This window comes from Cricetulus griseus, chromosome 3 (genome assembly GCF_003668045.3).
Source record: "Cricetulus griseus strain 17A/GY chromosome 3, alternate assembly CriGri-PICRH-1.0, whole genome shotgun sequence".
Taxonomy (NCBI): domain Eukaryota; kingdom Metazoa; phylum Chordata; class Mammalia; order Rodentia; family Cricetidae; genus Cricetulus; species Cricetulus griseus.
The window spans coordinates 122,087,552-122,231,730 of record NC_048596.1 but is presented as its reverse complement, the minus strand read 5'-3'; the positions used below and the strand labels follow the sequence as shown (position 1 = coordinate 122,231,730).

Sequence of the window (144,179 nt, the reverse complement as noted above, 5' to 3'; positions counted from 1 at the left end):
GCGTGCGTGCGTGCGTGCGTGCGTGCGTGCGTGCGTGTGTGTGTATGTGTGTGTGTGTGTGTGTGTTATTGTCTCTATTTCATCTTTCAAGCCTTGTGCTGTTTGAATTGTTTCCTTCACTTGTTTGGTAGTTTTTTTTTTTTCTTGGCTTTCCCTGTTTTCCCTAGTCTAGACTCTAGTGGCATCATATTGATCTTTCTATTGTTGAATGTGTTCTTATACTGTCATCTTCCCATCCCTTCTTCCAGTGGTTTTCTGTGGGGTCTCTCCCTCTCTTGGTAGTATGGATATAAGGTTCTCTTCTGGTGGGTGGAAGCAGGTCCAATACTCTGATGTCTCTGCTCTTCCCATGGGTGGGGGTGGGACTAACACCACAAGGTTGTCAGACTCTGGATGGCCTGTTCTGTTGGGTTTCCCATGCACAGTCCCCAGGCCTTGGGAGGCTCCAAGCAGGGCACCAGAGGTTGAACCAGAAATGGGCCCATACTTGCCTCCTCCCATGGGTGGAGGTGAGAGTAGCACCAGGACATTAGCAGACTTTGGATGGCCTGGTTTGCTGGGACGGGTTCCCCTGTGCGCTGTCCCCAGGCCTCAGGAGGCTCAACGCTGGGCACCCAAAGGCCAGTTTATTTGCTTCTATTTCAATTTTCAGGCCTTGAACTGATTCCTTCACCTATTTAGATGTTTTCTCTTGACTTTCTTGGCATTCTTTAAGGGATTTATTGATTTCCTCTAAATTTTGTTTCTCTTTTCCTCCATTTCTTTAAGGGAGTTTTCCATTTCATCTTTGAATGCCTCTATCATCTTCATAAAGTTTTTAAAGATCATTTTCTTGTTCTTCATCTACATTGTAATGTTCAGGTTTTGCTGTCACAGGATCACTGGGTTCTCGTGGTGCCATACTGCCCTTTCTGCTATTTAATGTGTTCTTACACTGGCATTCAGACATCTAGATTTGGGATGAGTCTGGGTCTAGGTGTTGATTCTTGTATTTGTCTTTGTTGGATAGGTGATTGTTTTCCTTTGTTTTCTTTTCCTCTCTTGTCTTCTGGTCTAAGTGGTCAAGGGTTCTGGTGACTGGCAAGTCTTCAGGTTCAGTAGGGTGTCTCCACTGATGTTTGTGGGGCCTTGGGTTCTTAGATCCACCCTGGCCTCCTGTAAAGCTAAAGTCTAGGCCTACAGACTCTGCTCTTCTTCCAACTGATATGGTCTGTACCTGGGCCTATGGGGTCTACTGGAGTTGCAAGGAAGGGTTGATGGGGACTGTACCAGGGCAGAGATGTTCCACCAGAGTTGGGAGCAGGGGCCAGCAGCCTTGCTGATGCTGAGATGGGATAGGGAGAAGCAGAGGATGTGCCTTGGTGCTTAGGGTCTGGAGATTAGAGCAGCTCAGCTGGGAAGCTTGTCACTCACCTGTTCTTCAGACTGGTGTGGGCTATTCTTGTGCTTCTTATGGAGTCTTCTGGGGTAACTTACAGAATTTTCTTAATTTTCTCTTTTCTTTTTCTTTTTTGGAATGTCTAATAACATTGAAATTGTAACAAGTGACTCTATAACCACAGAAAGAACTCCAAGAACTCCTAACCATGGGCTCTTGTTTCTCAGGGGTTACTTTTGGCCTGCCCCACACTTAGCTAGCTATAACTCACAAAGTCCCAAACCCATCAGGCTCAAACACTGTGTTCTGAGCTTCAGATGGTAAAGCTGAACTTATTGAAATCAACTGCCTAACAAGGTCACCATGAAGTCTTTCAGTTTGGGGCAAACTAAATATATACAAAGACTATTGGCTCTGTAGGAAAAGGACACTCCTAATAACAAAAAGAATCAAAATAATCCACCTGTTCTGAACCCCCAGGGGATTACAATCTGACAAGAAAAGGGCTGGGAGTGTAGCTCAGTGGCAGAGCACATCCCTAGCCAGCATGGACAAGGCCCTAGGTTTAATGCCCAGAACCATTAAAAAGTGAAATGTCTTCATGTTCACTGATAAATGAATAGCCAACTTCTACCATGAGGGTGCCCACATTATGTACTGAAATGCTTGAAATAAAGGGGACCTAGATCCAGAAGACCATGTCTACCAATTAAAGGAAATAAGGGACAATGACAGTCATCATTTTTACTTCTGTCTGTCAAGATTAACCACATAGATGGGACCCACCAGATGGCTTGATGGGTATAGACTTTTTCACCAAGCCTGACTATATCATTTAATCCCAGGAACCCATATGGGGGAGGAGAGAATTGATTCTCTCAGATTGTCCTTTGGCCTCCACACTTGTGCAGTAGCATGTGCGCGCGCGCGCGCGCGCCCGCGCGCGCGCACACACACACACACACACACACACACACACACACACACACACACACAAAATAAAATAAAACTGATAAATAAAAGATTAACCACAGAGGCAAACCAGAGTGATACCACCATGGAAACATATACCTGGTACATCAGCCTTTGGAGATACTGCTGTATCTGGGATTTTTCACAGGCTATGTGCAAACACCACAGTATTTAACAGAAGGAAGGGCCTTGCACAGCTATTGGGCTGGGTGTCCACAGAGATCCTGGAATCAATGACCTAGGTGGATGGAGGAAAACCACATACCTAAGGCTATCAAATGCACATGCACATGAAGAGTAAACACCAGCACTAGGCCCCTGAGTAGCTAAGGGGCACCTGGGAGCCAAAGCACTGTCTCTCGGTGATCTGGTGAGGCTCCTGAAGGCCAGGGTCCAGATCAAAGACCTTATTGTCCAGCAGTCTCTGTAGCATCACATTTGCCAGCTGTTCCAGGATCATAAACATACCATCCAGGTTCAGAATCATGGAGCAGCCATGCTCTTTATTCTGTGTTGTGATCCTGATGGTGTCCATGAGAAAGACATTGGACCTTCCCTCCAAACTTCAGCACGTTGGCCAAAGGAATCACAAGTTTAACTTCCTCGCCCAGGAAGGAGTAGAAGCAGAGGTAATTGATGCTGAGGTAGAGTCAGCCCATGTTCCTGTGTAGGAAAGAAGGCTTACTCCAGAAACTCCTGCCCTTTGAGGGACTAAAATCCCTCGGGATTGCTGTAGATCAGACTTCAGACCTGAACACCATTCCCTAGGCCAACAAGCATCAGTACAATGCACTGTGAGGCACCTATGCTGGTTCCGAGGGGAAAGGTGGAGGTTTCCGGAGCCCTGCTCATGCACTACACCAAAACTGAATTCTTTAGACCAATCAAACAATGCACAAACCAGACTTCTAAAGCTTCTAGAATCAGAGCAGGCTCTGAGAATGCTAATGTAAAATCTGATCTGATAGAAATTAGGAGAAAACAGAAGCAAGGAATCAATTTTCTTTTTTTCCTAAAAATGGTCGCATTTATGTATATGGAGAAGGGTAATGGCGAGTTCGTGAATGCACATCAAACAACAACTCTCATTAGGGTTCTGGGGATCGAACTCAGTGTGTCAAGCTTGGTGGCAACTTTACCCACTGAGCCATCTCACTGGCCCAAAATAGAAATTTGTTTTCACCCAGGGTTCTTTCACATGTGAGATAAACATGAAAGCCAGCACACTACGGACTTGGACAATCCTATGAGAACAGATGGTTTGCTGAAACTGACAATAGCACCCAAGTGGTTAAGGCAAGTACCAAGACCGTCCATTTGTAAGCCCTTGCTGGACATATGGAGTGAGGCATGAAGACACATTTTACAAGGGCCTAGAATGATGCCTCTCCTAGTTTGCTTTCTATTGCTGTGGTAAAATATTGACCCAAAACAACTCAAGGAAGAAAGGATTTATTTGTCCTACAGATTATATATAGGCCATCATCAAGGGAAGCCAAGACAGGCACTCAAGGCAGGAACCTGAGATAGAAATTGATGCAAAGACCGAGATGTATAGGCTTGCTCTCCTGCCTAATGTTTAGCTTGCTTTTTCATATAAGCCAGGACCACCTGTGGGGGCGGGAGGCGGCACCATCCCCAGTAGAGTGGACTCTCCCATAACAATCATGAATCAAGAAAATGGCCCCAGACATGCCCACAGGCCAATCTGATGGGGACCTACCTCCCAGGTGAGTCTAGCTTAAGTTGACCTGAACCAAACAGAATAATGCTCACCAGAAAATATGAATGAACATAGATCATTCTCTTAAGATTTTTATGAATGAATATAGATCATTCTCAGAGACTTTTCCAACAAAATTATTCCTAGAAACCCAGGTCGTTTTACAGTTGTCTCTGAAGAACTGAATATTATGTGGTAGAGAAGTAAAAGTCACAGGGACCCAGGCTTATTTGAGGAAGCTCCTGGGCGAGAATTCACAAAGTCTTAATAGACAGCCCTAAACAAAAGTGTTTTCTTCTCCTACCTAAACTGAACTCCTAGCTTGACGTGGGTCCTCCCCAGTCGAGCTACAGAACTAGTCCCAACATATAGGCACCAGTCATGAAGCCACCAACGAGACCAACAGCTCCATGATGAGCCTGCCCTAACTGGAGTAAATCTGCCCAGATAGCAGAAGTTCATCCACTACAGACTGCCCTTGACTGACTGAACCTTCATTAAACCAGCTCTAAGCTTGCTTCATGTACAATTTAAATGTTAACAAATGGGCTCCAATGGCACCATCAGATTCACTAAGCCCCAGCTTTAGTTCTATGTCTATAATTTCAGATCACAAAGTCAGGGCAGTGGGGCCAAAGCCTGGTGCAGTGTGACACTGCCACTGACAGGGCAGATGGCTCCATTTTCCCTCCCAGGGCAGTGCAGTACTTTATTGCTTTTCTGAACACTTGCTTGACTGCTCAGGGAGCAGAGAATGTATGGGTGCTTGAGAGCCCCAGGATCTTCTTTGTCATCACTCAGCAGGTGTCAACCCTCTGAAACCAACAGAACACCAGCTCAAGTAATGGAAACTCAGCCCATGGCCTCCAAAACCTCTCCATGAAACTGTAAAATCCTCATTGTGGTCCTGTGAAGCAGCCAACTATCTCACAACCACAAGAGATGAAGGAGAAAAGAATGCAGGAAACGTTTTGATGTGAGAAAAATTTAAATATCAAAATCCAGAATGCTTTCACTCACTGCGTGCAAGTATGCAAAGGTATCTATGAAACTGGAACTAATTGAATCCCTAATGGGAACATCCAGACACAACGAGTGGAATTCCATTATGCACTAGTGTACTGGAAAAAAAAAGGTTTGTAAATGGTTGTGTACCTTTTTATTTTATCAATTTAATGATACCATTTAAGAGTTTGAACATCAGAGAACCATATTATCCATGATAGCTTTTGTAAAGGAAGGAAGTTAATAGCCAATGGTTATATATGAGATGTCGAGGGATGTACCTGCAATAGTACAATTAGCCCTCACTAGAAATTTACAAGGTGGATAGTGCTCTCTCTTTTTTCTTCCTTATATAACACAAAGGAAGTTGCTAACCGATGACAACAATAAATTGAGCTATGGTCCCAGGTCTTAACTCTTTCTCCAGAAATAAGATTGTACACCTATAAACTTTTCTAACCTGTTCATAAGAAAACACAATCTTCTGTTGGCCCTGTGTTCAGCTAGATGGCATGTTTGGGCTCCTAGCATATTAGCAGCTGGGAAGTTAACAGAGGCTTGGAATGTGCTTTTGCAGGTAGGCCTACAATCTTGCCCCTCTGCTTTCACTATCCTCGTCTTCTGGTCAAAACTTAATTAATTAATTAATTAATTAATTAATTAATGAGACACATGAATTAGATCCACCCCCACCCCCCCACCCCCGCCACCAAGTCAAATGTAGCTATTCCTATCCTCAACCCCCATTACACATTCACATGTTCTCATAGTCTTGTGCTGTCCCATAGACATGTGGCTAAACTAATCTTTAGTGTTTGGGGAGCTACCTTTTTTGTTTTTAATTGACACATAGTTAACTAGTTTACTGAGCACAATGCCATGTTTCATCTACAACTGTTGTTTATTGAAAAAATCATGGCATTTGACAAATCAACTCAAATATTTATCGTGTCTTTGTGAAAGAATACGAAAAGCCCTCTCTTCTAGCTGTTTTGAAACTACAGTGCATAATTGCTAACTGCAGTCTTCCTACCATGTAAGAGAACTTCAGAACTTAGTCCTTCTACTTGACTATAACTTTCTTCTTAGTGGGCAACCTCCTCCTTTGTGCCCTCTCCAAACTGGCAATTGGTCCCTACTCCCTATATCTTAGGTTTCTGTTACTAAAATAAACAATATGATCGAAAGCAATAAACAAAGGGTTTATTTGGCTTACATTTCTAAATCACAGTCCATCATTGAGGGACATCAAAGCAGAAAATCAAGCAGGATAGGAACTTGGAGGCAGGAACTGATGTAGAGCCACAGAGGAGTTGCTTACTTGCTTGTTTTCCATGGCTTGCTCAGCTTGCTTTCTTAGACAGTTCAGGATCAGGGCACTGTTCCGGTCCTCCCACATCAATCACTAATCAAGAAAATTCCCACAGACTTGCCTATAGGTCAACCTTATAGAACAATGGTTCTCAACCTTCCTAATGATGTCACCCTTTAATACAGTTTCTCATGTTGTGGTGACCTCCAACCATAAAAGTATTTTTATTGCTACTTCATAACTATAATTTTGCTACTGTTATGAATCTTAATACAAGTATTAAGTTTTTTCCAGTGGTCTTAGGAGACCCCTGTGAAAGGGACATTCAACCCCCAAGGTTGAGACCCATAGGTTGAGAACTACTGTTATAGAAGCATTTTTTTTCCACCGATGTTCCCTCTTTCCAGACATTCTAGCTATGTCAATGTTGCGTTTAAAAAAAAAAAAACTATCAAGCACACCCTATTTTTATGATATCAACTAAATACCCATGAAAACTCTAATGTTATGTCATTGAAATGTTGTGGTTGGCTGTTGCCATCATTATGGACAACATCAAGTCATTAAGTCAGAATTTAAACCCAGACCAAGAATAAAACCCATAGTCTTATTTTTTCCTGAACCACAGAATCTAAAGCTTTCCTATTCATACTCTAAACAAATTGTCCCTGGCAGTGTGGACTGGTCCTGAGTCTCAGGGCAAGAGAGGTCAACTGGTGGGGTTCTTGGTCAGTCTCTAGGAAGAGACAGGTCTGGGTCCCTCAGCCATGAGAGCTTGAAAATCTGTCATAGGGAATGGGCTGGAATCTGGTGAGCCTCAAAGGGAGGGGGAGAGGCCCACCTAATACACATTTGATATGTGGGAAATTATGATCAAATAAAAAGAATATTGAACAAGGTCATCTTTGCCATCATTTCTCTTTTCCCACGAAGACCCTCCCTCTAAACTGGGTTAGTCCCTACCCTAAAAATAACAAAGCAATTAGACTAATACAAATTTTGCCATAAATATTTAAATTGAATTCGCTGTGATTAGAATAAATAGATTTTATAAAGTAATGCCTGCTATTAAACAAACAGAATAACCATTACCAAAGATCCTAGCAGGTAGATGACTGCAGTACATTTAAGCAATGAAAGAGCCTTCTCTACTTTATATGTAAAAGCTAAGTCAATATTTGCTTAACTTTGAATAAACATGGAAAAACACAGAAGACACTCTAAACTCTCATGGTGATCACATCAACCCGGAAGAGAAGCACAGCTGTAGATTTTAGAGATCCAGCTTGGCCGGACCGCAGCCATCTTGAGTTGCGAAAACTGCTCACAGGTAACACTGTGTCTACCTCTACAGTTCACAGAACCTTGCATTGTGTTCTCACATGCTAGGACTGGGTGTCTTTTCCAGAACAGGGGAGGGAACTTACCAGCATCTCCTTTATTTTATCTTTCTATTGATCCACTTGTTCCCACATTCTTGTGTCACTTTTAGCCATTATGTATTTGAATTCTTTTCTGCTTTCTCTCTCTCTCTGCTTCCTTCTGATTATGCCAGGATAACATGAACTCAACAGTCTCCCATAGCTGTCTGAAACCTTGCTCGTCTTTATTCTTTTTTCCTCTCAAATCTTCTTGCTCTGTTAATATATACTCTATTTGGGTAATTCTTTTCTTCTTCCACTTCAGATCAAGCCTCGGGCCCTCTCTGGTAAATGTTTTATCTGATTTATGTACTTCCCAATTCCATTTTGTTTCTGTTGTATAATCTATATTTTGTATTAATATTCTTTATTTGGTGTACCATTGTTATCCTTGTACCTTCCTTCACTTCCAAAAGATACTGTTGCCATTAGTTGTGTGAACAGACATACTGTTAGTCTTCTGCTATAGAAATATGATACCTGGGTCTGGGGAGATATTTTATTTGAAAAAGTACTTGGTTGCAAGTACAAGGATCTGAGTTCAATCCCCACAACCACATTATAAATAAATAAATAAATAAATAAATAAATAAATAAACAAACAAACCCAGTGGTGTGTACTGTAATCTCTGCTATGGAGGTGGAGACAGGTGGGTCCCTTAAGCTCACTGGCCAACCAGCCTGACCTACTTGTCAAGCTTCAGGTCAATAAAGAAAAGTTGCCTCAAATAATAATAATAATAATAATAATAATAATAATAATAATAATGAAGAGGAAGAAGGATGAGGAGGAGAAGGAAGAGGAGGGGGAGGAGGAGGAGAAGAAGAAGAAGAAGCAGAAGCAGAAGAAGAAGAAGAATGAATGAATGAATGAATGAATGAATGAATGAACAAATGTCCCCTACAAGCAATAACTATAGTTGCCCTATGACCTCGCATATTCACATTTGTCCGTAAATTGCTCGGGCAAGTATACACACATATCTATGGCATCTGGTCTCTCTCACAAGCAGTATTTTACAGCTCTCTGACTTACAACACATGGATAAATACTTTCCTGAGCTTTTTTTTTCTTTTTATACACTGTATTTGTTTTCAGCAGTGAAAAGGATCTCTTAAATGGTGCTAGTTTATAACACAAAAGTGAACCTTTAATTTAGCTGGCCCTTTGAAAGTGTGACTTGTACTCGGTTTCTGGAAATCTAGCAGACAGTATTAATAAAAGCCAACAGACTATATGAAATGATTTACAGAAACAACATGTAATTTTCTAGCCATTACTTTTATGGGAAAATAGCTTATCTAAACTGCCATGTAGGGAATGTTTCTTTATGTACTATCTAATTTCCTGGTGGAAACTAAATCTTTTCGATGGTGGATCATAACAGCTCTGTATACATGCCCCTGAAAAGTTTACTTCGTTATTCTCTTAATTTGCTGTTGTTGTTGTTGTTCAGTTGCTCCTGGGTTTAAAGTGAGTGTGACCCTGGATGTTTTTCACTAGAGAGGTATAGACTTGGGTGTGGTGTAGACACTTGGCAGGGGTTCTCGTAGGACTTGCTTTCCTTCCCCTATCTCTCCCAGAAGTCCAGTTCTCCTAGAAGCCTCTAGTTAATTCCACTGCCTTCACCAGTCCCCTGAGGTAGAAATGTACTCAAACCTAATCCAGTCGGATTCCTGATGTTCGTGTTAGAGATTTGTTTTGACCCCAAGAGGGATCTCCAGTTCCCAGTTGTGAGCAAACTATCTGGCCAACAGCCTAAGCTATGCTTTCATTGAGTCTGTGTGCTAGCTGCCTCTCCCCCAGCATTTCAGAAGGCCCTTGGAGCATCACACTTTAAATGACATCAGCTGCTTTGAGAAGTGAGTAGGAGCATCTACCTGCTTTGTGGACAGCTTTGCAAACTCTCTTCGACATACCTCTGGAGGGGAGGGGAAGGGAGAATGCTGTCAGCTTCTCTGCTCTAAAATGGACTCTCGGTGAGAAGGATACCATAGATTGGGGTCTCTGTGGCTTGCCTGCTGAAATGGAACCATGGTTAAAGGCTGGAATAAAGGGTATATAGGAAGCTCTGATACCCTCAACCCACCCTAGTCCACAGTGCAGAGTAAGCAGAAGGGAGCCTCTAACCAGGACTCTGCCTCAACAGCCAGCGCATAGGAACAAGAACGGAAATGCTAGTGTCTGCTTCTCTCAATAAACAGCCTCTGACTGGAAGCAAAGATGCAGGGACTCCTGGATTCTTGGCTGCAGCTTTCAGAGGTGGAGTGAATTTGGTCAGCAGACATGTTGAAGAAGAGAGCTCACTTCATGGGAAGGGAACAAGCAGACACACCCCATTTCCAGTTCAGTGCCTATAAAGTCTCCTGTATAGTTCTACACACTTGCTGTTGGTCATTGGAACCTCTTCCATTGTCCTCCAAGAGATCCCCCCCATGAGTGGTACAGTACCTAGAGTTCCATGCTAGCACCAGAAGTTGATCTCCAGTCACTAGCCTTACATAAATAATGTTTGCAACCCATGAGCATATAAACATGACAAGTGAAAACATGTAAGGTTTTTACTCCAGACCTTTTCAAGTATAGATATAGAAACTGAGGCCCAAAGTCACTAGTTCAAGGCTACCCCACTTGCTAACAGTAGGGCTTAGACTCATATTGATGTATATTTCAAATATGTGTCCATCCTTTTTTTGTACCTCACCCCTGATTCGGCTGCTACATACAATTTCTGCAGGTGACTTAACCCCTTTTCCTGGCCCCAAGTCTTTTTCTAGTACTCACCACCCCTCCATTGCTATGTGGTAACTTGCCCTAAGGGTTCCTGTTAAGTTTCTGCCACCTCTTACTCTAGAGCAGCATGACAATTGAATGATCCCAGCCCACAGAAAACAATGCCAGTCCTCACTATACTCAATGAATTGAAAGGCACCAAAGTTACTAAGTTTCTATTCCCAAGAAAATCTGTTGCCTCCCTTGAATGAAGGCAGATGTGATCATTATAAAGAATGCCCATAGCACAGAGGATTTTTAGCATGGTGAAAATGCCCCTGTGGTCCTCTAATGATGGGTACATGTCACTGTACATTAGTGAAAATCCATAGACTGTCCAACACCAAGAGCCACACAGATGCTAACTGTGGACTTGGGCTGACAATGGTATGTCATTGTAAGTTCACCAATGTGTCACTCTCGGGGAGACTGTCTCTATGAGGGTATATGTGGGGAAATCTCTATAACTTCCTCTCAATTTTTCTAAAGTTGCCTGCCCACCAAATTAAGTCTTAAAACCAAAGAGTGCCTTCCTCAAGGCCCAGGAGAGATGCTTTAAATGTATTCGGGCTGGAATAGCAAAGCCAATTAAATGCCATGTTGAAATGCATGACATTCCCATCAGGTATTTTTCCCCTTCCTGTGACCAAATATCTGACAACTTAAGGAGGTAGGATTAGCAGCTCATGTCTGGATAAGCTTGTCATGGGGCTTATTCACCTCTCCCAGATCAGGAAACAGGGCTGGGCCAGAAACACCTGCCTTGTTCCCCTAAGGCCTAGCCACCAATGTCCCTCCCACCTCCTCCAGCTGGGCCCCACCTCATAAAGGTTTCACAACCTGGCAAAACAGAGTTCTCAGCTGGAGACCTAGTATTCAAATATGTGATCCCATGGGGGAACATTTTACATGCAGTACATGGCACCTCCTACAACAGCTAAAATATACAGAGGAGCAATACCAAGCCTTGGAGAGGGCATAAAGCAACCAGACTGCTGGTAAGGTAACAATTGCTACAACTATTCTGGAAACTTCTGGTGGTGTCTATTAAACTGTAGTGTATGCTAATTCTAAACTCCAGCAGTTCTGCTCTGAGCTATAGACCCCACTGAGATGCAGATGCACATTCAACAGAACTGTATGAGTGGAAAATGTAAAACTTGAAAATGACCCCATGCCTCTGCTCTGCAAGGAAGCTGCAGTAGTTTGTAGGGTGTTTATTTAGGAGCTCTCCGGATCATCACTGTAGACAGAAAGGAAACAGAATTGGGCAGAGAAAGGGATTGTTGGGCCAGAGTGCAGTTACATGACCTGCACTGATTCCATAAGGAGTTCTGAGCCTGGGGTGAGAGCCCAAGCTGTCTGGTTCACGGCGTCAACAGTGCTGAATATACCTGCCTCAACAGAGATGTGCAGCCTTGGGCAACACAGTTCTCCTCAGCCAATGGAGCAGAGGAAGATCTCCTTCAATACGAAGAGGTTATCCAGACTAGACAAAACAACAAAAAGAGAAAACACAATGAATGAATTGAGGCAAACTCACTCAAGGAAAAACAATACAGTTATAAGAATAATGAAATCCCAGAACCAGACATACTGGGGAGGATACAGAGCAGATGGGAGAATTCCAAACATACAAGTTTCTAAAGCAGCCACAGGAAAGCTGAGAAGCGTGGTGGCTCATCTGGTCAGAGTGGACAGAACCCTAGAGAACACTGTTCCGGAGTCTCTTGGTTTGACTTCTGGGGAAGCAGGGTAACGAAAAGTCAGGGAATTGCATGTGTGACTTGTGAACTTTTCTGAATTGATTTTTTTCTCTGATTAAACTTTTCTTAAGCAGAAAAATTAAAGAAGAGGTCTCAGTTGAGTTGGGGAAAGAAGGAGCAATAGAAAATGGGGGATAGTGAATTAGAAGTAATAATACACCTATAAGTAGTATACATAATAAATTACTTGGATTTTGTGGTCTAATGGCCAGTATTTTCAGTTAGTTCTTTTCTCTCCTTTGCCAAGTTGCTCCTGTTCTAGGCTGATGTTGGAAAAGAAAGGAGAATACAAAACAAGAAAAAAAAATAAGAGTAGTCATGGTGGTCCTAAATCTCTCAAAAACCCTGTGGCCTGAATGGGGCCCAAAGGGACCTGGAGGGAAGTGGCAAGTTCAGCCTTTCAGAAAGAGTAAGGGACAATGATAAAGGGGACATCCCTCTGTCCCTCTGTCCCTCTGTCCTCTCATCTGCCCTACTTCAACAAGGACAGCTCCTGCTGAAGATACAGCCTATTTCTGTGGCCCGGAGGCCCCCACCGTGCCCACTAAATGAAACACCACCCACTACAGAGCAGGTCCTGGCTTTCTTTAGAATAGTTCCATTCAGTCACGGCCCCTTTAATCTTATTTGACTAAAGATAACTCTGCTTTGTTGGACAAAATCGCATCTGGAGTACAGCATCTTCCCAGAGAATGGGCCCAGATGGTAGAGGTATTTAAGGAAATACAGTTTTCCAAATTGGGGATTTGTAACCCCTTTTGATTTCATTTATATGATTTGCCAAGCCCCTCCCCCTGCGGTGGCCTTTACGGGCTGTTCAAGTGCTAAGGGAGTTATGTGGTGTAGTCATAGTAACCTTGAAAGTAGCTATGCTACACACACACACACACACACACACACACAGGCACAAGCTTCACCCACCAGCCAGAATTCCAATAATGACTTTCATTCTTCAAGTGAGCTTAAAATAACAGACACTAAAGTTGAACGAACCCACATGTTGTGCTATTGTCACTATGTCTAATTAGTATTTGCATTGTAGGTAGAAACCATAAATGGGTGGCAGGTTGTTTTCAGCTGAAGACTTCCTTTGGGTTGAGAATGAGGAATTCATACAACCCCCCTCTGTGCTAAAACGGAAACTTGAAATTGAAGGTGGCCTTAAAGACCCACACTCTCCTGATTGTTTTCACTTTCCTTGCAGTAATAATTATTCTTGGCGAATCACATTGGCTTTTAAGGTAGGTAATTAGTGCTTTCAACACAGTAATTGAATTCCCTAGCAGCAAATACCTGCATTCTATGATCTGGATCCCAATTATTTGACCAGGAGCTGAATTTCAGTAAGAGGAGATAAGAATCCCCTGAATGTGCCGGGTAGGCCACACCTGAGTTAGAGAGGAGAGTTTCCAGGAGATGGCTTTGGGGAAGCCAGCATGGCCCAGATCCACATTCGGAGACTGAGCCAGATGGGAAATCCTTTTCTTAAGACAAGAGGAAGGCCAGTGAGATGGCTCAGTGGGGAAGACAGCTAAAGCCAAGCCTGACGACCTGAGTTCAATCCCCAAAGTCTACATGGTAGACGGAGAGAATGACTCCAACAAGTTGTCTTCTGATGGTCACACACACAGCATGGCACAAGCATGCACACACACACACACACACACACACACACACACACACACACACACACACACACACACACACACACATTAATTGTAAAATAATATGAAGGACAAGAGGAGTCTGACTTGCAGAAGTGTGAGAGACTTGAAAGTCCAAACCATGTTTTACATTAACATCACCTCTGAAGAGCAGAATAGCTCTTGGAGAAGGAGGTCCAGAGAACCACTGCTCCAGGTCCTTTGCCACCCTCTATGGTGAAAGCGCTGGTTACAACATGGGTCCTATGTGCTCACTAGCTGCCTCTGCAATGGCATGTTCAAGACACCCTGCAAGGACATCTCACTCTCTTGGTCTCTTGTAGAGCCATAGAGGGAAGTTTTCCTCTGGGAAGATTATCCAGGAATCAGGGCATATGGAGGACACAAAGGCTGGTAAAGAAAGCCACTGTCAGTGTGCACTGGTGTTATCTAGACAACATCGTCGTGAACGCTGTCACTAAATGACCTGTCTGAAGTAAGGAAGAGGAAGGCATGTATCCATTGGCTCTTGGTGCCTGGTGGCCCACTCACTCCCACACCTAAGGCCTTAACTACCCTCCATTTTATATGTAAGCATTCATTAGGATGACTAGTTCTTTTGTCATGCCGTATGATAGTGGCTGGTGAGCGCACAGTGTGTGTGTGTGTGTGTGTGTGTGTGTGTGTGTGTGTGTGTGTGTGTGTGTGTGTTCAAGGGTAGCAGGAAGCAAGAGGACTTCACTACAAGAAGCTTGTCAAGCTTGTGTACCTGATGGCCATAGCAGCCACCATGGACACAGAAGCAGGGCCAAGAGGAACTCAGTTGACATAAAAGATGTAGCCAGTGCATCCACAGAAGTAACCAACAACTAAGCAGGTAGGAGAGGAGATGCAGGCTTGAATGCTCAGTCTCTTGTTAGGGGTATAGTAATGAATGAACTGTCCATTTCTGACTCTGGGAGGCAAGTGCCCCCTCCAGCATCTTTTCCAGGCACTGTACTGTGATGGATTTCATGCACTTGAAATGGTGCCTGCCTCTGGACTCACCTTCTGCCCCTCTGACCTATTGGTAGTCACAGTGCTGTGCCAGGCCTAGGACTGGGTTTCACATGCTGGACTTTTTTGTTTCCCCTGTTGGAAGAATCAGGCTCTCCAAACCCTTTCTCTCTGTATTTCTAGAACCTCTTGTGATGACCTGTTTCTTGCTTCCATGTGAACCACCTGCTGCCCCTGTCTGACATGGCCTTGTTCCAGGATCTCTTGCCTTATGTCTCCTTCTGTCCTTGTGATCTCAGTCATTCTCTCTCTTCTCTTTAGCATCTTTCTTTTTGGCCTGGTTTCCTGGGGGGAAATCCTATATGCAGTGTAAATTAGATCTGAGAACTTGATGAAAATACATTATTGATTTCAGAAGCAAGATTATGCAAATTGCTAGTAGTCAATTCTTCTTGCTGGAATTTCTTTGACAAAATTAGGAAGCAGAAGTTCTTTAAAACAAAGCTGCTTTTTAAAAATTAAATAAATATTTAAGGACCAATCCATGAAGACCTATGGCTCTGAACCATTGATTACTGCCTCAATGAAACTTCAATGCCAGGCATTTTGGAGAAAAAGTAAGTCACTGAATTTTGTTCAGTTTCTCCACATCTATTTTTCCATGTGAGACACTTCATTTTCCACAGTCACTTCATGTGGTGTGTAACCTGTAACTATTCAGTATACATTTGTGTCCTACACACCAGACCACATTCCATCTTCTCCCGTGTTCCTCAGGATTTTCTCCACACTGGTAGTGACACTACAGGTGCCATCACTGAATGGGGTTACACTCCAACAGAAATGCAAGGAAAATGCAATGAAGGGCTGACAAGATGGCTCAGCTAATAGCTGACAAGGACCCACAGCTTACAGCCAATGACAACATAATAAGAACTTAATCAAACCACATACCACATCCAGGGAAAGGTTGAAATTCGAATTTTAAAGAATGGCTATTATTTTGCTCCATCATAAACTGAAAAGAGATGTAAGTCAAACTAGCATAAATCAAGAAGCATATCTGTATAGATTTAAGTGTCATTAAGAGCCACATACTCATATTTAAACATACCTATCTAAAGATTCAAATGTAGCATCCACATATGAGAGAGAACACACAATATTTGTCTTACTGGGTCTTGGCTACCTTACTCAAAATGATTATTTCCAGATCCATACATTTACCTGCAAATTCCATAATTATGCTTTTTTTGACAGCTGAATAATATTCTATTGTGTAATGTACCACATTTTCATTATCCATTCATCTGTTGATGGACATCTAGGCTGTTTCCATTTCCTGGCTATTGTGAATAGAGCAGCAATGAACATAGATAAGCAAGTAATTTTGTTGTGGGATGTGGGGTTCTTTGGGTATATCCCTGAGAGTGGTATAGCTAGATCATATTTCTGGGTTGGGGAAGGGGGCTTCCACACAAATTTCCATGGTGGCCACACCAGTTACCCCACCACCACCAAGAAGCTTCTTTTGCAGTAATTGGAAATTAATACAGAAACCCACAAATGATCAGTACTTAGAAAATAGGAGATTGCAAAGTGTTAAGCTCTAAATGAAACATCTGCATCATACCCCTTCCCTGATTGGCTCATCACAGAGGAGAGGCTGGAAAGAGTGCAAGAGCTAAGGGCAGTGGACATCCGCAGTAAAACGGTGTTCGAAGACATAACAGGACCATCGCACACATGCGCTCACAGTGGCTGTGACTACAAGAACAAGACCTGCACAAATATGAAAAATTCCAGCCAAAATTCCAGCATGGACAGGAGATTAACTCATGATGTCCCACTCGTAGCTGAGGAGCATTGACAATTGGTGGCATCTGGGAGAGGGAAAGTAAGTTTTCTTTGGAGATGCAGACCCAGATAAGCTACCCATGCTTCAGTGGATGCTGCTACCGTCATGCACACACACAGGCAGTACTCAGCAGATGCAGTGGGTCTTTAAAAAATGAGGACATCATCAGTGAGAGAAGTGTGGGAAGGAGAGATGGGTGAGGAAGGAGAGGGGAGAGAATGAGGGTATATTTGACCAAAATACATTGTATACAAGTATGAAACCCTCAAACAATAAAGAATAATTTTGAGAGTCACATAGCTGTCCTGTCTTAGTTAGGGTTTTTATTGCTGCAATGAAACACTATGACCAAAAAGCTTACACTTCAGCATTACTGTTCATCACTGAAGTAAGGCAGGACAGGAACTCAAACAGGGCAGGATCCCGGAGGCAGGAGCTGATGCAGAAGCCATAGAGGAGAGCTGCTTACTGGCTTGCTTCCCAGGGCTTGCTCAGCCCACCTCCTTATTAGAACCCAGGACTACAAACCCAGTGATGGCACCATCTAAAATGGGCTGGACCACCCCCATTGATCACTAAATGAGAAAATGTCTTTATAGTTGGATCTCATGGAGGCATTTCCTCAACTGAGGCTCCTTCCTCTCTGAGACTCTAGCTTGTGTCATGTTGATACACAAAACCAGCCAGTCCATGGCCTATAACTGTTTTCCTCATGCCCTTGTGACATTTTGGTTCTTCTCATCAAAACGCACCCTCCTGCCCTTTCCCACTTTCTGCATTGCTAAGACTGCAGCCGCAGAATCTGCAACCCACCTGTAGCCTCATCTGTCATTAGAATTCCTTTGCCTCTCTGAGTGGCTCCCAGGAGGCCCAGAAACTGATCTAAGGTTGTATTATCTTTCCTGTCATTCTTTGCCCATTTGGTGTGCCTGGTTTTAATCTCTGTTCTAAAAGCCAAAACAATCTGGCCACACAAGCTACTGTCAGGAAGGTCTTCTAGGAAACACAAGAGGACTAGAATTAAAGAAGCATCCAAGTCCCCTCACCCATCTTTCTGAAAACAGTGTGGCTTCTTCAGTACCCTGGCTCTTCCACTATATTCTAAGATAATTTCCTATGTGTTGGGGTCTGTGGAGAATTACTTATACTGGATGGACAAAACTTAAATTTCAAGAAATTTAAGGATCACGGGTTGGCAAAAGGCTTAAGCAATATTCACGGGCCATCAGATGAGAAAGAATCTCAGAAAGCTCTCTCTCTCTCTCTCTCTCTCTCTCTCTCTCTCTCTCTCTCTCTCCATCTTCTCTAGAACTACCCTCTTTCATTCACCATGTCTGTCATTGGTATCTCAGTTAAGGTGTTCATTCAAAGCTGAGATCAATTTTCTCTGTAATTTTCCTGTAAATTAATCCTGAACCCATGTTTCCTTCAATAAAACACAAACCACCTGCTGATAACTTTCTCCCTCTGCTAGTGAGCAATAAGTGAAATAGACCCTTAAATAAGTCACCGTGCCACGCAGCCAATATGGCTTGTGCACTTCCTTGCATCCAGTCAAGATTCCCTCTCTGTGTCTTGGTTTGCATGCCTTTGTAGGTGGGCGTTGTTCTCACCCTAGAGAGTCAGAACTTGTAGTCACTTTCCAGCCCTTTTTGTTTGAAGCCTTTTTATGTTAAATATGAAGCAAATGAGATCAAGCAACCAGCCAAGACCTCAAAGCCTTTCTCTAAACTATACAAGCACACCCAAAGGACTCTGGGCTTCCCAGAGGAGCTTCTTACGGTATATGCCATTATCTTTACATGAATACGTTCTGCTGTGGACAAAGTGCCCATTTCTGTGACCTCAGCCAGGTCAGTGGCTATCTGGTTTTTTATACAGCTAATGTCAAGAGCCTCCTTCCATACGTGGAACAGTTCAGGCTTTGAGGAGAGGTCTTCTTGTTTAAACACATTATCCTCATGAATTTCCAGTCATACCCACAGATTTGTGTTACAAGAAATTAACCCAAGACAGGAAACAGCGAAGGGCTGATGTGCCTGGGTTCAAACTCTCTTGTCTACTAGGATGATGCAGGGCATGTCCACACCAGTGTTTAACAAGTGTTACTGATCTACAATTCCTCCAGAAACAAAGAAATGTCCTTTTTTCAGACCTGAGCATGCAAAGTGCCTGAGGGGACTCCAAGGTCCTTCAGAAAATGTCTTCTGGAGTTCTCTCTATACTCACATACATCCTAAACAAGAGAGTTGAAAGAAGCATTTCCCCTAAAGCGGTTGGGTGACAGAGGTAACCAACCCTGGAGAAGCCGCCTTGCATATTCCAGGTAGCTACTGCCATCTAGTGTTGATATAGGGATAAAGCTGCAAGCGTCCTTAGACTGAAGTTTTTAATTAGCAGCGTGCCTCAGCAGCTTTGGCAGGTAGCTTGGGGGACAGTGCCAGACAGGTGACCTCAGTGGAGTTGACTCATCATGCCTCTAAAGCTGTTAGTCATCTCATTCACACTGTGCTTCCATACTTCCATACTGGTTAGCACAGAGCCAGGTCCTGCCTCTGGATGCCCCAGTTCTCTCCACTGTCTAGTAATTAAGCCTTAAAGCTCAAGGAAACAAGGGGCTGGAGAGATGGCTTGGAAGTTAAAAACACTGATTGCACTCCCAGAGGACGCAGGTTCAATACCTACCATCTGCATGGTGCCTAACAACCATTTAGGGCTCTTTTCCCAGAGGATCCAACACCCTCTTCTGGTCTTTGTGGACACCAGGCATACATGTGGTGTGCAGACATACATACAGGCAAAACACTCATACACATAAAATAAAATACAAAAAACTAGAACAAAATTTTAAAAACAAAATATCCTAGCAAACAGGGACTTCAACCAGCAACCAGCACTGCAGTTGTGCTGTGTAAAGTTTGAACCAACCCTGGGGTGGAATGTCTTTAGTCCTTAACATTCAACCAGAGTTTCTACATCTTCTATGGTTATCTGCTAGGACCACATAAGCAAGTCACAAGGTGTAGGAAGAGGTCATTCCTTTTATGCCATGGTCTTGCATCATCTCTACATTTAAGATGGCTACTAATTTAGCACGCAGCAGCCAGGTATCCCAGAAACACTGCTGACTGATAGCCAATCTCCACTTGGGCCTCTCTTGGAGATCAGTGGGCTGTTATACTGTTTTACAAGCTGGATGGTGGCGAGAGTACTGATTTTGTCTATTTTTTTTATCTTCATTTCAAATTTTACTTCATTTAAGCATGTTTCTAAAATTTCTTCCTTTAAATCTTTATTTTTATATGCAATGTCTTTTGATCATATCTGTCACTCCTGTTTTAAGTTCTCTCAAAACCTCAGCATCCCCCTCCCAACTTCACATCATAAACTTTCTCTAATAATGCACTGAGTTGAACTAGCCTTACCCTTAGCCACGTGGGCATGGGTATAAAACCGTCTCCTGGATCTTGAGCAACACCCTGGGGCCACAGCACCAGAGGGAAAAAAAAAACTGAGTCTCCCTCCCATAGCATCCATCAACTGAATTTGTTTTAATAATAGAAACTTTTATCAAAAACATTTTTTATACTAGGAATTGAGCCCAAGGCTTTATGAACACCAGAGGCAAGAGCTGTACCCCAATTGTACCCCAGCCTTTGACCCCAATTATTAGGAACCGTTTGATGTTTAGTGAGCTACTTAATCTATGCTTCCAATTCCCATCTCTTCTAGGAAGAAAACAGCATGTCATTAGGTTATTACAGGGGCTAAAGGAGATAGTCTACACAGGTCCTTGTCACTGTTGTAGTAAATGTTCAATGAATTCCAGCTAATGTGTGGATTGCAAAGTTTTAAATATTAAAAATTTACTCGCTAATCGCCAAATGGAATTTTTCTACTAGATGTATGTACCAAAAGGGGAAAAAAGTATATCCGCTGGAATATTTCAGATTCCCAGGGGTAGCGAGAAGGTAAGGGTTCAAGGGGAGAGGGTGACTGGAGCATGAAAACTCAGGTGTGAAATCCAGCAATACTCAGCTGCACTCACAGCACTGGCTAATGGCTCACTGGCTGCAGTTGCCCCGTAAGGCTTTATGTATGAACTGACATGAACAACTCCAGGTGGGCATACAGTCAAACTGATCTAGTGAGTTGTAAGTCATGGTTAACTGGATGGCCCCTTTGCACATTACTCGCAGACTTCTTCATGGCTGTGTGCCACTTGGTTGGCCGTGATACCATAGGACTGGTCATTGTGACACAAGACTTAAACAAAGCTGACTTTTAATTATCTTGTCTTAACGGTGTTTTACAGAAAGATGGCAAGCTTTCTAAGAAACGTATCACCCCTCTTTGCTGGGGGTTGGTATGCGTCACAGGCACCAGTAGTGTTCCAAATGCCTTCTTTGGGTGGGTTGTGAGAGAAGAGATAAGGAGATTGGTGGAGGTGGAAAATAGAGAGGAACATGGATAACTCTGATAATAAAGCACAGGATGGACTAACAAGGTGGATTAAATGGAAGCAGCTAGAGGCAGGGAAAGCATGGGCCTGGAAAAGGCAGTGTGAGATGGAAACACACAAGAACAAAGTACAGGACACATGTGTATAAAACTCCCATGAAGAAACCCATTATTTTGTGGGCTGACCTTAAACATTAGTGCTTCGCACTTCACTAGACAGAGTACCAGAGATTCCCACATTCCTGAAAATACTGCCACCTCTGTTAGCATTGCTCCTAGGCACCACCATGCCAGAAACCTCTTGCTGCAGCAGACAACTTCCTCGGCTGTTCATATCTAAAACGCTAGAGGTAACCTACCAAAAGACCCAGGATAGTTGTCTGTGTGGCAATAGCTGGGGGAACCTCTCTGTGAACATTCCGAGACCAGAAATAGTCACAGCTGCAGTTTTGATGAGGTTTGTCCCCATTCATACTCATGTTGGAGGCAAGTTCCCGATGCAATGGTGCTGAAAGTTGGCAGGACCTTGGGTGGTGGTAGGGAGTAGGAGGAACTGACACAATTCACCCTTAGGAAGGGATTAATGTTGGTCTCTCAGAGTGAGTTAGGACTAATGGAAGTGAATTAGTTCCAAAGACAGATCATCATTGTAAAAGTGAGCCTGTCCCTTTCCTGGCTATCTTTCTTCCTCTCCTGCCTTGTGCCCTTTCTTTCTTCTCATGAGATGTCACTAGCCATGTTGTAACATAGCCAATGAGTCCTTGACAGACCATTAAGCACCATGTTGTTTAAACTTTACAACCACCAAAATCATGAGACGTGTTAACCTCTTTTCTTTACACATTACCCAGCACCAAGAATTCTGTTATAAAAAAACACACAATGGACAAAGACAGTCATCCCAATATACTTTGTCCTCTCTCAAACACTGGCACTTTCCTTGGACCATACTCCACCAAAGAATAAAGCCCTTCAGATTTTCTCACTAGAACCCAAAACTTTCCCAGTTTAGGACATGACTTTGGAACTGGGAAAAGATAAAAGATCACAAGCATGCATTACTGTGAACTATATATAACTCATCAAACTCTGAGATCTTTCTAATACCTCAATCTACTTAACCCACCAAGAAAAACAATACAGAAGAACATTTCTAGTCTGTTAAGGTTGAAGACCTCCAGGATTTATCTGTGCCATATTTTCATGTGTAAAAATAACCTTAAGTAACTCCACTATTGAAGTCTAAAATGCACTTGTCACTTATGTTTCTGTCTGACCTATTTGAAATGAGGCATACTTAGAAAATTTGCATAAGCTATCTGATAAATATTTCAAATTTTAAAATCTCTTTTCCTGTTTTGTTCTTATGTAAAAGTAGCCTAAATTAAAACTGACTAATCCATGGCATGTAGTTTAGGCATGTGTGTGTGTGTGTGTGTGTGTGTGTGTGTGTGTGTGTGTGTGTGATATGTGTGTGTATTTTTCTGTTTTTATGCCATAAGTACCTACATTGCACTTTCCCAGAATATAATTTTTAAAAAATGTCAGGCATCCTTTCAATCCATCTATTTATATCCCATGATAAGCACACACATATTCAGAGTTACCTACACAGCATGCTTTCTCTGGCTCACCAGTCACACCTGAGCAACACACTACCAAACTCCTTTGAAGATGATGAGCTATGATAACATCACATCTCCATTGTTCCATTTGAAAACTGGGGGCTGTTTTTAAAGTGAGCTTTCTTAAAATCATTAGCACAATGCCAGGAAATACATCACATGCTTGCTAATGAGTTTCAGTAGAATTTGGCTGGCAGTTCTTCGGGGAGAAGGACTTTAACCCAAGAGACTCATTTCCAATTCGTTCATCAACTGCATAAAAGTTCTCCTACTCATTCTTATACAGTGCCTTTGTGATATAATGTCCTTGGAAAGCCATTTTATCAATTTGCCTTTAAACTGACAAGTCCAAATTACATATATTTGTGGTGTGTAACATACTTTGATATATAGATCTGTGCTGCATGAAGATGAACTATATAGACAGTTATGGTCCTCTAAGATTGGGCTGCCTGATAACTCTGTACCCAGTTTTGTGTGGGCATGTACTCTGATGTTTGTAACACTTCAGAACTGTCTAATATTCATTTCTCAGAACACACCTAATTCCCTGGTTAAACACATGCTTAAGTATATATTGTCAGGTGGCTAACTCAAGTGATTTAACTCTGCATAGTTCTGTTTTCCTTTTGATGTAATAAAATGCTATTTTGTTGGCTTTTTGTTCAGATTCTTCTGAAATCATCACAAGTGCTGATTTGAAGAAATCTGAAGTACTGAGCATGTATATTGTAAGTCAAGGTCAGGGCTGTCATTTTTGAATGGCTTGTTCTCCAAAGTGACAGTAGCTGTGATTCAGTAGACTTCCCTGCCTAAGTGAAATTATCAAACATGGTGACCGCATTAACTTCAGGAGAAGACATCTCAATGTGTCTTTATGAACTCTAACATTTTAAAGTATGTTAAACCTGTGGTACCAAAGGTAAGTGGGTGGCTAAATGTGTATTTAATGTGAGGTGACTGTAAGTACTCACTCTCTATTCATGAACTGAACCTTACATAGGTTATGGGATGGGTCTGCTAAATAAATTCCCTGCCCAACCCAAAACTTACAATAACTAACAACTTTTATTCTTCCATTTCACATCTGTGAACAGCTCTAGTCTGTGTCATTCCATTAGTAATCTTTGGGGAAGCCCCCCTGCCACACAAAAGCCATGTATAAAAATTCCTCACCATGCCTCTGCAAATTAAATAAAATCTGCTTTATGCTTGAATTCAAAGGTGCTTTGTGATTGATTTGCAAATGGCTATGGGCTATGTCCAAAGATGACAGGGCTACTCACACAGCAGCACAGCATTTTAACTTGGGAAAATCCTCCTAAGATCAGGTCCCTGACACAGCACAAGGGCAGGGGAGCTGTTCTGTAAATTGTGTCCCCTGAGGTCTGCATGGAGGAAGGTGCCCTACCCTGCCTCATTTCTAAAGGGAAAATCTTCCCATCTTTGTCAAGAGTGTCACCAAGCAAGGTCAGCTGATGGTCAGCAGGCCATATTCCACATCACTCTGTCATGATCACCAGGTAGGGAAAAGCTTTTAGAGCCAAACTGTCACTATAGAGCCCTGGGGGTTCAATACACCAAAGGCCTATTTGTCTGCAAAAGTCTATAAACACAGCCACCACAAGCAGACCAAGGAGAAATAGTTAAGGCAGACACCAGACATCCCAGGTGAAAGCCCCCCCCCCCACTGATTCTAGGAAGAGGCAGAGATGGACCACCAGACATGGCCCAAAGGCCAATGCCTGGGGGAAAACAGAATTTTTAGGGATGAAAATGTCACACTAACACCATAGAGTCCCTAATGTCTGCCATTAACCAATGCCATTAAAGTGTTGAAAAGAATGTTCTTAGGGTATGGGATAGGTAGGTTGTTAGTTGGGGGGGGGCAGGGGAGGAAAAGAGGGAGAGGGAACTAGGATTAACATGTAAAACAATCTTGTTTCTAATTTAAATGAAAAATGGAGAAAAAAAGGAATGTTCTTGCTTCTTATGGGCTCACATGAGATTCTGGCTGAGCTTATACTGGGAAAAAAAGAACTCTGTCATCCCATCCCCACCTCAACAAATCTAAGTACCTTGCTACGGACAAGTTGTCTGTGTTTCTCCAGACAACTGCATTTGTTGTGGTTTGGGAACTAATACCATGCACGTCTTGTGGAAGTTTGTTTAAAACGCCAATTCTCAGACCCTACCCCACACATACTAAATCAGAGTCTCTGGGGATGAGGGCAAGCAAAATGTTCAGATTCGTGTTGGTATGTCGGGGGATACACATGCACATGACTGTAGAGGCCAGAGGACAACCTCTGGTGTCATTCTTCAAGCACTGTTCACCTTTTCCAAGAGAGCTGGCTCATGCTCTCTTGGGTTGTGGAGAGCGTCAGAAGAGCAGAGACTGCAATCTCTTATTGGCCTGGGAGTCCCCAAAGAGACTAAGCTGACTGTCCATCAATACTAGGGATCCTCCTCTCTCCACCTCCCAAGTATTGGGATTATTAGCAAGCCACCATGAATGGCTTAGTTGGGTCCTGGGGATCGAGCTCATACTTGTCAAGCAAGCACTTCAGTGGCTGAGAAATCGCCCAGTCCCCAGTCCAGATGATTCTGGTGAACAAGAAATTTAAGAAGTATGATTCACTGGTTTGTTTTCCTTTTGGTACCAGGAAATTCACTTTGAAGAAATGATGGTTATGCACCCAGTAAACATATTTCCCAGCATGCCCTGCAGCAAAGGAGGTCAGTGATGTTCATGTGGAAGTAACTGGGAGGGGCCCCAGTAGAGCAGGTTTGAAAGAGCCTGGTTTAACTGGGAGAATTGACCTAGACAAAAAAAAATAAAAATAAAAAAGACAGCATCCTACTAGGCCTTGTTGCACAGTCCTAGCTAGCACTGTAGGCGGCTGGGCCACATCTGCCAACCTCTCAAAGTGCACATATGAAGAAATAAGAAAGGTAGAAAGGATACCGTCGCCTTAAGAATGCAGAAGAGACCTGGGTACCTGAAAATGATTTCTAACCTCGGTTCTTAAGAGGGTCACTTAAACTTATTTTTATTGTTTTTGCCATGAGCCAATATCCAGGGAACCCAGAGAATGGAATTATTTATTACATGATCTCAAGTTCATGGGCTACACATTTCAGAAACAGGACATCTCTTTCACTAATTAGTTTTAATAAAACAAAAGATCAAAAATCAGCATCAGGAGATAACACAATGCAGCTGAGACTGTTGAAAGTAATGACTCCCAAATTGACCATCATAAAATACATCATGAACCAGGGACAGTCTTGTTCAATGAGGGAATGGTTCTTCCTTTTCACCTTCTATTGATGCCACTAGGAGTCTCTCAGGGAAAAATAAAAGATGGATGGCTAAGAATATTGTACATTATCCTCCAATGACCTGCCACAGAGACTATTTTTAAAGACTTATTCATCTCATCAGGAATGATAGCAGTTATGAAGTGGCCAGGTACCGTGACCAGATAATCCTTCATAAGAGAGGTTGCAGACTACGGCTGCATCCTTCATATGGCCCATGTGATGGATGGGATGGGAATTGCCCTTGGTTGGTTTAAGGATCCATAAATGTAATGTAGAAGACAGAGCTTAGAAACTAAACAGAGTTAACCTACAAATGGCTGCAGCCACCCCTGCACTCAAAAATTAATAAGATTTTAAGTTTTACAAGATCCATCTGGCTGGAAATGTAGACTCTGTCTTGTACATTTCTTAAGTGGTAGCTGCTCACTGAGGTGTATTATCCCCTTAAAGCATACTGTTGTGAGGGATTCATAATCACAGATTTACACAATTCTCTCATGATCCTAGCCGATGCATTCCATATCACAAAAAAATAGGAAAGGATATTGCAGCTATAGTACAGAAAGTCTCTCGTTATCAACAGAGTGTTGTGTTAGTTAATGCCTATAAAACACCAAGAGAAGCAGTAATACATTCTGTATATTTATATATATATTTATATTTGGGGGAATCAGGGTGTCACATCAGAGCTGATGTGGCATCTTCCTGCCCTATACAGAAGGTAAGGGAGGTGTAAAGAGGTGGGGACCAGAGAAGCAGAGTAAAAATGTTAGCAAGGCTTGAAGATGGGAAGGAAGGTCTCAAAAAATTCACTCCTTTCCCCTTCTGACTTAAACTCTGGAGGATTACAGAAAGATGACTTCAACTGTCATGGAGTCTACACATCCCACAAAACTGAAAAAACACTCAACATAGCCATTAGTCTCATTTAGATTTGGGGAGGTTTATGATAGGCAAAGTTTAGCACTTTACGGCTCCTGGGTGTGTTGCAAATAAAAAGAGCCAACTAGTTCTTACAGATTGATGTTCCCCAGGCCCAGGCAAGCAAAGCTCTAGTGATAGGAACCCCTAGCTCCTTGTCTCTACCACTGCTAGATAGTCCTGATGAAAAAAAGTTGTCCTTTCAACATCAAGTCAAGACCTCCGATGTAAGGCTAACACCATCCGAAACAGTTTGTCCTGACTTCCTCTTCCCATCCACTTCCACATTCAAGTTCCAAACTGGATCTCAGGAAAGATTCCTTAAAGCATTGAAGAAATGGATATATTTAACATCCATCACTCCCTAACTTCCACACTAACAGGGTCTGTTTCAAAAGCCCTGGACCAGGATGTAGAGCATAGATTTCTTGTAGGTCCTGAACATCATAATAAATGTTCATCATGCTCTCCTGCTAAATTAAACAGAAAGAACTCACACTTCGAAGAACTTTTTCCCAACCTTAGTCAGTTGCCTGTGTTGTTTTAGTCTCTATAAAGAGAGAGCCAGCAGCCATAAAACTCTTACTGCTGCTTCTGGGTAAATGGCAGAGTCAGATGGCCCTGGATTTGAGCTTCACAAGTGACCAACCTAAGAGAGAAAAGTAACTGCCCCACTAAATTGAAAAGTTCCAAGGTGAAGGAAACTTGCTCATGGCTTGCTTAGTGCATCCTCTTGACAGCAAGCTCGATGGCTGTATTAAAATTGTGCTCAACTGTCATCCAATTGCACCAAGTTTCCTAGGGCCTAGAATGGCAAGTCCTCCCCAAATATGGCTAAAATGCTGGCAACATTAGCAGCTACCATCTGTGAAAATAAAACCTCAAAACTGTTATATACAAACTTAGTTTACAGCATACACATCTTTAGGGTTTTCTGACTGGAGCAAAATCATAAATATCATTCTTAATTTATCACCTCTTCATCGTGCAAAGTTGAGGAAGAAAAGTCAGTCGATACAGAATTTGCTTAAATATTTGGTTTTCCTATATCAGAGTATCTTCAGTACTACTGTGCCAATTTAAAATGGAAAATATGATAGGTGATACTTTCAAATGCAAATGTATATCCTGTTCTCCTAGCCCATTCTTCATGTGATGACCCCAACTCCCAACCTAAGCAATCTGCTAGGTCACAGGGCTCCTGGGAACTATGTGGAGGAGCTTAACTGTTTGTTGTCCTCGATTTCAGTCTGAAATGCAAATAATTCCTTGCACCTCATTTAGAGAAACACATACTCCTTGCTCACTGTATGTGTTTGCTGGAGGCTCCTCCCCCTCCCTGCCTTGGATGGAGAGACCTGAAGCTAAGCACACAGCTCTGGGATCCTAAGGGTGACTCAGGGCACCCCTAGTCAATCACCTGAGTTACAAATGTATTGACAACTGGAGTGGGTCCTAAACTAGGGGTAGCAAAGTCCATTTCTCCTCCTGTGCTGTCCATGGTGTCCATGGACAGTGAGAGGTGGGAGGCGTGGCTGTGCTGGAGTGTCTTGGAGAAGATCATCCCATCTTTCTCCCAGTGGGTTGTTCACATCAGGACCTGCTCTCGGGTCTCTGGCAGTCGAAGGGCAATCAGGCCCCCTCCAACCAGAGAAGCAGCAGCCAGAAGGATGGGGACCACTTTGGTTATCCCAACAAAAGAAGCAAAGATAGTGTTTCCCAGGATGGCGCCAAATTTGCACAATCCATTGAGGATGCCAAAGGCTGTGGCCCTGCAAAAGAAGAGCACAGGAAAGAATTCTGAAGTCCTGGGCCTCACTAGATGAGCCGCACTAGGTTGTTACCTTGTCATAAGAAGAGGAAGTGTGGCAGTGAATTTTTTACCTATATATAAAAACAACGTCTTCATTTTAGCCAACATTAGAAATGCAGAATAATATAAAGATGTAAGGACATCTAAACTAATAACCACTATTAACATTTTTAAGTATTACCTTCCAGTTTCCTTATCTTCCGAAGCATATCTTGTATTAAAATAGTTATAAGTAGTACTGGCTTACAGGAAAACATCAAAAAAAAAAAAGCTGCATGCAAAATGAATTCTGAGTGCACCACCTTCACTACACTCTCATGACAAAGACTGCTAGCTCGCCCTGAAAAGCAGGTACCCAAGTGTAAGACTACACTTCCCAGAGTTCCCGGCTGCTGGTTGTGTGGGCGTGACTTAGTTTAGGCCAATGAGACCTGATGTGCAAGCGGCAGCTACTGAGAAATTTCCTGAGAAAGGTTCTGAGTGGGCTTTTTGCTCTCTCTTCCTTTATTTTCCTCCCTTTTGTCTTACTTCCTGCAACAGAGATGGTCTGTGGTGGAATACAGGCAAGGGACAGTAACAACACAGGAGCTTAGACCATCTGCTCAAGCTGCTAATGGAGAGGAAATGCAATGCTGTTTGGAGTTTCTGTTGTCCATCATCATCAAGAACCACACAGTCTGTTCTGACCCTGGCTGTATACGGTAGCAGTTCTCAACTAGTGGGTCGCGACACCTTTGGGTGTATCCCCTAAGACCATAGAAAACACAGAGATGTATGTTACAATTCTTAACAGTAGCAGAATTACAGTTATGAAGTAGCAACGAAATTTATTTTATGGTGGGGGGAGGAACTGTATTAAAGGGTCGAAGCATTAGGAAGGTTGAAAACCACTGGTATACAGGGGCAGTATTCTCAAGATGGTCATTCCCTGGTGAAGTGAAATGTTTCTCTTTTATATCAAAAGTTTAGAGATATTGGGACTGCTTTACAGCTACAGATCTTGTTCTACTTCTATCTATACCTGAACAACATGACAGTTTTATAAGTTCCAGCCCCAACCTAGCCCTTCTGTGTTTGCTTTAATTTTTTTTTTCTATTGCCATGTGCAAGTGTTTCTAAATAAAATTTAAAATGATGTTTTTCCCAACTTTCCAGGGGAGGAAAAGTCTCCCTGAATTTTGAATGCACTATTGTAACTTGGAAAAACTGAATGAAACTTGACATTTTTATAAGATGAAATCGTCTTAGCCACAATAAGCATGTCTTGATTTCTATTTTATGTCGGCTTTTATATTGCAGTAAAAGTTTATGGTTTTATTCATGAATGTTTTGGGTTGGTTTCTAGATATTTTATGACTTCTACTATTATCAGGTATATTTTGGTAGTATTTTTAACTTTTTTGATATATCTAAACACATTCTAAGATTTTTTTGTTCACCTATTGTTTCTAAGTGTATCTTTATTTCCCTCTCCTAAAACCACACTCCATTCAATAATGACCACTATCCTGTCCCTTACTATTTGTAAAGCTTAGCATTCTGTTGCTCAGGAAAGGAGCTTCCAATATGGTATGGGGTCACAACCATAGCCATCGAAACCCCAGACACTCTGCCATTGACTTTAGGAATGTCACTAAAAAACTTTTCAGAGTTTCATTTACCCATCCTCTGTACCACGCCCAGTCCTTTATGAGCTGTTCCTTACCTGCTGTACTTACAGCTCAAGGTCCCCTTCATGAAGAGAAATACCTACTGGGTAACGGCCTTGACCCTCTGCTTTTAAACCAAGAGTAAACCCTGGCCATCCTGGACCACTCTGCCTCTACCCACCTTCTCTTCCTTGCTGTCCAGCCCCACCCCCATGCTGTTCCAAATCTTCACCTCTTCACCTTAGTTTCCATTGGCAGGGCTCAGCTGCCATGAGGACTGGGAGATACACAAGGCTTTATCCACTCATCACCCTTATCCTGAGACACTTTATTCTTGTCCCTTGGTTCTTGTCCCTCACTCATCTTATCAAGGCCAGCCTGCCAAGGTCCAGCTGTCACAATCTTGGAGAGAAAAATTGTTTGTCCAGGAGACATGGACTCCAGGAAGACCAAGGCTGTGTGTGGTGTAAGATTAGGCAGGAAGGAGGCTTCTGGCCAAAGAAACATGAGTCCTATAGGGAAATCCAGGGAAGAACCAACCTCTGGTTGGTGGGATACAGCTCCACTGTGATCACATCCAGAGCATTCCAGGCTGCGATACTGGTCCCACAGAACAGGCATTGCCAGCCGATCATTGCAGACTCACTGTTGCCAAAAAACAGGAAGAAGCAGCAGACTGCTGAGATGAGCATGGAGCCACCTATGGAAACACGACAAGGGTCGGAAAAAAAGTGACGCCTATGTCCTAGAGTCTGTCCCCACAGAATCTTCCCACCTCCCATCATCACAGACTCGGCTGAAGTAACATGTTACTTGAGTCATTAGGTCCATCTTCCACTTGGAAAGAGCTCAAATGGAAAGAACAAACCCGTACATACTTTAAAGACAATTATATATAAAGACAATTATACACACATGGAAATGTAAATATTGACATACACTCATGGAAAGAGTAGTTGTACTACATTTATATATGACTCGAAATTTAAGATTTTAAAATGTAATTTTTTTTAAGAAATGTAAAATAAAAATTAAGAACCCATACTCGTGTAGCTTAGATTCCAATATGAACACATCTGTGAGTGGGCTACAAAGGGAAAATTCCAGAGGGACTGTTCTTCTGCTTCTTTGCTTATGACCTGTTCTGGTTTGGATTTTTTACCCCCCCCCCCAAAAAAAAAGAACATGTGTTGAATGAAGGGTTAGCTACAAGGCAGCAAAAGCCAGAGGCGGGACTTCTGGAGGGAGCACTCTGACCTTGTAGCTTTAATAGAGTCTAAAGGAGGAGCTTTTTAATAAAAGTAAGCCTCTCTGCTCCCAGGCCACCATGAGGTGAGCGGCTTTGCCCTACCACAAACTGCTTGCCATGACGCTCTGCCTAAACACAAACCCTAAGACAATGGAGTCAAAGGATCATGGATGGAAATCTCTGAAGTCAGTAATCAAAACTCTCTCTCCCTTGTAAGTGGAAAGGCTAGGGTATTTTGTCACAGCAGCAGAAATACAACTTGGACACTCCTATCTCCATCCCAGAGATTTCTCTGCCCTCACTGCCTGATTGCAACCCTCTGAGAGGTTGATCCACAGGAACCAAAATCACTAGTATAGGCAGAGAGGCGGGAGACTGTTCAGTGACACCCATCCCCTCTCAGAAGCTCCATTTTTGGAAATGGCTACATCCCTCCAAGAGCACAGCTTCTTCCTTCCAGGTTATCCTTCAGAGCTGTTTCACTGGGCTCTGTGGATGCTGTTTCTCCCCCCTGGTTCCTGCTACCACAGGGTGACAGCTGCCTCATACTTTTGCCAGTGAGAGTCATGCCTCCCCCATTTGTCCTCCCAAGTCTGGCCACACATCTAAAGCTGCCCATCAGCCATGTCTTCACTAGGCCAACCCCTGGAGAATTCTCCAACTAGGGATCCCACTGATAGAGCTGGTGATAACAGGCCCCATTTAAAAGGGGCCATGCCAAACCGTTTCCAAACTCAAGGAAGTCCACTCAGGAGAGCTTGGGAAGCCTACTGTTAGTTCTGGTCATGTGAGTGCAGACTACAGGCTGGAAAGGAATGAAGTAGGGCGGGGCCAAAAGAAAGAAAGCAAAAGAAGTGGGTTCCAATAAGTAAGTGGATGAGCCCCTCCCCGCCTTGCCCCCAGCATTGGGACTGTGGGAAAGAGTATTCTCCTTGCCAGGAATCCAAATGCTGATTTGACTCTAACAAGAAATTACTTCCTGATGGGTCCTCACCCTGGAAGCACACCAGGACCCTGGGACTTGGAGGGAGCCTGGCTAAAGTGCTAGGGAATGATAAGCATCCTGGCAAAACTGCACTTCAGGTTCTTCCTAACAGCCAGGAGAGGAGTGTGAGGTAAGGAGAGTCTTGAGAACAATTCTCTCTAAACACATGCTCTCCTCAGCAGGACCAGTGTGAGGCTTAGCTAATAAATTCTAATGAATAAAACACCATTGTCAAATCAAGCAACAGTCAAGAAGAGCTTCCTTGACTCTGTGTTAACTGTTCCTACCTTAGAACCTCAGGGCCCAGTGCCCTTTCACTCCCATAATCCTGCCTCCTTATCTAATTAAGAGGTCTGAGTTCAAATTCAGCCTCACCACTTCTAATCTGTGTGACTCTGAGTAGATCATTTATCCTTTCTGCTGTATCTCATTTTCCCATCTGTAAAATGTTAATAAAAAGAGTACCTACCCCACGGGGTTATGTTACGTGAAGGTTCAAATACATTAATGCTTATGAGATGCTTGGAACCCAGCCTGGAGGATAATAAGCATCCCAGCTTTAGTTAAATGAAATCTCTAGCTTGTGTCTGTCTCTCTCTATCGTTTGCTCTTTAAACATGAGGATGTTGACAGTCTCAATTACTGTTATATTCCCATTGCTTCCTCCTCAGTCTGGCACAGAGTAAGAACTATTTAAACAAATGTTTATTAAATGAATAAATGATTGAGCAACAACCTCATTAAGAGAACTTCTACACTGTCCTTAATAAGAAATGACTCCAACTAGACAAGAGCACCAAGGAGTGAGCGGGACAAAGCTGCAGCAGCTATAGCAGCCAGGCTGCTCCCTGAATCCCATCATGACTGGGTGGAAAGAAGTTCACCAAGCAAGCGACTAGCCCTCCTTATGAAATGAGAGTGCTGTAGCTGGTCCATGGCCCCAGGCCTCCTTTCTCTAAAGGTGAGGGGTGCAGAGACTGAGCAGTCATGGCCTGAGCATGCTAGGACTAGTGTGTTCTTTCCCTCCCTCTCTCTCTCTCTCTCTCTCTCTCTCTCTCTCTCTCTCTCTCCCTCCCCCTCTCTCTCCCTCTCTTTCTCTCTCTCTATCACTATTTCTCTCCTCTGTCTCTCTCTGTCTATATTTATCTATCTCTATTTCTCTCCCCTCTGAGTGTCTTCTCTCTCTCTCTCTCTCTCTCTCTCTCTCTCTCTCTCTCCCTCCCCCTCTCTCTCCCTCTCTTTCTCTCTCTCTATCACTATTTCTCTCCTCTGTCTCTCTCTGTCTATATTTATCTATCTCTATTTCTCTCCCCTCTGAGTGTCTTCTCTCTCTCTCTCTCTCTCTCTCTCTCTCTCTCTCTCTCCCTCCCCCTCTCTCTCCCTCTCTTTCTCTCTCTCTATCACTATTTCTCTCCTCTGTCTCTCTCTGTCTATATTTATCTATCTCTATTTCTCTCCCCTCTGAGTGTCTTCTCTCTCTCTCTCTCTCTCTGTCTCTCTCTGTCTCTCTCTGTGTGTGTGTGTGTGTGTGTGTGTGTGTGTGTGTCCTTGAAGAGACTCCTGAACTGAAGGGCACTTACCCTAACAAAGGCGACTCACTCTGTGGTACGCATAAGATGACTTTCATCTTCCCGATGAGATGAAAAAGCCAAACCACAGGCACATCTTGTGTTTGCCATTTTGAATATTAATCTCCTATCTATAATAATAATATCGAGTACAATCCAAACACCAAGAAAGGTTTATTTCTATGAAGATTTGATCTATTTTCTCTTCACCAACAAAATGACAATGTGATTGAGTTTGTTTCCCTTTGTGTTTTGACACTGGAAAGTTTGGTATTAATTTTCCTGATCAACAACATCCTGGGGGCAGATCCTTAATGGCTTTTTATTAATGTGCCTCCACTTTCCTAGCTCTGTTCTTAGCTCACATTTAGCACACAGACTTCCTGGCCTTCAATGTACACATTTCTCTTTTATTGACCCCCCCCCCATGACTCTGTTTTGGCACCAAATGGTGCACGTCTTGGTGAAAGACAGCAAGGCAGAGATGTTTGAGCTAGCTTATATTCAACCCTCCCAGCTATTACACCTCATAGTATTAGGCAACCCAAACCCAGAGAAAGGTGTACGTTCAAAATGAAATAGCCATGTGTGCAAGGATTTCAACATGGGTCTATCCAAAAAAAAGCCTAAACTATTTGTTAAAATAGTTTTTGTTGTTTACCTAGTCACATATTCTTTCACAATTTCATACATACATAATAGAATTTAATCATATCCCTGTTATGTCTCTTATCCCCTCTCATTTCCACTATAAATCAACAGAAAATTGGTATTAAATAAGAAATATAATATAGAGCCAGGTGGCTGTGGCACATGCCTTTAATCCCAGCACTCAGGAGGCAGAGGCAGGCAGATCTCTATGAGTTCGAGGCCAGCCTGGTCTATAAAGCTACACAGAGAAACCCTGTCCCCAAAAAATAACAACAACAACAATAATAATAATAATAATAATAATAATAATAATAATAATGTTTGCCTTGAATCATCAAACTATCTTTAAAGAACATTAAATATCTTTTCTATATTAAGTTTATGAAGCAGGTGTGGTAAATAATACTTGATCATTGTTTATGAGAGTGTTAATAAAACACCCTAGAAATGATGTAGAACCCCTCCCCAGCACCTTCAAATCCTTCTTTAAACCCTAGGATTCTGTGAATGTGCCTCCTCGGGTTTACAGCAGCAGATCCAGCCTTACCTCATGCAATATTTCTTTAAAAAAAAAGAAAGCAAACTATTGTGGCCAGGAGACCCAAATGCTCTACTATGAGCAACTCACCAATCATCTTGAGTCTTCCGATTCTATCCATGAGCAGGGCAGAAATTATGTTCCCAGGCAGAACAGACAGGCTGCCGAGGAAGCTGACAAGGTAAATCAGAAAATCGTTGTCCTCCTCGAAGTCCATGTGGCAGCCCTCCTTCTGCTCCAGAAAGGTAGAGTTGATAAACCGGCAGTCAATGAACTTGTGCTTGTAGAGGTCTGGGGAGAGAAAGAAGCCTTGATTCATGTGAGTGGCTGGGAGCTGGGGCAAGAAGGGCAGACATAGAGATGCCCTCTTTAGGGGCAACCTGTGACCTCAAAGTCAGAGCGACGTTTGGCCAAACATGTAATGTTCAAATTTCTGCAATAAAGAGAAATGAAACTAATACCAATTTTAGAGATGTATTTTACATGTATATGTGTGTTTACATGTGTGTAGGCATGTGTGTTCTGTGTGTGTGTGCACGCACATGCACACATGCATAGCAAGATGTGAAGTTGTTGGACGTCTTTCGAAATGCCTCTCTACTTTGCCTATTGAGGCACGGTCCTTCACTGAAAGTAGAGCTCACTTATTCCAGCTACTCAAACTAGCCAGCTTGCCCTGGGAATCCCATCTCTGCCCCTCCAGTGCTGGGGTTACAGGCATCAGCCATACCTGCTCAGGCTTTACAAGGATCCTAAGGATGTGAACTCCAGTCTTCACATGTGTGATAAGCATGTTATCCAGGGTCATTTTCCCAGCCCTGGAGAATCCTGTCTGTCCCAATCAAATGACACTTGGGGTCACACAGAGGCTGAAACACTCCTTTGAAGTAATCCATCTTAGTAGAATTTAAGAATTGGGGCTAGGGACTGGCAAAATAGATTATTAAAGTACTGTCTGCGAAAGGATGGACACACACACACACACACACACACACACACACACACACACACACACACACACACTGTTCACACACAAGAATTAGAGCTAGCCTGAACTGTCTACTGCAGAGCCCAGGCAGTAGGAGCTTATTCAACACCCAAAACTTTCTCAAAAGTAGAAACCACTCTCTATGAAAACAATTCACATGTTTTCTGACACTGTCAAAGACCAACTTTTCTAGTAGAAAGAATGCTAAGTAGGGAAGTCTGGGTTTGATGGCTGACCCTATCATGAGCACTTGTCTCCCTGAATGTCTACCTATAAAACCAAAGGCATACAGGGGGCAGGGAGATGACTCAGGTGGTAAAGTGTTTGTCATAAGGACCTGAGTTCTGATCCCTAGCCCTGTGTAAAAAAGCCAAGTATAGTATCCCACGCCTATAAGTCTAGATTTGGGGAAGTAGCACAGGACAATCTCCAGGGCTTGCTGACCAGGCAGTCTAGCTGAATCAGTGAGCTCCAGGGTCAGTGAAAGACCTGTCTCAAAAAGTAAGGTGGAGAAGTGATTGAAAAAGACATTCAACATCAACCTCTGGATTCTCTATGTACTCGTGCATGCAAACACACACACACACACACACACACACACACACACACACACACACACACACACACACACACACACAGAGGAATACACCTGACTGTGGCCTTTGCCTCTCCCAGCTATAACATTTCCCAACTACAAATGCTAACAGAAAAAAGAAAGAAAGAAAAAGAAAGGAAGAGAGAAAGAAAAGCTTGTATTGAGTATGCAAATGAAATGAAGAAGCATCATTGAAACTTGAAAGAATAGAAGGGTATGACAGTTTTTAATAACAAATAGAACTTCTGGAATTAGTTATGTCTTAAGGTAAAGCTAGGAAAAATTCAGGAAGGTATGTCCAATAACAGATTATTTGACACAGGAGGTCGTTAGAGACCAGATAGTGAACTTTCTGGACCTGAGAGCATGAGAGAAAAGATATTGTGAGAACTGTCTGTTGGCATTGATACCAAGGAGGAAGCATAAATATGGACTTGAGACAAGCAGTCTGTGCAAAGAGTACAGCTTTCTGAGCCAGGTAATGGAGAAACAGCTTCTGACTCCATCTCTTTGCTAGCTGCAGCCTTGACCAATTGCTTAAGTCTGCTTCCTCAGCTCTAAGGTAGGGAAAAATCAAAATACATGTCCCCACCGAGACCCTGTAGGGGCTCTGCTAAAACACAATGAGATCCCACGTATCCCAACTACACTGGGGAGGCCCTACACTGGCAAGGCCATTAAGTTATGATGAGCACAGTAGAAGTAGCAAGCGTAGCAGAGTAGTAGAATTCTGTGATATTTTTTTTTAATCATGAAAATCTGAAACAGTGAAATTCTAAAATGCTCTCAGTGTCTTGTCTTATGTATCAAATCTGAACAGAGGTAACATTCCCTTTGATTTATTATCATGAAAATAGTTTCTAATTGTGCAGGTTTTAAATTATGCAGGGTCTCCAGGAAGGAATCCAGGTTGAAAATGCAGCCCTCCTGGGTGCTGGTTTTATGAATGTCATACTGTATTTTTGAATAGCATCAGTCTCATTCAGATGAGGACACTGCCAGAAGTTTTGCTTCAATTTACATGTGAAAAAATGAGGTACACATTAAACAAATGCCAGACCATCTAGTGTCCCCTAATGTATGCCCTCCCTAGTGTAGAAGCCATTTCTTCCCCCACTAAGGCTGGCATTAATGACTGCGAATCCCTTCACTCCTGCTTCAACCCTGACCATGGGCTTTGGCTCCTAAATAAACCTCAGGCCACATTTTTGTACTCCTCGAAGTGCATCCATCTTCTTACCTGTGTTGTAGAAGGTGGTTGACTCAATGGTGCAGTTCTTGAAATAGGTATCTGTGGATGTGACATCTTCAAAAAAGCATTTGTCAAAGTATGTGTCCTCAAAGAGGACATGTTTAAAATACATCTTTATGAACCTGTGGAAAAGACAATATCCCTGAATGAAGCATCCCAGGAAAAGAACACTTATGACCATAATGGAAAACACAGAAGGACAAAAATCAAGAATGCCATGGCAAAGGTACTAGAACACAATTTCAAGCCAGACTACTACCCCATTTCTCAGCTGCTTTTCTATTACTGACAATCGGTTCTAGAGCCATGACAGACCAGCATCTGGTCCAGGTGTACATGGAGGACTCTGCACCAATGGCATATCTCCCAAATTCAGATCTGTAGACCTTCCCATGCGAATGACAGAAATGGGGAAAGTATGAAATATATAACCAACTGCTCATTTTCCCATGAGCCTTGAACCCATGCAGATCCCCAGGATAGTCCTACATGTGAGCAGATGGGTACCATCCTGCACAATGAAAGCAGAATGCAGTCAGTGTAGTTTCTTTGGGGGACATTTTCACAGAATTTAAATTTTACACCTCCTTTGACCTAGGAATTGTCTTACATATATTTGCTCATATATATATTCATACACTGGTCTTTTATAGCACCATTGCTTATGGTAGAAGTGGATTACTACATATAATCACCTACAGGTATATATCTACAGGTAAACGTGAGAGCTATATAGATGACAAACAGATACCATACAGTGTAATACTATATGGTCTTTACAACAAATAAGGCAGGTCTATATGTATTAATAAGTGACAATGTTCAAGAGAACAAAAGAACCAAGTGTGATGGTTCACTCTTGTAATTGCAGTACTTGGGAAGCTGAAGCAGGAGGATTGCCTTGAGTTTGAAGCCAGCTTGAACTATTTAGTGGGTTTCCAGACAGCCTGGAGGACAAGCAAGCCTCTGTCCAGGAAGGAAAGGGGATGGAAGAAGAGATGGATATAATAAGTAAAAAATATATATTTTTTGGTTTTTCAAGACAGGGTTTCTCTGTGTAGCTTTGGGGCCTATCCTGGCACTCGCTCTGGAGACCAGACTGGCCTTGAACTCACAGAGATCCGCCTGCCTCTGCCTCCTGAGTGCTGGGATTAAAGGCGTGCGCCACTAATGCCCGGCAAAAAAATATTTTTAATCAAGATACAATATAGAGCTGACAATATGACACATATGTTTTCAAATTTATCTTCAGAGTTATGCCACAAAATGAAAGCAGTCATGGGGCCTGAAATTGTTATAATAAGGATAGGATTTGGATCAACTTTTCACTTTAGATCAAGGGTATGCAAGTTTTTTGTTTGTTTGTTTTTCACTTAAAGGCAGCTAGTTAACAATAAGTGGGCAAGGAATCTAGATAGTTAGGCAGTACAGTCACATTGGGAGGCTTAGTGGTTCAGCCCCAGCACCCATGTAATAGCTGGAAAGAAAGTCCCTTCCATGCTTGTTAATCTCATCCTCTGGAGCTTGGTCAAATGTTTAGGCTAGAAGCTTTTGGATAGCCCTTGTTAGCGAACAATTAAAAGCCACTCACTCCTCATACCTTTGTATGTTCAATCTTTAGCCAAACCTTTCTGAGCATAGTACTAGAACTCATGAGTGCTACATCCTATGAGTAGAGAGAAAAACTATGTTCCCCACCCTTCAATCTCAGTGTGGGGGAAGAAGTGTTACTTCAAGCAAAGTATATCACTGCCATATGGTGGGATCACAGGGACAGAAACACAGGATGTTAAGCATCATTGTTCCTCTTCAGCACTTTCTAACAATGTGGAATGGCTAGTGTTCCACTGTGCCCTGCTCAGATCCTAACCTAGAAACACGAATCATTAGCTTCTGCAAAGGGACCTATCTCCCCAAAAGAAGGTTTGAGCCAGTGCTTGCCACAGTGATAGCCCCTGACCACTCCATCATAAAACTGGGAAACCATTGTTAAAGATTCAGTTTCCATTGCTGGACATGGTAGTGAACACCTGTAATCTCAGCACTGGGGTCCTGAGGCAGGAGGATTAAGAGTTCAAGGCTAGCCTAGGATATGGAGTGAGACCTTTCCATATATATTTTTTCCCAAGAAGGGAAAATAGTTAAGATCTCCTGGGTAAACTGGGAGGGGGTTAGAGGGAGGGGATGGGGGATGGGAACATGAGAGATAAAGAAGACAGAGTTGGGGGAAGGACAGAGTGGGAGAGCAATGAAAGAGATATCTTGATAGAGGAAGCCATTGTGGGATTAGGGAGAAAGCTGGGCTAGAGAAATTCTCAGGAATCCACAAGAATGACCTCTGCTAAGACTCTTAGCAATAGTGGAGAGGGTGTCTGAAGAGGCCTTCCCCTTTAATCAGATTAGTGACCACCCCCTAATTGTCATCATAGAACTTACATCCAGTAACTGATGGAAGCAGTTGCTGTGACCCACAGCCAAACACTGGGTGGAGCTCCTGGAGTTCAGTTGAAGAGAGGGAGGAGAGATCATATGAACAAGGGGGTCAAGATCATGATGGGGAAAACCACAGAGACAGCTGACCTGAGCTAGTGGGAGCTCATGGCCTATGGACTGACATCTGGGGAACCTGCATGGGACTGAACTAGACCCTTTGAATGTGAATGACAGTTATGTGACTTGATCTGTTAGGAGTTTCTGGAAGTGGCACCAGGACCTATCCCAGGGTCATGAACTAGCTTTTTGGCGCCCACTCCCTATGGTGGGATACCATGCTCAGCCTTGATTGGGGGGAGAGCTTGGTCCTGCCTCAACTTGGAATGCCAAACTTTGTTGACTACCCAAGGAAGGCCTTACCCTCTCTGAGGGGTGGGAAGGAGGTAAGGGGGGGCAAGAGAAAGGGAAGAGGAGGAACTGGGATTAGTACATAAAATAAAAAATACTTCTTAAATAAAAAAGAAAAAATATATGTCACATTTACCTGAGGCACAGACCAGATTATTATACTTTCAAAGTTTTGTTTTAATTATTGAACTACAAAATAAAAATACTTTGTGAAGGGAACCCTGCAGGCAGTCCCAACAGTGAACTCAGAGAGGTGAGAATTAAAAACTCAGTTCAGATTGACTTTATCAACCTGGATCAAGACCTGAGGGAGTCTGATCCCAGGCGGCTTATTCTCAACAAACTTAAACACATCAGAATTTGGAAAAATATTTCCTCGTGTAAAGTCCCAGTGCACAAGGAAACTTAACTACATCAGCACTTAATTCAGGGTATAAGAAATTCCTTCCAGTTAGATGAGTTCTAGAGACAGACTATCATCTGTACTAACAACTTAAGGGTTTAGGGAAGGGTCTGTCCCAGTCTCGGTCATATGCATAGCATAGAGGTCATTTGGGCTATTAGCCACCTCTGGTCCTGGCTGTGAGACTTTGGGGGAGCCTCTGGCTGTACAGATAGTGCAACAGTCATTTTAGACTATTAGGTATCTCCAGTCCTGGCTGTGGGAACTTGATATGGCCTGGCTGAACAGATGGCAGGGCTATTAGTCACTGCCAATTCCCAGTTTTCTAGATGAAAGAATGGGTTTTACATCTGTCCTATTGTAAAGACAATCCTGCATGCTAACATTCCTGGAGATCGGTGGACACAAGGACCTCCATAGTGTGCTCCCAACAACGTTGAATGTGAATGGTCATTTGAACTCCAAGCTTACAGAAGCTGAACTTATCAGTTTCTATAGAAAAACAAAATGGAACATGGTAGCTAACGCCTGTCTCAATAGCAATTAGGAGGCTGAGTTAGGAGAACAGCAGCCATCTAGAGAGCAGCCTTAGCTATAGAGTGAGGCCTGACACAGGAAAAAAGAGGGAGGATGGTGGCACTTGCCTATGACCCCAGTAACCCAGCATTTGGGAGGCAAAGGAAAATCAAGAGTTCAAGTCATTCTCAGCTAGGAATCTGTGGCCAGCCTGGCTTATTGGAGACCCTGCCACAGAAGGGAAGTGGGGAGAGTAGGAGAAGGGAAGGGAAGACAGGAACAAAAAACTAACTGGGACACTTTTTTATTACAGGAAGATGTCTGTGGTTTCAAATATTGCACACCAGATGTGTTTACGTGAGACAGCTATTCCTGTCTCTGCCTTTCCCTTTCTTAAGATATCCTTCTCTTTAATATAATAATAGGCTGGTGATGTGGCCTTCAGAGGTATTTTAATATTCTTCCAAAGGTGGGTAAGAAAGCCGAGCCATAAATCAAAAAACGAGTCTGACGCAGGCAGACCTTAAAATGTATCCCTAAGTGGGTTATAAAAAGCCAAAGTTATAAGGAAAAAGATAAAAGGAGAAAGGACCAACACATATTTTATGAGTCTTTCTTTACATAAATCATCTCTCCCAATACCTAACTTACACACTGAGCCATCCCAACATTCCTCATTCAGGAGAGTTTAGAAGCCGAAAGCAAAGTGACCAAGAAATGGGTGTCATTGGTATCCACTTTCAAGCTCAGTGCTTGGGAGACTGAAGCAGGGGTTGTGGGTTCAGAGACAGTCTGGGTATACAGCGAGGTCCTGTCTCTAGTTAGGAGAAGCCACTAGTAATGCAGAGTCTGGAACAAAACTTTTATGACAACTCTACTGAGCCTACCCGGCTCCAATGGATAGTTCCAACCCTGTGGTCCTATAGGAAGCCCAGGTTAAACCAAGTGTGTCACAGACAAAACAAAAAGGCATAAACATGTGGAGTACGGTTGGCAGAGTTGAAGGAGATAAGACAGTGTGGAGGTGAGAATAATTAGGAGGCATTTTATACATGTATGAAGTTGTCAAAGGACAACTTATATAACACATTTTAAATTTTAGAAGAGAATCATTATTAAATAGTCTATTTTAGTGTCCTTTAGAATCAATGCTTTGTTCTCCAGGTGATCTAAAGGACACCGGACTTGTACCAATGTAGTCCTCATGGTTGTGGTTTGATGGTGTCACCATCAAGAAAATGACTGTAAAGAAAAGGTTGATGATTTAAAATTGAGTGTGATCATTACCAAGACAGAGTCTACAGTAGCCATCACCACCCAGGCTCGGGAAATACTTCGGTAGAGGGGGCAGAAATAAAGTTAAGAGCTTGAGCATAGGGAGGAGCTCTGTGAAATGCTGGCTAAGGATCATGGCAGGGCTGTTTCTCTCATGAACTGGCAGCAGCTATGATTATCTGCACAGGAGCAAGCCAGTCAATACACCAGCATAGACAGCAGAGGGCTCTTGAGGCTCTACTTCTAAAGAGAGCCATTTGTCTTCAGGAGTACACCCACTTGTAGGTTGACCACGCTGTGGTGGGTAGTCCTACACCCATGGGCATACAGACAGCACTAACTGAACTTAGTGATCAAAAGAGGGGGGAGGTGAAGGGAGGAAGTGTTAGGGGGATTCCAGGAGCAAGTATGAGGGAAATTATGGTTGGATGTGACCAAGATTTGGTGGATATTTGTAAAAAATTTGTCAAAGGATGAATCAAAACCATTCTCTTAAAAAAGAATGCATTTGATAGACTCATTAGGATCCTTGTCGAAACATGCAGAAGGAACTGCTGAAATTACATATAACTCAAGAGAAATTACCAGAATAGAAACACAGAGAGAAAAGGAAGGCAGGACAGAAAAGAACATGTAAATGCTGTGAGGAAATACCGGACAGTCTAGAACAGGTACAGCTCGTAATTTCAGATGAAAAGGGGAGAGTATTTGACAGAAGAAATACTTAAAGAGATGATGGTGAATAATTTCCCTAAAAGAATAAGAAAACAGAAATGGTATGTCTTGTAAGGAACTTGAGAAGTTCATAGAGGAAGTTCATACAGAAGAAGCACAGGAAAGAGGAGGAGGAAGCATCCTAAACACAAACATAAATAACAAACACAAGCCAGGTGTGGGGCACACTCTGAAGGTGGAGGCAGGCAGATTTCTGTGAGGTCAAGCTGCCCAGGGGATGTTGTGAGTCCCAGGACAGCCAGGGCTACATAATGAGACTCTGTTTGGGGGATTTATGGGGGGGGGGATTATTGAAAGAAGGAAGATTTTAAAAATCACATCAGACAGACAGACAAAATGTAGCAGGAGCCAGTAAGATGGCTCAGCAGGTAAGGATCTTACCATACAAGCAGACAACTTAAGGACCTGAGTTCAAGCCCCAGAACTCACATAAAGGTGTAAGGAGAAACTGACTCCAACAAGTTGTCCTCTGCAGGCTGTGGTACACGTGCCCACACCACACATCTCTCCTCCCTCCGCCTCTCTCTCTCTCTCTCTCTCTCTCTCTCTCTCTCTCTCTCCTCTCTCTCTCTCTCACACACACACACACACACACACACACACATACACACACACACACACACACACAAATTTAAAATGCACAAAGAAATATTTAAAAGTATAGAACAGTGGTTCTCAACTTTCCTAATGCTATGACCCTTAAATACATTTCTTCATGCTGTGGTGATCCCAACCACAAAATTATTTTCATTGCTACCTCATAATTGTAATTTTATTACTGTTGTAATTCATAATGAAAATATGTATGTTTTCTAATGGTCTTAGGTGATACCTGTAAAAGGGTTGTTTGGAGTTGTAACCCACAGGTTGAGAACCTTTGGCATAGGGCAAGCAGATTTTTCATGTGAACACATCTAAGCAAGAACCTTACTGCTCATAAATTCTACTGTTAGTTTATACAAGCTATAAAAATTCTTTCACAAGAATACTTTTTGCCTTGTGGCAGGGGAGGGAAGGGGTAGGATGGGGAAATGGGAACATGAAGGATTGGGTTGGGAGGGTTGGTGTGGAAAGGAGGAGAGTAATAGAGTTATCTTGATGGGGGAACCATTTTGGGGCTAGGAAGAAACCTGGTGCCAGTGAAACTCCCAGGAATCCACAAGGAAGAACCCAGCTAAGACTCCTAGCAATAGTGGAAAGGGTGTCTTCTCTCCATTCTGAACTGGCCTTCTCCTGTAATCAGATTAATCACTACCCTAATTGTCATCAGAGAGCCTTTATCCAGTAACTGATAGAAGCAGATGCAGAGATCCACAGCCAAGCACTGGGTCAAGCTCTGAGAGTCCTGTTGAAGAGAGGGTGGAGGGATTATATGAGCCAGGGCTGTCAAGGTCATGATGGGAACTCACAGAGACAGCTGACATGAGCTCATGGGAGCTCAAGGACTCTGGAATGACAGCTAGGGAGCCTGTCTGGGACTGACCTAGGCCCTCTGCATGTGGGTGACAGATGTGGGCCTCCTAGCAGTCAGATCAGGACTTGTCCCTGGCACTTGAGCTGGTTTTTGGGAACCTATTCCCCGTGCTGGAATGCCTTGTGCAGCCTGGATGGAGAGGAAGAGCTTGGTCCTGCCTCAACTTGATATGCCAAGCTTTGTTGACTCCCATGGAAGGAGGAGTGGATGGGAGGGTAGAAGAGATGTGGGGGAGGGAACAGGAGGAGAGAATGGAGGGAAAACTGTGGTTGGTATGTAAAATAAATGAAAAAGTTTAATACTAAAAGACTATTTTAGTCTTCCTTCCCCCTCAGGCACCCTGAAATCTCCTGAGCCCTACTCCTGCCCAAGGTCCCCATCACCCCAGGATCTCTCTGGGCCTGTAGCTGCCTAGAGTGAACCTGCCCAGACAGGAAGGACCTCCCTGACTCTGGAAATACTTCACTCTTCCTTCTCCCTCTGCTGTCCCAACCTCTCCTGAGTGAGGAGACTACCAGGAGAGGCAGGAATATCCATATCTGCAGACATTGAAGTCTTGACCCACACAGACCACTGGATGACAAGAGGAAATAGAGAGACCCCACCTCTGGGGAGATGGGAAGAAGACAGAATAAGAACACACTCAACAGAAAGAACAAAATGACACCACTAGAATCTAGGGACTCCACACCAGCAAGATCTGAAAAGCACAACACAGAGAAAGAAGAAGTGACAGAGCTAAAAATCTACTTCATAAAGATGTTCAAGACCCTTAAAGAGGAAACAAGAAAATCTCTTAAAGAAATAGAAGAAAAAACAAACAAAAAGATTGAAGAAATAAATAATTCTCTTAAAGAATCTAAAGAAAAAACAGCAAAACAAGTGAAGGAAGCACTGGAAACAGTGCAAGGCATGAAAACTGAAATAGAAACAATAAGGAAAAAACACAGAATGAGGGGATGCTGGAAATACAAAGACTGGATAAACGATCAGGATCTAAGGATGTGAGTATAACAATAGAATACAAGAGATGGAAGAGAGAATCTCAGTTGTTTAAGACTCCATAGAGGATATACAGTCATCAACCAAAGAAAATCTCAAGTCCAACAAATCTCTAACACAAAATATCCAGGAAATATGGGACACCATGAAAAGGCCAAATCTAAGAATAATAGGTATAAAAGAAGGTGAAGAAATACAGCTCAAAGGTACAAAAAAAAACATACTCAACAGAATCATAGAAGAAAACTTCCCCAACCTACAGAAGGATATGCCTATGAAAGTACAAGAAGCTTACAGAACACCAAAGAGACTGGACCACAAAAAGACGTCCCCCCCCCATACTTAATAATCAAAAGACCAAACTTACAGAATAAAGAGAAAATATTAAGAGCAGCAAAGGAAAAAGGTCAAGTAACATATAAAGGCAGACCTATCAGAATCACACCTGACTTCTCAATGGAAACTTTGAAAGCCAGAAGGTCCTGGATAGACGTCCTATAAACACTAAGGGGAACATGGATGCCAACCCAGACTACTTTACCCAGCAAAGCTTTCAATCACTATAGATGGAGAAAACAAGATATTCCATGACAAAACCAGATTTAAATAATACATATCCTCAAATCCAGCACTACAGAAATTCCTAGAGGGAAAACTCCAACCCAATGAAGATAACTACACTCACAAAAACATAGGTAATAGATAATCCAACTTTACCAAACAGGAAAAAAAAACAGGAGGGCGAAATCCACACACAATGACACCACCAACAATAAATCCAAAACAAACAAGAACCAACAATCAATGGACATTAATATCCCTCAAGGTCAAAGGGCTTAACCTGCCTATAAAAATACAGGTTAACAGAATGGATACGAAGACAGAATCCATGCTTCTGCTGTATACAAGAAACACACCTCAACTTCAGAGACAGGCATTACCTCAGAGTAAAGGGTTGGGAAAAGATTTTGCAATCAAATGGACCCAAGAAACAAGCTGGTGTAGCAATCCTAATATCTAACAAATTAGACTTTAAACTAAAATCAATCAAAAGAGATGAAGAAGGGCATTTCATACTCATCACAGGAAAAGTCCATCAAGATGAAGTCTCAATCTTAAACATCTATGCCCCAAATACGAAGACACCCACATTTGTAAAAGAAACATTACTAAGGCTCAAATCACATATGAAACCACACACACTTATAGTAGGAGACCTTAACACCCCTCTTTCACCACTAGACAGGCGCACCAGACAGAAACTTAACAAAGAAACAAAGGATCTAACAGAAGCTATGATCCAATTGGGATTAACAGACATCCATAGAACATTCCATCCAAACACAAAAGAATATACCTGGAACCTTCTCTAAAACTGACCACATACTTGGCAACATAGCACACCTCCACAGATACAAAAAAATTGAAACAACACCCTGTATCTTATCAGACCACCACACTTTAAGATTAGAATTCAACAGCAATACAAATTGCAGAAAACCTACAAACTCATGGAAATTGAATAACACCCAATTGCACCATTCCTGGGTTGAGGAAGAAATAAAAAGTGAAATTAAAGACTTCCTAGAATTTAATGAGAATGTAGACACAGCATAACCAAACTATGGGACACTCTGAAAGCAGTGCTAAGAGGAAAGTTCATAGCACTAAGTTCCCACATGAAGAAACTGGAGAATAATCACACTAGAGAATTGACAGAATAACTGAAAGCTTTAGAACAAAAAGAAGCAAACTCACTGTGGAGTAGTAGATGCCAGGAAATAATCAAACTGAGGGATGAAATTAATAAAGTAGAAACTAGGAAAACTTTACAAAGAATCAATGAAACAAAGAGTTGGTTCTTTGAGAAGATCAACAAGATAGACAAACCTCTATCCAAACTAACCAAAAGGCAGAGAGAGAGCATGCTAATTAACAAAATCAGAAATGAAATGGGGGATATAACAACAGACAATGAGGAAATCCAGAGAATCATCAGGTCATACTTGGAAAACCTGTACTCCACAAAATTCGAAAATCTAAAGGAAATGGACAATTTTCTGGATAGATATCACTTACCAAAATTAAACCAAGAACAGATAAGCAGTTTAAATCAATATATAACCCCTAATGAAATAGAGGCAGTCATCAAAAGCATTCCAACCAAAAAAAGCCCAGGGCCAGATGGCTTCACTGCAGAATTCTACTAGAAATTCAAACAAGAGCTAATGCCAGTACCGCTCAACTTGTTGCACACAATAGAAGCAGGAGGGACATTGCCAAACTCTTTTTACAAGGCTACAATTACTTTGATACCCAAGCCACACAAAGATACAACTAAAAAAGAGAACTACAGACCAATATCCCTCTTGAACATTGATGCAAAAATACTCAACAAAATATTGGCGAATCGAATCCAAGAACACATCACAAAAATCATCCACCATGATCAAGTAAGGGTGCAAGGATGGTTCAACATACAAAAATCCATCAATGCAATCCACCAAATAAACAAATTGAAAAAGAAAACCACATGATCATCTCACTAGATGCTGAAAAAGCCTTTGACAAAATCCAGCATCCCTTCATGATAAAGATCTTGGAGAGAACAGGAATAACAGGAACATATCTAAATATGATAATAAAAGCAATATATAGCAAACCAACAGCCATAATCAAACTAAATGGTGAGAAACTCAAAGCCATTCCTCTAAAATCAGGAACAAGACAAGGCTGTCCACTCGCTCCATATCTCTTCGATATTGTTCTTGAAGTCCTAGCTAGAGCAGTAAGACAACAAAAGGAGATCAAGGGGATACAAATTGGAAAGGAAGAAGTCAAATTTTCACTATTTGCAGATGATATGATAGTCTACATAACTGACCCGAAAAACTCTACCAGGGAACTCCTACAGTTGATAAAGACCTTCAGCAAAGTAGCAGGATACAAAATTAACTCAAAAAATCACTAGCCCTACTATATACAGATGATAAACAGAATGAGAAAGAAATCAGAGAAACATCACCCTTCACAATATCCATAAACAATATAAAATATCTTGGGGGTAACACTAACCAAATGGTGGAGAGGCTACCCTAAATGTCCTTCACCTATAATGAGACTAATGACTACTTTATATGCCATCCTAGAGCCCTCATCCAGTGGCTGATGGAAGCAGAGGCAGACACCCACAGACATACACTGAACTGAACTCTGGAACCCAGTTGCAGAGAGGGAGTAATGATGATCAAGGGGGTTGGGACCAGGCTGGTGAATCCCACAGAAACAGCTGACCTGAACAAGGGGGAGCACATGGCCCCCAGTCTGCTGTCTGGGAGGCCATCATGGGACTGATCCAGACCCCTGAAAGTGGATGTCAACGAGGAGGCTTCAGCACTCTATGGGGCCTCTGGTACTGGAACAGTATTTTTCCCTGGTATAAGAAGGGACTTTGAGAGCCCATCCCATGTAAAGGGATGCTCTCTCGGCCTGGACACATGGGGGAGGACCTAGGCCCGGCTCAGGATGATGTGGTGGAATTTGGGGAGCCCCTGTGGAGGGCCCTACCCTCTATGGGGAGTGGAGGGGGAAGGGGAGAAGGGGCTGGTAAGAATAAAAAAAAAGACTACTTTAGCAGCAATATTGTAATGGTGAACAATTGCAACCTAAATGTCCACCAAAAAGGAGAACAGAAAAATACATCATAGAATACGCATGTAATAGACTTCAAATTGAAGTGAATGAGTTAAGCTATGTTAACATCACCATAGCTGCAGAGTGAGCACATAGTCATAGACAGGAAAGAGGCCCACGGAACCCAGCTCTGCCCGGGGGAGCTGTTGGCAGTTGATGACTGATGTATAATATTAGTTGAAGATGTGTTACATTTGCTTATGCTGTGGAACATTTGTCTTAATGATCCAAAGATGTGCTGCATTCTTTTATGTTGCATTTGTTTAACTCTGTGAAGCTGTGTTACTTTGCCTGCCTAAAACACCTGATGGTCCTAATAAAGAGCCGAACAGCCAATAGCAAGGCAGGAGCAAGGAGAGGCAGGGCTGGCAGACATAGAGAATAAATAGGAGAAGAGTAGAAAGATAGAGGAGCAAGAGAAGGCAGAGAAGGAGGACACTGGGGATCAGCCACATAGCCAAACACGGAGTAAGAAGTAAAGAAAAGATATACAGAAATAGGAAAAGGTAAAAGCCCAGAGGCAAAAGGTAGATGGGTTAATTTAAGTTAAGAAAAGCTGGCTAGAAACAAGCCAAACTAAGGCTGGGCATTCATAATAAAGAATAAGTCTCCAAGTATTTATTTGGGAGCTGGATGGCGGGTCCCCAAAAGAGAAAAGAATAAAAGTGACCAACTACAGATGACTGTGGGTGACAGGAAGTCATTGTCCTTAGTGGCATGGCTACTGTGAGTCATCACACTTCCATGGATAGCTTTGCACCTATATCTGGGCTAAATCCAGTGAGTCACAAAACAAAAACAAAACAAAACGAAAGGACATGAATGTAAATTAGAGACTTGGTAGGAGGGTGATGTTGATGGGGTTGAAAGGGGGTAAGAGAGGATGGGTATGAATGTTCCTAGAATGTATCTTATACATAAGTGAAATTGTCCCAGAATAAATGAATTTTTAAAGATCTGGGTCCCAACAAAGACAAGTTGTATAACAATTAGCATGTACACCGCTAGGTATGGTTAATATACAATTGAAATCCTAGTGGGGAATGAGATCAGGAGAACCAGGAACTCAGACATCTTCAACTACATGGCAAGTTTGAGGCCAGCCTGGGCTACATATGGCTCTGTCTGGAAAAGCCAATAATAATAGCAATTAATATAGACACATATCACATAGTATATTTACCCCAAACTCAACACATATAAAAGCCAATTGTGCAATGCTTATAGATATAGAAACATGGAAAAAACACAAAAGCATACATGAATATAGAGCACCAACTTCTGACAATGGTGAGCATTTCCTCTGGAGAGAAACAGGAATAGTGCCAAGAATTCAACCCAAGGATCTGGGGTTATGGAAAAGCACAGGCCTAGCATGTGAGGGGCTGAAGTGGCTTCCTGTCACCAGAAGGAAGCTGGGTTAACAAACTGAGCACATAAAACCTACGTTAATGACCTAGAGGCTATTGGTTTATAAAGTTAACTGCCCGAATAATGTTGTGTGTATTAGTCACTAGTCTCTCAAAGTACAGACTATCGCACAATAAAAAAGAAAAAGAAAACAAAGCAGTAGTTATTCGAAGGTGATAGGATTACAAAACTAATAACGAGGAAAACATTAGGTACACGATAATCAATGGGATTCGTATGTTTAGAATGTGTGCAAACCTTTTATTGGGAGAAAACAATCTTATTTTCAGTACCCATCCAAAATACGAAGTATCCAGAAGGATTCTCAGGAGAACTACGCAGAACTCACATACAGCTAGAGACTGTACTGAGAAATCTTGCCACATAATTTGATATGTGGTCCATATCTGAACTGTGTAACCTTCAAATGTGAGCTGTGAGACTGGACAGCCCAGTACATTCTGGCATGTGCCTGGACTCACCACCTACTGTTGGCATTTGTAATGGGCTTTACTGTACTGAAATTAGCCACACTGGGTGTTAATTATGTGCTCCTAGTAGGGGCCCTGACAGCATGGTGACCTTTGATGTGATGCCTGCAATAAGTCTCTGCTCATTTCATGGCTTTGCCCTCTCCCTCTGCTCTCCCTGCTTCCTGCCATGCTCTCTGCCTCATTTACAGGTAAATCTCACATGCCTCATTTTCACTCAGAGCTACTCACAGCTGACCTTTAATGAAAGCCCTGTTGACTTTGGATGACTGTAATAAGAAAGCCTTTATCCTTCTCTCTGGCAAATCGCCTTAGTGAATGGTCTAACCCCAAGTGTTCAGAGCACAGCATCAACTTCTCTTGTGCTGTGAGGAAAGATGGGGTTCAGAACACTGGTTCCAGGGCCCTGACCTATCACAGACAGGGGTCGGGTAGCTCTCGCTGGTGCCCTTCCCCAAGCTTACCTCTCTCACAAGCCAATGCCAAATCACTTCTTCCTAGCAGGAGGCACATTAATTAGTCAGCTACTTAGCTAACACATATTCAGATGGGAGTTGATCTGGCTCTTAATTATTAATAAGGGTAACCTGGCCTGGCATTTTTGTCTAAGAGTGTAAAATATGAACTTAACCCTTGCCTTTCTTGCACTTTGGAAAGCTCACAGACTCTGAGGTAAACTTCCTGTTGGAATGCAGAGGCACCATAGCCCATAAGATGCACCAGGAGGCAGTGGCCAATACCTTGGGTGGGGCCCAAACTAATCTGTGCATTTTCATTTCTTCCTGAGGCCAAGCAGATAGGTTTCTCAGTAGGATAAGGGGTAGCTTTCAGTGGGACCTACAACATATGGAGGAAGTGTAAGGCCATGTCTACACAGAGTCATTTCTTCTGTGTGTCTTAGTTGATAAAATAAATTACAGTCATCTAAATTTTAAATTGGTGGTGTGCACATGATGTCACAGGGGAGAAAAAACTGCCACAAAAGTTAGATGCTGGGGAGGAACCGCTTGGGGCTTTGAAGGAAAAGGCACTGTCACTTCCTGACCAGCAGATGGAAGCATAACACAGGACAAGAAGCTTGGTGTGCTTTCCAATCAGTCCAGGAAGACAAACACTTAAGAGCTGAATAGGTTTCAGAGGGGAAATTATGTACTCCAGTGATAATTTATGTACTCTAGTGATTGTGGTGCTGCCAATGTTGTATTAAGATGATGAATAGGGAGTTTACGGCATTGACAGTGATGTGTCTAGGCCTAGGCATCTCCAGCAATTCCACATAATTCTGCACACCACTTAACTCAGTGGCATTGCTGGGTACAGTTCCAGAAAGCAAACTTCAAAGTGCCCATATTCAGCATGAAGAACAACATGGCTGGAGCAGGCTTATCTAATGCCCCACCTGTATCTACCACTTCACCTCCAGAGGGCAGCCCCAGAGAGGCAAACCAGTGGCTAAACTATCCACTTAATTTGTCCAAGGACTACAGAGATGAGTCCAATGGACTGAGGAAGCATCCTCATAAAGATGTAGACAGAAACTGTCTAAAACTCCACTGATTCCTCCCCTAGGGACAAGACTCCCACTGACCATGCAGCATATTGGTCCACCTTCTGAAGTAACGATATATGAAGAATAACAAAAAGGTAGCTCTGTAATAGCCTTGCACAGAGAAGCTTCCAGAATCAAAGAAAAGGCTCAACAACCAGGCCACAGACTGTTTCAGAGACCTCGGCACTAAAAACTGTGGGTCAATCACTTCCTGGTGCAAATTGCATAGCTCATGGTCACCCACACAATTGTCAGCCACTCTGGGAGCTTGCTAAGCACAGCTCGAGCTCAGAGGAGGGCATGCCCCACCTAGTGGATAGCATGGCACCATGATGGGATGTGGCTTTCTGTTTCCTTCCATCAGAAGATCGTGTTCTCAGGAAAGATGGCCAGATTGGTCACCCTCCACCAAATGTCATGCCATCTCATAGCCAGGGGATGAGGGGAACCTGGGAGTCAGTGCAATACAGATCCAGCCATCGGGGGCTGTAGTGTCTCTAATGGCCAGGATGGGTTGTGAGGACCACTTATCCTTGGAGCTCATCCTAGCACATCAAACTCTCATCTTCCCAGTGCTCTCTCCCAAGGGAAGCTCCAGTGACTGTCACTCAGGCCCAAGGAAAGCCCATGATCACACACTTACTTATCATTCACAAGCTTCCCATGTTGGTGGATCTGGTTTTCCATCGTGAAGTTGATTGTGGCACCATGTACATGCTCACCGAAAAACACCTTCATTTTAGATTTATATTCTTCATCCTGGAAATACCGGATCATATCAGGGAACCACACAGTCAGGCCATAGTAACTGCAAGAGAGAAGGCAGAAGGTCTGAGAAGCTCCAGGGCCCATTCTGCATCCATGACTTAATGTAGATCAGACTTAATGTAGTAATTTGGTTCCTCATTAATTAGAAAATTGAATACAAAATTCATCACATTAACACATCTAAGAGATGGAAGAAATGGTATTCTGAAATTCATTTGATTAAAAAGCTCATTTGTTATTTAAAAAAAAAGAACAACTACCAATAGATTAGAGACTGGCAGAACCTTCCTTAACCTACATAAAACACATTTTAGCTCAAAAGCCAGGACTGTAGTAAAAAGGGACATACTAAAGATGTTCCCACTAGTGTGAGGAGCAAGACAACATGCTCATCACCACTTAGCTGCTCTTATGCAACCTGGTCAGATGAGAGAAAGAATCAAGAATGGGGGCTGAACAAATAGTTCAGTAGATAAAATCCTCGCCATGGGTGTTCAGGATCCCTAGCAGCAGCATAAAGGCTGGGTAGACAAGATGGCCCACCTGGAGAGGTAAAGACTGGGAATTCCTAGGGCAAGCTGACTAGCTAGACTAGACAGATCAGCAAGATCCATGTTATGTGACACCCTGCCTTGGCAAATAAAGTGGGAACAATCTGGGAAGACACTCAGCTTTCAATATCTGGCAAAATACACTCACATGGAAATAAAAAATTGTAAAACTAGTTCTCCTTTTGAATACTATGGTTTACACCTTAAACCCTAAGATATCAACTCAAAGCAATAGAAACACTAGACTAACAGAAAAGATGCTCCATTCTATTGATGTCAAGAAATGCACATATGTATGGAGGAGAGCTTGCTAGTGCTTAAAAATGTTTCTGATGACATTATCACTTTTGACCCTGAATCACTCTTCCATAAATCTAGTTCACTGTCAAAACAGCCCCAGTGCAAAATATCCTGCACATAAGACTAGACATTGTGGCAGTGTGTTCAATAGCAAAAATCTGGAAACTCACAGGAGTCTAGAAAGAAAGCCTTGGTTAATGAGGGATGATGGGATAGTGTGAGCTACTACCCAGACATTATTCCACTGCAAAGAAGGAAGGACCAGGTGAGGTAGCACACCTGTAATTCTAGCACTTAGGAGGTAGAGGCAGGAAGATCAGGAGTTCAAGGACAGCCTCAGCTACGTAGTGAATTTCCAGTCAGCCTGGACTACATGAATCCCATCTCAAAACAAGGAAGGAAGGAAAGAAGGATATAAGGAAGAAGAGATAGAGGGAAGGAGGGAGGGAAGCAAGTAAACAAAACCATAGTTTTTTGGTGTGGACTGACATTCAGAATGTATAATTGAATATGAGCAAATGCAAAATGCTTTCCTTCAAATAAGAAAAGGAGAAAGAAACATCTGCATTTAGAAATAGAACTTGAGAAGTAGCCACATGCGTACATAGACCATGGGAAACAGCTGCACATGTACATATACCATATACTATGGGAACATCTACATATATACACAGACCTTGGGAAATGGCTACATGTATGCACAGACCTTGGGAAATGGCTACATGCATACACAGACCTTGGGAAATGGCTACATGCATACACAGACCTTGGGAAATGGCTACATGCATACACAGACCTTGAAAATGGCTGCATGCATACACAGACCTTGGAAATGGCTGCATATATACGTAGATGTTGGAAAGCATCTACATATATACATAGACCTCAGGAAATATCTACATATGTACATGCATCTTGGGAAACACCCACATGTATACATAGACATTTGGAAACATCTATGGGTATCTGTATACATTTTTCTTACATCTGTCTGTTTCTTCTAAAGAAACACTGGAGTGATAAACAGGAAGTAAAAGATGATTATATAGTGGAGGCAGAAGGGAGTGGGTGGAAGAGGATGGAATGGAGATTTCCCTAATGTTCCAACATTTGGAATGTACTACCTATTCAAGGAAGTTAAATTCCAAGTAAATAAATATAAATAATGCCCCCTTTTAAAATAGCCAGTGAATTGGATCTTAGTGAGTACTGTATTTGTCTTCTGAAATACTGGAACTGAATAAAAAAGGCATGTCAGTCTTCCTCTATATTCAGTAGGTTTGAGTCTGGAAGGGCTGATTTCCATCCCTTCCATCCAGGTACTGAATGACATTAGATGTGTCCATATTCACCTCATAATCAAAGACAGCACTAGAGTCCACTTGCTTTTATGGAGTGAAGGGGTTGCTTGGGGGTTGTAGGCTGTAGAACAAAGCAATGTCATGGATCTAAGTTTACAGTCTTTGCCAACGAGCACTTGTGTACCAGATGCCCTTTGTGTGCACAGCTGAATGGCCTCTGGGTGCCACATGTACCCTCCAGAACCCACCTAGGAAGCAAGGTGATGCTATCTGAAGCTAAGAGGTGTCCGGGGTACCAGCCTGCAGTTTAAGGCTAGAGCCAGCTCTGGCTTATTGTATTTTTTTCTGTATTGTTGGGCACAGTATGGCAGGAACTGAAACTTTATTCAGACTCAAGTTTCAGGAAAGAACAGGCAACTTCAGCTTGAGGGTAAATCCAAGTGAGTAAAAACTGACAGGCCAATCTCACTTCCTTAGCCAGTAACAGGAAAGGACTGCCATCTGGCTACTGCAAAAATGGGAAACATTGGCTCAGGGGCTTCTGAGAAAAGTACCATGGGGCAGGGACAGGGCAGGGGGCAGGGACAGAAGCTCCATAATTAACAATTATAGCTAACAGTAGCAACCAGTTCACAATCATCAATCAGTGCTTACTTGAAATAAGGGGGGACCTATGCTGTTAAGTGTGGAGGAGAAAGAGGAAGAGAAAGAAGAAAAGGAGAAGAAGATGATGGTGATGATGGTATTGAAGTGATGCACACATTACCATTAGCATTTTTATTTCATAAAAATGAAGAATTCCATTGTATACCATAAACATAACTATTTTCTATATGTCAGCTATACCTCAGTGTGGAGGGAAGAGAAAACTCAGAAGAGTCAAGCTCTCCTTCCTTCAGACACTTGTTTTGTCCAGAAGAAACCTGAAGGCACTTTGAAATCACAGCAAGACTAGCCTGAGGCTGGAAGGCCTTCTCCTCCTGACTGCCCTAAGGATTCTTATTGGCATAAGAGAGGTTTCTGTTCACAGAAGCCCCTAGATGGAGCTGCTCATGACTTGCAGCCCAAAACATCCACTTGTGATGCCAACTGCACTAGGCCAAGTTATAATACTCAATCTATAAGCCAGGCTGCAGAGGGACTAGTATGAGATGGAACTTACCTTAATGCCATGGTGAACCACACCACAGCCAGAATCAGGGTATTCATTCTGTAGGGCCCCATCACACAGTACAGGGCATTATCCCAGACCTAAGCCACAGCAGAGAAGGACAGTTAAAGGAAGGGACAGGTGACAGGGAGAGCACATTCCTCTGATTTGCTAATAAAATGGCTAGGACATCACAGGAGAAAGGGGCAGCCCACCCTCTCCCAAAGGAAGAAGCCTTGTCTACATAACAAGGCAAGTCCACCCCTTCTTTCCTGTCAGCCTTGAACATCAACAGCCCTCCACAGGGAACATGGAATTTGGGTTAATGTGAGCAAAAGCACACCAAGTTTGGGTTCCAAAGCATTGAATAACCTGTATTAGTCACTTCTACACCTCCCCTGCCCTCCCGTGAGAGCCGTGGGCAGGGTGACACTTGAAATATTTATTGACCATAAAGCATGAACCCACTGAGTCTCAGCAGAAGCTAACCTGCTGCCCCACTCAACAGCTGGCTTGGTCCTTCCCTGAAAGACCCCTGGAGAAATGGAATCACTGGTTATGATTCCTTCCCAAAGTCACTTAAAATCCCAGAGTCATTTCTTTTTGTCACATCTTCCTTGCTGTGGATTACTTAAGGAGGAGTTACTGGAGAGAAGGATGCTTGTGAAGACTATCAAAGCCTTGGCCTTGAGAAAGAACAGTGAGGCAAAGACACTGAGGTTCAAAGCACTCACGTCTCTAGGCACAGGGCAAGTTGAGAGGTGGCCCTGCATGAAGCAGACACCTTCCTCGGGCTGCCTCCTCTCCATATGCTGCCTTAGTTTAGGGATGTTTGTGTCATCTTTCTTCTTCACCCACTGAAATAACAGACTCCCGTGTAGCCAGGCTCCCCTCCAAATATGTGTTCACAGGTCATACCTGCTTGAAAATGGTCATGAACCTGACCAGCCAGCGCTGGTACCAAGTTCCGGTTGAACTCTGGATCTCAATGAATTCATCCATTTGCTTGGGTGTTTTGATGTGAGAAACCTGGAAAGCAAAGACAGATGTGGCTAGCTCATCACCAATTATCGTTAATTTTATTTTTTTGTTTTCAGCATTTAATGTAATGACTTTATTAAATTATCTAGCATTTAAAAGGTGCATGAAAATCCCCTAATTATGGTTTTTCATATTTTTTTAATCGAAGATTTACATGGAAGCTCTCTTGAGAGTGAATCTTCCCATATGGGTAAGTCTGATTGCAAGTAAAATGAACTAGGATCTTTTCAGAATCTTTTCAGCAACAGTGCCGGGAGGGGATGCTGCTACTTAAGATGTTTTTAAAACACAACAGAATGATAGGAATCATGGTTTCCATGACATGCCAGTTTCCTTGGTACAAATGAGTTTTGGAGTCAGGTAAAGTGGAATGAATAGCTCTGTGTCCCCTCAAGGACTATGAAAACATGGAAAGTCCAATGCAAACAACCCTCACTCACCAAGACAGAGACTTCAAGTAAACATGATCTCTAAATCAATCATTAAATTGCAGAGTTGGTCAGTGCTAAGGAGACTCCTGACCATGCAAACTCCTTTAGTGGAGCTATCCAGGTCCACAATGTAGCATTCTCCCCAAATTCATAGGGCTACAAGGAGGCTGGTGCACAAAAGGTCAGGAACGGTTCTATTGGTTCCCTAAGAAAGCATTTGAATAGGTATAAAACAGAGCTGAGCTCTCCATCCCTTTCTTTAGCCAATGAACTGAGGATGTGAAGATGCAAAAGAGAAAGATAGATGTGGCTGGGTAACTTTCAGGATGGCCAGGCACCCACTCAACAATGTGTTGACAGTCACACTTGTGCCCTCCGGGCCTCCCGACTGCACAGATTTGAAAAATTCTCTTTTTCCTGGGGTTAGTCTGGGAAACTAGACAAGTGTCACACCAGTCTCTGCAGAAGGACTTGGCAGTAGATAGAGTAGGGCTTCAAATCATCTCACCCCGTGGACATCACAGCGCCAGCTACTGCCGGAGGAGGCCAAAGAGAAAGGGTGACACCAAGTTAGAAAGCACCTTATAAAACACACTCCAAATCACCAAAGTAGCTGTGGTATAAATTTCCTTTGCTTTGTTTCTTGGGGAAATAACACCCTGTTCCTGGGCTTTGGAGAGTGGGCGTGTTGATTTCAAGCACAACTGCTGTAATTTACAATTAATTAGAACACTTTCTTTGCTGCCACGGAGAACAGCATATGGCCAGTGTTCCCACTTCCCCTGCAGAATACAAGTTCTTCGCAGAATACTCCAAGGCCCTGACCCTCCAGAGGTTTCTCTGCTGGGAAAGCTTCTGGCTGTGGCTGTCCAAAAACAAGCTGCAAAGCCTGCACTGGAGGTCATGTGAGGTGAATGCTCAGCCTATCAGATTTGGAGTTGACCTGCTCTTCTGCTTAGGCTACTAAGCTCACTATGAGTGCTTTATGAGGGGGCACACAGGAGCCAGCTGGTGGCCCTGGCCAGTGGGCCGAAAGTATCTACCACCTGCTGATGGCCAAGGTCAGCCTAGCTGCCTGAGGTCAGTCAACTCTCTGTTCCTCCTTCCCTTTTTACTTCCCTTCCCTCCCCCTTTCCCTGAATTTCCCCTTCTCCTAGCTTCCTTCCACCTTCTCCTCCTCTTCCCCTTTCTCCCTCCCTTCCTTCCTCCTTCGCTTCCTTTCTTCCCTTTTCCCATCTTTCTTCTCTTTCTCCCCTTCTCTTCTATCTTCCCTCTGTCTTTCTTCCCTCTCTCTCCCCTTCCTTTCTTTTCTCTTTCCTGGACTATCCAGTTATCCACTGCAGTATACATAGTTCATGACCAACAAGGCAGTTTGGAACACGGAACTATAACCTTTTAGTTCCACTTTCCTATTAGGTAAAAACCACTAAAAGTAGATGTGAGGCCTCAGGTCTAGGCAGTCGCATACATGTAGGGGTAAGACACAACCCTGCATCTGAGAGCCCTGGGATTCCTCTCCATGGACTCTCTTCCCGGTGTGCTGCCATCCCCGACGTAAAGAAAGGTCCTGAAGTTTGCACCTTTAGCCACCAGTGTCTTGTTGCTTATGTCATCTCAGACTTCCTAGAAGGAGTGGAGGAACTAGCAGAATGCCCCAACCTCTCCCTGGGAAAGGTTTCCCCTGAACTCCCACAGTGGAATCCCAACCACGTCCAGGCTGGAGCTACAGACTCACAAATCACTTTCTGTTCAGATAAAAGTCTAATTGTAATGTGAACTGGAGCTTATCTCTTTGCTCCTTGTCAAGTGAGAAGGTGGGATCGCTTTTCTACAAAGGACAGCCTGTCTCACAAGCCAAGCCAGTTTTCAGAAGTATTCTTATAGAAGCCACAGCCCCGTTGCCCTGGGAGAGGCCTGTGTGAAAGGTGACCAAGTGAAGCAGAGAATCCAGAGAGTATAGTCCTTGTGAATGAAGGATGCACAGACAAGCACACACACAAATGAGGTCAGGAGGAACTTTCTAGCATGACATCTCTTAGGAGAGTCCATAGTTGTGCTAAATCTGTTGTGAGTTATAGGGGAATCCCAGAGACACACTCACACTTGAAAGACCAGTTGCCTGCCATGCATGAACCAGGAAAGTTTTCCTGTTTTGGATCATGTGGGGTGTGGTGGGGGTGGGTGGTGGAGAGGGGACATCAATTCACAAAAAGAGGTAAAGAAGGGAAAGGGCTGGAGGAGAGGAAGGGCAAAGATGTGTATTCTGATATAATTTCCACTATTGCCAACTTTTCAGTAACACCACTGAATTCATAAGTGCTTGCTGTAGGTGGTAGGTGGTTGTCTGGATGAGATGCACTCCACACCAAGTTGATGTGGTCCAAAAGCCATTGCAGCTGAGATGGATTCAGAGAGCGGAGGCAGAGAGATAACGGCAGCAGACATCTCCCAGGATACACCAGGAGCTTGGACTTGCCCAGGCTGTGAGACTGGGCAGGGTGAGGGGCTGCCGGAATAATGGCATGGGCAGGGAGAATGTCCTAGTGCCTGGCTTCTGTGACTGTAGCCCACTTGTGCATCACAGTCCACCAGAGAAAGAGTGTGTGGTTAGAAGACTGGGAGGGCCGTTGACCCTTAACATCTTCATTTGGAGTGTTTCTGTTGTTTGTGCTTCATAATAAATATTAGTAATGAAAGCATTGGCCCCATAAAAAGCACAAGGAAAAGTATCTAGGAGAACAAACAGAAGGGGAAGGGGAAGAGAGAATAGGGTGTGGGGAGGGTGGGGTGTTACTAGTGCATACAATAGACATGTTTATAAATATTTTAAAGTAAAAGTAAAATCAAATGTCTATTATTTGAAATAATTTAGGAGCATTACAACTGGGCAAACATGACATTAAGCAGTTTTCTATAAAGAGTGTAATGAGCTAATTTATGCAAAATATATGTCATAACATTTTTCATAACTGCTAATATTTTGTAATACTCCAAGGCAGGCACTGTTTCGGGTGCTTTGTTTAATCTCTGTAGTAACTGTCTTCACAGGCATATTATCTCCTTTTCCACAAGGAAACCCATGTAATGCCACGTGAGAATCCAGGGCTTTAAAAGCAGCACATTAACAAGGAGATGTTAGAGAATGGGAGTTAGGTGGGCGCTCATCTGGGAAGGGCGTCTGGGGGAAACGGATTTATAGAGGGTCTGAAAGGGCCTTCTAAGTGCAGGTGTGAAGAGCTGCCTGTAGCGAAACTTGCTTGGCAAGTAGGCACACAGATCTTTCTGTAAGGGACATCTTTGTGGAAATGGCCACTTCCTGGTTCCTAAACCCAGGCTAATAGCCAGTGGTGATAGGGTGTAGAGAAACAGACAGCTTACTGCTTCTGTTTTTGAAGAGTAACGTCACTCTAATGAGACATAACTTGGGAATCATCTCAAGGTTTATTTATTTAGAAATATGTATGTGTTCATGTATGTGTGAAATAACAATTAATGGGGGGAAAGGCCATGAATTTGAAAGAGAGCAAGGAAGAGTATATATGAGCAGGTTTGGAGGGAGAAAAGGGAATAAGGAGATGTGATATTACAATCTCAAAACATAAAATAAAAAATAAAAAAATCAATGCCATTTGAGCCAGTCATTTTTTTCTACAGAAATGACAGGAGCTGCATGGATGAAAAGGTTCGTTACAATGATATTTACAGAAACAAGGCAATAAGAGAGTGTAAATGAACCTCTGACATTAGAGACATGTTGAAAGCAGTGTTAATGTTCTGAGCACTTACGTTCATTAAAATGATGGCATCATTCATTAAACCCATAGTATGAGAGACTAATGGGGAGAAACAGTGGCTGTAGATGCTACAAGACAACATCCAAAGTTCTAGCACATGCTGCTAAGTACAACACACACAGCTCCATGTGTACTTTTGTTCATAGGACTATACGACTTCTCCTAAAGTCACTCATTTTTACTTTGTTGGAGCCTAGGGGTACTGTCTTTTGCATGCAGCTGTGTCTATGCACCGCATGTATGCCTGGTGCTCACAGAGGCACAAAGAGAGGATCAGGTGCCCTGTAACTGAAGTTACAGTGATCTACCATGTAGGGGCTGGAAATGAAACCCCTGTCCTCTGCAAGAACAGCAACTGCTCTTAACCACTCAGCTATATCTCCAGCCTCGTAGTGCCTATGCTATGTGTGTGTATGACTGCATACATACTTGTGAAAGTCAGAGGGTAACTCTCAGGAGACAGTTCTCTCCTGTCACCCTGTGGGATCAAATGATGGAACTTGAGTCATTGGGCTGTTTGCAAGCAACTCTACCCATGGAACCATTTTGCCCATCTTGCCAGCCCTAGTTGAGTTTTTTTCTCTTATAATTTTCTAATAACATTACCTAAGGAAAAATCTAGAAAGATTTTTCTACCACCAAAGAGCAAAGACTAAGGCTGGAGGGGGTGGATGGTAGGCAGTAGAGTGCTTGCTGCATACACGGGGACCTGAGTTTGACTCCCTAGAGCCCACAGTAAGAAAGCTGGGTATGGAGGTGTGTCCTTACAGTCCCAGAACTAAGGGGGTGAAAACAGGTGGATCCCTGATGTCTGTTGGCCATCTAGCCTAGGCTGCTTGTCAGGACCCATGTAAAAAGAGATAGACCCTGTCTACAAACAAAAAACAAATAAAATAAGGTGTAAAGTGACTATGGAAGATAGTCAAGGTTGACCTCTGATCTCTATATGTACCCACACAGCCACACACACATATGCACCCCCACACACACATATACACACACAATGTAAAGAATAATTCTAATGAAGGGATCTTCCAAGTATGAAAGTAAAAAAACATATTAAATGAATACTTTTCTTTCAACGACGTTGATGTTCCACAAAACCACACAGTGACAAAGTGCCTTGTTGGTACTAGCTAGCACACTCACCGTGAACACCTTCTCAGGGGTCCCCTTAGCCCTCATGTTGGTGTCATGGACTTGCTTGAGAATCATCCAGGCTTCATCGTGTTTTCCCATCTGGAAATCCAACCATAGTGATACAAAAGTTCACAGCTGCGTATGCCTTCTTTTCATTTGGATGAAAACCCCTTTGCCCCTAAACATTGCTCTGCATCTGAAGCATTGGACATGAACCCATTAGCCATAGTTGAGGACTATGGCAGCCTACAACAAGTCCCCAGTCTGCATTGGAAGGAGAACTAGGTTGTGACTTCAAGGTGTAAATGGCACATGTTAGTATCACTCTGCAATGACCCTGGTTAAAAACTGCCTGCTGCATGTGATCACTGAGCAGGATGCAAGAGGGAACTCAACATGAGAATCATCATTGCAAAACTCAGTGAGGAGGCTGATCTGGAGACTGAGGCTGCGTGAGACTGAGTGCTGTCCCCCAAGGCCAGCTCCCACCACTTGAACAGAGCAGGTACAAGAGACTCCAGAGTTGAAAAACACTAAGATCATCAGAAACTTTCTGATGGGTAGAGGCCCTGCAGAGCTAAGAGGCCCTGAGACAGTAACAAGATTTACCAAAGAACTCACTGGAGCCACTCATGGGGGGCGGGCAGCATGTAAAACGTGAAGGATCTCCTATTCAGGGCTCTGTGAGGAAGTGGTACCATGGGGCCACCTAGGAGAGTGCCTCAATACACTTCTAGGCTAAGGGAGGGTCCCTGCCTGTTTTACTGTGAGCTCCAGTCCCTGACGTGCCACTATCACCAAGAGGAAGGGAACCAAATCGAATGACAAACAAGGTCACAAGCAAGGGAAAGTGTGCAGCAAGCAGTGAAGAGACCGCACACAGCCAGGGACTGAGTGAATCAGGCCAGGACTCCTATAGTTGGTGAAGACTTACCTCCAGCAGGAACCTGGGGCTTTCTGGCATGAACTTCAGTGCTACCATGGACACCGTGCAAGGCAGAGCACAGACGATGACAAACACTCTCCAGCTGTGGAAGTGGTAATTGGTCCCCATGCTGAAGCCCCAGCCTGGAAAGAAGCAGAAGGTTTGTATGATAGGCTTTCCCACTACAGATGAAACTGAAAAACAAGGGCTCAAGCTCAAGGACACTCAAGCCTTTTGGGAGAAGCTGCTGAAAAATGCCCACTCCCTGGCTGTCTGGGAAGAGTTATGGGCCTGCACGACACTTGCAGAGCCTTATATAAATGTTCAAATTAAAAAAAAACAACACCCCCCCCCGTTGAAGAGAGAGGGAGGGAAGGATAGTACGAACCAAGGGGGTTCAAGGTCATGACAGGGAAACCCATAGAGACCTGAGCTTGTGGGGGTTCACAGGCTCAGGACCTACAGCTAGGGAGCCTGCATGGGACTGATCAAGGCTCTCTGCACGTGTGTGACAATTGTGTAGCTTGGTCTGTTTTTGGAGCCCCTAGCAGTGGAATCGGGTCCTCTCCCTGGTACTTGAGCTGCCGTTTGGGAACCCATTCCTCATGCTGGGATGCCTTGCCCAGCCTTGATGCAGGTGGAGGAGCTTGGTCCTGCCTCAACTTGCCATGTTTTGTTGACTCCCATGGAAGGCCTGCCCCTTTCTGGATGGAGATGGAGGAAGAGTGGATGGAGAGGAGTGGTAGAAGGTGCTAGGGGGAGGGAAGGGGAGAGAAGAAGGAGAGGAAACTGTGGTGGGTATGGGAAATAAGTGAAAAATTAATAATAACAATAATGATAATAATAAAGAAAAGAATAATAAAAGAAAAACAACATTCTGGCAAACATGGGTACATGCTTATAATTTCAATATTCAGGTGGCTGAGACAGAAGGATTACTACAAGTCTAAGGCCAGCCTGGGCTACAATGTGAGACTTTATCTAAAAGAAGCAGAATCAGTATAAGTGTCTTATTTTTACCTTTATCTTTTATTTTTCTTTGACAGGGCCTCATATAGACCAACTTGGCCTGGGACTCACTATGTAGTTAGTCAAGGATCACCTTGAACATCATTATAGGAAGTATTTATTTATTTTTATATTATGTCTATGAGTGTGTTGCCTGCATACATGTATGTGCACCACATACATGCCTGGCACCTAAGGAGGTCAGAAGAGGGCATCAGATACCCTGGAACTGGAGTTATGGATGCTTGTAAGCCACTATGTGGGTGCTGGGAATCGAAACCTGATCATCTACAAGATCTTAACCACTGAGCCATCTCTCAAGCCCTAACTATGAATTTCTGATCCTCTTGCTTCTGCCTCCCAAATACCAGGATTGCAGGCATGCACCACCATACCCAATGTATATGGTGCTGGAGATAAATTTAGACCCTTATGTGTGCTAGTCAAACCTTTACTAACGGAGCTACATTCTCAGCCCTGTATGGACATTTAATTTTGAGTGAAAAAACATTAACTAAAAATGTCCTACTGTAACTCCTCTACAAACAATGACCAAGAAGGCATCCTCACTGGATGGCCTTCTCTTCCTAGTGATCAAGGGGCCATATGCCAAATGGTAGACACACACCTCAGACTTTCATGATGAAAAGCAATGCTCTTGTCTTGATCACAGTCTTGAGTGGGATTGAGTGCCCAGAGTGTGATCTGGCTGGGAGGGAATTGGGGAATTCAGGAGATCCTCATGGCATCAGCCCAGAGCATGTGGCTCAGGGGCCACCGGTCCCTCCACCAGCCCGAGATGATTCCAGTGAGAAGGTTTCATGATCACACTTTGGAAAGCATTGCATGTCCTGACATGACTGCATATGTTGTCACAAGCAACCATTCTTCTCCATTCAGATGAACCTCACTACCATTGGAAGGGGAGGTGAGTAGGTTCTGTCAACCATTGTTGTGCAAAGTGTTGCTAGATTCTTCCTCAGAGATTACATTTGAAAAGCACTTTAAAGGCTATCAGTGTCTGTATACTCATCACATGAAGTGATGGATTTCAACATGACATTTGCATTCAAGCATGGCATGTACTATGTCTACATTCATATCCCAGTATCCTGTCATGTACCCCCTCCCTGCAGTCCTTTTCTTTTCCCCAGTTGTCCCCTTCTACTTTCATGTCACACATACATAGTTAAATCTAGACTATACATATGATAGAAAACATTCAATATTTGTCTTTCTGGGTCTGGCTTACTTTACTTATGATAATCTCCAAGTCTATTCATTTTCTTGAAAAATGCCATAATTCTGTTCTTCATGGATGAATAAGTCTTCATTCTATATCTGTACCAGATTTGCTTTATCCATTCTTCTGTTGATGAACATACAGGACGGTTTCATATTTTAGCTACTGTAAATTATGCTATGGTTAAATCCAGATGTGTATCCCACTCTGAAGTATGTTAACGTACATTCCTTTGGGTAGACATCTAGGAAGAGTATAACTTAATCATAGGAGACCCCTATTTATTTTGTTTTTGTTTGAGGGGAATGCTGTTGTGATTTCCATAATGGCTGTGCTAGTTTACCCAAGCACTGATTTTTAATGTGTTCATGGGGAGCCAACTGCCTGCTTTTAAGGAGTAGCAACACGGCACAATGGGAAGAGCTTGGGCTTTTGTAGTCACATAGGTCAGAGTTCAAATACTGACCATATCAATATCTTAATGTTCTTCTCAGCTACAGAATGTAGGCAATGGTCTTCTGCAAGCTTGCTATGAATGCCCATTCCTGGCAGCCCATAACGACTCACCTGCTTCAAGAGCAGATTCAACATTTTCAGAAATAACTACGTGACATTTAGTGTAATAGCTGCAGGATGAAATGGATGGATTACTTTTGAAAAGCAAAGAGTGATGTTACAATACCCCTCAGGGCTTATCTAAAAACAGCCCAAGCAGTGTTTTAATAGATAAAGCTTGAGAAATAAATACACCCACTCCTAACATTTAGAAGATAGTAACTACTTGGATACAAAACTTCTAGATCTTTACTTTTAAAAGAATGCTTTATGGCTGTCTTAGGTGGTGGAAGGCTTACACTTTGAGTTTTCTATGACTTTCCATCATGGTTCATCTTACTTATTCACAGTAGACTCTAACCCACATCTGCTGTGCCTACAGACATTTCCTCCTGAATGCACACCTGAACAATGATAGCCAAGCAGAAGTCCGGGGGCTGAGATGTGGCTCCTTAGACACATGCAACCACACCAAGGTCGCTCACACCTCATAGAGTGAGGGCACTCTCACACTTCATCCAGTACACCCCATGGAGCAAGGGCACTCACACTTCATCCAGTACATTCCATAAAGTGAGGGCACTCACACCGAATCCAGTACACCCCATAGAGTGAAGCCTCTTTTTGCATAGTTTGATCTCTCCTTGTCTTACTGAAGTTGCTTTTTAATTATAAAGCATCTACTTCCCTCTGGGAGTAGCACTAGTCAAGGGAAGATAAAAAAACCATAGCAATATTTACACATCCCCTGCTCAGGTCCAAGCACAGTTCTGGCATCATTAGAAGCAAAGTTGACAAAAACTTGCTAGGAGTCAAACTCAAATGGACGCCCAGGAAAGAGGGACAGACATTTGTATATTTGTACAGTATCCTGCACCAGAAAGATTTCCTTCATTATAATATGTGTGAAATATCTAGCATCATTATTCCCCCATGCTTCTGTGGTTTTCTGGTGGTTTCAGTCATTTGCATTCACTGAAATCATTAGGCACATCTTTGGGGACCTAAATTGGATAAAATGAAATGGTGAACTGCTTCCAAATATTTGGAACAATATTAATTCAGAGGCAGGGATTGTTCTGCTGACTGATCTGTCAGCTTGCCCTACTTTTCTCTGTCAGGATTTCACAAACATCTGGTAGGGTTGACTACAATGAGAGCTGGCTGCCTGTCATCCCCATTTGGTTTTAGTTTTTCCTGGGTTGTCCCCATGAGTTCTAAAATAAAATAAAATAAAAAATAAAGGACTCTGAGTTTTGTCGTTTTCTCTCTCAGTAAATCAGTTGCCCAAATTTCTGGAGCCAAGACTCCCACTAGTCATTCTTATAAAAGCAACTAAATGGACTATACAAGTCATGCACATGCAAGCATCAGTCTCCTTCCCGGAGTACCCTTGGCATTTGTTAGAGGACTTATGTCTCAAACATATTGAGAAACACCATCAAAAGTCTGTTCACTGTACTTCAAACATCTGGTCCCGGAAAAAAATGATGCCTAAAGTAAATAATAGCTTTTGCTGTATTCTGATTCTACCATGTTTCTAGAATAGTTTTTCTCTAAGCTACTGCCTACTTTGATTAAACCTCTATTTCTAAAATTGAGTATAAAAGTCACAGATTTCATGCAGGCATATGAATAAAGAAGGTTCCTATCCATTTGGGGTGAAATATTTGGGGTGAAATATGAGCTCTGCTGTCAGACAGCAGTGACCAGACAGCAGCCATTCGGTCTCTTTACACGGCCTCTCATTTGGGCTCCTTTGCTCCCCACCTCAATTTTTCACTGAAGTCTTAAAAACAGATATTTAGTGGTACATGCCTGTTATCCTAGCACCTAGCAGGCAGAAGCAGGAGGGCTGCCACAAGTTAAAGTCCAGTCAGGGCCACAAAGTGAAATCCTGTCAGGAAGAAAGAAAGAGAGAAAGAAAGAAAGAAAGAAAGAAAGAAAGAAAGAAAGAAAGAAAGAAAGAAAGAAACCAGGCATTTGGGGTGGGGTGTGTGTGTCTATGTGCGTGTGTGTGCGTGTAGGTTTTCATGATTAATGCAACTCTTCTATGCCCTTACAACATCCATTCCTGCCCTTTCTTCCCCACTTCCCCCATTGTGTGCCAGACATCTCTGTTCTCTGTCTGAGATGAGGACATACTTCCCCCACTGTGTGACATAGGTGAAACTAGCCACTCCGTTAATTCCATGGGTGGGGAAGGAAGTACTTGTCACTCATCCAGGGCCTGCATCTTCCAGTATAAGGTGACAGGTTGAGATGAGAACAGGTCTTAAGTTCATCCAATCAGAGAAGTCACGGCCTCTCTGTTCTCTGTCTGAGATGAGGACATGCTTCATTTGTACATGTCCTCTGTAAACAGATGGGTTAGAATGACAACTGTGTCCAGGAGGTAAGCTAGCTCCAGTACTAAGATCAACTGGAAAATCTTCTCAACACTGTTTGCCCCTGGGAGTCACCATACTGCAGGCTGTGGGGAGTTTATGGTGAATTCTTGTCAGTTCTCTCTATTTCGTGAGGGATACAGCCAGGGCTGCAAAGATGGGGTGGCGTGTCCCACATTGCCCAGCACCACTAATTTCACTCAGGTGTTATTCAGATTATTTCAGAATAACTATTTATTTGTCCTCACCCAAAATGTTTTCAGTAAGTTCACGTAAATGTGGAAGTTGTTCTATAGTGCTAGTATATTTGGATCAGTTAGCATAGGGAGTGGTGTTCTATAAAGAATAATGGCTAATATTGGACTAGAAATGTTGAATTTATTTTTTTCCATTTGTACAGGGGTAACACACTGTATTAAATATGTAAGGTCTTGCTGGGCAGTGGTGGCGCATGCCTTTAATCTCAGCACTCGGAAGGCAGAGGCAGAGGCAGAGGCAGAGGCAGGTGGATCTCTGTGAGTTCGAGACTAGCCTGGTCTACAAGAGCTAGTTCCAGGACCCTAGGCCTGGCCCAGGATGATGTGGTAGACTTTGGGGAGCCCCTTTTGAGGTCCTTACCTTGCCTGGGGAGTGGAGGGGGGATGGGCAGGGGCAGGTGGGATGTTGTGGGGGAGGGGAGGGAGAGGGAGAAGGGATTGACATCTGAAGCAAGCTTGTTCCTAATTTGAACTAATAAAATAAAATAAAAAAGAATAGTGGCTAAAAAAATCAATAAAGAAGTAAAAATAATTTTAGTTCTCAGAACCATATAACTTAATCAAAGGAAAAATTAAAATATGCACCTGGTAAGGATAGAATGGCCTCCTGTTAGGTGTACAAAATTTTATACCTAAAGTCATGGAAAATGGCCTAATGACAGAATTACCAGGAAACTCCTCTCTTTCCCTCACTATCTATTCATAGCTTCCACTGCTTCTAATGATAGATGATCTAGTAGGCTCTCAAATATTAAAAGTGGCCACAACTACCTGATGGTCCCAAACCCCTTGCTTCCATTTTCTAGACTCCCAGCTGGCCTGAGTTTCCCAGTACCCGCTGTGGTGCATTTGTTACACCACAGATACGGGGATAGCAGAATGTGAGTGGAGGTGATGCACTCCATTTCATGACCTGCCCTTAAAAACCCTTCTCGGAACTGATCTTGCTCCTCAACCTGAGGACTTAAGGAGCTACTTTCCACAACCCTGTCACGGAATAAGGAAGAAAGCTTTTATTCTGGCTCACAGCTCAAAATTCATGGTGCATCATGGCAAAGGAGGAATGGTGGGGACAGCTCACAGCAAGAATGTAAGACGACTCATCACATCAGCAACCAGGAAGCATAGAGTCCATGCCAGAGCCGGGTCCAGGCTATAACCTCCTAGCCTGCTCCATGGACCTGTATCTGTCTACCTGCTACAATACAAGCCCCCATGTCCAAAAAGTTCACAACCTGACTAAACAGCACCACCAGCTGGGGCCAACTGTTCAAATCATATGAGTCCCTGAGGGCCATGTAACACTGAATGAAACCATAAAGTGCTGCATGTCATCTGTTAAAGATGGTGGAACTGCATGATTCGAGCCCCCAAAACTGCCGATGGAGCAAAGCCATCTGCAAACTAGAAACATCAGCCTGACTCAGTAGGAAGCAGCTTCTAGTGTACTAAAGCACTGAAGTTTCAGAATTATCAGTTTCTCACAGGAATGCACCCAATACCACCCCAACTAACACAGCAGCATCAACAACACCCGCAACTGATTCTCAAGACGATGCCCATCGGCCTTGCTGAGCTCAGCACAAACAGCATAGTCAAATCTAAAACAAGAAAATGGCACTCAGAGAAGAGCTTACAGCCAGTGAGCTGCTCTCCCCACTGCCCCACAGGGTTTTTCAGAATCACAGAGCCTGGGTTTATCAATCAACATTTTAGGGGGGGAAAAAGCTTTCAAAGGCTGCTGATGACACAACCAGAATACTCAAAAGGCATCATAAAATTCAAAACTGCTGTTTCTCCCCATTTAACTCTCAACAAAACTGAAAGTAAAGTTAATGTTGCCAGGTCTCTGCAAGGATTGCAGTTTGTTACCTATTGGGGATAATAAAACTGCCCTGGCTGAACAAATGAGCGGGTACTGCTTCATGTCTGTGGACAAACAAGAATGACATCGGACACGAAATCAGAGTATTTCCGCATAGTGTCAGGAGACAAAGATCAACACACAAAGTCAGCAGTGGTACCACGTCCCAGTAACAAGTTTACGAAGAAAGAAACTTCTTGCTGGGGGTTGGTGGCGCATGCCTTTAATCCCAGCACTCAGGAGACAAAGGCAGACAGATCTCTGTGAGTTGGAGGCCAGCCTGGTCTCCAGAGCAAGTGCCAGGATAGGCTCCAAAGCTACACAGAGCCCTGTCTTGAAAAACCAAAAAAAGAAAGAAAGAAAGAAAGAAAGAAAGAAAGAAAGAAAGAAAGAAAGAAAGAAAGAAAGAAACTTCTTAATCCCATTCACAATAGCTCCAAAAAATAACTATAAATAAACTTAGCAAAAGAGGTAAAAGGCCTCTACTGTGAAAACTTAAGAAATGGAAGAAGATATTAGATGGAAAGTCTGGCCTGTTAATAGGGTGATTGAAGGGATTAATATCATTAAAATGCCTATGTTACTAAAAATCTACAAATTCAGTGAACTTTCAATTAAAATCTTAATGATATTCTACACAGAACTAAAAAAAAGTCCTAAAATTAATAGGAAATCACAAACTGCCCAGAAGAACCAAAGTATTATCATAATACCTGAGTTCAAATTATACAACAGAGCCACAGTGACAAAGCTCGGGGCCAGCACAAAAGCAAACATGTAAACTAATAAAAATAGAATAGAGGACTCAGAAACAAACCTATATAGCTACAACCTGGTTTTTTTGGCAAATATGTCAAAAGCATACATCAGTGGAAAGATAGCCTTTTAAACAAATTATTCTTGGAAAACTTGACTTCCACAGGTTTCTACTAGAAACTGGGTCTACACCACTCAGCCTGAACAAAAGTCAATTCAAAAAGGATCAAAGGCGTCAATGAAACACATAAAACTGCTAGAGGAAAACAGGTAAAATACTTGAAGATATGGGCACAATCAAGGAGTTTCTGAAAAGGACTTCAACAACACAGGAAAAAATCTCAAGAACTGACAGATGAGTTGCACAAAATTAGAGAGCTTTGGCACAACGAAAGAAAGAGAGAGAGAGAGAGAGAGAGAGAGAGAGAGAGAGAGAGAGAGAGAGAGAGAGAGAAAGAAAGACCAAAGTAAAGAGGCCTCCTATAGAATACAAATTTCTTTTTTACTACACGTCAGACGGGTTCATATTTAGGGTACATATCGAACTACAATAATTAACCATCCAGTTAAATAATCATCAACAAACCCAAATCATCCAGTTGACTAATGAGCTGATGAACTGAATGGATAGTTCTCAAAAGAATAACAAATGGCCAATAAGTACCAGAAAATGTGTTCAACATCCTTAGTCACCAAGAAAACACAAAATAAAATATCTTTGAGATTCAAGAAAACACACACACACACACACACACACACACACACACACACACACACACACACACACTGACAATAGTGTAGGCAGAGAGGAAGCCTGACTCATGGATGATGGGAGCATTACTTTGAATGCCTATTATAGAAATCAATATTGAACTTCCTTAAAACACCAATAGAACTGGATGGCCCAGGTTTCCCAATCCTGGATACATACATACCCAAAGGACTCTAAGTAGGCATAGCACAGATATACTTGCACATCTATGTTATTGCTACAATAGACAGAAAATGGAACCAACCCACATGTTCATCAACAGATGAGTGGATGAAAACAATATGGAACATATACGCAATGGAAATTATGTATCCACAAAGAAAAAAATTGTGATTGTGATATTTGCAGGGAAATTGGTGTAATTATAAATCTTTATGTTAAGTGAAATAAGCTAGAAAAATAAAGAACTCATACTTTCTCTTACAGGATGAACACACACCCTGAAACATATACATATACATAACATTGTATGGACTTAAAATGTTGTATTCATATATTTGGAAATACATATGTAAAAACAATGAGAAAAATAGAGGTTATGATTTCAGAGATAGAAAGTGGGTACACAGAAGGGCTTGGAGGAGGAAAGAGAGGGGGAAATAATGTAATTATATGATAATATCAAAAAATTTAAAATAGAAAAGGAAAAAAGATGACTATAGGAAAGAAAACATGTGTGCTTGTGTGTTTATATTTGTGTGCATGTATGTGTTTATATGTATATGTGGGTATTCAGGCATGCATGTGTGTATTTTTATTTGTATCATGAGAAAGAAGAGCTCTTAAAGGAAGTGGGGGAATGTGGAAAGCAATGGAATACCTGTGACAATAAATCTGGGTGGGAAAGGAACTAATTTATGGAAAGGAACCAGCCAACAGAAGGAAGGAGGCCAAGAGGAGGAGAAGTAATAAGAACAACATATAAGCATGAAGATGCCACAATGATACCCATTGTTTTGTATGCTAATTCAAAATTTATAAAGAAAGAAAGCAAATGGAAAGTATGCAAGAAGAGGGCTACATCTGGAGGAACACTAGACTTCCAGCCCTATCCATCGCTGGCCAGCCATTTGTCTCAGCTTTTGTTCCATTTGTCATCTATAAAACAGGACTCCCAAAGCCTGACTCATTGGAGTGAAGAGGTTTAGAGAAAATGAAGATTATGTGAACAGAGATCTGAATTTCCCAAGGTGTCTTCTAACCTTCATAGGTACATACATGAGAACACACACTAAGACCTAAGTAAAAGAAAGCTTAAGAAAGGGAGAGAAGGGAGGGGTGGAAGAGGAGAAAGAGTGAGAAAAAGGAGAAGGGAAAGAATGACATTATTTCTAAATTGAAATTAACACTTTGTCTTCAACATTATACATTTTTTAAGTCACATGCAGAAACTGTAGGAGATAAGGAATAAGGTTGAGGTCGGGTATTTATTTGATGCAGTTGCCATAGAAACAGAGAACCTGGAGCTATCTTAAGTCAGTGACTCACCATAGTGTGGAATGATGCTCCAGGCCATGGCAGAGGCATAGATGCCCCCAGTCATCCAGAAGATGCCCAGCCAGCTAAGGTGTTCACCTCGTTTCTCCCGTGATAAGAACTCAGAAAAGTAGGCAAAAACAATTGGCAGGGAGCCCCCAATACTGAAGAAAGAAAACACCAGAAAGAGACAATCAAGTAATATACTAAAAAAGGTCATTCAGAAACCAAATTGCCTTCTACTGCACAGTTAGACTCTGTGGTGAAAAGCCCATTAATTTAGGAGACCAGTAACAACCAGGCTTGCTCTATATTTGGAAAGCAATCTTGGGTTGTTTGGGCTTTTAAAAGTTATTGCATTTATTTATTTATTTATTTATTTATTTATTTATTTATTATCTGTCTATTATGTGTGTGTGCACACACAAGACATGGTGTGATGCATAGGGGCTAGATGACAACTTGTAGCAGTTGGTTCTCTACTTTCTCTGTGTGCCACTATGAAATTAAACTCAGTTCATCAGGCTTGGTGGCAGGCCCTTCAACCCACTGAGCCATGTTGTCTGCCCTTAACTTTAATATCTTTAAAATCAAGCAAAAATTTTTAATCCAACTGCTTCGTGAGGTATCACATGCAGCTAGAAGGCCAGAGGGGATGGACTTATGGTGGAAAACTGGTGCATACCCTATGCCTGAGATGAGTCTGCAGAAGAGAAAGGCTCCATATCCCTGCACGAAGGAGGAAAGGGAGGCAAAGGAGGCATTGATGGCCAAGGACATGCTGAGGACTCTCTTCCTTCCTAGTTTATCAGCCAGACCCCCCAGGATGAAGGCTCCTGCCATCATTCCCAGGTAGACTATCAGCCCTGTAAAGAAAAAAAAAAGACAAGGGAATAAAGAGAGAAGACAAGACTTTAGAAGAGCATTAATTACTTCCTACCCCCACCCTCAGGCTCTGTAGTGAATAACAAGAATTTGAGAGACCAGCCTGGTGCTGGCCATCAGCATTCATCACCCAATGCTATCTTTCCCCATCCAGGAAACCCCATGTCAAGCACATTAAAAAGAGGGATGGAGCAAGATCCCCATGGAAAATCAGAAACTCTCCAAAGGTGATTTTCTACACACCAGGCTTGCTCTATATTTGGAAAGCAATGTATACATTGCATGTATACAACCCAACACAGATCAACTATAGGATATCATACTATTCTAAAGGCTGTGCACTGCTTTTAAACAAGACAAATGTACTTTAAAGGCCCTCACATGCTATGTGATGTTTAAAGAGAGAACTTCCAGGGTAGATTGTATGGGAAATATTGCAAAAAGGGAAAATTATGTAAATGTAAAATAACAACTGGCAACAGCATTGGCTGACTTATACATACCCATGAGCAAGTTTTCCAAACTACAGTGTTTAGACTTCTTTAGAGAAATACAGTTATATAATTTATAACAGTGTGTGATGAGTCCAATTTCACTCCTCCGCATGTGGGTGTCTAGTGTTCACCACACTGTTTATTCACAAGATTGGCCTTCCCTTGTTGCATTTTATTGGCATTTTCCCAAAGACCAATCCACCATGTGGCTGCAGAGATGTCTCTCTGTATAAAAGCACTGGATGCTCTTTCAGAGAACCTGGGTTCAATTTCCAGCACCCACACAGCAACTCAAAACCATCTGTTACTCCAGTTCCAAGGGACCCAACACCCTCTTCTGGCCTCCTCAGGCACCAGGCACAAACATGGTGCACAGAAATTGATGCAGGCAAAACATTCATACACATTAAGTAAATTTAAATGCACATATTTAAAAAGATCAATCAACCCTAAATTTGTGGCTTTATTGCTAGGTCATAATTCTCTTCCACTGATTCTTTATTTCTGTGTCAGTAAAATTCTGTCTCAATCTTATAGTTTTGAAATATATATGAAGTTGGGTAGAGTGATGCCATCAACTTTGTTCCTTTATCTAGAGATTTCTTTGGCTATTCAGAGTCATATGTTTGATACAACTTTTACATTTTTTCCTAACACTGAGAAAGATGCCATTGGGATTTTGATAAGGATTGCATGTTAGATAGTATGAGGATTTTTAACAGTATCAGTTCTTCCAATCTATGGACAAGAGATATCTTCCCACTTACTGGTATCTTCTTCAACATCCTTTTTCAGTGTTTTATAGCTTAGTGTGTGGCTCTTTTATTTCCTTGCTTAAGTGTATTCTGAAGTATTTGTTGATGCTATTGTAAATGGCATTGGTTTTAATTTCTTTTTTTAGATAACTCACTTTTCATGTATAGAAACACTACTGATTTTTGTGTGTGGATTTCCCATGCTACAACATAACTAAATTTGTTCACTAGCTATAACAGGTTGCTTTTTGATGGTGTTTAGAATTTTTTCTATAGGGTTATATCATCATCAAACAGATACTTTTGTTTCTTCCCTCCTAATTTGGATGGCTTTAATTTCTTTTCCTTGCCTGAATGCTTTGTCTAGGATATTCCAGTACTAAGTGAAAAGAGTGGAGCATCCTGACCTTGCTCCTGGTCTTATTATAAAGTTTTCACTATTATTGAGCATGATATTGGCTCTGGGCTTGTCATTCATAACTCTTAATATGGTGATATGCATTTTTCCTTCCCCTGATTTGCTTTACGATTTTAATCATGGTGATAGGTTGCTTTATGTCAGCTTGACACGAACTAGTCACCTGAGAGAAGGAATCCCCAACTCAGAAAATGCCTCCCTTGACCAGGCTGTAAGCTTACAGAGCTGTAATATATTTTTTAATTAGTGACTGAGGTGGGAAGGTCCAGATCACTATGAATGGTGCTACCCTGGGTTGGTGGTCCTTGTTTCTACAAGAAAACAGTCTAAGCAAGCCATAGAGAACAAGCCAGTGAGCAGCTCCCCTCCATGGTCTCTGCATCAGCTCCTGCCTCTAGGTTCACACCCTGTTTAAGTTCCCGTCTTGACTTCCTTCAGTGATGGACTATGGCTGTGAAAGCATTAGCCAAATCAATTCTTTCCTCTTCAAGTTGCTTTTGGTCATAGTGTTGAATCATATCCATAGAAACCCTAAGTAAGACACACATAAGGAACTGTCTTTGCATAACACAAAAAAAGAATTCCACTTGATCATGGTGTATGGTCTTCCAAATTTGCTGTTGTATTTGATTTGATAATATTTTGTTGAGGACTTTTGTACAAAGGCTTATCTAGAACTCTGGCCTATAATCATCTTTCCTTAAGTTTTCTTTGTTTGGCTGAAACAGGCCCTCAGACTTCAGCACAGTTGTCTCCATTATAGAAGCACCATTCAGGCCTTGAGACCCAGCATATAGGCAGCAATGGTTGCCAAAACAGGAACAAAGGCTAAGTCACTGGTTCCAGGATATGGCTAAGAAACTCCCTGACTGTACTTACCTTGCATTATCAGCAAGGATGTGGATTTTGTGCATAAAATCCCAAGAACTGTAAGGCTCAGGGCTGCATGATTTGGGTTCATCCCTCCATGCCACTGCTAGCCAGCACATAAAGAGTTTCTTTTTAATTTTGAGAGTGTCTGTACAGTGGTTGCTGAGGGGTTTGGTATCATAGTGATGGTAACTTTATAAAAGTGAGTTTGGAGATGCTTAAAATTGGGGGGAAAGAGTCTAAGAAAGATTGCTGTTAATTCTTCTGTTTGGTAGGGCTTTGTTATATGGACAAGTGTTTGATTACTGATTGAATCTCTACCAATTTTTAGTCTCTTCAGATTTCCTGTTTCTTGTGATTCAGTCTTAGCAGTATGTTTCTATGAGTTTATCTATTGCTGGTCATCTAATTTGTTAACACACACTTGTTCACAGAGGTCTGTTATTATCTTTTATATTTCTGTGGTGTCAGCTGCAATGTCCCCTCTTTCATTTATTTTTGTGAGTCTGCTCTCTTTTTCCTTAGGTCAGCCAAAAATGTCTTGTCTATCTTTGAAAAAATTAGCCTAGAGCTATTACATGTTACTGCTCCTTGTAGAAAAACATTGGCTAGATTTCTTTATGCTGTATTAGTCCATTTTTCTTCATTAGTCATCTCCAGGACAACCTGCTAAGTGGGGAATGGTCCCTTCATTCCAAGGAGATAAAAAATAAAATGTATAATCATCACCAAGTGAAAAAATATGTGTCAAGTATTAAAATGTGGAAAAGGAATCTCACTCAGTTATGAGAAGGCTTCCAAGAAAGAAATATTATGCTCTTCTTGAAGTGGGTATTAAAGACTGTGCCTGTGGCTGGGAAAAAGGCTCAGTGAGTGCAATGCTTTTCATACAAGAATAAGATATTAATTCACATATCCAAATCCACATAAAAGCTTGTAATCCCAGATGGGAAACAAAGACAGGAGGATTCCAGAAGCTCACGGGCCAGCTAGCCTGCTATGGGCAGTAGAAAACAACAAAACAACTTAGTCTCAAAGTGGAAGTCCAGCTTGTCCTCTTATCTCCACGTACACTCATATACCTGAATGCACACACGTGTACACACCCACACATCATACACACACAAGACAATGCCCAGTGACACGTGCAAATCCAGGAAGGCAAAAAGAAACTCTGGTATGTCTGAGCAACCATTGGCATGTAGCTGAGTGTGAATGGAGTATAGTTAGTGTGGGGTACCTGATGGGGAACCAAGGCTAAAGTGTGTGTCTGTGTGTGTGATAGAGGAGGGAGCCTGAGTTCCTGCATCTCCAAGAAGCTCTCCAATGAGGCTGGCCCTACTGGTCCAGAAACAAGACTTCAAATAGCAAAAGGACTGACAGTCTTTAGCCACAGTGAGGACACTGGCCTCAGAACCCAGAGGTTTCATCTACCAAATGTATTGTTTTGAAGAAAAAGCTCTTGCCTTCAGGGGCAGGGGAGTCTTAGCTACCTCATTTGTAAACAATTTTCTGAACTCCAAGCCATCTTCCAACATTCTTTTGTTAAAAAAAAATACAAATCATGGAAGATGGGGTTCTATAGACTTGTCACTTAAAACTCTTCAGGTTAAAAACAAGCCTCACCAGATGCCTTAGAGGGAAAAGATGCTTACCACAGAGCCAGACAACCTGAATTCAAGCTCTGTGACCCGCAAGGTGGAAGGAAAGAGCTGAATTCCCCCAAATTGGCCTCTGATTTCCACATGAATGCCATGGCACAACACACACAAAATAATAAATAAATGTGTAAAAATTAAACATAAGCCTAAACATTGATGTCTAATAAAACTCCTGAGGGCCTCACAAGACATGTTTTTAACCAGAAGTTGGCTTCCAGGTTACCCATTTGCTATCCCAGAAGCAAAGACAGTGCCAGGCATTAAGCTGTTGTCACTAAGCCCCAAAGCTGTTCTGGACCTTACTTGACACTGCTTCCTTCTAACTTCTCCCTTCAGAGGATGTGAGAGAGGGACTCGAAAGCAGGTTAAGGTCCTCTTCATCTCATCCTGTTGAGCCTCTGATGGCTTCATCATTGTGGGTCTCACAGCAGCCTTTCCTCCTCATGGTAATAGTTGAATCCAATTAGCAGAAGCCCCACTGTGCCCCCATCTTCCTCTCTCATGCAAAGGTGAGCCATCTGGGACACTTCTGAAACACAGCTCCAGGGTAGCCCTTCTCTGGTCTGATTAATTATAATAATTCCAGTACCTTCTCTTTGTGTCTGCAGTCCCACAGGTGCTAGCTACACCTTCCTTTCACCATTTAAGCCATGCTTTTAAGAAACAGTTCATTTACCCAATTAGCAATCTTTTACATCTAAGTCTTTCTTTTCAGATTACTGGTATGATGTTGGTGTCCTTGCTATTCTCTGACAGGTCTGAACTCACCAGGAAATTGGCAAATCTTAGAAATTAGACATTAATTTATACCCCACCCCCTGTTTTATCAGGGTTAGTCCCAAGAAGTTCATGGATTTCCCAGAATCTTGATGCTGGCTGCATCCTTGGTTTCCTGGTTCTAAGCCTGGTGCTTTCACCTGCAAACCTCCCCATCCAAGGCAATTGTGGCACCGGGAAGAGCAAGATGAGCTTCTCAAATGAGACTGTGGGAGGAAGAATAGAAGAAAAATGATCCTATCCACCAGGGAAGAGAAATGTGAAATTAACAACGCCTCTGAAATGACTGTGCTACTAAACTCATTTAGAACCTGTCTTTAGCTGAAGAAATTAAGATAATAAATTTGGAAAATTAGAGTGCAGTGAAGTTATCAAAAATTACTTTAGCTCAAAGCAGATGAGTGACTACTTAGAGAGATGGAATCTATCATCCTTTAAGGCTGCTGGGAGATTAGGGAAGTGTCCCCCAGTACATTGAGTTGTTTTTTTTTTAAGGAAATTAAAAATTGTGGTTGCTACATAAAGAGTAGAGCTGATGTCAAATGGAGGTGGATATGACCAAGAGGGCACAGCTTTCAACTGGTGACAATACAACAAAGACATGGAATCCCACTGCGTGGAAAAGAAAGGAGTCTTCGACGACAGTCATGGTGGAAAGAACAGACATCGTCACATCGTGCACAATTACCAGCAACATGGCCATGGTTTGCTCAGATACATCTTGACAAACTTCGGCCGTGGTCTTCTTGCAGAGCTGTTATAGTAACACGAGTTGAGATGTACAGGGAGTGGAGGTCCAGGATGAAAGCAGCTGTACAACTGCCACATGTTTTTATTGTTGTCATCAATAGTGCATCTGGGTGGGAGTTACTGCCTTAGGAAGCCAGAGCTCAGGGAATTGAGGATGAAATAGTGGCATTTTAAAACCAAGACAACCATATAAGAGAGGAATCACAAAGGTGGCTAGAGAGTTGCAGGAGGTGCTTATTTATAGTAGCTTACCCTTTAAATAGACTCCCCTCCCTCCAGATGAAGAGAAGAGGTCAGGTTACAATATAAAACTTCTTTTGTCAAAAATACTTTGCAGTTTTCTCTAACAAAACTTAAATGGAAAAACTTGCTCCCCATCAGTCTACCACAAGATCCAGCAATTCCACTCTTAGGCATATACCCAAAAGAAGCACATTCATACAACAAGACATCTGTTTAACGATGTTCATAGCAGCACTATTTGTAATAGCCAGAATCTGGAAGCAACCTAGATGCCCCTCAACTGAAGAATGGATAGAGAAAATGTGGTACATTTACACAATGGAGTACTACTCAGCAGAAAAAAAAAAAAAAACAATGGAATCTTGAAATTTGCAGGAAAATGGATGGAACTAGAAGAAACCATTCTGAGTGAGGTAACCCAATCACAAAAAGACAAACATGGTATGTACTCACTCATATGTGGATTTTAGACATAGAGTAAAGGATTACCAGCCTACAATCCACACTGCCAGAGAAGCTAGTAAACAAGGAGGACCCTAAGAGAGACATACATGGTCCCCTAGAGAAGGGGAAAGGGTCAAGATCTCCCGAGCAAATTGGGAGCATGGGAATTGGGGGGAGGGAACTAGGAGAATGAGAAGGGGAGAAGAAGAGGGATGCAGAGGACATGAGGGAGCAGAAAGGTTGAGTCAGGGGAAGAATAGAAGATAACAAGAATGGAGATACCATAATAGAGGGAAACATTTTAGGTTTACAGAGAAATTAGACACTAGGGAAATGTCTGGAGATCTACAAAGATGACACCAACTAACAATCTAAGCAACAGAGGAGAGGCTACTTAAATGCTCTCCGCTGATAATGAGATTGATGACTAACTTATATGCCATCCTATAGCCTTCATCCAGCAGCTGGTGGAAGTAGAAGCAGACACCCACACCTAATCACTGGACTGAACTAGAATCCGGTTGCAAAGAAGGATGAGTGATGAGCAAAGGGGTCCAGGCCAGGCTGGTGAAACCCACAGAAACAGCTGACCTGAACAACTGGGAGCTCTTGGACCCCAGACAGCTGGGAAACCATCATGGGACTGATCTAGACCCCAGGAACATGGGTTTCAGTGAGGAGACCTCAGAAATCTATCGGACCTCCTGTAGTAGATCAGTACTTATCCCTAGCATAGGTGTGGACTTTAGGAGCCCATTCCACATAGAGGGATACTCTCTGAGCCAAGACACATGGGGGTGGGCCTAGGCCCTATCCCAAAGGATATGACAGACTCTGATGACCCCCTATGGAAGGACCCTCCCTGGGGAGAAGAAAGGATAGGTATAGGTAGAGTTTTAGTTGGGGGGGGTGTGAGGGGAGGTGGGGAGGGAGAGGGAACTGAGATTGACATGTAAAACAATCTTGTTTCTAATTCAAATAAAAAATCTGCAAAAAAAAAAAACTCCCCTACCCAACTCTTAAATTTCTTAAGTTCCCATTATGAATGTCATTCCATTAGATAGACATCCCCAATGTTCTAAACTCCACCTCACCAATTTTTTCTGCCAAGGGCCAGAAAGTACATATTTTCCTTGCAGGAAAGTATTTCATAGAACTCCCTGCGTTTCCGCTATATAGTTTGCTCTGCCTCCTCTTTCTCTTCCTCTTCCTCATCCTCCTCCTCTTCTTCCTCCTCCCTTTTTAAGTTTATACTTTATATGAAAATACACTTAGAAGGGATGTTTTCTGGTGTTCTAGAGCAGAGGAGGGCAGCTAGAGCCTACGGGGACTTACTTTTTATAAAGACTGAAAAGATCTGGGTGTGGTGGTACACATCTTAAATCTCAGCACTCAGGAAGCAGAGGCAAGCAGATCTCTATGAGTGCAAGGCCAGTCTAGTCTACCAGGCAATTTCAAGAGAGAGACAGAGACAGAGACAGACAGACAGAGAAAGAGAGAGAGAGAGAGAGAGAGAGAGAGAGAGAGAGAGAGAGAGGATGAAAAGTGAAGAATGGAAAGGGTCCTAACAACCAAATGTTGTGTTTGAGATAAGAACACTAATTCTCTAGATTTGACAGTTCTATATCATGTGCATATATCAAATTATCACATAGTACCCCATATATATGTGCAATTGTTGTCCATCAATTAAAATTTCAAATAAAGATGTACATCCCGTTTAGCAGTACAAGTAGAAATAGGTCTCAGGACTTTGAGCCATAGTTTGCTGACCTCTGTCCCAAACAAATGGTCACCCTGCTCATCTTCCACATGTCTCTATTTGTTATTAGATAACCTTTAATACAATGCTTAGCAAACTCCTCTGATTGTTGACACCTGCAGGAGTCCTGTCAATTCTGCCTAAGTTCCCTCACTGTGTGTCACACACTTAGCATAGAGTAGGCACATAGTAGGTGCTCTAATTAATATTTGCTCAAAAAAGTTCCATTCAAGGACATATGTTCAGTCCCCAGTTCAGTCCCGAAGCAAAGGAATCCATTAATAATTGTTCAATAACTAAAGCAATATAAATATAATTCATATTCACCATGGGACAACCTGAGATGTTTCAATAAATAAAGTAATATAAAAATAATTTGTATTTGCCATGGGATAACAAGAACAGTACCTCCAAAATGCATAAAAAAATAAGGAAATAATGATCCATCACAGTTTCCATCTAACATAGACAGCTGTTAACATGTTGGACTCTTCTGTCTGTAGGTAGAATACTTCATGCTGTAATGACAGAGTCAAAGTCATTTTAGCACTGGAAGCTCCAGAGTCTCTTTTTCCCACTTCACAAATGACCTAGGAAAGGACATCTTGATGCACATGCCCTTGTCTGCATTGCTAGTTGTTTGCTGGGATACGTCCTAAGGAACAGAATCATGGGGTGACAGGGGATCAATGAGTCTGTGGTTCTCAGCATGGAAGGCCAGATTGCCTTCCAGATAGCAGGCATGTACCCAAACCCCTCACTGCTAGATGGCTTTCTTCCCACACACAGGCTATGTCCTCTAAGCAGGAGCAGATATGATAAAAAGATGTATAATCAGATTTGCTTAGAGTGGTGTGGGGAAAAAAAGAGACATGGATGCTCATATTATTTAGCAATTAACCCAGGATGAGGAAGCCATCCCTAGCTTTTGCTTCTTGCCTAAATACATAGAAATTAAATGTACTAATTATACTGGGATAATTTTCCTAGGAGTGTTCTGAGCCCATTTTCCCTGCAACCACTCCAAATATTTGTTTCTCGCTATGTACACACTTTGCAGAGAGAAAATTCAGCACATCCTGGGCTCAATGGTCTCAGTACAGCATAGGCAAGACAGAGTTTGATTCTCAGCAGCTAGCATAATCCCACATAAAAAAATCAGCCTCTGTCAGCTAAATTATCTCCATTCCACCCACCATTCATATCAAATAATTCCTGACAGTGCTTTTCTAATTTTCATTATTATCTCTCTCACCCTTTCTTTGAAACAGTGTTTCTCTGTGTAGCCTTGGTTATCCTGGAACTCACTCTGTAGACCAGTCTGGCCTCAAACTCACAGAAATCCACCTGCCTCTGCCTCCTGGGTGCTGGGATTAGAGGTGTGCACCACCTGGCTGAAACGTACTCTCTTAAAGGAAGATATTCTCTTGGTCTAGGTCCTGGAGTTTATAGATCCATGTGACGGTCAATGTGGGGATTTTTAACTCTAATGCACATGGAAATATCCCAATGAAGTCTTGCGTTGATTTCAAGTCATGGAAGAACATGAAGGCATTTCAGTTCACACCCTATGAAATCAGAGGTGCTGGGTAAGTTTGAAAGGTACATTATCTGGATATACTTTGTATGTGTCATAATAAAGGGGTTTGGCTTCCCACTCTGTCTATTGGAAATTAATATGGAATCACTATACTAGGCTTTCATGGCCTTCCATGAGACCAAATAAGCTCATGTAAATGAGTCTTTCCTAGTCTTCTAGAAGGTAGTATTTTACTACGCATCTGATGAGATCTAGGAACATCCCAAGAATGTCACAACAGGGCCAATCATGGAGTAAAACTGAGAAATGAGATGACAAGGAGATCTAGAGAAGGAGACAGAGTCTATTGGCAACTTGCTAATCCACGCATAGTGATTTTGTGACAAGGACACAGAGATGAATAAGTCAAAATTCCTCTACTTGGTTAAACTTATTTATTTAGGAGTATATGTAATAACAATTAATTTTTAATGATATGAATTTGAAAGAGAGCAATGGGGTATGTATAAGAGGGTTTGGAGATAGGAAAGAGAAGGAAGAAGTGATGTAAGTATATTGCAATCTCAAAATAATAAAAATAAATACAAATTTAAAGAACATAAATAACAATTCTGAATATGGCTCTAGAGAAGGAAAGTTTACATACTAGAATAATATAAATAAAATCTTTAACAGTAGTTAATAAAAAAAATCTCTGCTTTCTGAAAATTCACAATCCAGCAGGTTTTGATAAAGATAAGATCAAAGTCCAGAGAAGGATGCTGGCAGGCAGGTGCCCGGAAGGAGGGTGGGGATCTGAGTGTGGCTGACTTAGACTTTGAATGCGGAATGAAAGAAAGGAGGCAGGGCTGGTGAGTGTTACACCACATGATCAGAAGTTGATAGGATTAGAAATTGGCAAAAATAAAACTCATGCCTGTGTCGCATCAGTGCTTCCAGCATCTAGACACCTTTTCCACCCAGTGACTGAACCAGACACCTCCTCTTTAGGAGTCAGTACCACCTATGTTCAAGGAGGAATGTTTTATAGCAGGGAAAGATTGACCTTTATCTCTGGGAACACTAAGATATGTGCCTCTGACTTTTGGCCAACATAGGGGCATCTACGATGAGCCATAAAAGTTGGGAAGTCTCCTAAGAGCCTCTATGTCATTTACTGATGGTCCTTGATGGCATAGCGGCTTAGTCTACCTGGCTTGACCACACACAGCTGGTTAGACAACTGGCTCAATCTTGATTCCCTTTGGGAACTTCCTGCCTTGATTGCTTCCAAAGGTAAAATTTCTTGTACATATCTGAGTAGCTCAAACTGGAGACAGATTCATGGCTAGATGTCCCTTGGGTCCTTGGCTATATGTCCCTTAGATCCTTGGCTAGATGTCCCTTGGGTCTCCAGGGTTTGCTTACACTTTTTTTCTCTTCATCTACTATATTATTTGACTTTAAATAGAAGTCTTCTGTGAACATGCTTAGAGGAGTCATGTGGATCCCTTTAAGATCTCTAAACTGAAACAAATAATAAAAAAACTAAAATAAAAACAGCTAAACTAAACATCATGATCTTGAAGTTTCTAAACCAGATGTTTACAGAACAAGATAAGTAACGCACATAGCATTGATAAGGAGTGGGTGCAGGAGCTGTGGAAAACCAAAGCATGCAGAGACAGAGGTGAGAGAGATGTCTCAGTGGCTAAGAGTGCTTTCTGCTCTTACAAAGGGCACAAATGCAGTTCCTAAGCCCACATCGGGTGACTTACAACTATATGTGACTCTAGCTCCAGGGAATCTTACACCTTCTGTTTTGTCTGGCACACAGGCACACAGGCACACAGGCACACAGGCACACAGGCACACAGGCACACAGGCACACAGGCACACAGGCACACAGGCACACACACACACACACACACACACACACACACACACACACACAACACGGGTATTTTTTAAAGAATATAAAAATAGATGATAAATAGACAATAGATAGGTAGACAGATAGATACAGATACATACATATATACACATACATACATACATACATACATAGATTATAGATTATAGATAGACAGACAGATGGATGTCTCATCCAAAGGGAGTAGCCACCACCTAACCTCAAACAACTGCTGAATTATGTATGACCCATCTTATTTTATTTTCAAAGAGGCAGAAATTTGAATTGCTATATAAAACTCTGCTTTTAAAATACTCCATTAGCAAAACAGTTATTTTTATCTATTGCTTGAGAACCCATGTGTCTTGTTTGATTTGTGCTTTAATAGTATGTTAATAAAGTGAATACTCACATTTTTTAAAAATAAAATATAACACATGGGCCCAATCTCTTGCTTTCACTCCTTTGACAAATACTCTTAACATGCTATTTACACTGAGTGGCCCTGAGGTGTTGGTGTCCTCTGTACTTCCCTGCCTCAGTGTCTTGTCTAGGACTTCTACACACTGTCATTCTCCTGCCTGCAGTTCTTCACGTGGTTAGTTCCCTCTCACACTCCAAGCCTAAATTCTGAGAGGCATGTCCTGACTAACCATCCACCCTAGCCTCTCCTTCTGACAAAGTGGATCCTGACAATCAGCAAGGAAATACATTCCAACTGAGGGAGGCCGACAACGTGGGCAGAAATGGCAGAAGCAGAGGTGGGATGAAGTGAATGGGTTCCAAAGGCATAGCAAGAGTAGCATCACTTGAAGGGCAGCATTAAAGTCGAGGCCGAATGGGTTCTCCAGAGGCAAGGGTGGCCGTAGAGAATGCCTGACTGAGCACTAGAGTATCCCAGTGCTCAAAGGTCAGAGAGATGAAGAGAACTTAGAGACAGACGCTGAAAAGGCACAGCCAGTGAGCAGCAGCAGGAAATGGGAGACAGTTAACATATGAGAAGTCTGAAGGGGGGGGGCAGTAATGGTGACAGTTGCTGTGACCAGGCCAGAGGGTTGAGCATTAGGATCTAACCAATGGTGATGAACTCATAGGAGACATTAGTGGTCTAGGCAAGAGCAAGCTTCTGAAGTGGATTGGGACTGAATCCTGCTCAAATGGGTTCAAGGGAGAATGGGGGAAGGAGGTTGGATTCTGTGGGTTTTCTTAAAACAAAGACTTGAAAAGATACATGAGGGTAAGCATGGCCAAAACTGCAGCACGCTGGGCACTGACAGAGTAAAAAATAATCCATTGAATGAAAAAACTGTTGATGGCATAGGAGGTACGAACTGTAAAAGTGATATCCCTGGGAGATGGGAGGTGAGGAGAGCTAGTGTGCAAATGAGTAGGTTCCCTCCCTGAGCCCCAGGAGAAGGGTATCAGCACAGCAGTAGGGAGGCAGGTAGCCCTGGAGCAGGAGATGCAGTTCTCTTCATCAAATGTCTGTTGGAGAGGACTCAGAGGAACAGAGAGGTCAAGGCACTGGAAAGTAAGTATTGAAACCACCAAGAATGATGGTGTTGGAATGTGACATTGAGCCTGGAGGCAAACTCCTAAAGGACCAAAACACTAAGACCCAGATGTCACTGAATTTCTGCTACAATAACATGTAGGAAGTGGTACACCTGGTGACAAAGGATTAAAATCCATCATCTTTTAGTCAGGAGAGAGGGAGAGTGGTTTGGGGAGGTTAATGAGGGACAAGAGTGCTGGAGTGCAGGTTGAGGAAGAGAAAACAGATCACACTGAGTATTGCAGCCAAGTAACACTCTGAGGAGACAGCAAGTTTGGATACAGACAGATGGCAAATGGCTTTCAGAGAAGACTTAAAGGGGAAATGGGGAGCACTTCATTGCATGTGGGTAACAGTGTAAGTGATAAGGGATAGTCTAGGAGACATGGGACTCCCAGAGTGGCTGACAGGACAAAAGCATAACAAACTCAAGCTTGGTTTTGGTAGTGTGATTGGTAGCATTGTAGAAAAAGAAATGCTGGGGAGGCCTACCAAGATTTTGTTAAGTACTTGAGTGCTTATCTAGCATACATAGGGTGCTGGGCTCAATTTTCAACACTGCACAAACCAGGCATGCATAGTACAAGCCTGTAGTCTTGGCACTGGGAACTAGAGATTGGGGAGGGGGGCCGGTTAAGAGTCAAAGGTCATCCTCCCCACAAAGCAAGTCTGAGGCCAGCCTGAGCTACATAAGACCCTGTCTCAAAAACAAAGCAAGTATATTGGGTTCCAGATTCCCTTCATTCCTGACAGAGAATTGAAGGCTGGTGGGCAGTGGTCTTTCATGAAAATATTTGCCTCTTGAGGCAAAAGACTCATTTGTCTCACTAACTGGAGGACAATGAATAAATGTTGACACCTCATACAATATAGAAAATATAGGTATAAGCTCATATTTGGTGGATCCTTACATGGCAGAGATTTTGCTGAGTCTTTCTATGCATTATCTTTTCTATGCTTTACTTATTTTTATTTCATGAATGTTTTACTTGCATGTACTCATGTACAACACATGCATGTCCAGTGCCTGTGGAGTTCAGAGAGTGTCAGAGCCCCCAGAAGATGGTTGTGAGCTACTGGGTGGGTACTGGGAACCAAATCTGGGTTCTCTGCAGGAGCAATAAGTGCTCCTAACCACCGAATCATCTCTCCTGCCTCCCTATGCACTATCTTATTTAATCCTCATAAATGTTTTATGATGTGCTGCTGATACATCAATTGTATTGATTGAGAAACCAGGGGTCAGGATGCTGAAGTGACTACTCTAAGATGGTAGAGATAGTGCTATAACCAAGCTAAGAAAGCAAGCCTACCTTAGAAAAAAGTAGTGTGTGTGGCACACCCTGACCATTGCATTCCCACCAACGTTGTTTTCTCTTCTTTTTGTTAGAAGAACCTTGGTTTTGTTTTGCTTTGCTTTGCTTTGCTTTGTTTTCAGGTATCGAAATGTCTTCTGAGCAATTTCTCCCACACCCAACCATCAGGAGTGACTCATAGCTTTGAAGATGGCCATCTTCATCCAGTTCTTTTGCCATTGATAATAAACCAAGGTAAGGAAAACAGTTAAGACATCTTTCAGAAGCCTCAGAGTACCAGGTCTTGGTAGACTCAAAGGGAGCATGGAGGGAAACAGAGACCATCCACCATCCCTCTCCCTTCTCTACTTACAAAACTCCCCGGAGGAGTTGGTAGAGATCTTAGAACTTTGGTGTAGACCCTGTGACCTTAAGGAAATGGCAAAGGCACTCATGAAGATGTGAGCCTCACAGCCCTGACACCAGGAAGTCACTGAATTAATGCTTGGGGACACATACTGTGAGAATTCTGGAGCAGTAAATAAGTAATGCCTTTGTGATTTAAAGCCACTGTTGAAAGCAGCCAAATATATCCTATGAGCATATTGTCTCCTATAAAAAGAAATCATGAAGATAAAAGATCACCTGACTGGCTTATGTAGTCATTCCTTAGGAACAAAGGCAAAGGAGTTTGGTGCAGAAAAGAAGAGTTCTGTGCCAGTGATCTGGCTGGGTTTTTTGTCAACCTGACACAAGCTAGAGTCATTTGGGAAGAGGAACTCTTAATTGAGAAAATTCCTTCATGAAGTTGGTCTATAGGCAAGTCTGTAGGGCATTTTCTTGATTAATTATTGATATAGGATGGCCTATCCCACGGTGGGTAGTGCCACCCCTACACAAATGGTCCTGGGGTGTATAGGCTGAGCAAATCACAGAGATCAAGTCAGTAAGCCTTGTTCCTTCCTGCCTCTGCTTTAGTTTCTAACTTCAGGTTCCTGCCTTGAGTTCCTACCTGACTTCCCTCAGTAATAGAGTGTAACCAGAAAGTCATAAGACGAAACAAACCCTCTCTCCCTTCCCTACCCAAGTTGCTTGTGGTTACAGTATTTTATCACAGCAATAGAAATCCTAACTAGGACAGCCAGTAACAAGGAGGCCCAGGTTCTGGTTTCAGGACTCATGACCTCGACCAAGTTACTTCATCTATAGGGTTCTGTATCCTGGCACTAGGAATGAAAAGAATGCTACAAATTCTCCATCTTCTTCACATTTGGTATCACGTGGTTCTACAACACTGTAACTTAGGCCCCATGGCTGACTTATAATCAGCTAACACATCTTCTTTCAAAGGTAAGTTCCCTTCCTCAGAGCCAAGGAGAGATGAGGCTGCGAGGCCGGGGCAGGGAGGAGAGTTGTTTGGGCTATTTTCTGCACACCCCCAACAGAGATTAATGTGTGTCTCTGAGTCAGCAAAATCTCCTGCAGAGAAACACAAAATGCTCACTCTGCACTTCTGGGCAACCTGGTCAGTCCACCTGGAGAAGAAAGTGTTCACATCCACTCTGTTCAGTGAACCCCAGGAGGGTACATCAAAGGCTGCGGCATCTCTATCTACTCCCCTTTTATCTATGACATTCACCTTTCTTTCTCTAGGAATTAAATCAGTCCCCTGCAGAATAAAAACCAGATCATCTTGGCTTATTCAGATTAAGATTTTTAACTGAAGATGGGTTTTAGACCCACCATCCTATAGGTGGCCATTTTAGTTGTGTAGTCATGAACTCCACACAGGACCCAAGTGCTCTACCAATGTGGTTTCTGGAGGAGAGTCTGGGGATGCATTTGTGCCTCTGCTGCTGTGGTATATCCATGGTGACAGACATGACTTAGAGGGCAGCAGATATCAGGATTGTTTTCCAACTCTCCAGAGGCCTGCCCTGGGTAGATAGTCTATGCCTTAAGGGATCACTGTATATCCCTGCAGTCCCCTGGCCTCTGTGACACAGATGGCTGAGACTCCTGTCATCCACAGAAATGGGTTGTCACTGATGCCAGCACTTAGCTGGAAGTCCAGCACCTTCACTTGTAGCTTATTAGATGGTACATTTTCATAAAAGGTTAAAATTATATATGTCATGCACCCACAAAGTCTTCTTCCATGAATGAATGTTACAGCAAGGGAAAGGAGAAGCAATAGGTGAAGTTAGATAAAACCAGTTTCAAATCCTAGTTTTGTCTCCAGCTAGTTTAGACAAGTTATTTTAACCTCTTGAAGCCTGCATGTTCCCATATGTGAAATGATGAAGACAATATTTACATTGCATGCTGCAATGAAGATTAGAGATGACATGTATCAGATACTAGCATAGAACTGATGAAAGGAGAAAGTTTATCAAATTATAGCTCTCGGTGGTCGTGGTGTAATTATTATAATTGGCTTTTAGATTAGGAGAAAGCTAACAGAGATTGTGCAGGCTCTGGGAAACCACCAGCTCTTTAGCTTCCATTTCTTTGGCACCCTGGGAAGAAAGCTGCACATGATAAAAATCCAACCTTCCAACCTCATTAGCAGCAAGTAACCCACACAAGGATGAATAGCAATGAAGGAAGCACAGGGCCAGAAAACTTCATTAGGAAGTAGAATCCAGCATTCATCACTTAAGGTCTCCAAGCAACACTTCCCTCATCTGGGGAACTGGGGGTTCATACTGTGCTCATCTCACTGGGTCACATAAAGTCAAAATGAGAAAGACCAGGGAAGTAATTGAAAATCTGTAAAGCACTGAGAACATCCAGATGCACATCTATCCTATCATTCTGGTCAAGAGAGTGGATAGACAAACTATCAAAGAAAACACAAGGGAAGCCACTTGGGAATCATCTGTCACCTTACATGGCACAGTGGGCAAGGTCCCTGGCATCTTTGTGGCCCACATGGAGAAAAAGTGCCCATATAAGTCATCCCCTTCTCTACTCTGAGTGCACAACAAAACCCCTTCATGCCCATGGCCCACCAATAGGGACTCTAGTGAAATCTCGAGAGACTAATATAGAGCCAGATATACATTCTTAGAGAGAGAGGTGGGGAGAGAGAGGGAGTATATGGTATGTGTGATGTATACACTTCTTAGTGTAGCTGTATGTATATCTGTGTGTAAATGTACACACATGTATAGTGAATGCACTTACCAATATAAGTGTGTCCATGTCTGTGTATTGTACAGTCACATGTGTGGAAACCAGAGGCAGACATTTACTATCTTTCCTCCATCACTCTCCACATATTTTTATTTTGGAAACAAATTCCCTCACTGAATCTCACTGACTTGACTAGACTAACTGACTGGCTGATGAACATCAGGGATCCACCTGTCTCCACCATCATTCTCCTCCAGTGCCAGGGTTACAGTTATAGGCCACCATTACCAACTTTTTACATGGGTTCTGGCAATGCACACTCAGGTCTTTGTGTTTATGCAGAAGGCATTTTCCTAACTGAACCTTCTCCCCAGCCCCAAGTCTATATTCATTCACAGCTTCCTGGGTGGTGCTGATGCACAGTCAGCGCTGGCATCCATCTCAGGATCTGCAGTCTTGTAAGATGTTTAACACTGAACAGCTTTCCATTGCCTGTGGAATCAAACTGCCATTGCCACATACGGCTGTCAGTAAGAGAGTCTCTAACTCTCATTCCATCCTAAGCCATTCTGTGGCCTACACACTGATAGGTAAGAGCGCTGAATGAAATAAATTGACTACGGAAAGGAATGCATCGAAAAAAAAAAAAAAAAAACAATCCAGAGGTAGCACCGAGGACATAGTTTGTGCTAGGTCTTTGAACACTGAATGTTCCTCTCCCTTGGTGACTGATATATTGGTTTTAAAGCTAAGGGGAAAAGTGGCTCATAAGTCTGTACTCAGCAATCATTTGTATATAAAATAATTAAAAGATAGCTTTTCATGAAATCAGAGTGATAAATCCTTCTCTGAGATATTATGAAAATTCAACTCACAATTTGTTCTGATGGATTAACCTCATCTAACATTGTTCTATGTCCTCTCCATAGCTGGGACAGACTTCAAATCCCAAGGCCCCCCTATATGAAGCATGGAACTCTCTAACACTTCCCATTATAATTAGTAAGAGAAAATAATAAGCTATAAAATATAGACTAAGGGAAACTCCAGGATATCAGGACTCTGCAGGCAAGCATGGCATTCTTGCCTACAAATGAGCCCTTTTCTTTTGGTAGGCATAAAGTCAGAGGGTTACCCATTTATCACGTCATCAGTGCCCCAGAAAGGATGCTAGTGCTTTGTCTTTCATGCCATCCATGTTAAGTGTTGCCTTAGCTAAAGAAACAGTGTGGTGATATCTTGCTTGTACAAATAAAGCCTGTCTGAGGGTCAGAGAATGGAGCTTGCCACTAGCTAACCACAGAGGTCTGGAGGTCTGTACAGACAGACCAGAAGTGAGGTAGCCGGGCAGAAATAGGATATAAGCAGGGAGAAATAGGAAATCACTCTCTTGTCTGCTGAGAGGTAAGATTGCTGTGGCTTGCTCCTTCTCTCTGATCTCTCAGCATTTCCCTCTATATCTGACTCAGGCTTTTTATTGTCTAGACCAATTAAGAACTCTATTTACAAAACAGGACTTTTTAGCTGTCAATCATTCAATGTCATCTGAAAGAAGCAAATAAATGCTTCATCACATCAGGGAGTCTAGAACTTTCTACTGTGAAAGCCATTGTTTTGGGTAATTTTATTTATTTACTATTTATGGTGGTGCTAGGGCCTGAACCCAAGATCTTTTATGTGTTAAGCAGGCATTCTAACACTGAACTGTGTTCTAAATAGTCTTTCTATCTTTTATTTTGAGATGAATTCTCATTAAGTTACCCAGGCAAGCCATGCCCCGGCCTCAACCTTCCTAGTAGCAGGGATTACAACAATACACCAACAGGCCTGGAGGATGCTTTTTTCCCGCTAACTATAAAAAAATGAACAACTTTCTCCTAAAAGGAAATTAAAACAAAAAGAAGGAAAAGACAAAATCAAAGATAGAAAGGGCCAGTAAGATGGCTCAGCAATACAGACACTTGTCACCAATCCTGATGACCTGGATTCAGTCCCCAGGACCCATATGGTGGAGTAAGAGAACTGACTCCTGCAGGTTGTCATCTGACCTCCACACATGCTCTATGGCACACACACACATACACACACACACATTAAATTTTGAAAATTTAGACTATAGTGAGGATGCAGAGAGGTTAGAAGGTTAACAGAATATTCTGATAGGAAGAACCATATGAGTGAAGGGCAAAATATTCCTGTAGAATCAGTGCAAAAGAGAGAGAGAGAGAGAGAGAGAGAGAGAGAGAGAGAGAGAGAGAGAGAGAGAGGGATTAGCTCCACTCATCAGTCACCTAACATCATAATGCTTCAGAAGGAAAACTTCAGGTCAGTCCAAAGTCACAGAACCATCCCAGGGCAGACCATACCAGTAAAAACAAGGTCTACCAGTCCAGAGTCTCCTCCCCTCAGGCTCATCCACTCAAACTGTTTTTTGTTTTTTTGTTTTTTTTTTCCTAGCCGCTGAAGGTGACACCAGTGAACACTGCACTGTACAACTGTGTTATACTGTTAGTCTGTATTTCACATATTTTCTGATTTCTTTTATAAGAATAAAATGCTCAGAATGCTAACACTGTGTCTGCTTCAACCAGAAATGCAACAGGCACATACTAATGTTCAACATTTTTTAATGAATAAAGGGAGGGGTAGAGTAATGGCTCAGTGGCTAAGAGCTTTTGGTGTTCTTCTTTAGAACTGAGTTTCAGAACTTAAATTGGGCAACTCATAACCATGTGTAACTCCATTCCCAGGGACCTGATGTTTTCTTCTGGCCTCCACAGACGTAACACTCACATGTGCATACCCACTGGCATGAGCATAATTAAAAATAAAACATCTTTAAATAATCACATGTGAGGCATGGAGACACATGTCCATATCCCCAGTGTGTGGGAGGCAGAGGCAGAAGAACCAGAGATTCACAGCTATCTTTGGCTATATGACAAGTTTCAAGGCTATCCTTGGCTATATGACAAGTTTCAAACTAAACTGAGCTATATGAGACCCTATTACCAAAAAAAATTTAAATTTAGAAAAAAGAATGAAAGAAAGAGAAGGGCTGGAGCTCAGAGTGGAACACATGCTTACAGTTTCTAGTACTTGGGTTCAATGAATGGCAATTGCCAAAAACCTTTCTACAAAACTTTAAGAGAGTGTTTTCCTTTTACATGTGTGAGTATGGTGCTTGCATGTACATGAATGCACCACCTTGCATTCTTGGTGCCCAGCAAGTCCAGAAAAGGGTGCCAGATCCCCTGGAATTGGGGTACAGATGATTGTGTAATGCCACATAGACGCTAGGAAATGAACTTGGGTTCCCTACAAAGCAGTAGGTATTCCTATCCACTGAGCCAACCATGCTGCTCCTTTTTAAAAAAAAAATTGGAAAAGGAATGAGCCAAGGGCTCAATGGGTAAAGAAACGCATGTGAACTGGAATTCAGACCCCCAGAAAGCATGTCAAAGCTGGGCAGCCATGCAACCACCTGAGTCCCAGTACTTGGGAGGCACAGACAGGAGATTCCCAGCACAAGTTGGCTAGCTAGACTAGCCAGAAATGGTGAGCTCCAAGGCCATGATTCAACAGTAAAATGGAGAGAGATCAAGGGGGACACCTCAAATAAACTTTGAGCCTCCAAAAGCATGGATGCACACATGTATGTGGAACCTACACACATGTGTGCACACACTCATGGAAAAATAAAAGAAATAGATAATTAAAAGAATGAAGGACATGCTTAATTAACAAGTAGATGCATTCTTGCATTCTACTTGTCTTAAAGGTGACTGCCACTGGATAGAAGCATGGCTGAGCCTTCAGTGTTGGCCATATGTTCCCAAACCTATTTTCTACCCGGTGAGGCAGACGTTTGTGAGGGGCTCACTAAAACACAAGGCTCAAGAGAAACAACTAAGACACCAAGAGAGTATCTTTAATTTTTCTGAACTGATTCATTTCTTTCCAGCAAGAAAATAAGAATGATCTATGGGTTAGACCTTTATTGTTCTCTGTGTTATTTTCTTGGCCACTGAGAGTAAAGCTAGAGGCTTCACTTGTGAGAACAGTATACAAATGGGAGAGAGAGAGAGAGAGAGAGAGAGAGAGAGAGAGAGAGAGAGAGAGAGAGCTCTGGTTTAATGTTGGAACACAAAGGTCTCCCCGAGCAAGGTCAAACAGCTTGACCTTAAGGGCTCACTAGGCATCATTTTGGCTGAAGGATACATACAAAGTCATCAGTGCAAATCTGGCCCTGAGTGTGAGTGGCTCATTGCTACCAAACAATTGAGTTACTAGTAATAATAATAACCAATTAAAAGCAATAATGATACCTTGAGCACCTGTGAGGCACTGACAATAAATCAGCTAGTTGAACTACATTAAATCCAGTACTGTTGAATTCAGTCCCTCTACACAGAAATCTTATGGAACAAGCATTACCATCAAACACATTTTACAGGACAGGGAGCCAGGGCACAAAGCAACTGAGTAACTTGCCTGAGGTTGCCCCACTAAGAGTCAGCAGAGTGTTACTTCTAACCAAGCCCTGACTTCCATGCTGCCCCATTATGTCAGTGCAGTCAAGATCCATGGCAATGCTGGCAGGATGGTGGCATGACACAAAAAAGGGATCTGAGATATTTAGATAGCATCCATACTGTTGCTCTGTCTGCATTATCTCAGTCCTCACAACAAATGTGTCATTATTCTTCCTTATTCCTCAGGAAAACTGAGTTGCAGGATTTAGAGCTTGCCCTAGGTCACTAACTGATGATAAAGCTAGCTGCCAAGCTCTCATGGTGAAACATCAGCGCTCAAGTTATTCTCCACTGTAGCATGATCCCATATGGAGAGAAGCCTGCTCTGGGGCGTGGCTTCTTTCCCACAACCTATGTATACGGAAAAGGCAGGATGGTATAAAAGAATGAGCACAGACTTCAAAGACTGTCATCGCATTCTGCTTAGCACTTACTCAGGTAAGGCTCTCAGTCTGTTTCTTCATGTGACTAGCCTTCAAGGCAACTCTGATACTCTCAGTCATCCATCTACCTGGATTCACTTAGACTCACATCTAAGTGGTTCCTGTGGGAATCTCTTCTCAGGGACTATGTGCCCTTCTCAGTTTGAGTCATAGCATCTTTTTGGTAAACATGGGGCAAAATTACACCAGCGTGGGCTCTCCAGATCATAGCCACATTCCCTCAGCTCCTGACCAGCATTGGCCCTGGAAAAGGCTGGAGCTGCCTTGATACTGCAGTTCTGCTAATGAGCTTTCTGGGCACTGTGGTGCCAGAGAGACTGATGGGCATTAAACCATTATTGACATCGCCAGAATAAACAGGGACTTGGGTTTCAGTTGGGAACAGCACAAAACAAGTTGATGGCTTCAAAATGCTTAAGTCAGTTAGGACTGATTTTGGTTAGGAATTTTGTTCTTTTGTTTGCCCTTTTAAAAATCAACTATTCAGGGTTGGAAAGATGCTTCAGCACTAGTTGCTCTTCCAGAAGACCCAGGTTCAAATCCCAGCATCCACATGGCATCTCACAACTGTCTGAAACCCTAGTTCCAGGATGTCTGACACATGCAGATATACATTCAGGCAAGACACCATGAACATAAATACAAATAAATGAATTATTAAAAATATAATGTTTGACACATTTAAGTTTGGGTAGTGTGTATGTGAATGTGTGGACAGACACACACATGCACATGAATAGCACACAAATGAATAGCACACACAGCTAAAATTCTACTGGCTTCTAAAAGCTAAATGTTTTCCCAGCTTTCCAAAGCATTTTTCCCTTTAGATATACTGACTAGTTGTATACACTCAGCCTCCTTTGATTTTCCTGGTCATGTCTCATGCAGTTCTAATCATTTTAAATGGCATTATAGCTAAGCATAAACATGTAAGATAAGTTTTAATGGCCAGAGTCAATTCTTTTTGTTTGGCTAGTTTTGGAGTTTTGGTTGCTGCTGTTTTGTTTCTTCATGATAATTCTTCATATTTCTCTGTATAAACATCTTTAGTTTTTTTCAGATTTTGTGAGAGTCTCACTAAACAATACAGGCTGCCCTCAAGTTCATGGTCCTCCTGCTCCCACCTCCTGAGTGCAGTCACATCCATTTGTTTGCTTATTGTCTCTGGATGATTTTGATTATAGCAGTGGATTTGGATAGTTGTGACAGAGGCCATCTGGGCTTTGAAGATGTTTACTCTCTCAGTCTTTTCAGAAATGTTTGCTAACTCTGTCACCAAATTCAAGGTCTAGAATGACACAGGCACACTCTAAAGTTTCCTAAAGTTATTAAGTCATTCTGGGTTCATGAAGATATATTTGTTGAATTGATGAGTTTGGTGGCTGAACAGAATTTGAACTCCTGAGGGCCATAAGTATTTTTCATCTTGAATGAGAAATTGACTCACAGTAAGTCCTCAATAGCTGCATGCTTCCTGGGCTCTATATGGCCACTAAATTTAGAGACTAGATATGTCTTCTTCAGGACAGCTGGGGATTGAGACAAGCCATTAGCTATATTATGATGAATCTATTCTATTCCACACCATTTGTGCCCATGCACTCTCTAACTTCACAAAATCCTCTCTGCCTGAAGCTCTGATGGCTGAGGCTAGGCTCTGCCAGTGCTGGTCTGCTAACTGACTTGCAAACTGGTCATCCATCCTTCAGAATCCATCTGTGCTTCACACCATGGTTCTCAACTGCCCACGGGGACTCTGTGGGTATGTTCCAGCCCATCAGTTACCAAAGGCACATGGGCACTCAGCCACTCACTCTTAGTGCAAGAGAATCTGGGATCAGAGCCATTGCATTCTGGAAAGACACATAAAGAAGGAATGATGGAAGAGACTTCTGACTTACCCCTTCCAAAATGTATTCTTACTTGGTTACAGAAGATGTTTAATAGGTAAATAGTCTGGCATTCAAGAAAGCAAGATTTGGTGAGCAAAGAAAGAGCTAAGAATCAAACAGATTTGAATAAAAAAGCAAGCTCTGATACTAGCTATGTAAGTTTGAGCCAATCAATTGATTAATTTATTTCTATAAGACAATAACACCTTAGGGGTAAATGACTATGAAATTATAACTTTGCAGGACACCATGGCATATTTAAGGTATCTAACAGTGACAGGATATATATTGTGTGTATGTGTGCATATGCATAATACATACATACATACATACATAATAAGTGTATTATATATGTATCTAATATAATAAGTATAATATATAATATATATATATATATATATATATATATATATATTATATATTCTTCTTTGCTTTCATGTATTTGATGCCACAAGGAAAATGACCTTTGGAAGTTTCTACTTACCAAGCATTCCTTTCTTGGAACTGGACAGACACATGTCTTTCTCTGCACTGGGCAGGGCAAAGCTCACCACAAACACTTCCACTCCATCAGCCATCAAGGCCAAACCCAAGACAAAAAAGAGGGTCCACTGGAAACGCCCATGACCACACTCATCAATGATGGTCTCATATTGGTGGGCCAACTGCTCCTCGTCTTCCATCCTCTCAGCCATCATGTCTGCCTGGCCCCGAAGGCCGTCTGCTCTGGAGGGGGCCATCTTAGCCTGCTTGGACTTGACATCATCTGGATGAGGGATGCCCTGGTACTCGCCCTCATAGATCTCATCTTCCTCATCATGGCCTTCTGTAACATCACTCTGGGCATCTTCTTCCGGGTTTGACTCATTGCCCCGGTAGTAGCCATCACTGGGGGCATAACCCTCATAGTTGTCCCGATACCTGTAGTCATCCATTCCTTGGTTCTGGGATGTTCTGATAGCCTCTCAAGCTATATCTCTTGCTCAGTGATAAATGCTTGGGCTGTTCCAAAAACCATCATCTATAATATGGTTGAAATGGAGAGTATGTCCATGTGAAGTCTTCAGTGAAAGTGGAACCTTTTTAATTTGTTTCTCAAATCAACCAGATTCATACAAAGGCAATCTAAGTGGCCTTGCGCACTCAGTGTATGTTAAATGTCTTTGGAAAGTTTCAGACTCTGGCCCGTTCTCCTTCTGTGACCCAGAGGCTGGTGCTGATTAAAAACGGGTCCAGTTGCTCTCTTTGACAAGGTGGGGGCAGCACTTGGCAGCTTGCTGGCTGTGGTGATTTGTCCTTCTCCTGGAGGTTATGCCCTGGGAATAGAGAGAAGAAATGGAATAGTTACAAAAGGCAGAGATCCTGACATGATCTCTGAATTAAATGAATGTATTTACTACCCACACATTCAAATTCACATGAGCTAAATGAGGATTGAATCAGTGAGGCTGGTGAAGGAAAACCTTGTCCAGAGAGCCCTTTGAGTTCTGAATAACTGGGTGAAGGTCAAAGATCAGATCTTACGAAGGAATGCAATAGGAAGTGGTCAAGGGATTTCCAGCACAAGGCAATTTTGTGTTAAGGGTTTCCTTTGAACATGTCAAGCTTTGGCAACAGTTGCAGTCTCCTACAGGTCACTTTCTGTTGTGGAAATGCATGCTTTTCAACTTCATTGTGAAGTAACTGTACCATTTTACCTCTAAAATGTAAAGCACAGAAATATCCTAGAGCTTTCTCGGAAGCCCATCTCCCTTTTGAGATCAGCACTGTGGCTAAAGGCCACTCTAACCTTACACTTGATTCAAATGGCAAGAACAGAGAGTCTGAGACCCAGAGCACGTTTCCTGGATTTTCATGAGACATGACTCTAATGCATCACAGGCGTGACCATACACACCTCTTTCCAAGCCTCAGTGCTCTTGTGGGCAAAGCAAGAACATTAGTAGTTAATGCATAAGATTATATTCCAAGAACCCAGCCTGAGTGTCAATATCCTTTCAGGCAATATTATTTTCCTAGTTCTAGCTATGGAAAACCAGGAACCAGCATTGTCTAGGGCCAAGAGACTGTCTTATATATAACCCAGTTCTAATCACTGGGTCCCTCTGTTGAGTCCAACATCCAAGATTCTTCAAGAATCTCGTCTCTCAAGGTTTGAACCATCATTGGATGATGTGTACCATGTACCCAAATGTGGCCTGAAAACGAGCTCCAACCTGAGAACTAGAGGAGGCAGGGAAGAGTAAGGAAAGAAAGAGGGGATGACAATGGAGGGAAGAGTGTGGAGAACAGGACTATTTCATTTAATGGATAAAGCAAGTGTAGCTCAGAGAAGGTTAGTAACAGAAACAAGGGGGCCACAAAGCTAGGATTCACTGCAAGGTCCACAGTTCTTAAGGCTGTCCTGGGTGACTGACACATTAGACCACATGGGGACTTTGAAAATGCAGTCCCCAGAGCTCACAGAAAGGCTGATTGAACAACACAAATCTGAATTTTTGCATAGCTCCCCAAGTAGGCTGGAGGCCCCACCTCACTGAGCAGGCCCTCAGCAGTACAGGGTAGACCCCTCCCTCAGCCATTCTCTACTCCGGCTGTGCCCAGGAGCCAGATTTTCTGACTGAGAAAAATACTCAGATTTCTTCCCATTAGAGATGACAGAAACTTATTCCTCAATTCAGCCCACCTGCCAATAAATTCACAGCCATCAACCCTTACTAGGCTTCCATGCATACTTAAAACCCACTGTCTTTTACCATGGTCAGCAGATGTCACCTCACACTAGGCGGCACACACTTCCCTTGCCACAGCTGATAGGTGCCTCTCCTGCCCACAGCCCATCTCTAGGCCCTCTACCCTACAAATGCCACCTGGATCTCCCTACCTTCAGCCTTGGACAGACGCACGCTCTGGGAATCATGTAACCCCAACGATACAATGCATGTTTTCCTCGGAGGATGATAAAAAACACTTGTTCTCCAAAATAGAGTGAATTTCTGGGAACCAATTAGGTGGCCCATTAGAAGTGGAATCCTAGGACCTGTCCCTCAAAAGACACTGAAATGTAGTGTGGAAATCAGGTCTGGAAATTTCATTTTTCATTAGCACCACTACCAATCCAGGGGACTTGGAGCAATGGTGCTAAAGGAACAGCAAGAAATACTTAAAAGAATGACTCTCACTCTACTCTTGAAGAATTTTCACCACCTGCAATGAATAAACTTCTATTGGACCAGGCTGGCCTGGATCATGTCAGATCAATATTCTAAATCTGTTTTTATTGCATGCATTGAGGAACCCTAGCAGGACAATACATCACACATAAACAGTAGGGGCATTTGCAGCATGCTGTCACGTGGAGATGGTGTGCCAACTGCCTAAGATCTGCTGGGTTGTTTCCATTCTGGAGGCCCCACAAAAATGTCATGAGCCAGGAAGGAAAGAGTTTCAATTCGAAAAGCATATGTGGGAAATACCACTTTGGGTAAAGATTCTGGGACTTTCTCTGTGGAAAGAAACAGGTCTTTGTCAAAACTAACCCCACTCAACCCGAGCTGGCTAAACGAACAGCTGTGAATGTCAAGTGCAATGAAGCAAAAAGTCCGCACTGTCAAGTGTTTTTAGTATTTCCTGAAGCTTCTATCTCATTGAGAAATGGCAAGCTACCTTATTTTATTTTATTGCAACATAACATTTTATAGAGTCATTTGCAACACTGTGGGTTAAATCGCTTCCTAAACAAAAGATAAATTCAACTCTGACCCTCAGGATTTCAGAGTGTAATCTCATTAAGAATGGAGTCTGACACTGGGAAGACAGATCAGTGAGTTAATGCTTGGTGTATAAAGACATGAGTTCAAATGCGCAGGATGATCCTGGGTGTCAAGAAAACAGGAGGCTTCTTGGACTTACTGGCCTTTAGCCTACCAGAAAATTAAACTGACATGTGAGCTCCAGTTTTTTTGTTTGTTTTTCTTTTTATTTTTTATTTAAATTATTTAATTACTACTCATATATACATATCCATCCCCCCATTCCCTCACCCTCCCATCCTTCCATGTTCCCCACCAACCCCCGCCAGCCCACCCCCAAACTCCTCCCCAAGACAGTGAGGCCCTCCACCAGGAACCTTCAAAGTCTGTCATATCATTTGGGGGAGGGCGTAGGCCCTCCTTGCTGTATCTGGGCTGCAATAGTATCCCTCCATAGGGAATGGGCTCCCAAAGTCCATTTGTGCTCTAGGGTTAAAGACTGGCTCCGCTGTTAGAGGTCCCATAAGCTGGCAACCACATTCAGAGGGCTTGGTTCGGTCCAGTGCTGTTTCCGAAGCTTTATGACTAGGGTCTCCATGCTCTCACTAGGTCAGGTCAACTGCTTCTGCAGGTTTCTCCTTTGCTCATCCCTCCTCCCTCTCCACAACTGGATTCCAGTAGTGTGGTTCAGTACTTAGCTGTGGGTGCCTGTTTCTGCTTCGAACAGCTACTGGATGAAGGCTCTAGGAATGGCAACCAAGGTAGACACCAATCTCATTATAGAGGAATGGCATTTTCTCCACAATGCTTGGATTCTTAGTTGGGGTCATCCCTGTGGATCCCCCAACATTTCCCCTGTGCCAGACCTCTCTCCATACCTGTACTGTCTCCCTCTATCAAGACATCTCCTTTCTTGCCCTCCTCTGAAAATAACACCAATAGCACAAACATTGAGATCGACAATTAATAAATGAGACCTCCTGAAACTGAGAAGCTTCTGTAAAGCAAAGGACACAGTCAACAACACAAAACACCAGCCCACAGAATGGGAAAAGATATTCACCAACTCCACATCTGACAGAGGACTGATGACCAAAATATACAATGAACTCAAGAAGCTAGCCACCAAAACAACAAACAATGCAATTAAAAAGTAGAGGACAGAACTAAATAGAGAATAATTCTCAACAGAGGAATCTAAAATGGCTGAAAGACACTTGAGAAAGTTCTCAACATCCTTAGCCATCAGGGAAATACAACTCAAAACCACTCTGATATACTATCTTACTCCTATCAGAATAGCTAAAATCAATGACACCAATGACAGTCTATGCTGGAGAGGATGTGGAGAAAGAGGAACACTCCTCCATTGCTGGTGGAAGTGCAAACTTGTACAACCACTTTGAAAACCAGTATGGCAGTTTCTCAGGAAAATGGGTATCAGCCTACCTCAAGATCCAGCAATTCCTCTCTTGGGCATATACCCAAAGAATGCACATTCATACAACAAGGACATATGATCTACTATGTTCATAGCAGCATTATTTGTAATAGCCAGAACCTGGGAAGCAACCTAGATGCCCCTCAACTGAAGAATGGATAGAGAAAATGTGGCCCATTTACACAATGGAGTACTACTCAGAAGAATAAAACAATGGAATCTTGAAAATCACAGGCAAATGGATGGAACTAGAAGAAACCATCCTGAGTGAGGTAACCCAGTCACAAAAAGATAAACATGGTATGTACTCACTCATATATGATTTTGGACATAGAGTAAAGGATTGCCAGTCTACAATCCACACTGCCAGAGGAGCTAGGAAACAAGGAGGACCCCAAGAGAAGATTGCATAGTCCCTCAAAGAAGGGGAGGGGGACAAGAACCCCTGAACAAAGTGGGAGCTCGGGGTGTGGGTGGAGAGGAATGAGGGGAGAAATAGAGGAGCTCCAGTTTTAGAGACCCTCTTTTAAGAAAATAAGTGGGGGAGAGCTAGAGAGAAAGATACCCACTTTTTCCAGCCTCAGAATTCACACACACACACACACACACACACACACACACACACACACACAGGTTTTACAGAAAGTGATAAAATAGGACATCGGGGTGAGCCTAAAGCAACTGTGACCTGATAAACCAAGCAAATCTGAATGTGGAGACAGATATGCCGTGCTTGGAGAGATGATGTGGACACTCACAGACAGTGTCATCTGCACACAACAGCAGGCCTGAGGCAACCAGCAGTTGTATCCCTCATGGCTCTTGATTTAGGACTTCTAAGAGCCTCTGGGACACAGCACACCTCTTTGATTCGATCTACAAAATCTGTACTATCTGTTACTATAAACCTTTGAAAGTCAACAAGCTTATCAATGAAACAGCAATGGAAAGACATCCATACGCAGTCACTGGCTAAGCACTAAAGGGATCACTTCCCATGATCCCTTATCTATATATGCTCAGGGCCAAGAATGAAATGTGATTCTCTGTGTCCTAGATGGAGAGACAGAGAACTAGGAGGACAAAAGGATGTGCCCAAGTGAACACAAAGAATCAGTACCTGGGACTAAGTGTGGCACTGAGTTCAAACAGAATGTTAGGGGTTGTGCAGAGAGAAACTGGAATGAATCCAAGGAGGCAAGTCAAGGCTCCACACTCAGCCAGCAGCAGAATTAATCTTGATGGAGAGTGGATCCTACTCCCACATTTGAGTTTTCCTGCCCACCCTCGCCATGCATTTCCTAAGATCTTTGGTGCTTAAGGCTCTGTGTAAATGCTCACAACTTACCTCATGCGCAAGAGGTTGAGACACTATGAGAAAGTCAAGCTAAAACAACACAGATCATCACTCGGAAATCAAACTTACACTCCGGTTAATCTTCATTTTCAACGTGACTGGACTTAGGACCTCTTAGGAGAGACATCTCTGGGAATGTCTAAAGCTGTTTCAAGACAGATTTAACTGAGGAGGGTGGCAACATCCCATGGGCTGGAGTCCCAAACAGACTAAAACATCACATGCTCTGTTCTTTGACTACAGATGCAATGTGACCAACTGCCTCACATTCCCACCCTCAAACCTTCACCACCATGATGGACTTGACCTTCAAATTGTGAACCGAAATAACCCTTCCTTCCCTGTTTTTGGCAGATAGAAATAACTGACTCTATCTGTTTTGGGCTATGAGAGAAACAACTGACACACAATCTTAATTATTTAATCAATCAACATATTTTCATTTATTGAACACTTGCCTTACAGTTTTATACCAGGTCCTGGGCTAAGTTTATTATGTTTATATATGTTTTACATCCTTTGATCAGCATAAGAGCTCTATGAGGCAGTCCCATAATTATCACATTTCCAGAGAACAAGACTGGACATGAAGCTAGACAAGCGACCCAGAGTGGAAATGAGAAGGTTCTCTAAGGGGACTGGGAGGGGGGAAGGAAGGGCCACTGAGGTTTAGGACCTGCTGAGAGAGCATCCTAGAGGTAGGGAGACCTCCAAAGGCAGAGAGGGTTAGGAGAAACGTGGGCATCACAAGGAAGGCACCAGAAGCTGGAGAGCAGGGCCTGGAAGTGAGACTAGTTCTTCCCTTTTGGACATCAGTGAGAAGCTAGCTGGCCTGCCCTAGAGGATCCACCTGGGGAAGTGGAGGAGACTGATGGGAGAGGAGTGTGGCCAATCTCAGCAATCTCAGTGCTTGCTCAGTGGTGGGAAGTTTGTATAAATATCTGGGGAGCCAATAAAGATTGTGAAAATGAGTGGAGTGAGTGTGCAGAATGGAGGTCAGGGAAGATCTCATTGATGGGGATGTGAGTTCCGGCTTTTAACAAAAATCTGGGATGGGGATAGTGAAACAAGGGAGATGAATGTGCCAGAAGACAAGTGTAAGATGAACAGAATGTACCCTGTAGGTAAAGAGAGGAGGACCAAGGAGACTGGCACAGTGATGATTCTAAACAGCCAAATGCTAGATTGCCAGTATTTCCAGAACTCTGTAATTAGGACAAACAAAGGATCTTCCTGACTGATTTGCCTCTTTGGCATGGCAGTAAGATATATTTTAATCACCCTGATGTCTGGGAGACCCAGATTCAAATCCTGGTCCTTCTATTTCTTGCTACCTGTGTGGAAGCTACCAGCAGCCTCTCTTTGGTGCCTCAGGATCTTCATCTGGTAATGGTTGTAATAATAGCACTCATGAGGATTCGGTGAGCTACCCTCGAACCTCAGTCACCTTGGTTCCCAGCATGCACAAGTGTCACAATGCAAATCCCATCATCCATGCAATGTAATGATTGTTATCTACACATCATTGTTATCTATACATACAATGTAGCCAGGATGCCGGCTTGAGACCAGCTCCCTCCCTATGAAATATGGACACTTCTGGGCTGGGTTAAGGAACCAAGAACAGAGAAATGGCTTTCCAAACCCCTTACTGCTGATCTGATTGCTATTTTTCGTTAATGCTCACAGTGTTAACCTCATCTAGCTGCCTGGTTCAGAATCACTGTGCCATAGATACTTGTTCAGAATGAAGTTAAAACAATAATATAAACAATGATGCAATTGTTCCCAGAAGTCTGAACATTGTTAGACCTGAAACATATTCATTTAAGAGAGATAAAAAGGATTCTAAGAGCAAATAAATTTGGTAAACACTGGCTCTTTATTCACGTTTTTTTTTTGGGGGGGGTGATTCACAGACACACTGTCAAATTGAAAGCTGTAAGTACTGAACAAAAACCTATTTAACACAACAATGAGACACTACTACACACCCACTCCTACAGCTATAATCAACAGGCAGATGACAGCATGCGTGGGCTAGGAGGTGATGATCCAGAACCATTAGAAAATGCTAGCAGTGAGAGTGGGCAATGGCTCACCCACTCTGGAAAATAGTTTGCCGGGTTCTTAAAATATAAAACTTATATTTACAAAACCCCAGCAATTCCAACTGTAAAATATACCTAAGACAAATAAAGACATATGCTTACACAAAGACTTGCATGTGAGTGTTCACAGCAGTAGCATCTACATCAACTCCAAAGTGGGATTAACACAAATGCCCATGAGCACATGAACACATGAATGAAATGTCATCTATCTACGCAGTACTGCATGAATTAGCATTAAGAAGGACCAAGTTAGTGATACATACAACAAGTTGGGCAGATATTCAGCTAGTCACAAAAGGCCACAGATTGTATCATTCTATTTACATAAAATACCCAAAATAAGCCATTCAACGAGAGAGGCCATGGTTGGTCTAGGGCCACGATAGGAGTGGATGTTGACTCCAAATGAACTTGAAGGAATTGGGAAGCAGAGAAGTGATGGGAATGTCCTCAAATTAGGCTACAGTAGTGACTATACAACTCAATATATTCACTAAAAATCATCTAATGTGTGTCCATGAGTAGATTCTATGACGTGCAAAGAGTACCTCTGTAAAGCTACTCCTATTGAGGAGTCAATCTAATGCTAAAATCTATGGTTACCACAGTCATAAGCCTCTTTATTGGAAACTGTGACAACATGGGTATATGCAGACTCTTCTAAATAGCTAAGAGCTGTTTTTATAACTGGAGTCTAGGCGTGAGGGTCCATTTTGGTACACTGCCTAGCATCTACTTGTGGAAGAGAGGAGGACTCTATTGGAAGAGAGAATTAGGAAGCACAGCCTAGTCGTGGCTTGATGGGTCACGGCTGGGTAAGAGAATAAAATGTGAAGGTTTTCTACAGGTTCAGTCAAGCTCTTGCAGTAGTATGCCAAGGGCACAGAATGTGGCTAACTCAGTTTCAGCAATAATAGAAGATGATTCCCTTAGGAAAGACAGCAGGACCAGCCACAGAAGAGCCCACATACTGGTATCCCACTTGATATAAATGAGAAGTAGTTGTGCCTTTGGCTAAAATTGGCTTTGATGGGAAAGTCACCCCAATCCATGAGAGCAAAGGAAGAACACAGTAGTCATCCTGTGTTTAGAAGGGCTCACTCCCTCAGGTACCCCTGACTGTTCAACAGGAATTTGGAGAGGGCTGAGGCATGGAAGGAAACATCTGATAACATGTTTCTTAAGAAGCTCATTGTCATCTATTCTATATGAACAAGAATGGGATGAGGCAACAAACTCAGATACCAAGAGATGTTCATGTGTCCCAGTGAACTTAGATGCTGCTGGAGTTCAGGACATGCTGACCCCACATATGGCACCTGAGCATTTGAAAAATCAATAGACACAAGAATGTCTCTCCTGCCTTCCCTTTCCCTATCTCCAACAAAGCCAGAAAAGAGATTTTTTGTCTTATTACCAAACTAGGTCATAAGATCTTCATTCCACAGGTGCCCACCCAATTCCCAGAGGAAATGCACATCCTTATCTAAGAAGAGTCTAAACAAACAGGCCTTGTATTATTTTACTACTATTGAACCCACCCCCCTACATCCTCCAGGCATACTTCCACACAGCAGCACACTATAGACCTTCTGGTTCTTTGTGTCATCATTGCTGAAGGCTCCTGTGTAATATAAAACTATTATTCTCTGTTTAATTTCTCTGTTGTGGTTTGAATATGAAATATCTCCATAATCTCGAGTATTATAATGTTTGGTATCCTGGGGCTACTATTTTGGGAAGCTGTGACAACTTCAGGATGCAGGACCTAGATAGAGTAAGTAGACTACTCCAGCAAGACTTTTGGGAGTATATTATCACTGGACACTTCATGTCACTTTCTGTTTCTGGGTCTACCATGATGTGAGCTTAGGGGTTCCTCCATGCTTTCCTCACCATAACAGACTGAATGACCTAAACTGTGAACCCAAATAAATCTTCTTAAGTTGTGTCTATCAAATGTTTTGTGCACAGCAACACAAAAGCTAACTAATACACTATCTTCACTATTATGTTTGGTTCCACCAATGAGCCTAGCAAGAGGTGAGACCGCTATCTTCCTACTCTAACTTCTTCCTTGAGTTCCATCCTTATTGGGAAGTCAACACCAATGATGAATACCTGGAGATTCAGGGGGATATGAGAAGAGCATGTATAGAGGGCTGCGCTGCTGGCCTAATCTTGTCTTCAAGCCATTGTGGGGTCAATCACCTTCCTTTTGAAGCCCCAGCTCCTCATCTCTCCAGTGGGGACTGTGCTGAATGGTTTCTGTGCAGCCATCTTCCCCAGTATTTTCTTGTGTATTTATACTAACACACAATGTGCCATCTGAGAAATATGTAATGTAAGTGTTCTTATTTTAATATCTAGGATAATGTCTCTTTCTAATTAAGAGCAATGTTTATAGGATAACAACTTGGATAGCTCTTAATTCTTGAATACTTAGAATTGCTCTAAGAAGTCCCCTGGCATGTATGTATGTATGCATATATATATATATATATATATATATATATATATATATATGTGTGTGTGTGTGTGTGTGTGTGTGTGTGTGTGTGTGTGTGTGTGTGTGGTATATTATATGATAGTTACTCATGTCTATTTGCTTAGTGTGTGTGTTTCTCCACTGGAAATCTATGAGCAAGTCTAGGACATGAAAGGCAGTATGTTTTACTTTGTTTTAAAGCTCCATCACTAAATGCAGAGTCTTTGAGAATAGCAGGTCTTTGAAAATATTTGCTCAACCAAGAAGGTCAACTGTTACTCAGTTCTTCACAAACAGCAACTCAAAAAAGGCCTGCAAGCCAAAGGGCCCCACTTTGCTGTAAATGGACCCACTGGTTCAATGCTGTTGAAATTAATACTTTCATTTTTAAAAGAAAAATACCAGGGCCCACGGGCTGAATGACCTAGAGACCTAGGATAGAACCAAACACAACTAGAGGGGGGGAAAGTCAATGTAATGATGCCTAATGATATTCTGCTATACTCATAGATCAGTATAATCTAACCCAATTGTCATCAGAGACGCTTCATCCAGCAACTGATGGAAACAATGCAGACCCACAGCCAAACATTAGGTTTAGTTCAGGGAATCCTGTAGAAGAGAGGGAAAAAGGATTGTAGGAGCTAAAAAAAACCCACAGAATCAACTAACCTGGGTCCACAGTGGCTCACAGAAACTGAACCAACAACCAGGGAGCCTCCCTGGGACTGACCTAGGCACTCTGCATATATGCTACAGCTGTGTAGATTGGTCTTCTTGTGGAATTCATAGCAATAGGAACAGGGGCTGTCTCTGACTCTTACAGGCCTTGGGGACCCGAATCCTCATCCTGGGTCTCCTTGACGAGCTTTAATACATGGGGAGGTGCTTAGTCTCATTACAACTTGATATTCCATACTTTGTTGATATCCATGGAAAACCTAACCTTTCCTGAACAGAAATGGAGGAGTAGTGGACTGGGGAGGTGGGAACAGAAGGGGTTATGGAAAGGGACTGGGAGGAGGAGGGAGAGGAAACTGCAGCCAGAATGTAAAATAAATTGAAATTAAAAAGAAAATGAAAATGCAAAGGCTAATAAGTGAGACTCCCGAGGAAGCCACTGCATCTTTCCTCTCAGTTCTAATGCTGGTAGTATCCTAGTTGAGATGGTGGGAACACAATGCTCCAAGAGAGCTTGAGTTGTTTGTTACCAAATTTCTGTGCATAAAATAGGTTTTAATCACTTGCAATATTTCTTAAAACATGTTGTTTGTTGTTTCTGGCAGAGGCCACATCAACTGTGGATTGAAAATACCAGGATCCACTTATCTGGCTGGGAGTGGGAGATTGCTCTTGGAAACTCCAACAATCACTTCTGGATTTGCCCCACTCAGGATCATGTTAGTTCATTAGTGTTATAACCTTAAGGGTTCTTTTCACTTCTTAGATGAGCTCCCCCCAATCCGGCCCCTTCTCAGTTCCACTATATTAGAACAGAAGGCTGGTTGCAAAGCTGTGAGAAACAAGTAGGGTTTCAAGGAATTAAAGCAAGTACTTTAAAGTAATGCTAAATCCTTAAAAGTAAAGCCAGACTTAGTTTGAAGTTAGAGAATGTCTCTTGCTTTTAAAACAGAAAAGTAGGACAACAACTGATGAAGAATATTAATTATAGCATTGCTTATATTAACAAATATTGAAGTAACTAATATACTAAATTGGGGCCAGGCAAATAAACCTTGAAATATTTATACAGTTAAATAATATGGTAATATAAAAACTGTGCCTCTGAAGGATTTTATTTAGAAAAAAAGAAAATGGGAAACTGTATTAGTGAAAACATTAGGAAAACCAGGGACTCATATATTAGACCAATAATATACATAGGATTATATAAATCTGTAGATATTATCTTATGCAAATATCTCTGACAGGATTGTCTTTATAAGAAAATATTGTTTTATAAGACAGAAAGTGTTCATCCCTTTCATCATGAAAAGTTCATTAGTTCCCTTTCTGCCTGCATTCTAAACACTGGACAGTGTTTTTCACTGTGTGGTCTACCCTGTCAGGAAAACCTCTTGGTGCCACTCAGATGCAAACTCCTGGACAAGAAAGAGAGTGCTATAGCAGAAGGGGCATGGAAATCTGCTTCATTAGCAAGCTCCCTCCCTCAAAGTTAAAGACCTATCTCTGGCCTAAGCCCTTTTCCCCTGGAAGTAAATCACCATATCTTTGTGATGGAAAGGCAAGAACAAACAGACATCCTGCCTTCAAAAACCTATGTCCTTCCAGGAGCTGATCCAGAAGAGCAGGAGATAGGTAGGAGCTGGTGCTCAAACTTAATAGAGCTGCCCAACCACTGAGATTACCCATAGGAGGGATATGAGTTCTTGAGATAGCTGGACCCAACAGCAAGTATCAGGCCACAGTACAACCTACAGAAGATCCGATGTCCTTGAGCTGTGCCTATGGTTCATCCAAAGCAGAACTGCCAGTAGATGTCAGCAGGTTTGTACCTGAAGACAATCCTAAGCAGCAAAAACATAGTGAGGAACCCTGAGCCAAAAAGCCAGGCACCCACAGTTTAGGAGACCTCTTCTTTCAGAGGTATGATAGGCTGGGGAATGGAGCCTAATGCAAATCACTTACAGGCCCATATGTGGTAGTGCACAGCTGCAATCCCAGTGCTTGGGAGGCAGAGGCACAAGGACTACCAAGAATTCAAGGGCTGCCTGAACTACACAGCAATATGGCAAGACCCTGTCTCAAAACTAAAATCAAATTTATGGGCCTCTTGCCAGTCCCTCATCTCTTTGACTTGATTTCATCACAATTTTTTTCATAGAATTTCCTGCCTTGGGGTCAGTGTTACAAAGCAGATTTTTGACATTGTATATATTTATAGATACCAGCTCTGCGAATCAGAACAGATAGTTGACCCCAAAAGCTTTGGTTTCTTCATGTGTGAAATGAGAATATGACATTCTAGTTACTGAGTTGTTATGAGAATAAGTTAACATTTTCACGAAGATTGGCACAGTGCCTATGTCTAAGAAGGAGCTCAACAACAACCGAAGAAGCTACTGTGTAAATACACACAGAAAGAAAGACCTTGCTCCTAAGCATCATTTATGCATCAAAGCAAAACCAAACCAAAAGGACAATGGGGACTTTAGCTTCACCTCCACCCACATGCAAATTTTCAGTCTTCTCAGGAAGAGCCTTTAGATTCTGGTATCTCCACTCTGCTGGAGCCATGCCCTGAACCCCTGTGCCACCTTGGTCTAAGATCCTGACCTCCTTCCACTAAATCTCCTCCACATACTGAACCTGAGCTGTAGGCACCCAGTTTGTTCCCAAAATGGATACCTCCACTAAGGTGGAGGTTTCCAAAGCAATGATGTTGCTCTTCATGGTACCTAACACAATTTTTATAACATTAAATAGCATCAAATTACAAAGAGAAAGAGTAACTCTATTTGTCATTCAGTTCTTTTTGAAGTAAGAATCTCCAGGGGTACCAGCTCAGATCTATCAGCTCCATGCTAACTTTCTAACTGTTCTTTCTAATGAAATGGGAACAAACCTCAAGCTCAGAAACTTTAAATGGGACAACTGTAGCTTACAGTAGGTGTCATGATATTGTAGTATTTTTGCTAGGTTTGCTTCTCTGATTTGTACAATATGCACAATAATAATGTAGTTTTTTCTTAAATGAACACATCTGATTTTAATTTGGATGTGGGTGTGGTGTATATATGAGTGGTGGTGGTGATGGTGTGTGTGTGTGTGTGTGTGTGTGTGTGTGTGTGTGTGTGTATAAGCCAAAGGTTGACAATAAGTGTTTCCCTCACACTTTTGCTTATTGTTTGAGACAAAGTCTCTTCCTGATGGCAGTCTCTTATTGATTGACTAGACTGGCTGACAGTGAGCTATGGGGAACATCTGTCTTCACACGCCACACACACCCACTTCTAGATGCACACAAGTGTTGAGGGTCTGAACTTCAGGTTTGTGTGTTATGCACTTTTACTGACAAAACCATTTGTCCAGCCCCTCAACTGGTATTTCCAAAAAAAGTAGGAAGAGGTCTTTGCCAAACATACAAACTTATTAAGGTACAAACTAATATTTTCTAAACTGAATAATTTTTCCTTTTCAATTTTACAACATTAGTAGATAGATAACTCTTTTCCATTTCATAGGTGACATAACTAAGATTCAAAGACAGCAAGTCTCTTGCCAAAATCCCCCAATGACAGTAGATTCAGAAGTCAGCACTCAAACTTTACTACACCAAGCTGCCCATCCACCATGTTTACTGCATCGCCTGCTGCTAGATGGACAGCTTCTGGCAACCATCAAGAGATCAGGAAACATTGTCTATATATGGAAGTCTACTGACTGCCTCTGAAAAGGCTGAGCTGCCAATCAGCACCTTGACCCAGTCTAAAGGTAGGTTTCATTTCTTCTCTACTGCTTTCCATTACAAGTTTGCCCAACAAAGAACAACTTCTGTCAGTCATGAGTGAAAACACCCCTGTACAATCACTTAGGAGCATCTGCACCCTAAGCCAACCCTGAGGTGGACAGTAAAGTTAGAAAATTCAGGTGATGTCAAACTATCAGGTGAAGGGATACCCATAGTGGACAGTGAGTCCAGCAGGGGGCGTTTGGCAAGATGGCTGCAGATACATGCATATGGACAGAAAGATGGACACAGGCTGGGAAGGACTTGAGTGAAAGCATCAGCTAATTAACACCTCAAAGTCTGAGACTAGAAACCAGTACAGGTAAGTTTTAGAGTTGGACAGGGAAGGAAGGGAGTAGCTTTGGAAGTATCAATACTGTTCCTGTTTCTCTTATCTGAGAGACAATTTTTCTTTAGAAATAAAAGTAGAGGCCTCTGCTACTGGACAGATACACGTAAAGGCTCTTGGGACACAACATAAGCTCCCCTAAGAAACCATTTATTACAGTTGGTCATATTTCCAGAAAACTTCAATATCCTGGAGAAAGGAAGAGCTATTATAACCTGATGGCCATTTCAGATATTTTTTCTTCCTAAAATAGAGCCGATTGAAAAATAATTCTACAGATAGAAACCTTGTCTCAAAAATAGAAAACAAATAGCTTGAACCACTAAGCCAATAATGAAATCACAGCCGACCTTGAAGATTATTGGCCACTACAAAATGAACTAGGAAGGAGAGTTCAATGACTCCCTCCTTGTGTGGTTGGCAGATTTTGCCTGATGACACTACTAGCTTCTACATTGTGTCACCAAGCCTAAGAAGGCCTAGGGCCAAGCACTCTATGCCATTCTACTGACATGGCTCTAGCACACCTCTTATGCCCAATCATCTCAACATTACCAGGCCCTTCATCTTTCAAACAGTTGGAAAATTTCTCATAGTAACCTCCCAAGACTTTCAAAACACTTGATTTGGCCTTAAATCATCCTTCATTGAACAATACATACCCCAGCTCTCAGCTCCACTTCCATCTCTCTGGTAGCTGCTCCTCCATAGGCAAATGGCCTTACTCAGTTCTCATTGGTGCTCTCATCATCTGTTCTGTCAAACTTTGGGAGTCATAAGGAGGTCCTGTGTAAGGTTCTGGGAACACCTGGGAGAATTTAACAAGCTCCCACTGTCCTGTCCTCTGTAGGACAGTAGGTATAACTTTTACTAAATGTAAAATCAGCACCCTGTCTGTAAGAGTAAGGACTCCTTACCACACATAAGACAATATCATCTGAACCATTGGCAGTTTGGGAAGAACATTTGAAAATAAGAAGACAGAGCTGCTCTCTCATGTCCTCGGCATCCCAGCTTGAAAAATTGGAATCCCAAAGGGCTCAGGGAGGGCTGTGAGAAGTGGCTCAGTGTTTAAGAGGACTGGCAGATCTCCCAGAACACCCAGGTTGGATTGCCAGCACCCCCGCACGTTGGTTTTCAATCATCTATAACTCCAGTCCCAAAGGATCTGACGCCATCTTCTGGACTCCTCAGGCACTGCACTCACACAGTGATGTAATCTGTATAGATAAAATACCCATAGACATAAAGTAACAAATAAAGGGAAAAAGTTTTAAAGGCTCAAGGAAATTTGTGCCTATAGTTTCATGGGTTTGAGTTCAAGGACACCTGGGAGACTGATAAAGATATCAAGGTGGATTTTGGACTGTTCCTATCACATATACCCAAAGGCAAACCTGACAAGAGATAGCTTGCCTCGAGACCCATTTCATATGTCTTGACTTGCCTCTACCTTCAAATACTTTTCTTTCTAGAAATGACCTACCATTGGCTACAAACTAGCCATGCTATTGTCCAGTCCTGGAGACACTCCATCTTCTAGGACTGCCTAAAGTGAATACCTTGCGCATCTCAGACACTCCAAGGTATCAATCCCTGATTGTTAGGGTTCCCTGGTTTCTATTGCTTAGTTATGGCCTCACTGAGTCAGCCTACAACTCTCTGGGCCTTGGAAATCTTCTTACTTCTCTCAATTGGAAAATTGTAAGTAGAGTCCTCATAGCTGATCTTGCAGCCCCATTTATTTCTGAAATGATTTTTGAACTCATTTCAATACATTAAATATCTACCTCCATTCTTTAATTATCCCCAAACCACTAAGCCCTGAGTGATATTAGCCCCATGATTCTCCTCTGCCCTGATATACACACCCCACTCCAGTCTACTGCTTCTGTGTAATTAGTCCCTCTGTCTCTCTCTCTCGATCCTCACCCCTAATTCAGCCTTGGCAATGTATAAACTTTGTAATTAGAAAGGGCTCATATGTTGCCAGGAATGCAAACACATTTAGCACTATAGCCTAGCATTTTGTGCCATTCTAGGCTCTACTCCAAATGCTAGAGTAAGACAGCAAAGGAAGAAAGTGTTAATGAACCTATAGTCCATGTCTAGCATAGTCTAATACAGAATCTCACATAATGCTCCCAGAGACTGGACAGGGATCTCAGTGATCTCAGAGACAAAAAGATGTTGCCAAGTTTACAAAACTAGAGAAAGCCAGAGCAGATTCCATCCTACGTCTATAACCTTTATCAGTTGAATCTGAAATGTCATATTTTGAACCATTGGTTTCCAGCTAGTGGCACTATTTTGGGAGGTTCTGGATTGTATTCAGCTGGTTCTCCTCTCTGTGTCTCTCTGTCTCTGTCTCTGTCTCTGTCTCTCTCTCTCTCTCTCTCTCTCTCTCTCTCTCTCTCTCTCTCTCTCTCTGGTTAACCATTATATGAACAGCTCTGTCACACACTCCAGCCACAATGATTTGAGCCACTCCACCCTGATAGACAGTAAACCATTTTCTTGAGCTATTTCTATCAGGCACTATAGCAACAGTGATGAGGAGACAACTAATACCTGTCGTCTCTACTGTGGTCTTGGGGCATCACAAAGTGTCACATGTGACCTGACATACCTGACTTCTTCACATGCCGCTATTTCTGTGCAAAAGATGGCTACATACTTGGCAAGGAGAGATGCCCAATGATATCAACATTTTTCAAGAGTCTGTAAGATACAGAGGGCAGCCTCTCATCCTTACAGTGATTGCTCTATTGTAAGCACCTGGAGGGTAGAGTCCAACCTTACCTCATCTTTACCTCCCACATAGTATGTATCAGGACTTGGCACAGGTTTGACTCCTGCCCAAGTCAAACCTAGCGTGATGGAAACTCAAACAGCCTATTATGGCCTTCTTCATTAAACTGCCCCCTGAATATTGGAACACCTGGCAGCACCATGTCAGAGGGGTCTGATGGGAAACAGGAGAGAGAGAGCCAACAAGCTGAGGGTACTAATCAAGTCAGCTCCAAAAGTATGTCATTGTTATTCTATCCCTTTTCTTTTTCTGTTTTGACAGAATCTCACTAAATAGCCCTCAAACTTACAGCCCACCTGCAGCACCTCCACGTTGCTAAGATCAAGAGTGTTTGCCACCATACCCATTGCCTCCTGTGTCTAAATTGCCATGGCATTCAGAGGATTATCTCAAACAGGGACTTTTTTGAGAAGCTCCAGCAGGAATGTTTCCATAAGCTTCTCAAAGCCCCTCCCCCAGCTACTAGAAGCAGATGGCACATAGCTGCAGGAAGGACATTCCTACATCAGACAGCCACAGGATCCACCCCCAGTGCTGCTGGCTGCTGTCACCAGGAGCCCTGAAACCAAACACAAGATGTCTTTCTGTGCTGCATGACTAAACACTGGCATCAGAAAAGTGATTTTTTTTAACCATTTTCACCTTGCATTGAAACCAGCTAACACCCTGCTGTTTTCTTTTCAATGATGGGAAAAATGCTTCTTCATTATAAACCACACAGTAATGCCCCCTCTCAAAATTCAAGAGGTCATCTGCAAGTTGCTGTACATCTAAGTTGAAGTACAGATACACAGGCTTGTGCATGGGGAAGGCTTTGTGATTGCTTCTGGGAAAGTGGAAACCAGCTGCTCCGACTTAAGCAAGTTTCTAGCACATGGAGAAAGTTCCAGGGGCTTGCACTGAACCAGAGATCCAGATTAGATGGTACATATAGGGTTTAGGCGGGAAACACTGCTCCAGAACATGGTAGCCTAAGTCAGGGAAGAAATGGCAGAAGCTGCAGTGTGTGATTTCCCCTGCTCCTGCCTCCCCAGAAGCAGTCTGTAGACCAGACTCCCCCTCATCTCCTTCCTGGAAGGAAAGAAGCCATAAAACCTAGGATGAAAACTCCCTGACCTTCTCCCTTCCTTCTCCATGTGACTTGTGTCCCACCCTACATCTGGAGTTGGAAGGAATTAAGACAAGGAACATCAAGAAGAAACACAAAAAATCATCTCTTGCTAAGTCCTCCCCATTAGATTGTATCATACATTTGCATAACTGTCCACAAACAAACAAACAAACACACACACACAAACACACACACACAGGGAGAGAGAGAGGAGAGAGAGAGAGATCTGGGCTTTGAAGTTGCATTACCAAAGGCTCCTTGCTGAACAAACGTTTCCTAAATAAATCTGTATGCCTTTCTCTTATTAATCTGTTTTTTGTTATGGGGTCCCAGCCATAAACATGGCAGTAAGTAGGGAAGTTCTTTTTCTGCCCTACAACAATAAGCCAATGAAACAGATGACATGCCCTTCTGCTTATACAAACTGCACAAAACATCTCCTCAGTGGACACTCTCATGCAGGCTGTTTCTAGACATGGTAGCTTAGGTAATTCCTTCCTGGACCAGGGATTTGCCTTCAGTGCAGTCTGCCTTCTACAAAACTATCAGTTGCACTTTTAAAAATACCTGACATATGAGTATTTTAGGGAAAGTTGCTCACCATTCAATTTTACAGCCCATTTCATCTTTCAGTGCTGGAACTTAACAAAGGACCTTCTCTGTACTTAGCAAGCATTCTACCACTGAGCTATATTCCCAGCCCTCAACTGCATGTCTTTTAAAGAATTACCAATTTGCTTTCACTCTCAACCTAACTCTACCTTCTTGTCCTTTCCAGCCTCTCTGGAAGACATATCCCCAGCACTCAGTAACAACCCCCTTTTCTACTGGGGATGATACACACAAATCAAAGAGCCTAACATTAGACCACTAATCTGTCAGGGTTCAAGATCATTCAGACGACAGCATCCCCACTTCACCCACCCAACCCAGACCTTGCTGACCACTTAATGTTCTTTCACAACTAGGGGATATATTCAAGAAGAAAGACATTGGGGACTGGGTCTAACATCTGTAATGTTAAGAGCACCTTAGTTGACAAAGCAAGAGAAAATCCAATTATTCTTTTCAGTAAGTGTGTACTCCACAACCCCCCACCCCTCACTCCACTCACACAAAAGGATTTTCTAATCACTGGCTTTGAAGCAGGCACTGCCCACTGTATGTCCAGATAGGGCAGTCCTTCCCAAATGCCAAGAAACTGCCAAGCTTTCAGTCTGATTCTAATAAAAAGCAATTCCTGCCAGAATATCTAATTTTACCTCACTGAAATGAAAGACGGCAACCCTTGTCAGGCCTGTGTACCATCCATGTATGAAAAAGCCATTCCCACTGCCACATGTATGGAGAAACTTCTGGAAGAGGAGACCCTTAACAATATATTTACAAAGATCATCTCCAGGAGATAAAAATCGTATATACTGAACCATGTCTATAGCACTTATAGAAGACGGGGCAACAGAAGAAAAAGAGCAGTTGGAGAGTCCTATCCATTATTACTTTTACTTAAAAATTATTTGTTATTTATGTTTATATGTGTAAGCCTCTGTGGGTCCATATGCACCGTGCATATACAGGACCCTGCAGAGACCAGAAGAGGGTATTAGACCCCCTGTATATACACAGAGGGAGAGCATATATACATATATATATATGTGTATATATTCAAATATATATATATATATATATATATTTCAAATATATATATATATATTTGAAAAAACAGGTCATGAATTTGAAAGAGAACATTGTGATACAGAGGAGGTTTTGGAAGGAAGAAAGGGAAGGGGGAAATGTTATAATTAAAATCTCAAAATATAAAAAACATATTTTGTAGTAAAGCAATGCAGTTAAAATTTATGAACAAGAAAAATCAAAGCTTATACTAAGTTATCAGTTGCAATCATTCTAAAATGAACATGAGTAATCAATTCTCAGTGTGGCGATGAGGAGTAAAAGAAAGGCAGTGGATGATAGCTAAGCACAAATGTCATGCATGACCACCGGCTCTCAGCACATCAAAAATGGGTTCCTCCCCAGCAAATTTCCCCACTCAAAGCATGAGGCAGCAAAAGAAACAAGGGCACCATCTCCACACTCCATCCAGTAGAAGGCTGTGTGTCCTGTACTGACAACAGCACTAGTCTCTCTTCATCCATATGACGCCTAATGTCAGAGGTTCACAGGAGGTTGGTTAGACCTCACCAGCACAATTTTCACACTAGGTCCTCAGTAAACTCCCCCAACCCCTTTCGAAGAAAATGCTCAAATGAAATCCTCCAGATGGGGTGTTTATATTTCATTAAATGTCTGTAAAACCCAAGGAAAGAACACAAACATAAAACAATCAAGCCGTTTTTGTAATAATGTCAAAGGGGGAAAAGTTAATAGTGTTTGGATAAGGCTCTAAAAGGCATTCCATCATAAAACTTTAGTCTTACCTTTCAATTATTTGGATGCAAACACTCTTGATAGTTTGGGTTTGTTCATTTGCTTTGTTTGTTTGGTTGATTGGGGTTTTGTTTTTTGTTTGTTTGTTTGTTTTTGTTTTTTACTTCACAATACAGTGGCATTCCAATTGGTAGAAATGGTCATGCTGACTTAGACTACTCCAAAGGCTTGCCCTATTTTGCTAAAACAACTGCAAAAGCAAAAGGCAATCACCCAATCACCTTCTCCACAGAGGACGACGCTGATCAAACCTGCTGAACTGAGACCACAGCAGTTAGTCAGCCCAGGATGATCACTCATGGGCAGCAAGCCACAAGGAGAAAAGCTTGTAGATCAAATCCAACATGAAGTCTTTATGGGGAAGCTAAGACTCCCAATAGATTAATTTGCTCTGTACTCAATGGCCCCTAGACTTGTTAGAATTTTGCAGGCAGGAAATTAACCCCTAAATGAAACAAGTGTAGTCAGAAGTCATCATCCCAGCCATGTACTGTAGCAGGTTTACTCTGGGGTGGGGTGGGGGGAGACTGGAGAGTTGGGGTAGTCTACCAGTGCATGCATGAGGGTCGGGAGAGATGGGGAGACAGAAAGAGATTGACCTAGGTGAGAAGAGTAAAACAATGCACAGATAAATGAGGCAGGGTCTGGGTTAAATGAGGACTGCAATTGAAAATAAGGTGAATTCAGATGAACAAGAGTGACAGGGCTATATTATGTAGAGAATTGAGGGAGGCCCTCAGGGACAGAGCAATATTTTAGCAAACAAGAGGAACTGAGTCACATAGATATTCAAAGGCATGTAGTGTTCCATAAAAGAGGCAAGAGCTCATGAACGATACTGATGAGAGGTCTGGCAAGATTTGGCAAATTTTAAAAGGATTTCTCTGGTTGCTGAAAACAGACTCAAGAAGAGCATGCTGAGACCAGGAAGGAAGCAGGGGGGACAGAAGGAGGAGCATGTAGTCATAATCTGAACCAGCAGCGACAGTAATTTGAACCAAGATCTCATCATGGACGAATTAGGAACTGAAAGATCCATACAAGAGATGGAGCCATTTACATGGGGCAGATAGATCAAATGTGTGACAGCAAAAGAAAAGACAAAGATGACTCCAAGATTTGGAACTCAGCAGTTGGAAAGCGCTGGGCACTGAGATACAGAGGTCTGTGGGAGGAACAAGAAGATAACACAAAGTCAGGGGATGTGGAGTAATGCAACTTAGCTCAATTACCACAGAGGTCAGCAAGCAATGGGGCAGTGGGCTGAGGGCAGGCTATAAACAGATTCCACAGCCAGATTACCAGAGTTGAGTCTCAGTCCTACTACCACCAACTGTGAGACATCCGGTGAGATGCTGTGTCATCCTTTCTGAATTTCATTAGTTTCATCTATAAAATGGGAAAATGCATTTGTACTAACCTCATAGTGTTGCAAAAGAAGTAAATATGATCACGTGTTTGGAAAACAATTGCTTTTATTCAAGAAGCACCATGTCCAGATTTAAAAATGAAAACAGGGTTCTCAATCTAAAACTCCCAAGTTCGTATTAGAAGAAGAGACAAGGGAAAGACAACTGGGTGGCTCTGAATTCTAGCTTCCCAGACCAGTGGGGGGATCTTGGGCTTATCTTTGAAAGATGGTTAGGAAGTAGACAGATGGTGAGGGAGGAGAGGGGGAACATCCAAGACAGAGAAAAAAGTCTGTCTTTTTTTCTGGTAATGCAGCCAGCATGCAACAAAATCCAAGCACAAAATGGCTGTCTTAGAGTTCTTGTCTTACTTTTTCCTGATATTGTAATATCAGAGATTTTTTTTTTTTTGGTTTACTTATTCACAATGAATCAACCTAGTCCACCTCACCTGATCTTCACCTGCCATCACTGAGTCAGAACAGAGCTGCCATATTGACCATAACCCTGTCAAAATTCATACTGAAGCTGAGAGCAGTCTCAGCATTTCAGGGGGCTGCAGTAGGAGAATGTGGCATTTTGAGGCCAGCCTGAGCTACATAGTGACTTTCAGGGTAGCCAGGGCTACATAGCAAGACTCTGTCTTTACACAGCAAGACCCTGTCTCAAAACATATATTGATATTATATATATCAAATACAAATATATCAAATTTGATATATAAGTATACACACAAAACACACACACACACACACACACACACACACACACACAGGCCTCTGGTAGTCACCATTCCTGCACCCCATAACTTCATTTTTGATATCTCAGGAAGATGTGCTCAAAAGTCAACAACATAATAGAGGCATTTACAGCTGTTTTTATCACATCTGAACATGTTCCAAAGGCCATATGTTCCAAAAAATACGCCTAAGCTCTCACTGCTTAGTTAGCTTAGCATCTTGGTTACTAATAATTCTAGTAGAGGAATACAATGTAAAGGTCAAAATTGTAATTCTAGCCGAGCAATACTGCCTAGATTCAGGAGAAAGATCCACAAAGACCTGGGATCAGAAGCAAAGCATCAGATGCCCTTCATAGAAGCCTAATCTCATGGCGAATCATAAAGCATCAGAACACAAAACAGTAGGAGAGGCTTGAACTTGGGCCTGAACTTTCTTATGCACATTGGATATACAAATACGGACAGTCTGAGTCAATATTAGCAAATGTTAAGAAGAAAGCAGACCCAAAACTCTGGGAGTCTGCCTATCTTGTCAGGCCAATCACTGGAAGACCCGTAGTCTGTGAGCCTGCCACAGTGCCCAGACAGTGAGATGCTCAAGCCTACTTTATCCTCATCAGACAGCCTTGAAGTAACCTTCAGTCTGAAATAAGCTGTCAAGGTCTCATCCACAGTGCACATGTCCAGAAATGCCACGGGCCACCATTCCATTACAAGACTGGCCCACTGACCCACATGGGTTCTGAAACCCAAGCCCTACAATGCTTCCACAGAGCTCCTACTCTGTAGTCTTGCTTCTTAGAAACAAATTCCAAGAAACATACTGCTTGTCATTGGGATTCTCAAAATATTTGCTTTGTTCAAAGATGCTTGAGGGCTTAACATACCCAGAGGCATAATGGTTAACACAAAAATATCTAATAATGAGTAACCAAGACTCATCCACACCCCAGGAAAGGGGAAACATGGAGAAGAGTCCATATCATTTCACACCACACACACACACACACACACACACACACACACACACACACAGGAGAGAGAGAGAGAGAGAGAGAGAGAGAGAGAGAGAGACAGAGACAGAGACAGAGACAGAGACAGAGACACAGAGACAGACAGAGACATGGACAGAGGCAGAGACACAGACAGAGATGAGACAGAGACAGTGACAGAGATCGAGAACATCATCCTTACCACCACTTCCACTTAGGTTCAGGTCTCCTGAGCACACTGGCATACAATAGCATTACTCCACCATTTACCCTGTCTTTCTCCCTTTCAGCAAATCCTACAGCCATTTGTTCATATTCTTTCCCTAGAGAGTGATGGGTGTAGATAAGAACCAAATTATTTTTTTGAAAATTCTTCTCCTAAGACTCACTAAGATTACCTCTAGATAGTTTAGGTGGTATAAAATGGGTTTTATATTTAATGAAAACTGCATTTTATGATAATGACAATGCTGCTACAAACTTTAAATATGTATTTGAAAACCAAAGGAGATTCTACAGGTCCTAGAGAGACATCTTCATATACCTCAGAGTCTCAAGTTAGTAGATTCCAGCTCCTACCATTTGTCTATAGCTGCACTAGTCTGGGCCAGGCCCGGTCATCCACATAGCCCCCAAATGTTATAATTAATTGCCCCTGTCATTTTTCCTGGACACAATGCCTTCCCCCTGGATATCCTGTCTTCTTCCCAGTCCATGCCCTTCATCCTTGCAGCCCAGGCTCTGTTTGTCCATAGAAGAAGCTCTGTCTACTCATAAAAATACTATATTTTGCAATTAAAGAAAATACACCTTTAGGTTTGGGTAGAAACAGAAAACACCATTTGAACCAATATGCTCCCTTTCCTCCAGCAGACCACCAAACACATACCTACACATAGGCATCATGGCCATAGAGAAGAAATAATCAAAAGCCCACTCAGTGCCAAAGAGGATGTCTTCGATAATAGACCCGAATGTCTTGCTGAGATCATTTCCATCGGTATTCTTAGGATATTGTAAATGTTTCAAATATAGAAATAAAAAGAAAGAAGAACTCAATAAGCCAACATGAATTCACTGCCCAGCTTCGTATAACCTTAACATTTGTTTTCTTGCCCCTTTTCTCTTAAAACAACGGAGCTATATGTCTTTAATCCCAGTACTCCTTTGGAGGCAAAGGCGGGTAGATCTCCATAAGTTTAAGCCCAGGTTGGCCAGCATGGTGAGTTCCAGGCCCTCCAGGGCTCCACAACAAAACCCTATCTCAAAAAAAAAGTAAGTAAAAAAGATAAGAAATTGAAGACCCTTCGTGGCTGTTTTCCATCTTCTTTCTCTCTCTTCCCTTCAAAGAATCACTAACTTGGGTTTTCTCCACTTATCAATGTATCCACCCCAGAAGTTTTATGTGATTTTTAAACTTTATTAGGGCATGATGGCACATGCCTGCATTCCCAGCCCTTGGGAAGTAGAAGGGGGAGGATCAAGAGTAAGCCTGAACTACATTGTAAGTTGAGTCTAGTCCAGGATTCATGAGACTCTGTCTTAGAAATGATGGATGATGGGATGGATGGATGGATAGATAGATAGATAGATAGATAGATAGATAGATAGATAGATAGAACAAAAACTCTGTGTAAGTGCTAAATCTAAAAGTATTTTTTTGTCCAACAATGCATTTTGGAGACTTGGCCATAGCATGTATATAACTCTAATTAATTTGTCTACTTATATTCCCTCATATCCCTCTATTTAAGTATTTTCCCTATATAAGACTTGGGATTTTGCTATTAAAAGTAATAATCAGAGTATCTCAATATGTCGATGGCTATTAACTCTCTGGGTAGATAATGTGTTGATAATGCTAGCTTTATTCTTATACCTGTCAAGGGGCAAGGCATACGGGTCTTTCTGCTTTGCTTCTATTGCAGAGTTTAAAATCTACAACTACTGTCACATATATGTAGAGGGCCTAGGTCTGTCCCATTCAGAACCCTGGTTGTCAGTTCAGACTCTGTGAGCTCCTAAGAGCCAAGTTAGTTGATTCTGTGGGTTTTCTTGTGATGTACTTGACCCCTCTGGTTCACACAATCCTTCCTGGCTCTCATCAGCAGAATTCTCCAATCCTGTCCCAATGTTTGGCTGTAGGTCTCTGTATCTGTTTCTATCAGTTACTGGATGAAGGCTCTCTGACTACAACTGGGTTAATCACCAATCTATGAATATAGCAGAATAGTGTTAGGAATCATTACATTAACATTTCTTTCAATACAATCCTATTTGGGTCTATCCTAGATCTCTGGGACATCCAGCCTCTGAGTCCTGGCACTCCAGGAGTATCAGGGGTGGGCTTCATGTTATAGGTCTGAGGCTGGACCAGTCATTTGTTGGCCACTCCCCCAATCTCTTTGCTGTCCTTACCACTGCCCACCTCCATACATCCCATAGGCAGAACAGACTATAAATCAAAGATTGTGTATCTGGGTTGGTGTCCCAATTCCTCCACTGGAAGTCTTGCCTGCTCACAGGAGATGGTTAATTCAGGCCACATATCACCATCTCAAGGAGTCTTAGGTGGGATCAACCTTGTAGATTCTTGCACTCACCTGAGTGACATATTAACTCATTAATATTAACTCATTAATAATCATTAATAATCCTAACTGGCATATTTCTGATTTTAATACAATTTCCATACAACAAACCATGAAGAAAGGAGTATGCTGCCCAGTAAATGAAATCTCTGCTTGATATATAAATAGGATGCAAGGCCAGGTTCTCTACCACAGCTCAGGGACCTTATATACAGGATCAATTATGCAACCCATCTCATCCATACCCTCCTCCCAGCCAGTGTCCTCCTTCTCTAAGTAGAATCACACATTTCCAAGGGGTTCCAAATGATCTTTAAAAAAAAGTTAATATCATTTTCTCTCTAAGGCTTTGACCAAAACCATCATGGACATTTTATATCACCCTTCCATCTGTGTTCTTGTGATCTCTTTTAGTAACTCTGAACAGTAGCTCTTATGACATCTTATATTAATGATGCTTAGAGATGCCCATCTCTCACCCGAGAGTGGAAGTATCAGTGTGAGACCTGCATTATTACTACAATTATATTTATTATATATAATAATATATATTATATATGTAGATTATTATTCTACCCCATACTTGGCTCTGCACACAGTAAAATGAACAAATGTTTTATAACTGCATCAAATAGAAGCCATGCCTACCTCATTGACTTCTAGCAAGAGTAAGAGAACATTAGCATGGTGGTCTCTGTGTCTATTGATTTATTCTTGGAAATAAAACACACAGTTAGCAGATCTGTGACAAATTACAGTGATCACAGTATCGAGGAGTTGTTGTGTTCAGCTGAAGTCACTTAACCTGCACACCACCTTATAACACAGCTACTATTGCCAAGCACAGGTTACAAGTGAGGGGACTCAGAGGACTTGAGTAGTTTACTCAAAGTCATACAGCTACTAAATAGCCCAACTACTTAATCTCAGAGCCTGTCTTCATACATGAATATTAGGGTAGACCACACTGCAACAACAGAAACCAAATCTCATATTTGTAGAAATTACATTTTCAAAGTAACTTCACAATCTATTGATTATTTTATTTGTTTTCATAGTTCTGGAAAGTTGTATCAACCCAAACAGATGTCTTTTCCCTCATTTTATAGGTCTGGCAGCTGTGAGTCAACAAATTTGCATGATGCATTCAATGATCAAGGATAAAACCTTTTTATCACTGAGAACATACAAAGCTATGTGATGTTAGCAAATATCCCCCAAATATCAATGACTTAAAACTGAAAATATTGCAAGTTGACTCTGAGTCTGCTATAGTCTGTTCCATATTGTCTTCATTATGAGAGTCAAACAACACAGCAGAAGCAACCTTGACCTTAGCCATTGCTGCTCATAGTGGCAGAGAGAGGAACAAGGACCTGGCAAGCTATGAGCTGACTCTTAAAGCCATAATTACATGGACATAGGTAATTTCGTGCATACTTCATCAGTCAAAACTGGTCACATGGCCATGGCCAAATTCAACTAAGGAAAATGAACAATCATCCATGATCTACCCACACAAAAGGACTCCAACCAGTACATCCTATAACAAAGAGTAACAGCAACAGGATCTAAAGCCAAAAATGCTGCCTTCATTTATTCAGTGACTTTACAGTATAGAGAATGTCTTTATTTCATGCCTACATCTCTGCTGGGCTTCCTTGTTGATGGAACCCTCTCTTGTCTAATAGGTTCTTCAGAGGCAGGGGGCCTTCATGCTAAATCACCAAAAATTTGATCTGAAATGTTCTAGAAAATTTCAGAGACAGAGAAGCTAATTAACCTATAAATACCTATGACTGAAAAAAATAATTGCTGGGTATTCACCCTAGGAAAACTGGAGTACATAGTAGAACAGGAATAAGAATATTTACAGTGGCTTTACTTATAATTACCACAAAGAGAAAGCAACCTAACCACCCAGGATATTATTCCAGCTTTATTAGAAGTAGAAGTAAAACTGAAGAAGCTCAGAGATAGAGCAGGCTGGCAAAGTCACACCTTTAAAAGGCAGAGCCTGGGGAGATGGCATGCATTCCTGTGCCATGTCTATTGTTCTGTCAATCTCCTCTGTCAGAGCTAAGTATCTTACTGCTTTTCCACCTCTCCTGCCATTTCTATTTAACTGAAACACAGTCTGTGGTAGTTTGAAAGAAAATGGCCCCCAAAGGAAGTGTCACTATTTGGAGGAAGTGTGTCACTGTGGGGGCGGGCTTTGAGGTCTCTTTTGTTCAAGCTTCCCTCAGTGTGTGTGTCAGTCGACTCCCTGTTGCCTGCCAGATGCAGCACTCTCAACTCTAGCAACACATCTGCCTGCATGCAGCCATGTTCCCCATCGTGATGATAATGACCTAAACCTCTAAAACTGTAAGAGAGCCACCCCAATTAAATGTTTTACTTTATAAGAGTTGCCATGGTCATGGTATCTCTTCACAGAAATAAAAACCTGAACTAAGACACAGTCTCCTCCCTTCTAGGTCACCTAGTACAAGACACCTGAAGTTTCCCTTTACTTATTCCAACGGACACAGTCTGTTGGAATGTCCAACTTTGTGTAATGGCCATTAACTAGGTTCCTACAAGAGAGAGACTCTGTTGATTCTTCATCTTTGACTGTCAGCTAGCAAACATAAGTGTGTATTTCTGGACCCCATTATTTATACTACAAAAGGAAGGGGAAACTGTGTGGGTACTCATGATTAAAAAAATGTTTCATATGCCTGCACATGCTGGAGTGTATAGAGAATAATTATGAGATGTTTTTTTCTGGATGGAGTTCCCAAGACGATAAACATATTCACAGCATTCATATCTTTCCCAGTCATCCCTTTTGTGGCCACTTTACATGCACATCACTTAAGAATTAGTATTATAGTAATACAAAGGGACAGATATAAAAGCTGAGAACTTTAGAGTGAAGATGTAAAACAACTTTGAGATGATGAAAGCCACTTTCATTCTGCATTGGAAAATGTCCTTGTGCTCTTGTCACGGATCTGATGTCTTCAAAGGCCTCAGATCTGTAACAGTGTACAGTCTGCCATGAGGTCTGCCTCTTGATTATGCCCTGCAAGGAAATCCCCATCAGCTCCATCATATACATCTTTCAGAGTATCCCCTTGGCTCTGATTTTGTTCTTGGATTTCTTTTTATAACTGCTTTGGAAAATGTCAATACAAAACAAAGTCAGTGCTGCTTTACATGGAATAGTCAGTGAACTACTCTGCTCCTCAGATTACATCTGACAATATGGTTATCAGCACAAGACCACAATCAACACTCAACAATGGATGATGGAAGAGCACAAGAAGTCCCACCTCTACAAAGAGAGCATGAACATGAGAGGGGGCTGTAGGTGGGCACAGGAGAGTGGGAAGAGAAATGTGATGAAAATACATTGTACTTATACACAAAATTCTCCAAAAACAATGAGAAAAGGATTCACAAAGATATACAAATTTTTAAATGAGATAAAGCAGTAAGTAACACAATAACTGATGTAAAAAGTTCAACTAAGCAATTAAAATTGTATCTTGAAAAAAAATCAACAACTTGATGCTTAGAAAGTTTTTAAATGAAAATACACATAAAGGTTACATAGAAAAGAAACTTTGCAACAAATATCTGTTTAAAACAGCAATGTGGACTGTGCTTTAATGATTGTAGTATAGGAGGGACATTTTGATACACAGTGGAGCTCAGCTCCAAGCACAGCAAGGTCATTCAAGTAGTAAATGAAGCAGAGACAGTGGATACAAGGAACTTGATTAAATAGCAAAGGCCAGAAAGTTACTAACATTGGATTAATGTGGTTCCTGTTAAAGGGGTTCAAAGATTTATATAACATAGGGGATGACAATACATCAAGGGTGGGAGGGTGCTCTCTAAAGTGACTTCTCAAGGTTCTTTGCTGGAACTGGATTCAACAGATCAAGATCGAGACTTAGTTAAAAAGAAAGCTAAGAGGGAGATGAACAAAGTTTTGTCAGTAATAGAGTCTATGCCCTTTCAAAATAAAGATATAAAACTATGAACAAAAAATCCAAAGTAACTATTATAACAACATTTTTAAATGTTTTCATATTTTATTTATTATATTTAATAATGTTCTAATTCAAATATAATTATATCATTTAACCCTTTCACTTTCCTCCTTCCGACCTTTTTGTGTCATCCCCCTCCACTTTCATAGTCTCTTCACCTAGTTATCATTGGTATGCAGGTGTGTGTGTCTGAATGTGTAAAGAATATAAAACTATAATATTTTGCTTCCACTCTTGGTTTTAGTGTGTGTGTGTGTGTGTGTGTGTGTGTGTGTGTGTGTGTGTGTAGCTTCAGAGCTGATCATCCTGCACTGTGTAATCAATTAAGTGGATTATTCCTTGAAGAAAGTCAATTCTCCCTCTCTCAGCAGTCATCAGTTGCCTATAGTTCTTAATTTGAGGTCAAATCTACATAAGAACAAAGGGCTATGGTATTTACTGCTAGTAGAAACTCTACCCTAAGGAACTATAGTCATCATGAGAATGAAACTCCATATAACACAAAGATGAAGAATCACTGATGGATTCACAGAAGAAGGCAAATGAACAAATCCTAGTCACAGAAGATTTTAATAATTTCTTCCAGAAATAGATAAAGTAGAAAAGTCACATTGCAGCAGAGCTAAAAATGTTTGCTTGTGTATAAGGAACATTTGTAAATTCAATGCACCAGGCCTGCAGGAAAGTATCTGGGGGCTATAAATTGAACCATGAAACAAAAACTATAAATCAGCACCATATACCTGAAAATTAAGAAATGTTTTATCTTTGAGGAAAAAAAAAGGGACAAACAAAGTAGAAATCTGAAGATATTGAAAGCACCCCAGGAAAGCATTTTTATGACAATGAAAAACAATAATTACCAAAACCATACAGGAAACATCATACATGAATTTTTACATGTATTTATTTTAAGATCATGAGAAAAAATGAACACACACTGTCATCACAACTAAACAACAAATTACTAGGCTCGCCAAAGCAGTTGAGCAAAAATTATAAAAAAGTAAGGGGTTAGTTCCTGCACCTGGACCAGTGAGCGAGATGCTCAGATATGATACCTACTGCCTGCCAGGACCTGACCAAGACTGTGGAAAAAGCTGCTGGACACTGGAAAATTGATTGTACCCCTTTGCTTAGGCAAAACAAGGTCAGTCTTTTCCACTGTCTGTCCCTCTTCCACAGAGAGAAAAAAAACTCTCACCTTATAGGCCTGGCAAAGATTGCTGTTCTTTGAGACATCTACCTCCAGCGATAATGGAGAGACTTGGGTATGGCTAGCTGTATATGGACTGGCTTCTAACTGGCTTCTGTCACTTTTTAGTAGATTTGGATAAAATATACCCTTCTCAGATCTCTGAAATATTAATGGTTGTCAACTTGACAGCATCAGACAGTCAGATCCACTATAGACTATAGTCAGTATGTTAGCTGATAAAGTAATGACTATCTACTGTTCAGGCACAAGCTCGAGTGACTAAGACTAAGAGGTTAGATGCCTGCCTCGTGGCAAAGAACCAGTCAGAAGTTAGCTGGTGGTGCTATGCTTTACGGCTCTGGGTGTGTTTTATGGACAAGTCCACAGCAATGACACACAGAGCATAGCAACCACCCTGGGAGGGCCTATGGGCCATAACAACCAGTTGACCAATCAATACAGGGCAAACCCTCCAAGCCTGGAGGCACACCAATCCTGAGCCTGTATGTACCCCTAGACACTCCCCTTATGCTGCCTTATAAGATCTCTATGCAGATGCTTCGAGCTGTCTTTTCTAGCCATCCACCATGGTGGGTGGATGAAAGACCCAAGCTAACATGGGGTTAGCTCGTTAAACAACTGCAATAAAACCTCATGCTGTTTGCATCAAAAAAAAAAATGTAAGGGGTTGAAAACACACAATAATTATCACCAGAGAACAATGGGATTGTGGAGCATTCATGTAGCTGCAGTAACCCAAGGAATGCACCATCTATCATTATTATCAAAAACTAACAAGGAAATGGATATGAAATCAGATAAAAATACTATAATAATGAGACCCTTAAATATTAAAGAATTGTTCTAAAGAAAAGCATGAAAGATCTTTCCAGAGGAAATCCTAAAATGCTACCAAAATATTTTATAACAGATCTGCATATATGGAAAGATTTACCATCTTCATGTACAGTCATAATATTCTAAAGGAGAAAACTTCTCAAAACTGGATTGTGTTAGCAAGTTAATTCAGAGAAATTTGACCTTATAAAGTCAGAAGTATGAGAGAGAGACAGAGAGAGAGATCTACTATATCTATCTATGGGAGACTGGTTCCCAGTTGTAATCTTGGATATCAAATCCATAGTTGCTCAAGTTGTCTTCAAAAGATTGCATACTATTGACATCCAACCTACATACATCTCTCTATAGCTAGCTTGAATCATCTATAGATAACTTACAACACCAACACAATATAAAAACTATGTGCATACACTGTGTTGTTTAAGAGGAAATGATCCCAATTTTTAATTATTATTCTGTACAGGTGCACCATCATGGGCCTTATGCTACAGCTTATAAAAGAGGCACAAAGAATAATTTTAAAGCAGTGGCTGTTAGAAAAGGCTGTGGCTTCAATGAGAGGATGGGACAGACTTAGTAGACTTCCTAGACGGAGGCTTACCCTCTCAGAGGAGGAGAGGGGACATGGGGGCAGAGGGGGGAGTGGGTGGAGGGGAGGGAGGGGTAACTGGGATTGGAATGTAAAAAATAAATTAATAAATAATTAAGTAATAAAAAAAGAAAAGAAAAATGCTGTGGCTACCTCAGAGGTGCTACAGACCAGGGCATTTGAGTAGAGTCAGCAGTGTGCAGAATGTAGAACATTTAAGTTTCACTGTTTGGAATTTTAAAAAATATTTTCCATCCACAGTTGATTAAATCTTCTGTTGAATGAGTTTACAATGCTTCTACAGAACAGGGGAAACAATCGAAGAGAGAGGCAGGAAAACATCTGATAACTACACACGTGACAACATAAAAAGCCAAAACACTAAATACTAGGAAATCAAACAACCTAATCAATGAAGGAGTTAATGAACAAGCAATTTTCAAAATATAAAGTATGAATGGCCAACAAACATGTCAGAAATGTTCAACATCATTACCCACAGAGAAATGCAAATCAAAACTACATTGAGATTCTACCTCACCCCAGTCATAATGGCAATCGTTAAGGAAACAAACAACAGCAAATGATGGCAATGGTGTGGAGAAAAGTGAACCCTTATGCACTGCTGGTGGGAGTGTAAATTAGTGTGGCCACCATGGAAATTAGCATGGAGGTTCCTCAACCAAACTAAAAATAGATCTACCATATGCCAGCTACAGCACTCCTGGGTATCAAAGGCCTCCAAGTCATCATAGCATGAAGATACCTGCACATTGGTGTTTACTGAAGGACTGTTCACAGCAACTAGATTACAAAACCAACCTAGGTGCCTGTCAACAAAACAATGGATAAAGAAAGCTTGCTAATATTGCACACTTGATTTATAAAGCCACCAACAAAGAAAGATATGTCATTTGCAGGAAAATGGGTGCGACTAAAGATCCTTGTATTAAATTAATTCAGTCTCAAAAAGATACATATTGTAGATTTTCTCTCATTTTGGGAAATCCCAGATTTTATGTATATACATAAAAATCATGGTCTATGCATTTATGACCATGAAAATAAAAGTGAACCTGCCTAGGGAAATGAAGGAAAAGAGTAAAAAGAGGGAGCAAAAGAGGAGGGTAGAGGGTAATGGGGGAACATCGTCAAAGTACATTATATACTTGTTCGGAAATGTTTCTATAAAGCCCTATACTAATAAAATATAGAACCCCCAGATGCGGGATACCAATATGTTTGTGAATGTGAGTAGATCATTAAGAAACAGAGCATCATGTGGATAAAGGAAGAAATAAAACAAAATGTTGGTGCAGCACCATCTTAGAAAAATGGTATTTGGAGAGTAAAAACTGAAGGTAGGAAAGAGGCTGTAGAACAACTGGGGCTTAATTTTCTATTAGAAGCTGCTAGAACAATGAGAACAATATGAAAGAAACCCTATAAAAGGTGCTGGTTCAAAACAACTGCTTTCAAATTAATTTTCTTTTCAAACACATCTCTAAGTAACTTCCGTCAAGATAAGCATTCATGTTGAAGGAGAAAAGTATTTTGCTTTGCCTTTCAAATTTTCTAGACATGAAGGGGTAGAGACTTTTTTATACTGGCAGATCCCTCCAGCACTCTCTCTTGCCCTTTGTGAAGGCAGATTGTAGGGAAAAGATCCAGTTACATCTCTTGGCCTTTCTGTAATCATTCCTGTTTAAGAGAGATCAGCATGAGAACATATCAATAAAATAATTTCATAAAAGCTAATGTGAAATCTCCATATACTGTATAAATACAGTAGCCCCAAATTTTTTAATACAGATATTTTATGAATGTGAAACATCTTTGCTAGAATTGTTGTTTTGATTGTTATTTCAATCAAACCCTAATGTATTTTTTTAAAGCTGCCCTACCAGCAACAGATATGGGTGTGGTAAAATCATTTTTTAGAAAATAAATTTAAGCTTCCCTAGGGCCAATGAACAAGGTGACTCAGCGGATAAGGGCCTATCTGTGAAAACCTATCAATCTAAGTTTGATCCCTGGAATGCACATAAAACTACATGCAGAGAACTGACTCCAAAAAATTGTCTTCTGACCTCCACATACACATACCATGGCATGTACACATACACAAGCATACACACATGCCAGTGTGTCCGCACACACATACAGAGAGACACACACACATCATGACAACACATGAACACACAAAAATTAATAACAAGAAATAAATAAATAGAGTCACCAAAAAGTGCTGCCCTAATCTTCAATTATGAGGGTCAGTTCTTTCTCAAAGGCTCTAACCATTAGAACATATGGATTAAGGGAAATGTAGCAAACATCTAAAAAAAATCAAATAGACAAGCAAACAAACAAAAACAAATACAAATCCTAAGTTTCTTCCTGGTAAATGAATATAGAAAGTTACAAATTATAACTGACACTCAATAATAATTAACACCTCTATTTGTAACAAGGACAAAAAAAAACCCTATGCTACCACAAGAAAAAAAACCAGCCTAAAATCAAATGATTTCAATATTTCTACCTAGGTGTCAAAGCAGTAACCTGGAAGATGCATCTCAACATCTAAGGGTTTCTGGTGGTGAATTATAAAACAGGGCTGGGCCTCCAGCTCAGTGGTAGAGTGCTTACATAGCATGCAGGAGGCACTGGGTCCATTTCCTGGAGCTATGGAAATAAGCAGATAATTATTGAAGTCTGTCTTCAACTATGATGCCTTCCCGACAATAAACCCAAAGCAACCAAGCTCATGAACAGTAGCAGCAGCTGAGGGCAGAGGACAGTGACCTCAGTCTGTTCCTCTCAGCCACAGTAAGCGAGGAATGTTCTCCTATTCTGCTGTGAAGTAGAAAACTATTGATTGAATTTGAGACTCTGAAATTCATCTCTTACTGAGAAACATTATAGAATTATAGATCATTATAGAATTTGTTTTACCCATGCAATAAATCTATTGAGTAATGAGAAAAAGCATCCACTCACCAATATAGAGAAATATTTCCTCACACAGTCATACCAAATAAATTATTCACCTCCTACAATATTCCACAAAATGTGATGCAAATAGATTTTTTCGAAATGCAGTATTTGTGCACGCAGGAATGAATGTTTATAAAATCTTAATGTCTGTCAGTTTTTTTGAGAACTATGACTTATGCATGACTCAAGTCCGGCATGGCATTGGTTGTAAGAATTCAGCCGGTTCAAGCAAGCATTTTTTAAAGTGCAAAAAATAGCTTTACTTTTAAAAGATAAACAAAACCTAATATTAAGTTCCTTTTGTGTATTTAGTTGACATATCATGCCTTTGTCACCAACAAAAGATGTAAGTGTTCTTTTATCTTTAAAGTTTGTTAAACATCTAGAACAATCTCACATTTCTACAAAGTGTTTAATAACCCTGAGGTAGATATAATTGCCCCCTCTTAAAAATTAAAAAACACAAGACTTTCAAGATGGTAAAGGCACTTGTTGCCAAGCCTGATGACTTGGATTTGATTCCTGGTAGAAGAATCAAATCAACTCCTGAAGGTCATCCCCTGACCACCATAAACGTGCAGTCATATGCATACACTCTCATACAAATATTTTGCACAAAATAAATAAATTAAAAATATATCTTTAAAATTAGAAACTCCAGTGTAGCTAGTACACTGCAAACTGTGGAGCTAAGATTTGAAACCAGCTTCACTCAACTCCATGTATCCTGTTTTTCCCATTTAAAATCAGCTAATGTGTCGCCCAGTGTCTTAGCTCACAGAAAAACATAAAGAAATTAAATTATTTCATTGGTTTCATTAGATAAAAAGAAAACGTGTCTATGACAATGAGCTATTGAATAGGTCCCCAAGAGACCATGGAAATGCCACAAATTTTGGATGTAAAAAACAAATCAGCCAAATTCTCTCCCCTGATAATGAGATTGGTGACTGACTTATATACCATCCTATAGCCTTCACCCAGCAGCTGGTGGAAGTAGAAGCAGACACCCACAGCTAAAAACTGAACTGAACTGGAATCCAGTTGCAGAGAAGGAGGAGTGATGAGCAAAGGGGTCAAGACCAGGATGGTGAAACCCACAGAAACAGCTGACCTGAACATCGGGGAACTCTTGATCCCCAGACTGATAGCTGGGAAGCCAGCATGGGACTGATCCAGACCCCATGAACGTGGGTGTCAGTGAAGAGACCTCGGAAATCTATGGGGCCTTTTGTAGTAGTTCAGTACTTATCCCTCGTATAGGAATAGACTTTGGGAGCCCATTCCACATAGAGGGATACTCCCTGAGCCTAGACACAAGGGGGTTGGCCTAGGCCCTATCCCAAAGGACATGACAGACTCTGAAGACCCCTATGGATGGCCTCACCTTCCCTGGGGAGCAGAAAAGGTATAGGATAGTTAGGGTGCTAGTTGGTCGGGGGAGGCAGAGGGAACTGGTATTGACATGTAAAATAATCTTGTTTCTAACTAAAATAAAAAAATAGAGAGAAAAAAACAGCCTCAGTTTCCTTTTTATTCATTTCACTGATAGACCAAGACATATTTTGTTGCAATAAGGGAAGTAAATAATTATGTGCCAAAACTCATATTCTTGTTCATAAAAGAAAAATACCACAGTGTAGACATATGTAGCATGGTACACTGCATACCACATTTGTGGTAATGATGGAGAGGGAGAGGAGAACAGCTGGACATAACCTTGGCAGCTGACAGCACATATTGTACTATAGTCCAAGGACATCCTACTGGAGTCTTCTAACTGTACTAGTGCAGTGGCTTTGAACTCATAACACGGAGTTGGGACTCTGTTACATGACCTTACACAGGTTATTTCACCCTCTCTTACATTCAAATTCCTTCATCTGGAAAAGAAAGATAATTATATCTGCCTGGCAGGGGATTGTGAGAGCTTAATGAGCTCCTGGACCAAGGTAATGGTTGAATAAGCATTAGTCATTCTTGTCATCTTAACTCTATATGCCTTTTCTGCTATTTGTCCTCTGAAAAAATTTCCTTCTGTGTTCTCAGGAGATTCCCCCAAAGGATACTGACCTGTAGGCATGAGGGCTGTGAACATCTTCACCCCTCTGTGTCCTTTAAGATTTGTTGGAGAAGCACACATAGTTCCCACAACAGCTATGAGCTCTAGGCCAACCAAACCAGGGCTCTTCTGAGAAGTGGCTAGCGACAGCTTCACACATCATTGGCTCTGCACCCAATGGTGCCCTTTTGATTATTTCATAGGAAGCAAGGAAATCATCGCACCAAGTCAATAGGGTTATGTGCAGAAATCCAAAGACATGCACACAGGGGAGAAATAAACATGGGTTACATGCCCTTATTGTGAATTACAGATCAAAGCTAATTCAATTTTGAAGCTTAATTGTTTTGAGAGGAGAATCAGAAAAATTTATTACTTGTGGGCCCCGAGGAGAAAAATCACCATGGGTCTGAGCAATTGCACATGGGTTTCTACATCTATAGTCGTAACATTATTGCTAAACCATCTTCATTGGTGGCTTAAACTACTAAGAGCCAATAAAGGGCCGATGTAATTTCATAAAGGGAACTCCCTCTCTGTGGCTGGTCAGTAGAGAACTTTACAGAAGCAGATACTAGATCAATGGTTAGAGCATTCTCCTCTCCAAGGACAATCCTAGATGACTGAAGCTTAATTTTTTTCATTGTTCTATTTACAAATATTCAACTGGATGGGCAGAAACAGTTATGACTATTTATCCTGATAAAGCATCTCTTTTGTGATGTCATTTCATTTACATTAACAGACTGGGTATTTATGCATGTTTTTGGTAAACATTTATACAAGATAGCCTAAAAAGCCTTCAGAAGACAGTGACATTTGGACTTCGGTTTGTCAAAGAAGTCTTTGACGAGCTGAAAGGGAATTTCATCTGACTACTGGAATTCTGAATGAAGTGGTGAAGGTTGTGTAGCTGAGTGGGCTACAATGGTAAAATGAAGCATGCTTTGATATAACAGATGAGCCACAAGTGGGCATTTCTCAAGATCACCAAGGAAGCAGGCAGGCGCTAAAGAAGCAAACAATGAAACATAGAAAGAAGATGAGGACCAGAGAGGTACCAAGGTGGTGATCAAAAGGCAATGTGTGCTGCCTTGGGAATGCTATAAGGAAAAGGACACATCTTAGGAAGCATTAAACCAAAGCTAAACCGGTCCTCAATAAATAACTGGTACCTCTCCTCAGCTCTCACATCTGGCATCATGAGATGCTCAGACAAGGCATTAAAGGTAACTTTTACTGAGAGGTTGCTATGTGCCAGGCATCCTGCCAGGCATCTTACGGCTTTCTCCATCTTTTGAGATGGAAGCCATTAGTGTTTCCATTTACTGTAGTGTAAATGTGTATCTCTGTCTTTGTCTCTGGATTAGCTTCCTATGGAAAACTAAAGCACTGAGAAATTAAATGACCTGCCTAAGAATGTGTAGGAAAATCAATGGAGGTGTCCAGATGAACTAGGCAGCATGACTCAGAATATCTGTGGGTTTCTGAAGGGACAATGAAAAAAGATGCCGAAGTGTTAGGAAAATATAATATTGTTTAGCTGGACCTTTGCAATAAGGGAGAAAAAAATGTATGTAATTGTTTCCAAACCAAAGTTTTTGCAGAGCTTATGTGGGAGGAGAAAGGTGAAGATAAGAGTGTCGATGTATGATGGACTTTCCTGACTTTGTGGTACTGTCTTCCTTTCCTTTATATCTTTGAGTTTCTTCATAGCAGTGGTGGCCATGCACCACACTACGTGGAGTCCAGAGGACAAGCTCAGGTATGGATCCCTGGGCGCCCAATTCTGTTTGACATATAGACTCTCATTAGCCTGGAACATGCACCAAGCAGGATTGCCTGTCTCTACTTTTCATCTTGCCATCTTTGAGATTAGAGGTACACTGTTTGTTTATTTTGCTTTTTGAAACAGGATTTCACTGTATAGCTTTGGCTGTCATGGAGTTCTCTCTGTAGACCAGGCTGGCCTTGAACTCATAGAGATCTGCCTGTCTTTGCCTTCCGAGATTAAAGGCAAGCACCACCACCACCTGTAGAGGTGAACTTTTTAATGTTAGTTTTGGTAATCTAATCTCAGGTTCTCGTTCTCAGGCAAGGCAATACTTTGCCTTAGCCCCTTTATTTTTATTTTGTTGTTGTTGGGGGAAAATATTTGTTGGTTTGTCTTGTTTTGGTTTTTTAGAGTTTGGGGTTTAATGTTTGTTTGTTTTCTCAGACATGGCCTTGCTATGTGGTAGTCCTGGCTATCCTTGTGTTTACTACACTGACTGGCCTAGCCTCAAACACACAACATGCTTCCTGCCTCAGCTTCTCAAGTTCCGGGATCACATTTGCGAGCTACCACACCTGGCCATCTTTCCTTGCTGTACATAATATGAAATAAAATTTCTAACTACTCTAATCATTTTAAAGTATTATTTTTAATTGATACATAATTTACCTGTCCAGAGAGTATAGTGTGACATTTGAACACATGTGTATATCGTACAAGGATGAGATTAATCCCAAAAGCATTTTTAGCTGGTTATCTTTAAATAACAGATTACCAGTCAGCGAAAAATAATCAGACAGAATAATCAGCTTGGTAGCTATTGTGAAGCAGTTACTCTTTGGGTGGTCATATCTGTCATTCCTTCCCTGTAAGTCATGGCTGAATTCGTATTGGAATATTTGCAAAGCAACATAAGATATTTCATAATACAATATCTGGTCTTCTATACAGAAAAAGGAATGAGGAAAGAGGAAGGGAGAAAGAGAAGGAGGGGGAAGGGGAAAAGGAGAGAGGGAAGGGAAATAGGAAGGATGGGTATTTAGTTTAATATAAAAGACAAGGAGAGAAAATGAATGCTTTAAATTTTGCACGTTCTTATTTTATTATGAAACACATATCTCCAAATGCAAGATCTGGAATCATAATATCACTGTCTTTCTTGAGGTAAAAAAAAAAATGGATTCAAATGAAAAACACACTGGCACTTCCAAATGGACTCAAGTAAGCGAGCCAAGAAGAAGACTGTTTTCCTCGTGATTAATTTAAAGAGAAGGTCGGTTCCAGCAGGGAAAGCTATTCTCCAGCATAGACAGCTCCCAAGGCCTGACACAGGGCCATCCATCTAACTGCCACTGTAATGAGCAGCAGCTCACTTCAGACCCAGCAGCACATTCCAGCCTCGCATTGTAGCTGGCACACAGCAGGGGCTCAACTAATATTTGTTGAATTTGTGTGCACATGCATCCATAACTGAATGAAAAAGCTAGCTAAAAAAATATGGCAGTTAGTGTCTCCGGTCACTGAAATAAGATTATGAAATTGGATGTGGTTGCAATGATGAAGTTTACCTGATGATACTACTTGGGACAAGTTCATGAACTCCATCCTCTTGGAAGCCAGGCAGCCCACAGAATTCTGAGCCTCCAC

General features: G+C 42.0%; 1 protein-coding gene across 2 annotated transcripts; it reads right to left on the bottom strand.

Moving 5' to 3' along the window:
• Positions 1 to 25,961: 25,961 nt before the first annotated feature.
• Sv2b (synaptic vesicle glycoprotein 2B) lies at positions 25,962 to 138,824 on the bottom strand. 2 transcript variants are annotated; one of them, XM_027408154.2, is made up of 13 exons: positions 138,700 to 138,824; positions 101,413 to 102,244; positions 76,263 to 76,443; positions 75,590 to 75,741; positions 65,269 to 65,402; positions 64,344 to 64,433; positions 58,847 to 58,957; positions 57,941 to 58,029; positions 54,502 to 54,666; positions 38,458 to 38,591; positions 35,725 to 35,925; positions 31,184 to 31,343; positions 25,962 to 28,953 (listed from the first exon to the last, which is right to left on the bottom strand). In XM_027408154.2, the coding sequence occupies exons 2-13, from the start codon at positions 101,861 to 101,863 to the stop codon at positions 28,770 to 28,772; spliced, it is 2,052 nt and encodes a 683-aa protein (XP_027263955.1). In that variant the 5' UTR covers positions 101,864 to 102,244; positions 138,700 to 138,824; the 3' UTR covers positions 25,962 to 28,769. The 2 variants fall into 2 exon arrangements, with proteins under 2 accessions (XP_027263955.1, XP_035298338.1); XM_035442447.1 differs by lacking the exons at positions 75,590 to 75,741; positions 76,263 to 76,443.
• Positions 138,825 to 144,179: the final 5,355 nt, after the last annotated feature.

Bases quoted from the DNA above. Each gene is read 5' to 3' on its own strand.
- Sv2b (XM_027408154.2), bottom strand. From the start codon at position 101,863: ATGGATGACTACAGGTATCGGGACAACTATGAGGGTTATGCCCCCAGT. The intron at 31,344-35,724 runs GTGAGTTGCTCA...GTGTTTCCATAG, and splicing joins CGGAAGACTCAAGATGATTG to GTGGCTCCATGCTCATCTCA. The intron at 28,954-31,183 runs GTTGGTTCTTCC...CTTCTTTTGCAG, and splicing joins CTGTATCCCACCAACCAGAG to GGCCACAGCCTTTGGCATCC.